This window comes from Solea senegalensis, linkage group LG4, assembly GCF_019176455.1.
Source record: "Solea senegalensis isolate Sse05_10M linkage group LG4, IFAPA_SoseM_1, whole genome shotgun sequence".
NCBI classification, from domain to species: domain Eukaryota; kingdom Metazoa; phylum Chordata; class Actinopteri; order Pleuronectiformes; family Soleidae; genus Solea; species Solea senegalensis.
The window spans coordinates 25373462-25517640 of record NC_058024.1 but is presented as its reverse complement, the minus strand read 5'-3'; the positions used below and the strand labels follow the sequence as shown (position 1 = coordinate 25517640).

The following is a 144179-nucleotide window of genomic DNA, read 5'->3' as shown; positions in this document are numbered from 1 at the left end:
GCTGAGCTTATGCAGGTGCCTGCCATCATGTGGCGAAGGAAGGTACTGCATGAAAATGAACGAACGAACCACTCGGTTGAGTGAATCCTGAACTAATCATTTCTATTTCCTGTCCTGCTGAGCTTATGCAGCTGCCTGCCATCATGTGGCGAAGGAAGGTACTGCATGAAAATGAACGAATCACTCACTGAGATGACTCATTACTCCCGAGTCATCTAAAAGATTAGTTCATTTTGAACGAATCGTTCATTTTGAACGAATCGTTCATTTTGAACGAATCGTTCACGAACGATACATCACTATAATGCAGAGCTTGACGTTAGGACTGAACGGTTTTATATAAATATCTATGTGCTAAATATTCTGACTGAAACTGTGATATGATTCATAATATAAGAGTAACATATTTAAAATGATAACTGAGTGATATTTGTGCAGATCTTCAGATGTTTTCTTCAGTCTGTAGAATATGACGCATATAGGGACAACATTTCATCTAAAATGGCCATTTGACACCAAAACCTGAGACTCATCGCTCACATTTTCATTTGTTGACACTCCCTACTTTTGTACACGCAGAGATTCCCTTCACTATAATCACGTTTATAATGTAAAGTGTGACCTCGGCATTAGAGTAAAACAGATACACTGCAGAAACCCTAACCCTGTACAAAACAATGCTTACGTTAGTTTTTACTTGTAAATGTGTAGATATGGGCACTTGTGTGTCTGTATAGGCTAAATAACCCCCTTGTCAAGCGCTTGACTGGTTCAACGATTTCAATCAAATCTGTAATAGCCTTCGCTGAAGACAATGGAAAAACAACATACACTGAGGCAGGCAGTGGCAAGTGACCGAAACCTCCATACCTGGAAAGGACCACAGAACGAGACTGTGCAACCTTTTTGAATTTAAACCATTATTAAAATGAGTTCACACGTGAAACGTCTGTTATTAGGTGACTGAAAATGACTGAAAATCCCCTGCAACACTGGTGGATACACAGCAACGCTCCCTCAGTCAAGTCTGATAGTATTGCTTGATATAATCCCATTTCTGATGAAGGAGCTGCAGAATTTAAATAATTAGGGCTCAAACACAAGTGTGAGGAACTAGTCTGGTCATGGCCACACAAAAGTTGTGGAATCGGTACAAAATTTGTCGGGCTTACTTCAAAGTTTCTTGAGGATTTTTTCGGGGATATTTTTGACACAAGAAAATGGTCAAAATTTTGTTAAATGCAAAATTTTTGATTTTTCATTAAATGCAAAAAAATTTCAGTCTCACATAGGTGTTCTGATTTTAACCAAACTTGATTCATGATTCCAAACAAATTTCTAATGTACTTTTATTAGGTCCGACCACCCAGAAGTCGGCCATTTTGGAAAAACAAAAATGGCTAGTCTACGCATTTGAACAAACTTGTCCTAGCCCGTTTGAGCTAGCCGCGCCAAACTCAGTCCATATGTTCTAGAGAAGTTAATGGTTAAAAGTTATTAAAAAGAAATCTCTACATCAAAAGGCGTGGCCTCAGCGCTCCGACAAATTGACTAGTTGCGCCCTATCATGACTGCGTGCAGTCCTACTGTTACATTGTTTCTGTTCATGAAGACCAAACACAGGCAGATTAATAGCAATACAAACAATAACAGTTACATACTGCAGCTTTAAGAATGACCTCTTTCAGTGATAGAAACCCACACATGCATTTGAAGGGGAAATCTGATTGAATCCGTCTTACCAGGAAGTGTGAGGAAACTAACAGAGAGTGTGTTAAACAGCCTCTGATTGGACTCTGGACGGAGAGATGCTGTGTACGTGGTATCAGGCTGGAGGTTAATCAGCTCCACCGAGCTGGAGTCACCAGAGAGGGTGCGTCTGCTCTCAGGGTCTGTTGTTGACATGGAGTTGTACTGGAGCTCATAATAACCGCTATCTGTTCTCAGAATAGGGCGCCACTGCAGCACAGCACTGTGGGAAGTCAAGTGGACCACATCCAGTCGCTCTGCACGAATAATCTCTACAGATAAGACGAGATGAGAGGACACAGGATACAGCGGTAAGAGGAGATGAAATATAGACGTTGAAGCAAATAAATCTGCAGTAATTCACATTTTCTGTCTAAAAATAATGTTCCTGACATCTGCCACTGAGCTCTTGTGTTGCTAAGCACTGACTCCTCCGGTTTCCATGACTTCACAGGACATTACACTGACTTACTCTGACTGTAGGAGCCATGTCTCATTTTTATTTGTGAGTTTTCTCCCCCAACCACTAGGGGGTTGTATTTCACTTCTTAATACAGGTCAGGCTGACACCGGCCCTGGGTCAGGCTGGTTAATTCAGGCCCCTGTCACTTTACTCAGTGTCAATGACTGAGAGGCAAACAGTTTTCTACTGTGCTCCGGTTTAAGGTTTGTTTTTGATTTGTTTATTGGAAATATTAGAAAGATGCACGATTAACGGATGTAAATTAAAAACAATTCCTGTGAGAATTGTGTGTATGGGCCTGTGAATTTAGCTTGAAACGGCGAGACTACAAGCGGCATAAGCGCTAAAACTTGGTCACCAGGACTAAACTGACGGCTCTCCGACCTGCGGTCATACAGTTTTTTCATATTAGCCTGTGTTCCCCCCAAGTTTTTCCGTGCCATTTCCACCGCCGTGAACAGTCGATGTCGAAAACCATTTACATAGTCCACCAGATTCTTGGGCGGTTCTCTGTCAGTCAAGTCATCTTGGAGGATAGCTAAAGGACCACGCACCATATGTCCAAAAACTAAGTCGTTTGGGCTAAACCCTGTGCTTTCCTGCACCACTTCCCTTGCAGATAACATAAGCCAGGGTAGTCCCTCCTCCCAGTCTCTCCCCATCTCCATACAATAAGAACGCAACATTGATTTTAATGTCTGATGGAATCGTTCAAGTGCCCCCTGGCTCTGCGCATGATACGCCGAAGCCCGGTTATGCTTCACACGCAACTGCTTCAGGATTTCCTTGAACAAATGTGATGTGAAATTAGAACCTTGATCACTTTGAATGACTCGTGGAATGCCAAAAACTGAAATGAACTGGGTCAAAACCTTGACAACGGATTTAACGGAGATAGAACGCAGAGGATATGCAGCGGGATATCTCGTCGTTTGGCACATAACTGTCAACAAATATACACAGCCAGATTTGGATGGGGGTAAGGGCCCCACACAGTCTATTATCAAATGTTCAAATGGCTGACAAACAACTGGGATCGGAGAAAGAGGAGCAGGCCTAATCACCTGACTAGGCTTCCCAGTGAGCTGACATGTATGGCACGTCTTAACATATTTAGAGACGTCACGCTTCAATCGAGGCCAAAAGAAATAGCGTAGGACACGGTCATAAGTTTTTCGTACACCTAAGTGTCCACAACCATCATGTGCTGTTTCCAACACCACCTCGCGTAAATTGCTTGGCACAACAACTTGGTAAATCGCTTCACCAACAAACTCTCCATCACAAGGCACCCACTTTCTCACCAGCAAGTTTTCCTTAAGGAAGTAACCATGAGCAACGTCTCTTACTTTTCCCATTGACAAGACCTCATTCCACAAAGAAGACAAGGAAGAATCAGCCCTTTGGCTTCTAACCCATTCATCCCTTGAAACCGAAGGAAGAACAGGCAAAGAGACTACAGGCTCTGCAGGACACATACCGTCAGAACACCCTGAAACAGTCGGGTCTAACACTTTAACTTTGCTTTTCTGGGCACGTGTCACGGCACAGACTGGAAAAACCTCTGGATCACTCCCACCATTATCTTGTTTCTTAGCCACAATTGGCTTAGAAATAACCACTGGAGGCGGCGGCACGTCAGCCCACACCGTGCTACCAGCCAAGTCGTTACCCAAAATCATAACAACCTCATCTATTGGCAATGCAGGGCGCACCCCGACTGGCACAACGCCCTTTACCAGGTCACACTCCAACACCATATTATGGCGTGGCACGGGAATCAAGCCTAACTCCATACCATGCATTAGAACAAAATCCCCCGTTTCAGTGACCGGTGAAAAGGGTAGTGCAGATTCAACAATAAATGAGTGTTTAGCACCTGTGTCACGCAACACTTTAATGGGCACACGCTCTTCACCACCCACCAAGGACACACGCGCATCGATAATAAATGGCTCAAAACCAGAACCACTGGAGCTGCTTGACCCTACACTTACAGGCCTCTGGTCTGAAATAGTAGAGCACAACATAGTTGGAGCATGCAAGGAGGAGTGCTGTTCAAAGTAACCCCGCGACTTCAACAACGGACACTGTCCTTTCCAATGACCCACACCCTGGCAGTAATTACAAACCCTGGCATCATCAGTTCCTGTATAGGAGGACGTACCAGTACGTGATGGACCAGATTTCGGAAACTTGTTACCAGCGCGAGAATTACCACCGTTATCTCCACTTTTCCATTCAACTCCAGAGCGCGCATAACTACCTTTATGTGTCAACACAAAATCGTCAGCCAACTCAGCCGCTTTAAGCGCAGTGGTGGGCTTCTGCTCATTAATATATGTTGCAACACGTTGAGGGATTGCATTTTTAAATTGTTCCAAGACAACCAACTCACAAAGCCTGTCAAACGAATCCACTCCTGCAGAAGAACACCACCGGTTAAAATGAGACAGCAAATCACGGACAAACTCTACATTTGTTTGCGTATCCCCCTTGACCCAACTACGAAACTTTTGGCGATATGCCTCGGGAACCAACTCATACGCTTTTAAGACAGCCGATTTTACCATAGCATAGTCCAAATTGTCAGAATCACATAACGCCGAATATGCATCTTGAGCCCTTCCTGTAAGAACACACTGCAGCATCAGTACCCTATCTGAATCTGGCCATTCTTTAGCATCTGCTACCCGTTCAAATAAAATGAAGTATCGGGGTTACGCTCATTAAACTTCGGTAACAACCGCAAATTAGCCCCAATATCAATACCACAAGATGAAGTGGTGGAAAACTGGTCCCCCATACCCGACTCAGCTAGGGAAATCTTTCCATCCCTGATCATCGTTAATTTAGAGTGTTCTAGTTCCAGTTTCAATCTCTCAGTGTGTTGCCGAATTTTCTCCAACTCAAGTTGCTTCTCCATGTCTGCTTGTAACCGTATCTTCAACAACTCTTTCTGCTGCTCGAATGTCAACCCAGTCGCAGATATACCAATTGGCCCCAGTGCTGATCCTACAAAGTCTAGGCCCAACTCTCCTTTAACCAAAACCCCTTCTTCATACAATGAAGACAACACCGCAGCTAAAATCTCCCCCTTTTTTTTTTTACTATCAATACTAAACCCATAGTGGTCAGCGATCTGAATTAACTGCTCCTTCTTACAGCTTTTCACAAACTCCTCCGTAGGTGCCTTCACAAACTCTTCAACTGAAGCCATAGCGGTTTACAGGTACTCAACAGAATGCAACGTGTTAACCAATTAAATAAGTGTGAGGTAAAAGTTACCCATGAAGTATTTCCCCCTAACTGCCTAACCCAAGCTTGCTAAACTCAACCCTAGTCTTCATGTGGGGACCGCGGCGGGTACTTATGACACTGAATACCTTAGCGCGGATAAGGCTGCCCGTAATAGGCAACCTCTCCGGGACCAAAGCTGTGCTCCCGAGACAACTGCTCTCAACCCCGTTTGCCCACAACACTACAGAAAAAAAACAAAAAACTGACGAGTCCCAAAGGGGAAACGCCATACAGCCTAACGGGGAAAACTCACACACCAAATCCAGTCAGTAACACGTACCTTCTGTTCAGCACCCTGAAGTCTGACCTTAAGCCAAAAACACTTCCACAATAACTACTAAAACACAAGGTGTATCTCCCAAAAATAAACTAGAACAGCTTGTAAACTAAACACCAAATCAGCAACCTGAATGAGGTTTAACCAAACAAACTAATGGACGAGCCCCCAATTTGTCACGCTCCGACTCTTGAGACCTGACAAATATGAGAAATACACCCCTTGAAGGAATAACAAAGAGTAATTTATTGAACAGAAATCAAATTATGTAAAGGCCAATGAAATACTAATAATATAGAGTATGAATATCAGTATAATCAGTAGTGTAAGGTGTGCATGAGGGGAAAGGTGTGTGTATGTTGTAAAGTGTACAAAACAATATACATAAGGCCATGCTGCTGATCTCGTCACACTGGCAGCGTGCCTGCAAAGGAAAAAACAACAAATTAAACCAAACCCAACAACTCAGGACAACTCAAACCATACCAACCAGAAGCAGCAGAGGGAAGGGCCGAATGGGCCACAGGGCCTTGATTATATAGGCCTGGGAGCACCGACCCAGGTGTTCCCAGTTGACACCAATGAAACCCCAGGCACAAAACAAACACCAGACACTTGGTGACACCAGGGGTCGCCACACCTTGTCCTTTTAGACGACAAAAAAAGAACCCTAACCTCATTAAAAAAGTAACTTTTGAGAACATTTTAAACTTTACTTTAACTTGAGTACATTTATAGACCAGTGCTTTTACTTACTAAATACATAGAACCTATCAAAAATAGTCTTTCTATCTCTGCCTAACCCTTACCTTATCCCCAATCTTTTCTAATTCTAATTCTAACACAACTACCTGCTAAAATGTCCTCACATTTAAATCAAAATGTGTCCTCATGGCCTAATATTGACACACACACACACACACACACACACACACACACACACATACTGATGATGGCATTCCTCAGATCTTCTGTGATGATGTCAACGTCATCAATGTCCACGGCGTAGAGGTGGGACTCCAGAGGAGGAGTCACTGCGCGCTGTAACACCTGGTAGTTGCCATGAACCGTGGACACGATTAGCACAGACACTCCCCGTGCCTTCAGCTCCTTTATGGGCCCGTCCACGTCTCCAGGCTGCACGCCATCCGTCAGCCACAACAACACCTTCGGCACGTCCTCCTCTGCCTCTGTCAGGAGCTGCCGAGCCACCCTGAGCGCCGCCACAGTGTTGGTATCTCCCTGCAGGTGTTGGACGCGCCGCACGGCTTTCTGCAGACTTTCCTGATCATTGTGGACGTTCAGGCCAAACTCCAGTTTGGGGCTGGTGCCCACCTGCAGCAGTGAGACTCTCACATGACCACGGCCGAGAGAGAAGGGGCGGAGCAGCTCGGCCGTGAAACGCAGCAGGCGCGAGAACTCGTAGTTTGCTAAACTTCCTGAAGAGTCCAGCAGGAGGACGATGTCTCCTTCACAGCACGTCAACACTGTGGACAGAAGGAAAAACAGGACATTTTAACACACTCGTTATTTACACGTTTATTAACCATTAGTTCTCACGCGGCACGGATCTGTGCCACAGATGGACTCATGGTAAATGACTGTGGGAATAATACTCCTTATATGGACATATATATATATATGTTATATATCCTGGGTGTGTGCGTTTATAGGTCACATATTCAGGCTTTGAATTTGTATCCTGATGTGTTGAGTCAAAATTATGATTCATTTTTAGTACTTTATTCTCATATTAAGACTTTATTCTTCCAATATTACGACTTTATTCTCATAATATTATGACTTTATTCTCATTATGTCTTCATTCTCATAATATTGCGACTTTATTCTCATAATACGACTTTATTCTCGTAATATTTCGACTTTATTCTCATATTACGTCTTCATTCTAAGTAATATTGCGACTATTCTCATATTCGTCTTTATTCGTAATATTTCGACTTTATTCTCATGTCGTCTTCATTCTAAGTAATATTTCGGCTATTCTCTCATGTCACGTCTTCATTCTCATAATATTGCGACTTTATTCTCATAATACGACTTTATTCTTGCAATATTGTCACTTTATTCTCATATTACGTCTTCATTCTCGTAATATTTCGACTTTATTCTCATATTACGTCTTTATTCTCGTAATATTTCGACTTTATTCTCATATTACGTCTTCATTCTCGTAATATTGCGACTTTATTCTCATAATACGACTTTATTCTCGTAATATTTCGACTTTATTCTCATATTACGTCTTTATTGTCGTAATATTTCGACTTTATTCTCATATTACGTCTTTATTCTTGCAATATTGTCACTCTTCATTCTCGTAATATTGCGACTTTATTCTCATAATACGACTTTATTCTTGCAATATTGTCACTTTATTCTCATAATATTATGACATTATTCTCATATTATGTCTTTATTCTCATATTACGTCTTTATTCTCGTAATATTTCGACTTTATTCTCATATTACGTCTTTATTCTCGTAATATTCCGACTTTATTTTTTGAAAGATTAAATATTTTTTACAGTAACAGGAAAACCACATCAATAAGAGAGAAAGCGATTCTTTTCTGGTAACTCTGTCATTTGATCTGACACGCTGAGAAGCAAGTTTTTAAAAACCAGTTTAACCATGGTGACTTATTAGGTGAACTATGTACTGTAGGCATGACTACACTGGGTCATATCTCAGTCATATATTAAGAAAAGATCACTCATTTGAGGGAATGAAAGACAGGACTGATGTCATGAACGTCACAGATGCAGTTATCGCCCCTCGATTTATAACCGGTATATGATGTATCATAAATACGACTGAAGCCACGGTGTGTATGCATATGCAAATGCATAACAAAATATGCTGCATTCGTGAGAATTCATGGAGCTACGGCAGATGATTAATGACGGCGAAGAACCAAATGGTCTCAGGAGTCGATTTATCACACGAAGGCAGAGTGAGATTTAGACCGTAGATTATGAAATGGCACATAAAAAAGAGGACAAAGCAAGAGAGAGAGAGAACAAGCAAGGAGCTCGACACTTGAATCAACACACACTGGTTTCTCCATCTCACCCATCATCTTTCCTCAGAGTCAATTTTGAAGTGAAAAAGTCGTCTTATACTGGAATGGAACGCTTGTTGGCATATCTGAAACCATAATATATTATAATTCACTCACACGGTGACATTCATTCTTAGAATTACAGTAGGACCAGATTAAACACGACGAGGGAGTCAGTAATTCTCTGTTCGTCTTTTCCTCTTGCAGTTCCTCTGCATATTTAATCGCAGCCAAATAGACCATAATCATTAAAAATTCATACGGAGGCGAAAAATTAAGTGTAGCAGGAAAATAAACAGGCAGCTACTACCTTCATGAAACATCTTAGTGGAGAAATACAGTGTAAATAAATACATACTGTACTACATGAAGTATATATATATATATATATATTTTGTAGAACTGCGTCTGGTTCATTTGCATAAAACAGACACTGAATAAACAAAGTTGAAGAATTATTTGATTTAAATTAAATTCAAATAATATAGACAAGATAATGATGTAGATCATGCAATCTTTTGGCCCCGTTAATCTTGTCGTGAAAACCTAATGGAGGCTCTGATAAATGAAGAGGAAGAAAGAGCGATGCATTCTTCAAGATTTTGACTTTGTTTTATCGTAAAGTTGTTACTTTAACCCATGTTTTATGTCTTTTAATTTACTTTTATTTGTTCTGGCTTTCGCCTCCTGTGAGCTTTTATTCATTCTGTCTTTTATTTATTCTTCTGTACAGCACTTTGGTCCACTGTGGCTGTTTTAAACAAAGCTGGATTGGACAGGATGACGATGTGTATGTGTACGTGTATGAGAGAGAAGGAAGAAGAAGAAGAAGGTTTGAGCACATCATCATGAAGGCTCAACATCAGACAGACAGATAGTAAACTATAGACTCTCTGTCCACAGGCTACTTGGAAATGGTTTCAGATTTCTATCTGAAAAATGAAACTGCAAATTAATTAAAAAAGAAATTCCATGCATTCCAGTTCTGTTTTTTTTTTTTGAGGGATCACTTTCTTAGCGAAAGTCTAAATATTTTCTTTTAATTTGCCCGGTGCCACTTCTTCTAGGTCAAAGCCTGCATTTAGTGCCTCTTGACCCCCTAAAACACAGTAATTAATCTGCTCCTGGAAGAAGAATTAAACACTTGTTGTTGAATTCCTCCTCCAACAGTCCAGGAAGTGCTGCAGATGTTTTACAGACAAATTCATTTAGTGATGGTTAAATCAGGACGTGGTGAGATGAGGTTAAAAAGTGTTTTAGAATCAAATTATGGATAATTGCACATGAAGTGCACATAAAATGCATTTGAATTTTCAGCAAAACATCATTTCATAAAGAGAGAAATGCCCTCACTGATGTGTTTCATCAATGAAAATCATGAGTAATGTGCTCATGTGTAAACAGCACGGAGCAAATATTTAATATTTAACAGTAATATTAATCTAAGTGTGTGTTTTGTGTGTAAAATTATAATCTGCAATGCAATAAAGAAGATTTATTCAGAAATGCAAGTACTTCAAACACTGTAAGGATAATACTTGAATACATTTGGCCCAGGACAAACCATGATTATGATGCAGTGAAAAGATAAAAGATATAAACATTTTTTTATTGTGGTTGTTATTACAGATCTTTATATTGATTAGCTCGTAAATATGACAAATCTTTTATGCTCTGAATTAAACATAACCAATTGTCTGTTATAACTGCATCTCCAATCATTAACTCCACTGTGTGACAACTTGTTCAAACCAGACGGAGGAATCAGTCGCAACCTGTGGTTTCTTATTAAACATCAGGGACGAGGATTTCACGTCTCACTGTTGTGGGATCTGACTCCACTGAGGAATTACTGTTAACTGGGAGGAACATAAACATTAGGTTGATCATGAAGAATTTCCACTGTCTGTACAATTGTTAAGTGGGAAAATCGTTGTTGTATCATGATATCACTGTGTTTTACAGGCACTTTACTACCCTCTCAAGTCCTTAGAGGACAAATATGTCCACTTCCAAAAACAATAATAAAAACATTCAAGATTTTTTTTTCTGCGTAACTCCAGAAAAAAAACAACTTGTTTTCCATATAACAAATTGTGTGTCATATCATCAGGTAGTCTGATGGTAATGGTATATAAAGGGTTAGAATCCTGATAAGTATTCAGTATTTAATGGTTTTGATCAGGACTGAAGTTGATCAAAATATTTAAAAAAAAATAGCAGAAAACAATATTAATCTGTATTACTTTTTATTTTGTTGAACTTTTTGGAAGTGTACACTTTTGTCCTTAATGACTTAAGAGGGCAGTACATTTTACATTTGATGCTACACAAAAACTAATCAAAGTCAATATTTTTGGCTAATCTTTGACATATTCAAGACTGATTTAAAATAAATCCTCCAGCCCCCCGATAATTGTTATACAGAAAATAACATATTTTTATATATATATATATGTGTGTGTGTATATATGTATATATATATATACTTACATACACATATATATGCATACATACTCATATATATACATCTATATATATTTCCATGTATACATATATAAGTATTCTATTGATCTATTAGAAAAAAAGTCATGTTTGATTATTTTGAAATCCAAAATCTGTCAAGTGAGAGACTTTCTTACAACAACAAAACGATGACCAGATGAAGAAGGAACATTTGCCCAAAAATGTCCATAGTGACACCTCAGGGTTAAATTAGATTTTTACATTTATCACAATGATATGTATGTGCGTACATACATACTTACATATACGTATGTTTAAACTAATTTAAGGCATATTTATACAGTTATTGCACAAGATGATAAGAATCAGGTTCCTTCATGTCAAAGGGAAATTTACAGATGGTCCCTTAAAGAAGGAAATTTATCGACGATCCCTAAATGAAAGCCCTGTAATCAGGTGTTCGCACGTCTGACCAACCTAAAACTAACTTCACTGCAGTCAGATGCCGTGGATGATCAATCAAATAATCTTCTTTTCCTGAGGGATTAAGTCGAGATTGTTTTTATTCAAATGTATAAATGTTCCACAGTCACGACAGTGTGTGTGACGTAAACTCACCTGTGGCAGCAGCAGGTACAGAAACCTGCGCGCTGCTGCTGCTGCTGCTGCTGCGCCTCGACGTCGCCCACAAAAACACGCAGTGAAGTAAAAAAGTCCGCATCCTTTGAGGCAACTTCAAAAACCGCGAGTGTTGTTAAAAACCGACACCGAGTCCATGACGCTGATCACAGAGAATCCGTCACTGTGTCCTCTCTTCTGTCCTCTGTCTTCTCTTCTCTTCTCTTCTCTTCTCTTCTCCTCATCAAATCTCAGTTCCTTCCTTTAATGTAAAATGAACTTTACAACTGCTCCTCCTTCTCCTCCTTCTTTTCCTGCTGCTGCTGGAACCTGGAAATAAAATCAGTGACCAGGGACAGTGTCACTGTTGTTTTATGTCACATTAAAAAAGTCCTAATATTATGAGAATAAAGTCCTAATATTATGAGAATAAATTCATAACATTATGAGAATAAAGTCCCAATATTTTGAGAATAAAGTCATAATATCATGAGAATTAAGTCATAATATTATGAGAATAAAGTCATAATATTATGAGAATAAAGTCATAATATTATGAGAATAAAGTCATATTATGAGAATAAAATCCCAATATTATGAGAATAAAGTCATATAATATTATGAGAATAAAGTCATAATTTACGAGAATAAAGTAGTAATTTTACAATAATAAAGTTGTAATATTATTTTTATTGTGCTTATCAGTTTAAGTGGCTTCACCGTGGCAACACAGCATTTGTTTACGTTCACCTCCGACACATCCCACAATGCAACATTTTTGCGCGTACTTTATTCTGACATTTAACTGATTCATTGAGAAAATACACATCAGCTTAATCGATGATATAAAAATGACGGTGAGTTGAACGAATGAATTGATTGAAAATGCACTGCCTTCAAATTTGCCAAATTTGAATGAAAAAAAAAGGCTCTAAAAATGAGGTTAGAAATCGTAATTATCATGAAATATGGGCCTATATTTTTCACCCTTTTATCTGAAACATTACTCAAGTCCTGATCAGAGTTATTCCAAGGGTACAGAGCCATGGAAGAGGTAAAAACCCTGTGAAGGTTTGAAGAAAAAAGAGAAATGTACTTTTATTGGCTCCCACAAAAAGACCCGTGTGAATAAGAAGTCGTCAGGGTCATCAGGTTGTTAGAACAGGAGTTTCTTTTCCTTTCTAACCCACGTGTACATGCAGGGCCCCTGTGGTATTATTTATCTTGTAGACGCCGTTAGTGGAGAAGAAAGTGATTAGAATGGATTGTCTCTGAGCAGAGACATGGTCCTCAACCCAACAGATGCTGAATGAATAATATAATGCATGTGTGTGTAGTCATTTTGCAGCTTTATGTGGACGTTCTGTTGGTGTTTTATATCTTTTAGTTGGCGTTTAATGTCACTTTCTGGCCTTTTTGTGTCTCCCTCTGGTCTTGTTGCAGCTGTTCTGCATCTGTCTGTGCTCATGTCGTTTCATCATGTGGTCATTTTTATGTTTTGTCACTGGAGGTTTCACATCCTTTTGTGGTCACTTTGTGCTTCTTTGTGGTTGGTTTTTTTTTTGTGTGTCAATTTTTCTCACTTGCGATAAATACTCATGGCTCATCAGGGACCTGAACTCTCTGTGCTGCGCTTGTTTAATAATCAGCTTTTCTTTGTGTTGTCTACCTTAATGACCCTCAAGCTGGCCACAAACTCATTTTTGGGAAACTGCAACAAAGCAAGACATTCATCTGGATTTCAACTTCAACCAGTCCATTAGTCAGGATTACAGTAACTACCACTTATCGGAACGATAACTTAGATCAAGTGCAGGTTATTTACACACATGTTTTACAGTTAGATACAATACACCTGTGTGTGTGTGTGTGTGTATGAAGATAAAAATAAATAATAATAATAAACGGAGGCCACTGAGTGAGTGTGCCCTCGTGGGATGAGAGGACGCAAGACAAATCTACAAAACTACAGTTACTTCAGTGGAAATAATGTGTCTTTATTTTATAGACGTGCAAAGACGGAGAGGTTTGGGTGTCATAGGTGAACTGGAGCAGGGAGACAGGATATTAGAAAGCTAACGTTTCAAAGAAGACGTCTTTATTCTGACTTAATCAACGTTTATTTAGTTTTCATGTCATGTTACAGTAATGCATCCACCCAACACATGAGGACAGGTGAGTGAATGAGGATGAGGACAGGTGAATGAATGATGATGACAGGTGAATGATGAGGATAGGTGAACTGGAGCAGGGAGACAGGATATTAGAAAGTTAATGTTTCAAAGAAGACGTCTTTATTCTGACTTAATCAACGTTTATTTAGTTTTCATGTCATATTACAGTAATGCATCCACCCAACACATGAGGACAGGTGAGTGAATGAGGATGAGGACAGGTGAATGAATGATGATGACAGGTGAATTGGCATTAATTAAGGTCCCTAAGTGAGTGAGAAAATTAAAGCATTTGTGACCTTTGACCCATTTTGACTGATACATTATGTGTAATTAAATACAATTCATGAGAGATTTGTGTTCCCTTGTCCTTTTTGCACAACACAAGAAAGAACCCCAACCTTGTTAAAAAAGTTAATAAGCAACTTTTACTGTTTTGTACATTTTAAACAAGATACTTTTTTCTTTAATTTGAGCACATTTTTAGACCAGTACTTTTACTTGTACTTAAGTAAAATACTTGAGTAGAATATTTCAGTTCTCTTTCCACCTCTGGTTATTGGCCAGAATGCCCATCCTATGGAATGTAGATGGTGTCAAATAAAATCTATATATTAAGGTTTCATTATGATTTTTAATAAAAGATCCAAGTGGTTCATTATCTGATTCAACAATGTATGAATAATAAATCTAAACTTATCTCCCCACTCTTATCCTCAGCAGACACTAACTAATTAAATTGAAGTATTACACACTTGGGGTCACAGAAGTACATAATAGCTTTAATTAACAATAGAATGAATGTGTCATTGGGAAGGGACGTGACATCCAGGAATCCTTGAGAAATTCATTCAATGAAATAACTTCTCAGTGGTTTGTAGTTTATAAAATATATTCAATAAAGGTTTTTATTAAAAAGCCCTTTTTCACCACGCCAGTGACGTCACAGTCTGTTAATCTGCCACTTAAATCCAGAATATAACCTCAACAGTGGTCAGGTATGTGGCGGATTTTCATGAACATGAATTCATGATCGCAAGATGATGAATACTACATTTTTATTTCCCATGGATGTTCGGCTCAAAGTGAAATATCTCAAATATTGTCATGACCTTCAGACGCTCGGGACGAAAACCAACAGAAAGTCAACAGAATTTTTAATGTGTCCTGATCATGCATAGTAAACACACTCCTGTATGCTGTTCTCCCACAGTGCAATGCAGCACACAGAGGAGATGAATGAACAGCTGCTGGAAATCCTAATATTAAAGGTTCAGTGTGTAACGTTCAGGGGTTTTTTCTGGCAGAAATGGGATGAACTACTATATTATAACGTGTATAATCGCTCCACTATGTAAATCATGGATTAGGTATACTTGGTATACTTCCCTGTCGGGGTCCTGTAGTATTCCACTTCACCATCGGGTGGCGGTACAAGTCTGGACGCGGAGCATAGGATGCATTCTTACCAAAGAAGAAGAGAACAATGCTACAGTTCCCTCGGACACGTCTGCTTCGAGCAGCTCATACTTTTAATCTTAAAACCCATTTTTACTCTTTGGCTTTCAACTTAGTAGAGACATTGTTTTTTTTTAACTATTTATACTTTTATTGTATGAGTTTTTCAGTTTTTATTAATACTTTCTACAGTATTGTATTGTTTTATTGTTTGCTGTCTAGGCCTATGATGTAATTTCTTGTATTTTACTTATCTTGTTTTATTTATCTTTGTTGTACAGCACTTTGTTTCAGCTGTTGTTGTTTTTTTTAAAGTGCTTCATAAATAAAGTGGATTGGATCGGATAGCTGAAAGGCCCGTCGTGTGTTGGACGGTTCGTGGGTCGCCAGGTCGAGGCTCGGATGACTATCCTTGGGCACTACTTCTTCTTTTGTTGTCGAAATGTTTTTTCTGTGTGGTGATACTGTTTGGTAATACTCCACCTACCGGTGGGGCGGAGCTTCAATTTGTGCGCAGTTCCAAAATTTGGGCTGGACCCAACGCGGTGTGTTATAACAGGGCCTTAAGGCATTGCTTTACAGACCCAGCAACCCAAACCAAATGGACAAACCAGTGTGTGTTTCACAGCATAAGCTAGATTCAATTAAACCCAACGTTATATCGTTGTTATGCACCATGCGTAATATTAAGCTGTATTGGATGTGTCTTGTAATCCATGTGGACTGTGGTGCATGACACTTAAATACATAAATGACACATAAATATTTAATCAAATTCAGTGTTTTGATAGCGTAATAGTGGTGGACCAGTTTATGATCATGTACAAGACACTGCAGACATGTTTCGCTGTTGCGAGCATGGCTAACCAATGCTACATGCTAACTAATTCGCCTGTAACGATATGCATATTGAAATCGAAAACCCACAAACCTGTGTCGCGGTTTGAAAAGACGTACGCCTCTTCCAACTCCCAGAGTTTGTGCTTAAAAAAACCTAACCTGAACTTATAAGTTATAAGTTAGTTCAACAACGCGAGGAGCGGAGGAAACACGGCTAATAGCACTGACATTACTGACCCTCCTAAGTCAGTAGTATGGGAACACTTCGGCTTCCCGGTAGAAAATAAAGATGGTAATCTCATGGTAATCTCACAATGCTGAGTGACTTCCACGAACGTCAGGAAACACACCTCTAGCCGCAGTCTACTCTGCTAAATGTGTTACCCGCTAATTCATATGGGGCAGACGCTATAGTCAGACAGACATCGTGATGCATCGCTATGTGATTGACCTGCAATATGTTGATTATCACAGAATCGTTGTATCGTGATATTATTGGTATCGTAGATATCAGCGGTGTTAGCGTTCAGTTCGTTTTCAGGCTCTAGAGCTGATGCTCCTGCTCAGAATGAATATCTATGACGTTAGAAACGGCGCGTAATTGTCGACTCCTGCATCACAAGCGCTACAGTCGTACACTGAAAGCACACAGAGCCCCGAGCTTACAGTATATACGCGTGTGTCCGTGTGTCCGCGCAGCAAACTCAATTAATCTGTAGAACCCAATTCTTTCTGTGCATGCAGCGTGACAACATACTCTAAACGAAGCCACACACGAAGCACATCACTCTTCAAAGAGTACAGAGATCACAGCCTGATTGTGCATCAAGAGTGAGGATGAGCTATTAAAAAGCCATTTTATTAACATCGTGTTGATAAGTGCTGCCTCTGCCGAGGAGCCGTGCCGATTAGCTACCAGATGAATGTGCTGTCAACTCTCTGCCACTGCGGCGCACACACATTACCACAACCACACAGTAATACAACAATATTAACCACGCAGGAAAGGAATTAAGAGGTTCCCTTTTTATTTTTTTGCACTAACCCTGGATGTATTCATCATAGCAGGCTTTCTGAAAGTAAGCGGAGAAAACATTTGAGCTACGTCGGCGGTTTTTATGCTGAACACTGGCGGCAGTAAAACGGCTCTGAACCAAACACGTCCTGTTTGTGAACGCAGCGATGAGGCCAAACACACAGAGCACTTAGGCTGCTATTGATTAGAAGGCACCAACTTTCAAGGGCTGATTAATAATAAAGGAACCTTCCAGTCATTATGTTTCTCCACTGTCAGGCGCATGTTTGGGCTCGTAGACCCACAGGCTCTCCGTGGCAGACGGAGATAGAGAGCTGGAATTTCCTGAGAAGAATTAGGAAACTGTCTCTTCATGTTTGCATGGACACGGAGCGCTGAAGTAGAAACATGGGCTTTGCCATCAAAACAAAGCCTTGCTGTTATGTTGTGTTGGCATACATTAAAGCAGGTTGAGCTCTTTTGTTTTGACGCTAACACCATCTTGTTTCAAAAATCATATTTGGACGAGAGGGCGGAGCTAATTGTTAACATAAAACCCTGTGAGGTGCCAATCTGTCCCAGTTTTAAGACGGACCTTGGGAATCTCCACTCGTAAAGACACGTAACTTATGGTGACGTTATTGTCTCGTCCCCAATATAATCTGCTATTGTCCTGGATGGTTCTTGGTCAGATATGTCTGTCTGTCAGCTGTACAAGGAGGAGCCTTCTTTCTTCATATACCATCGTGTCTATTTTACATAAAAGGACTTTGTGCCAAGGCAATGTTTAGTTTATTAAAGGTATCTGTATGAGGGACAGTGTAGAAAAATGCATTGATTTATTAAGTCTCAGTAAGAGGAAGGATGTGTTTAATTAGCACATTATCAAGCGCCGATGTCAATCGATGTGCTTCACAGACGTGCGTCGAAAAAATGTGTTTAATGAGACCTGAAAGTGGCGATGGAGAACAAATCATCTTCACTAAAAACATGTTCTTTTGTCACGGAATTGATCCCATTTTTTTATTGATTAAAACACCTAACTAATAGCTGCTAACATCAAACTTGAGATCAAAATGGTATTTACTGAAATTACAGACACCGAGACTGTACATACAGAATGGACAATGTCTTTTGGGTTTTGAACATGTGTTGAATAGCCACCAGGGGGCAGTGACTCTGATTGCAAACAGAATTTAAATGGAAGTTGACTTCTCCTTTGATTTAAGACATCAGATGAAATCTTGTTGAGTTGACTCAGTTCTGGGTCGTCCTCTACAGAACATTAAATAGATGGTAAAATACACGTCTGTGTATGTTACCTGAATGTTACCTGAATGTGTAACATTCCACAATGCTTGATCATTTCCATGCCTCATCACTAACTCTCTCTCACCACAGCCCACAGTGTACTCACCTGCAGCTCATGAGTTCCCCTGTATATAAACCAGCTCACTATCAGCTTACCTCTGCCAGGTTGTCTTGTGTTGTTGCCAAGCGCTCCTGCATTCCTAGCTTTTGTAGCGTGCCTGATCTGACCTGTTTCATGTTCTGACCTCTGGATTCTTGCCTGCCCTTTATTGAATTTGTTTGCCGAGGTGCAAACTGACTCCCTGGTATTCTACAAGTGAACTGAACACTCCTTTGAACTGACTTCTGTCGTTGTCATGCCTGTGGGTTCTTCTCTGTTCAGTACACCTCACAGAACGGGTCCATTTGTACATACAATCCATGCAGTAAACTAAAAGTACAACTGAGGTTATGAAACCAAACCTAAATGAAAGGGTCGTCCAAAGGAGGAACATGAATTACTAACAAGTTTCATAATAAACATCAAACACATGTTGACGTTGGAGACAATGTCAGGTGATTGACAGAATCATCAGGATTCGTCCTCTGGATAAAACAAAATGTTTGATAAGACCTTCATGATATCCATCAGAATGTTTCAGTCCAAACACCATCCATCCATCTTCTACCACTTTATCCTCCACATGAGGGTTAATCCCAGCTGACATAGGGTGAAAGGTGGGGTCAGTATTGACCCTGGACAGGTCACCAGTTCATCACAGAGCCACATAGAGAGTCAAACAACCATACACTCTCACACCTACGGTCAATTCAGTTCGTCCAGTTTGCCTAATCCCCAAATCTGCATGTTTTTGGACTGTGGGAGGAAACCAGAGAACCTGGAGAACCCCACACACACACACACACACAGGGAGAACATGCAAACTCCACACAGAAAGACTCTTGTCTTGAACCACTAGATCAAAACCAAATGTGTTTGGTTGAAACATCTCAGACCGACCACCTGACTTCATGCTGTTTACCTGACTTAATAAAGTGATGATGTAATGATGTGGGAACAGAAACAATACAAATGGGAGAAGGTAAGAACGAAGATGATGATGATGATTTCATAGCTCTTGCGTGTGAGCAGAGACAAAGCTCCACAGCTCTTACCCACAGTGAGAGCAGACTGTGTGTCTTGTGTGTGAGAGCGTGTCAGAAAGTTGGCATGGAATAAAATCGAAGCATTAGCTTCCAGAGCTCTGTCTGAAGATGAGACCGCTGGAATAAATACAACTCAAAAACACAACCGTCGTCGGCCTCATAAAACACAGACTTCACAAATGCTCTTCTGGCTTCACGAGAAAGCTGCCGGCATCTCGCCAACGAGTTACTCTGAGGGCGCTCTCTGAAAGCATACTCCGATCCCATTCATCCGTTCATCTGGAGGCTGATGTGGCTGACTGGGGTGAAATGATGGCAGGTTTCTGATTCTAACACCATTTGGCTGATAGAGCAGCCGACGTCTTGTAATGGACTCTAATGTCTACCAGTCACGTTGACGATCAGATAAAAGTATCACAACAATCATGATGAAGAAAAATGCGGGCGCTTTGGCAAAAGGACGCAGGGAAAATAAACTTCCACTAACGGAGACAAGAGTGAGAGAAAGCAGAGGTGAAAAGTGAAGCACGGCCAACGCTAATGACCTCTCCACTGATGCAAGACCCCGGGCGTGAATGAGTTTGGAGAAAACAAACAGAGTGGAGAGGAAACGCGCTTTACATCACTGCTAAAAGATAAAAGACACAGCAACAATAACATGGTGGTGGGATAATGCCACAACAATATCTATCATTCTAAAAATAAATGAGAATTTAATCTCCAAACTAAGCTGGGTTATTACTCATTATTGGTTGCACTAGACAATAATATGTATATCTGGATATATTATTTAAAAAATAAAAAGTAAGGTAAGTTGGTGGCGTTTGCTTCAATGGATGAAAGGTCTTAATCTTTTAGTGGAAAAATGTAATCATTTATCCCTTTTGCCATAATCTTCATCCCAGAATACTGAATAAAAATAGTTGTTTTTAATAATTTGCTAACTGAAGACAGTGTTGTCTGAATGATTTACGAACCTGGGTGTAAAGTGATTTCTTTAAAAAAAAACAAAAAAAACATCAAAACTCTGGCAGAATGACCAACATCACTGACATTTCTACAGGATTCAAAATGAGAGACAAACATTCAGCACATTTCCTCATCGATTTGGTGCTGATGCAACCGCACACACAGCAGTGAGGTCAATATTATGGTCACGCTCTGTAATACCACCTGCACATGTAAACACACACACACACACACTGATTTTCTCTTTCTGAAACAAATACGACCTCGAGGACGTCAATCAGCTGTCATCACATTATTCCGTTTTTTCATGTCCGTGTTAGACAGAATATCTCAAACCACTTATTCACAGCCTGTGACATTTGCTGCAATTAAATGTGCAAGTGATTATCTAGAAACATTTAACAGCAGCTCCTTTAAAAGCAGGAGGCGGAACCGCTGACAGATTTCACCAGGAGATCACATGGCAGCGACACAAAAACAGCTGTGTTGATTTCATTTAAGGGAAAAGGACAGAGATACTGTAGTTTGGACCAATTTATTCATTTTCCCCACTTTCTCAATAATGCCCCATGAATAATTGCCCTAGAGCACAACTATGTATGTATTTAACGCCTTCAGATGTATATCAATGTTTTCAGTCATTTTTAATCACCTTTGCTCAAATGTAAAGCGTCAACAGCCATGAAATGGGGGGGGGGCCTAAAAGGTCCACTGGTGGAATGACCTACCGTGCGCTACCAGAACGGGGGACGTCCGCGTCTGTCTTCTGTCCTAGCACTTACCTTACACTCACCTCCTCCACTTCACTTGGATCCACTTCTGCACTCTCACCCTCTATCAGTCCACTGTTCCTGTCGAGTGGATTTCTTTCCAAGACTTCTTCTTCTTCTTCTTCTTCTGTAGCTTATTCCTCTTTTGCAAGTCGCTTTTAGATGAAAGCGTCTAAATGTAAATGTCAGCTGACGCCCTGAACGAGTCTCTGGGCTCAACGAGTGCTCCTTGACATTTTGTCCGACACATGATATTCTTCTAAGAGTCTTTTGATGAACTTATAAAAATCCTCACCCTGTATTCACCCACCGAGATGCAGATTTAGAATTCGTGTCATCACTTTGTCTTTTCACCTCTCTGAAAGTCTTTTTTGAAGGTTTTCAGTCCTTCAGTCACAAAGAGTCGCTGATAGACGTAATCATCCTTGCGTGAAATCAGCCGTTTGAACAGATTCATATTTGTCTACGTTCACATCTTCATTACAACACTGATAACATTGTTTTGTCCTCATATACTGGTGGCAACACAGAGGGTGACAGACAGGTGACTGTCCAGACAAGAATAACTTCCAATGTCAGGAGGTTTGATCAAACATCTGTGTCATCAAAATGTAATTATGACAGAAATAAATGAGACATTTAAAGTCAGGAAAAAATACTAGACAGAGATTCAGCCGCAGATTGACTGTGAACGTCTGGGTATTTAAATCTGTGCCGCTTATTCACACCATGAGAGTCACATGTGAGTAGAAGATGTCACATCTTCAGAGGTTCACACCAATCGAGGTGTGAATTGGTGTGACCGCACCTGGAAAGTTTGTGAGCGAGGAAGCTGTTATTATTGGAAAGATGTTTCCTTGTTGCTCCCGCACACTTCATCTGTCGCTTTTAAATCAAACGTGGGAGACCACAGCTCGACGATCCAGACGCAGGCGCAGGGCCGCACACATGACGATTTAGGATCTCACAGAAACTCATGTGATTTAACGTGACTTCAGAATATAAACAGACATGAAGGCGGACTGTCGGCGTCTTCAGTTAATAGCTGCTGGTGCGACGGAATCAACTTACAAGTTACAGCTCAAACATAAGTATGCAACATCCGTTTCCCGGGTCAACTCGCTCTCATTGGTTATTGCGGGGTTCTGCACACGCCCCCAATTACGATTTGAAGTCAGGAGGAATCTGACGCGTCCAGTGATCCCTCACGTGTCCAGCGATTGTTGGAAGGGCTTAAATCCTCAGGCTTTAATGAATATCTCACGAGCATCCTCCTGAATATGACATATTCTTTTTGTATTGTCTCTCTAAATTGAACCTTCACATAATGTTTTATTTTGACAGAACATAAACTGTCAAAGCCTGAGCAGGTCTGCACCGCCTGCATTAGAACTATGGACCGTCTGGTTCCGTGTCCATGCCACAAACCAACTGTTGTGTTGTGACTTGTGAACGAGTGCACGTTACCGCGACACTTCAATGATACCGTGAGACCAAATCCTCCTTTGTGTTATAAGCTGACATTTCCCCACGGTTCCGTTCAGACTCTACATCACAGTCGCGTGCTGCACACACACACACACACACACACACTCACATTGCTTGTACATCATCGTATTCTTTGAGTAATGGGTCGCACATGTGTGTGTGCACCAGAAAGACATTTTCAAGCAAGTTTCCATGGTAACTCTTTTTGTCGCCTATTTCTTATGAACACAACATTTCAGAAATCCATGCTGAAGTTTGTGAAACTGCAGAGGAGAGAATCGGCTTCCCTGCTGCAGCTCATGAGTCAGGTTCTTAGTGGTGCTTAGTGATTTTCCAGGTGTCATTTTGTCTCCTTTGTGGACCAGATGAAGCCAGATAATGTCCTGGAGCCTCGTGTCACTCATGTGTATTCTGTTCTCTGTCTTTGTCCTGCAGCAACACCTCATTTAACCCTTGGTAAAATAATAGGCAACTCCTTATATGGACATCCTGGTGGTGTCTGTTTGTAGGTCTTCGGACTTCACTCACACGTTCATCTTCTTATGTGTTGTTGTGTCAAAGTTTCATTTTATAACAGCAATAATTGTGCAGAAGCCACAAAATAGGCGTTTTTCTTTTCTTTTTGTTCATAAAAACTCCATATATCCAAATTTCACAAATTCACAATTTCTATTTACAAAACATTTAGTACTTTATGCTTATGTGTGTTTGTATTGTTGGTGAAAAAGACAAAAATAATGCTCTGTGTTCTATGGGTTGAACACACACACACACACACACACACACAGAAAGAAGCCACCGACACTGAATCAATACAGAGACCGGTCGACGGCTGAGTGAGGGTGAAAGGTGCTCAGTAGTACTTCAGTCTTCTACAGGTTCTGGTTTAGAGGGATCACAGATCTCTGCCTCCAGCACCAAATCTATTACCTGTCAAAAGTCTAGTGTGTGTGTGTGTGTGTGTGTGAGAGACACATGTAAATGTAAATGAAGTCCATCAGGTTCAAACCACTGTCACATGATGTGAATGTCGATATCAGCTGCACACACCTGTGTCTGCAGTTCTCAGTACAGTGAGTGACTTTCTGCATCTGTGTGTCTCTGTTATGTATATTTTTTTTATATTGTAATATTGTAATGTTTCATTGATTCTGTTCAGAAAGACCAAACAGAGGTGGGAAAATCACATTTTTACTGATAAAAACTCTCCTTCTTGTCCAAGTTTAACATAAAGTCATGTTTAGTGTTTCTTACTTAGGTGAGGCTGTTTTCCGTCTAATGTCTGAGACTGTGAAAGAGAAGCAGCAGTGAGGCAACAGTGTTCTCAGTGCTGTCTGATCTCCCCTGCAGATCATGCGGCTCCTGTGTTAATGGTGTGTGGCAGCGGTGTTAATGAGCCTCTGAAGGAGCTAAATAAGTAAGACAAAGCATGAACAATTCCTTCAGTCAGTGAAGATCACGCGATAGGGTTGAAGGCGTGTAATCACGTACGTATGAAGCGTGTGCTCTGGTCAAATATAAATGAGCTGCTGCAGCATCAACAGTGTCACAGACACATTTAGAGACGCTTTTGTTGAGCCTCAAAGTGCAAAAAAAAAGAAAAGAAAAAAAGAAATTTAAAAAGATGAGTGTCTATTCTGGTCCAGAGGGGGCGATGGAGAAAAAAAAGAACTGTTCATAACACACTGGATCTTCATCATGATAGTTCACCTCTTCAGATGACCTTTTCAGGACCAGTAGTCCTCATGGAGACCAAAACCCGCCCCTTATAAGGCAGAACCTCATATCTGAGGAAGTTTAGGGCTAAGATTTGAATTGTGGGTGTGGTTAAGGTGACGGATAACACGTTGTTTAGTGTTTAGTAACTTCAAATAATAACACAACAGATATTCATCGTGATATTTTACAGAGTTTCAAAGTAAAAGTGTTTGTTTTGACACGGAATGGCACGTTTTAAACATTTATGAAGCAAAGAAATCTTAATCATTAAACAAATCTAAAATGAAGGCAATGATAACGTTGACGACTGTAATTAAAACATCAAACAAGCGTATATACATATATATGTCATTTAAGGTTAAAAATATAAAGATAATGCTATAATTACAAACTTATTGTTACTGTTTTAAATTAAATATATATACTGTGATATTCTGTCATTATTCTGTGTGATATTAAGTGGCATGTGTTAGACTTTGTTGTTGTTGAGGTGACATGTGGCTGCGTGTCTGATGTGTGTGTTGATATTTCCAGTGGAACCTCCTGCTGTGTTTACTTAATATCACAAGTCTTAATTATCTCCCTCTCATGTGACCTTTCCTTTCACTCCTCCTCTTACTCCACGCCCAAGTTTCCCCTCCTCCTCACGTCCTGTGGCATCTCATCGGCCGCTTCCTCTTCATCAGTCTTCCTCGTTCATCGGCCCCTGAGGGCAAATGGAGACGGACTCAGAGTCAGACTCCGACATGGCAGCACTTGATTTGTGGTGGCTCTCTCTCTCTCTCTCTCTCTCTGTCTCCCTCTGTCTCCCTCTCTGTCTCCCTCTCTGTCTCTCTCTCTGTCTCTCTCTGTCTCCCTCTCTGTCTCCCTCTCTGTCTCCCTCTCTGTCTCTCTCTCTGTCTCTGTGTTTCAGAGGGATATTTCTCTGAGGCGAGTAATGCATCAGCGTGTGGTGAGGGTGGCAGCTATGCCATTAATATGAAAATGAGTCATTGATATGTCGTCACTGCTGAGAACGCACAGTGGAAACATCCTCCACACACACTTGAGACTTCCAACAATAGATGTGTGTGCCACATGTGTTTGTGTTTAATTCCCTTCTTAATGTTGGTGTTTGATGGACGCGACGACACTGAGGAGAAAACACCCGCGAGTGGATTCTATCGGATTGCATTATAATCCATAAATGTTGACTATTTTTAATTAAAATTATCAAAGTTTCATCAGATTAGTAACTTGTGAAGAGCTTTGTCAGAGGTGGCAAACTGGCGGCTCGTGGACCACATGCGGGAACTAAAAAAAACGAGCCAAGTGAATTTCACCAATTCAATACGTTTTTAAACATTTTGAGTAGTTTTTGCTCAGGTGTGTTTGTATAGTTGGAGAAAATGAATTTTTTTTTCATCAGATTGAAAAAAAGGACACAAGACACTCTATATTGCACATTCTTATATACTCTGTATGTAAATGCTCTGTGTTCTAAGGGTTAAATGACATATATAAGCTTGTTTGATGTTTTGAATGCAGTTGTCAATGTTATTATTGACTTAATGTTAGATTTATTTCATCATTTTGTGCCATAAATGTGCTTTTATTGTGAAGAACACGCCATTTCGTATCAAAACAAACACATTTACTTTGAAATTCTGTGAAATATCATGATGAAAATCTATTGTGTTGTGATTTTGAAGATACTGAACAGTTGTTTTTTTCCCACTCTGGACCAGACTAGACACTCATTGGCGCCCAGATGATTTGAGTGTGACATCCCTGGTCTAAACAGCACAACACAATTCAAACCGTAGCCCTAAACTTCCTCAGATGTGAGGTTCTGCCTTATAAGGAGCAGGTTCTAGTCTCCACGAGGACTTCTGGTTCTGTCAAGGTCATTGTTCATGCTAGGAAAGATTCTAAAGAGGCAACAAATACACACACTGACACTGACAGATGCACTGCAGAAGTCCTGATGACGACCATAACAATGTGTAAACACACCGGGGAGGGTTGTGAGTTGTTGTTGTTGTTGTTTTTGGTGGTGTTGGTGCATGTCGATGAGAGTTATGATCAAACATGACTGTGGTTCAGAGCTTGTTCCTGCACGTTAATGAGTCACCGGGTTTACGGTGAATTGGCTGCACGGACCAGTTCATGAAATAACGTCTGTTTCTGAGCAATGTTCGTGACAGTGCTGCCGCCTGTCTGTCTGTACGGCCAACGTTTCTGCTTAAACTCAGATTACCAGGTTAAACTGAGTCAAATCTGAAGATTTTCAGTATTATGGTCCTAAATCCTCATGTGTGGACGTGAGACACGAATAAGAGTGAAATCATATCAGAGTCCATGCAGCTTTTTCCCCGTACGCATGTGCTGAGCGGTGACATATTAATCCATTTGCACCACGGAAGTGCGGGAAAAATTCAACAACAATGGATTAGAGTGACATCTTCGAGAGCTTAATCTCACCCACATTTTTCTGCAATAGCTTCCATTTCATCACTAAAGCTACATCTTGCTAAGTGGCCTCAAAAATCCGAGGCTTTCTGTGGATGAGTCGCGCATACTACAGTATGTGCTCTCAGTTAACACTGATCGACACAGTTACCTCCAGTGTTTGTGCTGAAACCACATCAAAGTCTAATTAAATCCCTAAAACTTAAATTGCATATGGAAATCTGAATCCTCATTAACGATGACTTTGACCTGCATTGTAACACATCCTCTTCCATTAGTCTTCCTTTGTTCTGATTTCAGAGGCTCAGACGGGGGAAAAATGAAAGGATCTCATGAGGGAGCTAATCTAACAGCCGCAGGAATGTATCAGTGTGACGCTGAACACCTCCGGATTATCATCTCTGCATGTCAATCATGAGGACATGTCCGGAACAAGACACGAGACGCTGTTTCAAGGAGGAGTGCGTCCCTTATTATTTCAGATAAAATTGAAATAGATTTCAATAATTCAATAATAAACTGTCGTGAAATAACAGTTATTTACCATATTTTTTAATCTCGTTTGGAGGCTGCAGGTCTCTCAATTGTGTTAATATTTAACCAGTAAATGAAATAACTGCATCTATTTCTACACAATGTTCTCATTCCTGCTGTTGTCACATGGATGAGAGACGAGCTGAGTCATCATGTGTTCATTTGAAATGAAATAGTGTCTTAATCTGTGAGTCTCTGCTGCCAATGACCTGATCTGATCAGATTTGTGTCACTTCAGCATAAATATGCTCCTAAATATGATATTTTAGCTAATATGCGGCCGTCTTTTTCTTTCTCGAACCAGCGAGTGCATCCCTTGTTTTATTCAGATAAAAATTCAAATAGATTTAAATAAATCTGGCTCATAAAATAGAATCAGTCAGAATATTAAAATAAAGTCGTGAATAACAACATTTTCCTCCATTTCAAGGTTAACTCTTAGTGCTTACAGGTACAATACACAACTCCTTATATGGACATCCTGTGTTGCTGAGTCAAAGTTATGATTGATAGTTATGATGACATAACGTGATGTATTTCCAAATTTCACAAATTCAATCTGATGTTAAACATTTTGAGTACTTTTTGCTCAGGTGTGTTTATATAGTTGGTGAAAATGAGACATTTTTCATCAGATTGCCTATAGGTTTGTGCTAAAAAGAGGATATATGTGTAAACAGTAATGGAGAAAAAGTGTTCTAATGGTAAAATACTGCAGGTCAGTAACACACCCACTGGTTCCCCTTGAAACAGCGTCTCATGGTTATTCAGGGACCTTCTGACATTCAGTATTCAAGAATTCTTTGTCATCATTATGTGTCTATAACAGACACCAAACCTTCAAAAACAAAGTAAAATAACATTAAATAAGATGGAATATGACTTCAGTGACGTGTTATAGCAGCAGATGTTGTTGTTGTTGCTAAGTGCAGCGGTGCACGGCCTTGTCTTTCTTTAGGAGTGTGTGTGCGTGAGTGTGTGTGTGTGTCTACAATGTAGTGTATTTTGAGGAAAATATCCAGTGTTGATTAAGGCTTAATTGTTAATTTCACCTTAATCATATGTTTGTGTGTGCTGATTGTTGGGAACAACAATAATAATAATAATAATAATTATTGTTATTATTATTAGGTCTAATTGGATGAACACACGCTCAGGAAACACTATAAAAACAGGACTTTCATTCGTCATCTCTTCCTGTACAAGAACACATGCAACGTTCAGACCGAAATGATGAATGTAATAAATAGAGACACAAAAAGCACCGTAAGCTTCTTCTTACTGACCTTTGTCACAAACGAAATGACATCACGTTACAGTTCTGCACGTTGTTACTGATTAGAATCTAATCCCCATGAATGATTGCTTGATTGTGTCACCGGAGCCGAAACATCCATCTCTGTGATATCTGTTTAATGGCCCTGACCCTGTGACGCTGCACTGAAGCCTCATCCCGACAGTGACAGAGACATGAGTGTCCCCGCTGATTTTCTCTTTCATCCTGCAGCCACAGGAGACGAGGACAAGGGCCAGGAGATAAGGAATGGATTTTAATTTTCTGAGGTGAGCAGAGTGAGGATGTCAGGATTCTTTAAAGACTACAAAAAAACACTAAAGTAGTATAATCCATGAAATGAAAGTGTGAGTGTAATGAAAGAAACGCTGCGACAGATAATGTGAAACAGTGGGAGTCATATCTTTTTCTCCCAGGTGACGCAGAGATTACAGTGTTTACAGGTTAATTTGGAAAAATCTGATGACAGAACATACAACTACTCCTGGTCTCGCTCTTCTGGCTCTACCTCACCTCTGTCCCCCATTTTTCCTTTCCCCCCAACCTGTCTAGGCAGATGGCCGCACATCTTTGAGTCTTTCTTCCTGTTAAAAGGGAGGTTTTCTTTCCATCCACTGTTGCCTCTAGTGTTTGCTCATTGTGTGAACTGTTGGGTTTCTCTGCTCTCCATGATGTTGTCTATGTACAGTGAGATAATATATGTGGTGATTCACCGGCGCTATACAAATAAAATAAAATTGGATTGAATGGAGCATACGTTTTCAAAAGGCAAAAAAATAAAATAAAATAACTGCACAAATAAAATCAACTACGAGGATAAAAAGAAAAAAAAATGAAATTGTAAAATAAAATAAGATTTTCCAAGTATCTGTTGTCAGGGTTCACTTGAAAAGAAAAAGTTCCGACAGCGTGGCATCAACAGCGCTGCTTATATCTGATGATAATTCCCAAAAAGACCTGTAGACACATGCTGGAGGACTTAAGACCATACCAGACTTATTAGAGCAGAGGAGTCAAACTGGCGACATACACTATATAAGCTTGTTTAGGGTTTTAATTACAGTTGCCCACGTTATTATTTACTTAATTTAGTTATTGGTGTATTTCTCTGTTTGTGATATTACTTGATTTATTTTGTGTCATTAATATGTTTTATTAATTTATTGTGAGGTTAACATCATTACACATTAAAACACATTAAAACACATTAAAACAAGCACTTTTGCTTTGAAATTCTGTGAGATATCATCGTGAATACCTTAACTGAGATATCACGATGGAATATTATGTTGTAATTTTAAGCTCCAGTTGTTTTTTTCACCACTAGACTAGACGCTCACTGGCGCCCAGGTCATTTGAGTTTGACACTCCTGTATTAGACAGTTCACTAGAGAGATAGTGGGGATGCACCCACCGACTATCTCTCCACAGAGGTTCACTGTAGGGGTTCAAAATAGTTTCAAGTATTTACATCACATACACATAGATCTGTTGGGCCAGAGGAAACACGTGCGTGTTCAGGGAAACACTAGAGGGAAAAACAGAAGAGGAGCTACGTGGCAGACACTGAGGTGCAGAGAGAGAGAGATTAAATGGTAAAATCGTAAATGGGATGGAAGAGGAACAGTAATTTGGAGGAACGTGTGCTTGCAACAATGGGCTGAGCAAGTGTGTGTGTGTGTGTGTGTGTGTGAGAGAGAGAGAGAAGCAGGGAGAGGATGGGAAAGAGAACAAGAGTGGAAAATGAACTGTGAGTGGAGTGCCTGATGTAAATGGCTCAGAGGACGAAAGAGAGGGAGACAAAGAGGGGGAGAAGAGGGGGATGCTTTACCACATGTGATCATGCTATTCTTTGATGCTGCCATAAAACATTAAATCATCATATTTAAACAAAAAAAACAACACAAAACAACAACAACAACAACACACAATTATGTTTCCTGCAGCCGCTGTCTGAGGTTCACATATCAGACTCCAGACAGGAAGACCAGGTATTAGACCAGCGGGCGCTGCGATCATGATTGCCTTTGATTGTGAGTGTAATTTGTGATGCAGAACACAGCGACTCTTAGCACTGAACATGATTGGCCATGATTAGAGACGATACGCTGCTTTCATTATCACCAGCAGGACGAGAACGGCTAAATACGGGTTCCGTGTCACACAGAGAGAGAGGAGATCTACAGATGATAACATGACCATGATGTACGTATAAGGTTCATGTGTATTTGTTCATATTATGTTGTTTAAACGATGACGATGGTTGTTTTTCTTTTTATTTATGTAAGAAGAAATCAAAACTAGACTTTATGATTAGGAAGTGTTTCAGCTGTAGAGAAGAACTTCATTATGATGCTTTTCCATTAGCGACGGTACCTGATACCTGCTCAGCCGAGGATCCAAGCGAGCTGAGCCGATACTGTGCGTGACGTGGTCACACTGTCGTCACAGGAGGTGTGTCCAGGGAAGACAAAAGACACATAACACTGAGCCGTCTTCCATAAAGGACAAACAGTCACACACTGTGTCTCCCAGGTGATCCTAACGACCCTCTTCCACTCCTGAAGAGGACGATGATCTGGACGAATGAGAACCTTCACAGACCGGTTTTCCATGTCACTGAAAGAGCTGGCGGCAGAAACAGGAGGGAGAGAAGCTACCTCGTGTTTATTTCACCTCTGTCCTTCGTTTGATGGAATAAGTGCTTTACAGCGACTGGTTAGCAGAAGGGTTGTGCGGTGCTAATGACGCCAATTCCTCAGGGCAGTGACAGAATCTTTAATGACGACACGACTCGACGCCAAGACGAATGTTTTGTCCTTCTTTTATTGTCTGTTTTTCTGTGCTTTTAACTTAAAACAAGAACAAAGTGAACACAGAGCACTTTCACTGCTCTTTTTCACATCACTGTTTAAACGTACAGTATATACCAGGGGCCACATACAGTGTGCCAGACCAGTAAAATAATAGCATAATAACCTATGAACAACAACTCCTTTGTTTCTTCTCCTTCTGTTTTACATTTAATGAAGAATATTTTTACAAAACATGACACTTCATGAGAAATATAAGTGCAATTTCAACAATATCACGCCTGAATTTGCCATTTACACGTCACTATAAAGGATCTATAAAGGCAAACATTTAGTCACGGGTATCTGGACATGAATAATATTGTATTTGACATTAAGTTTACATTGTGATTGTAATGTGAAATTTTCACAAATTCATCCTGTGGGCCGCATTGCACCCTCTGGGGGGCCGGGCTGTATGTTTGACACCCTCGGTACATACAGAGGTTATAAGAATGTGCAATATACAGTGTCTTATATCCTTTTTTTGAGCACAACCTAAGATTATGTTATTATTATTATTATTATTATTTATTAACTATATAAACACACCTGAGCAAAAAGTACTCAAAATTTTTAAAATGTGCAAACACGTCACAGTTAGTAGGTTCACTTGGCTCGTTTTTAATGAACAAAACGAAAAGAAAAACAGTCGATTTTGTGACTTCTGCACAATTATTGCTACTTTATACCAAAAATGTGATATTAAATGAATCATAACTTTGACTAATAACACATAAGAAAACGAAAAAAAACACACATGTAAAGCCTGAATATGTGACCTGTAAACACACACACACACAGGAAGTCCATATAAGGAGTTTCTGTTGTGTTCATGTGTTGTTGTTAGCAGCTCGTTACTTCAGCTCGTGATATCGCCTACATTCATACCCCGGAGGATTTCCATCACTCCTACCTTTTGGCAGCAGCTAATTGGATGAGTTCATGTGTTGTTGTTAGCAGCTCGTTACTTCAGCTCATGATATCGCCTACATTCATACCCCGGAGGATTTCCATCACTCCTACCTTTTGGCAGCAGCTAATTGGATGAGTGTGTATAATCCAACCCGATGTGACACGAGGTTCATTAAGCCAATTTAAGTCTTCCTGTCGCCACACCTCCAGTCCATCCTGGAAACGTTGTCTCCCCTCACAGTCTGCTGCACGTTGGTAATTATCCACCTGTATTCCTGTGCTGCATCAGCAGCCATTGGCCACAACAGCATTCACGGAGAAAGGAGTGAGGAATGTGAAATTTGCTCGCTCACTCGTGCCGTGGAACATCTGCGCGCTAACGCGGTGGTTATTCTCTTGGCAAGCACAAAAACAAACATGTTCTATGAGCTACGGCGGAATCACACACAAAATCCACATAATAGCATGAAAAGCTGCTGCCATGGAGGCAGATTAAATGAATAAAAATGTGCTGTCTTCCTTTAATAGAGGTGAGAAGAGAAACTACAGGACCTTAGGATACAGAGAAGCAGGATATCTACTAATATCCGCTACTGCAGCAGCTCACACCATCATCATCATCATCATCAGTGAGTCCTGCTTCACGTTGTTGCAGAAGGTCGTTTTTAGTGTTGGTGTTGGGAAAGATCAAACGCCTTTGGTTGTTGTAATCCTGCAGATTAATCTGCTGGTTGTGTGTCGACTTCAGAAATGTTCAAATGTTTCAGAATGCTTTTAAAATAAGGTGATTGTGACTCTAGCTTTCATTGAGCAGCTCGGTCCCTGTGGAAATACAGCATTCACACTGCAGAAGTGAAATAACTGTCTTATCTGTGCTTTGATATCTCATATTTTAAGATTGTATAAATGCATGTAAGGAAAGGTACAGTAGCTATGTTTGTTTATGTTGTCAATTTTATCGTATAGATGCTTCTTATCATTTACATCGTGGTCATTTCAAATATTACAGCTGATAGATAATGATCATTGTGAGGCTGAACACTAAAAAGAGGAACTGACTGATTTTTAAGGCCATCATTTGTCGGGTTTTATCTGAAAACTGATTGCACAAGATAATGGCAATAGAAAAACACAACAACACCATGCATGGACACTTTCATTGGTGCCATGTAAGTAATTCTGTTAGATCCTGAGGTGTTTTTTAAGAGAAATGCGACGTCTCAAATTAAGACACAAAGGAACCGTGTCTGAGCTAAAAGCCAATACAGTGAAGAACACAGCTCTGCATGTACTGTACTGTGATTTTCATGACTTAGACACAGGCTCTGAGGAAAAGTACTTTCCAGTTTTGATGCCGCTGCATCCTGAATACATCTGAAAGGGACACGATGTTGTCTTTTACCTTTGAATAAATTATAACCAAGTCTGTCGTGATTCATTATTACAGTCCAGACATGATGTACTGTTTTATATAATATATGATAGTGTGTATATACACTGCCTTGTCAAATGTTTTCGCTTTACTGGTCCGGCCCACGTGAGTTCAAATTGTGCTCTGTGTGGTCCCCGACCCAGAATGAGTTTGACATCCCTGCTCTAAATTGACCATAGGTGAGAGTGGATGGTTGTTTGTCTCCATGTGTCCCTGTGATGGACTGGCGATCTGTCCGTGGTGTGAGCCCCGCCTTTCGCCCGATGTCAGCTGACACAGCCCTGTGACCCTCACGTGGAGGATACAGCGGTAGAAAATGGATGGACAAGATCCTGGTGTAAAAATATGTAATTGAATACCAAGCTACCTACATCCATTGACTACTTGGGATTATTCTCTAAGTGATTATTTTTAAGTGGTACTCGGGCACATAGAAGCAGCCACTGTTCTATGTGCAGAGAAAACCTGTATTTTCATTGGCCTGATGGAAATTGTTTGGAACATGAGAGAGCAGCTGGAAGGACCCTCAACCCGCTGAACACCAACACGTCAGTTTGCAAGCTCGTTGACATTTGTCTGGCGGTTTCTGACCAGACAATTGTCAGCTGTTGTTTATTTGTACCCCTTTGTCCTGTGGCTAAATTATGAAGCACGCGTCGTTCTGTTCAAACGCCTAATCTTTTGTTTTTGCTTGCTTTTGTGAGGCAGATGTTTTTGAAGAGCCTGGTAAACAGAACAATGCAGCGGGGCTGGTGCTGTGAGCAGACACCTCAACACTGCGGGCTCTCTGCTCCCGTATCTGTCAATATAAACAACGTCGAGAAGGTTTAATGGACTGCATAAATCAGCGGGACACACGGACTGGATAACCAACATAGTCATGAGCAAGAATTTCCTTTGATTTCGCTTATTGCACTGCATCCATGTGACCAAAGGTAAACTGAGGCTGAAGAGGATCAGAGCCGGGCTGAGTGTGTTCTCATATAGTGTTTGCTTTTATAATGGAGGTCATTATGTTTGTTATGTGTGTCTGCCGTTGGAGGCAGAGCCAATAATGATTACCTTTTAAACCTTCATTAACACATCACAACACCAACGAGAAACTGAGGAGGAAAAAAATCCTCTTTTTATTGATGGATGGTCTGAACATGGCAATGTGTTTCATTTCAACACTGAAATAAAGAAAAACAACTAAACCTGAACTAGCCACTAAATACATGGTTTACTCACATATAAACCTTCAAAAAATAAGTTAAAAACATATATATATATCCACTCCACTCTGTCCAGTCTAGTGCACAAATACTGGGACCGGGACACGGACAGCTAAAAAGACGAATAAATAAAATAAACAATGGCACGGGAACATTTAATGACTACTTCTGCTGAAATATTCGAGGCTTTCTATCGAGAGCTGAAACCTCAAGATGTGAGCACTAATTACAGAGTGGGGGGGGACAGTGATAAAGTATGTGTGCGTGTTGCGTGTGGACGACGGATTTAAACGGCAAAGACGCAGCTGAATAAGTTCCAGGTGTGAGGATTCAAACACCTGGCTCCGACTAAACAATCATTACTCTGTCATACTGCCAATGTCTGCTGTTGTTTTCTCACACACCACAATGCCCGCTTTGATGCTACATCGGATCGATTTGTTCGAGTTCAAGCATTGTTTACCTCACAGACAATATCAAAGTCCTTGAATGCAACATTGTACATTATTCACATGTTTCGGCTCACGGGGAAAAGCCACCAAACAGGATACATTTTGTACTCTTTGTCCGACCAACTACAAACAAACTTCACAGCGCCACGTTAGAGTGAATATTCCACATGGAACCGCTAACACGGTTAGCAACCAAGCGATACAAAACCACACAATAGAATTGAATTGCCCAGGTGTTCTCACATTTAATCTGGGTCATTTTTGTGAGAATGTCGACATCACTATTATATTAATAATCACAGAAGATTCCAATTCAAAGCTGAAAAAACATAGAGGTGGAAACTGCTACAATAAACTTCATCTACAATCGTAGTATTATTTTTAATTTTAATTTTCTAAATTAATCTGACTGCTGCTTAGTATTCCTGAAAGGGACAGTTAAGTTTTATGGTACTGAAACATTATCTCCACTTGCTTAAGTCTATGATGGTCTGGAGAATCTCCTGTCCCCCATTTTTCCTTTCACCCCAACCTGTCTAGACAGATGGCCGCACATCTTTGAGTCTGTTTGTGTCAGAGATTCTGTCAGGAGTGTTTTTCTCTTCACTGTTGCCTCTAGTGTTTGCTCACTGTGTGAACTGTTGGCTTTCTCTGCTCTCGATGATGTTGTCTATGTACAGAGACTTGAATTGAATTGAATTTTATCTTCCCATTACTCAGTCTTTTCCAGCTGGAAGCTGAAGTTTGTAAACTGCTCACACTCCAAAATCCCTAGAGAAAATCGAATCTTTTTAAGCTCACGAGGACACAGGAGCTGCTGGTCGACGACTGCTGCCTCATTCGTTAAGTTTGTGTCACATAGATAATTCCAAATGAAGGATTTCAAACACAGAAGTGACAAAAGGCAGCAGTGGATCAACAACTCCTGTGTCTTGATGTCAAACTTAGAAATGTTCTCTGTGGACTTTGGTACAGTACGACAAACACACCTTTGTTTCCAGCTGGAAAAGAGTGTCAATATCTCATATAAACAGACTTAAGAATAGCTGAACTTTACAATCTCTACAATCTACCAAATGATTCATGAAAGGATTTTGTATTAAACAGTGTATTTCAAGATTTTCCTAACAATTTCTGTAACTGCGGTTCTTTCTTGTTGACATTGCAGTGATCTAGCTTCTCTGATCTGTTCTGACCACTGCTCCACCTCACACCCAGGCGTGGATGCTGCCCACCCACTCCAGGAGCCGACCCCGGTACCAGGCTCGTGTGAGCGGCTGAACGAGAAGCAGGAGTCGAAACCTGCGGAGGAGCCCGCAGAAGATCGCGGCCGCCACGACCACAAGCGGAGACATCATCACAAAGCCCAGGATGATGAGGGCGGAGCAGCTGTTGTCGTCAAGGTAATGGCAAATGGGGGAGGGGGAGTCGAGTACCTGTAAGAAGCAAACAGAGGGGCTCACATAATGTTTTTGCTTTTTGGATTAGACTTGAGTAAAATGGTCTCGATTTATAGGAATATTTACATTTTCTCAAATATTGAGGGGTAAACGTTACTATTTGTTTTTGAAATATGGAAAACATTGGGTGTCTGGAAGATACCTCACATTTTAGGCTCTGTGTCACTTTATGAAGAATTCAGTTGTATGGGACCATGAAGCAGTCCTCACATTGTAATATGTATGAGTGTTTCCGTTACTGATAACAGTTCAAAATGACTCTCTCTGACTTGCTTGATTTAAAGCAGGGACTCAACTTGACTTGCTTGATTCTTGCAAGAATGACTTCGGACTTGCTTGTGACTTGAAGGTTAAGACTCGAGACCTGTTTGTGACTTGAAGGTTAAGACTCGAGACCTGTTTGTGACTTGAAGGTTAAGACTCGAGACCTGTTTGTGACTTGACTTTGTGACTTGAAGGTTAAGACTCAAGACCTGCTTGTGACTTGAAGGTTAAAATTCAAGACCTGCTTGTGACTTGAAGGTTAAGACTCAAGACCTGTTTGTGACTTGAAGGTTACTTGAACTCAAGACCTGCTTGTGACTTGAAGGTTAAAATTCAAGGCCTGCTTGTGACTTAAGTTTGTGACTTGAAGGTTAAGACTCGACCTGCTTGTGACTTGAAGGTTAAATCTTGAGACCTGCTTGTGACTTGAAGGTTAAGCCTTGAGACCTGCTTGTGACTTGAAGGTTAAGATTTTAGACCTGCTTGTAACTTGAAGGTTAAGATTCGAGACCTGTAAGAAGGTTAGGATTGAGACCTGATTGTGACTTGAAGGTTAAGTCTTAAGACCTGCTTGTGACTTGAAGGTTAAGACTTGAGGATTGCTTGTCACTTGAAGGTTAAGATTGGAGACCTGCTTGTGACTTGAAGGTTAAGATTCTTGAGACCTGCTTGTGACTTGAAGGTTAAGACTTGAGACTTGAGACCTGCTTGTGACTTGAAGGTTAAGACTTGAGACTTGCTTGTCACTTGAAGGTTAAGATTGGAGACCTGCTTGTGACTTGTTAAGAACAGTGATGTGTACAGCCACAGGCAGTAATGTATCCCATTTACCAAGATGGTGGCAACTTTGTTTCAGAACCAGAATTATTAAGAGTATAGTTTACTTTTTTTTGTTTTAGCTCAATTTGTTCGTCAAACTAGTCAAACTAAATTTAATAGCTGGTATCCAAAGTGTGGATTATATAATATCGTCACAGTTGTCCGAGATGGTCATCACTGCTAGTACATTGGGTACGAGGGCTTCAAAAGTCTCCCATCTCTGATAATTGTAACTGCATGCTGCTCGACGACTCTGAAGGAAGAGCAGCACAGAGATGATGAACAAATGGTTCTGGAGTATTTACAAAAAGCAAAAAGGAAGATTAGGTTACATGTAAGCTGTATCAAACACTCAAAGTGATTAAATCCGAGCATCAGGCTTAAATAGAGCCATTGTGTAATTGTGTGCTTTATTATCCAATTACTCTAATAATAATTTCACTAATCACAGATCATTTAACTATGAAACTAGTGGTTAGCTGCAGTACAAGTCCAAAAAAGCAAATATGATTTGTCACTGGCTACAGTACATGGAACTCACGTGTCCCTGTGTGTGTGTGTGTGTGTGTGTGTGTGTGTGTGAGAGAGTGCATATGTTTAATGACGATAAAGCAGTGGGGTTGTGTGAAGTGGGGTGGAGTTCCTCCCTGTTTCCAACCACAGCTGTCAATCACCAGCAGGGGTAGGAGGGAGAAACACACAGAGAGAGAGAGAGAGAGAGAGAGATGGGGACAGAAGAAACAACAATAAAGGGATAATGTGGGAACATGAGGGATGAGAGACCATATGAGGGTAACAGCTGCAGAAGTGCACACTAACATCGATGAGAGAGCATACAACACACACACACATACAGTCAAACTCACAAACACACTCTGACATAAATGATGTGGTTGCATTTGAAGCCCTCGTGCTTGACAAATGTGAGCTTTTTGAAAGGATTTTAACCTCCTACTAATGTCCCCTAGCAACACACACACACACACACACACACACACATGCACACCTGTGAAGTGCACACTGTGCTTTCACTGAGTACTTTCCCTCCTGGTCGTGCTGCCAGTGAGTTAGTGCACAGCTGATGCAGGCAACAAATCACAGAGTCTTGTCTTCTCGGTGGCTCCGTCGCTCTCACAGCGCTCTCTCTCTCTGTCTCTCTCTCTGTCTCTCTCTCTGTCTCTCTCTCTGTCTCTCTCTCTCTGTCTGTCTCTCTCGCAGCGACGACAGGAAGAACGCTCTGACTGACACAGTCTGATCTGAGCTGACATTTGCTCTGCTCTAATTATCACGATTAGAGTCGTGCTGCACCCACTCACTTTACACGTTCACTAATTTGTTTTAATTGTCCTAATGATAATGATCTCGTGTTAATAAATGGAGCATCACCTCGTCACGGGGAACACGACAAGACTTAAAGCTGCAGTGTGTAACTTTTTGTTGTTGTTGATGTTTTTATTCTGCCTCTGTTGAGTTTTCATGAGCAGAAACAACAAACATTTGTTGTGTGCTTTTACCTATTTGCTGCCATCTTGCTTCACTAGTACATTGTTGCCTCCATCTGTCTTGACTTAAAAGGAATCACTTCCTGTGTGCAGCACTGGAATGACACATGATCTAAACAACACTATAGTGAGAAACACAGAGTGTTTTGTGTGGAGCAGCATTGTGTGAATCTAACAGACACTCGCTCGTATATCAAAAGGTATGCACTCCATTCTTAAGCTTTAAGCTTATGCTAAGCCAGAACTTATGCTAACTTGCTAAATCCAACGAGACAGTTGCAGAAACGTTATGGCAGAAAACTAACAAAGACCTGCTGGCTCTGGTTCTACTTTATGTCTCTGTGAACTTAGTTGTATTTGTTGTCTTTCCAAAAAAGTTAGCATCAATGAAAAGTACCAGCACAGTTCGCTGCACGTTCCTGTGCTCTGGAGGCGTGTCTTCGGAGGAATCTTTAATTTTTGAATTAAAAATGCCTGCTCGAAACATTTTTTCTAGGATCTCGATCTTTAATTCTGACTTTTAATGATGGAGCAGGAAGGACTAAGGATGTGGGGGATCAAGCTGTGGGGAACACTGTCTCCTAAAGGCTATGGTGACTGAGTGACACTGTAAGAGCCTTGATGAGAGATAATCCTCTCCACAAATTACATGGGCTTACTTACTTGCGTAAACGCACGGTAAAGTTAAAAAGTACGGGGAGTACTGCAGAATCCTCCCTGTAAATAATTTCTTCTCATACAAGTCGTGTTGAGGCAGAGCACCGTCCTCCATAATCCTGCACTGAATGCTTTTGTGAGGACACTGAAATACGCCATAAACACCGTCTTAGAAAACAGCAAACACATTTCACCTTTAACTCTGAAGAAAGATTAAAAAAGCAGTATTAAGTTGGTGTCATGGCCAAATATTTAACTCTTCAGAATAATTGATGGTTGTCTGTGGGTTCATCAGTACAGGTTATTATTAATAAATATGGATTATAATAGCTTTAATGGATTGTGGCTTGCTGTGTACAAAGGTTATTCACATTTAATGCCATATTTTGAGCTCTGTGTACAAACCTGTGGCTTTCTGGTAGGATTTTACTTTTTAAATGTGTTTATATGAAATATTGATACACTGTCAGCAACAACTTTGCAAAGCAAAGAAACAGCCTGGAACAAAGACGTTCACTCACGCTGAAAAACATTATTGTAGATTATTAAGAAGAGGTTTGCTGCTGTCTGTTAAAGCGAAAAAGAGCTCACTCTGCAGCACCAAAGCCCATAGAGAAAATAGGACACAAGAGTTACTGATCATGTTGGTGAATCTGAACAAAGGATTTCAAACACCAAAGGCACAAAATAACACATCTGAACGCAGTGACGTGAAATCATGTATTTTCTCTATGGGCTTTGGAGTGAAACTTGGTTTCCAGATGGAAAATGGTGTAAAATAGCAATATAAAGCAGATTTGTCATATTATATTATGTTATATTATATTATATCATATCATATCATATCATATCATATCATATTATATTATATTATAAAGCACATTCAACTGTGCACTCAGTGAAGTGCATGCAAGTGTCCATTGTATTTTCAATAAAAATAATAAAAATAACAATCCATGCTGGTTAAAATGCAATAAGATATGAATGGAAGCTGTTAGTTTACAAAGAGATAAAGAGATAAATGCTGGGATCACATGTAAGTCCAGCACAGTAATGGGTTGTTAATATTAAAGTATAAAGTGTCAGTCTATTACGAGAGTTGGTGTTGTACAGTTCACAGTAAGTGTGAGTATTTTTGAACAAAATGCTTTTTTATGCCACTGAATGAATCACATCTGCAAACTAAATAGGGGGAAACTATCTCATGTGATAAAGTGGACTAACAGAATTTGGGCTTGTTATGAAGCCAGGGTCGTGTTTGAATGACAGTGTCTGATTGGTCCTGCACAGGAGGTTCCAGTATAAGACGCCTGATCATGCCAGCTGCAGTGCTCACAGCCAGCTGACATTCTGGGCTTGTTTTTAATAAACCTTTTAAAACGGTTCGTTTTATGTGTTGCTGGTGGTTTCTTGGAGTCTGGGAAGAGGGAGTCTCCTCATTCTTGTTGAAGGTTCAGGTTTTTCCCTACGCCTGGTCGTAACAATACTGAATAAGCGTGTTTCTATCTCTAATTTCTATCCTAGAATGAAAACACTGCACTCTGGAACTCACCGTGAACGGTCTGCACTAGTTCATAGTATCTTGAGTTTTGACTCGACACGTTATTTTGCTTAAGGCAATACTATGTGTGACATCACAGGAAGAGGCACAAGAATCAAAGTGAACAATGCTGGACTGTAGCTCAATTAAAAAGACTTAACAATCATGACCTTAAGCCAAGGAAATGTCTAAAGTCTCATCATTTAACAGAGGAGTCTGGTGTGTTCAGCGACAGCACTGCTGAAAGCCGACGAGCCCTGCTGCTGTATTCCAGTTCAGTGTCAGACTATTGTGATAGCGTTGTGTTCCGCTGACTTATCCAGAGGAGGAATTCAAATCCCATGAGTGGATGAGGTGTCAGTTGTTTCAAACAGTAAAAACACACAGTGGGGAAATATCGGTCAAGTTAAGCTCACGTCCTGCAGAGAACTCACCCTCGAGTGGCACAGGAAGCCGACGTAAAGCAGCAGCACGGCGGGCAGCAGCACGACAGAGAAGACCACAGCGAGGAGCAGAACACACGCCAAGACCACACACAGGTTCCAGAGGATGAGACCCGCCCCGCAGGTTAGGCAGCCGCACCGGCCCCTGCGGCTGCCCCAGGCACTGCCCCCGCTGTGGGCCACCGGAGGGGGCAGCATCTTCACCCCCTCGCCGATCCAGAACTCCTCCTCTTTCTCCCCCTCGCCTGAACCTCCGTCTTCCAGGTCGACGTCCATACCACACATCCTGAGAATGGAAAGATGTTTGGTTTCGTTTAAATCGGGGAAACTCCGGGTGAATTCAAACATGGTTACACACTGTGTTCATTTAATGATGCTAAAGCTGTATTTATATGGGAGCCAAGAGATGTTAAATAAATGAATTACAACAGTCTATGCATGTTAATTAAAACATGAACATACATCTTAAAGCTTAAATGACATAAATGAACAATAGTTGGTCATTAGTTCATATACGAGATGGGAACTTTCAAAAATCAGACATAAATGTCAAAGACTTTAATGTTGTTGTGACCACAGACTCATTTTAATTCACTTGATTAATTAACTAAAGATTAATGAGTTATAAATATTTTTATATATATTTGAATGACATAGCTTGTATTTTCTAGAGCATGTTATTTTATGACATTGAGAAGATTAAGACCAACATCCTTTTCATTTATAAAGGAAACGGTCGCTATATGATATAAACCAAAAAGATTAGTTATACCATAAGAGCCTTATCAGTATTCAGGAACTTTATCATTAGCATTGGTGAGCGACAGGTTTTACGATTTACAATGACATCAATCATTTTTATTTTTGCTAAAATGTTCTTTGTGTGCGTTAATTTCCTTTTATTGGATGATCATACACATTTTGAGTTGTGTTTCAGGAAGTGAACCTTTGACTTAGCAGATTTTTTATTTAGTTTTTTATTGTGCGATGATGAAATATTTAATGATCCACTGCAACTGTATTTTTTGGTGTCTTATAAACACACTCAGTCAGTAATAACCAGAGTGAAGTGTATAATGATGCTGTGCTGCTAAGAACAACACTGTCAGTCAGTCAGTCACATATACATACATGTATACATACATACATGTATGTATACATGTATGTATACATGTATACATATATATACATACATACATATGTATATACATGTATACATGTATATATGTATATACATATGTATGTATGTATATATGTACATATATATGTATATAACATACATACATGTATACATATATACATACATACATATGTATATACATATATGTATATATGTACATATATACATATATATGTATAACCAGACTGTTTCACTCACCGATTCCTCTGCAAACATCTCATTTTCTTAAAGAACAGGTTGAGGCGTGACACTCACTGTCCCCTGTGTCTTTGCATGTATGCAGACACACACACACACACACACACACACACTGTAGCTGTTTCCCCATCAGTCCTCCAATCAATGTCATCGATCAGGGTTGTGTCACTAAAGCCCACCACAGGCTTGTTGTCTGTCAATACGTGTCATGTTAAAGTGAATCTGTCAAAAACCTTTTAACCTGCTGCTGAGCTGCAGACACATGACCTCAACTGTTCAGCGTCAGCATCAGCATCAGCACCACGACTGCACGGTCTGGACTCTCACTCTCACTCTCTGTCTCTCTCTCTGTCTCTCTCTCTCTATGTCTCTCTCTCTGTCTCTCTATGTCTCTCTCTCTGTCTCTCTCTTCTCCAAACACAGCACTTGAAATGATGAAGTCCTTGCTCTTAGTTATAAAATTGTGTTTAATCATCACAGACTTGTGTAAATATGTTTTTTTTCTGTCTTGAAACTCAGAAACAGCTGAGTTGCTGTCGAGTCCAGTGAATTTCAAGCAGTAATTATGTGTCACGCGTAATAAAATGTTGTTGCTTACCTCCAGGTACAAATCCTGTTAATCCCTTGGGCGCGTAAAACTCCCGTGATGCCAGTTGTTCCACAGCAGAGGAGAAAAACGCACCTGTGAGTTGAACCTTGAACCGCTGGACTGATGCTGATGCTGATGATGATGATGCTGCTGCTGATGCTGCTGCTGCTGCTCTGGAGCTTCTTCTCCTGTGCGTCTCTGGCAGCCACCGACTGCGCGCAATTCCATTAAGTGCGCGCTCCCGCGGCCGCACAACAGTTCATAGAAAGCAGTGTTTTACTAAAATGTTTTGAGACGCACGGGAACATTCACGTGTTTGGTGATGATTTCTTTTTTTAAGCCTCTGTTGAATCATCATGAACAGAAATGATTAAACTTTATTTGTATGTTGTGTCCATTTGAAAACAGGCTCTGTCAAGCAATACTATGGACTGAGGGAGCGTTTGTGTGCATACAGCAGCAGTGCCCAGGCGGGCGGGAACAAGAGGATATTTATCCTGTCAATCTGCTCAAAGACTGCAGTAGAAATCCCTTCATTTAGTACTCTTGCCTTTTCAGCACGAATATACGGAAGCTGACGGGGGACAAACGCTGTGCAACGACCCAAAACACACACAGAAGGAGAAACGAGCTACATCATTCACAAACAATGCAGATTCAAAAAACACAAACAACAACAAAAACAAATGTAATGTGAGAAACGTGCTACAAAGAAAAATGCTGAAAACACATGCATCGACAGAAACACGCCGCAAAAACAACTTCATTCTTACTTTATGCAGCTGCTTTGTGCATATTTAAGTGTGTTTTCGCTCGTTGCAGTTCCTCATGTGATGGATGAAGTGGTAGAAGATGAGTGAATGAGTGAGGAATCAAACTTTTTCCGGTCACTTCTTACTCCTTCATACTCCTTCAACCTGTTTGCAGCCGTCTTGCTTTACTAGCGCAGTCGTACTGGTCGTACTGTACGTGCAGCACAGCGATGTCACCGGGTGACACGAGATTGAAATACAGCTGTAGTGAGAAACACAGAGAGTCGCATGGAGCGCTGTGAGAAGTAATGTGTTTACATTTAAAAGTCACACACTACAGCGTTAATGTGTGACACTTTGTGTCATAAAACATCACATGACATATCATCAGTCCACCATATGACACACAAGTCACCATTTTTAGTGAGTATTCAGCATCTGTTAAACGTTTTAAACAATTAATAGTCCAACAAAGAAATGTCGTGAGTCAGATGTAGATCAGCCATTTGTAAGTCTGATGGATGGTGGCACAAAGTTTGGATTTCTTAAGTCCTGAAAGAGAGCGATCTGTATCTCCTGCAGCCTGAGGTTAAATAAGTGGATTGGCTGTGTAGCGAGAAACTGTCTGGATTCCTTTAGCTGTGGCTCTGCTGTTGTAAATATTGATTAACAGCTCCTGCTTCTGTCCAATAACTGCAATAATTCCTGCACAGATATTGTTTGTTTGGTCAAAGTGATGTGACTGACGCAACCAAACTAAACCTCTTTAAAAATAAATGCCAACGCATCTTAAACTAATTGGTGCACTTGAATTTTGAATTTGTCAGTGATATCAATGCTAGAGTAACTGAAATGATAAATAATGCTGAAAAATGACAGGTCAGTAGATATGAGTGTATATTAGGACCTTCTGAGTAAGATGTTTGAGAAAATGATGACACGTGGAATCACACTCTCCGTAACTGATGGTAAAGAGCATGAAACCTATGTGTCTCATGTAAAAAGACACAACGGTGACTTCTTTTACTCTTGGAGTTGTTGTAAGTTTGTGTTTGTGCACAGTACATGTCACTTTAATCAGATTATCCAACAGTCTCCCGGAAAAACAGGATTATTATGCACTTGAATTCATAGACTTCCTGCACACTGAAGAAAAAAGGTGAGGAAGCTGCTTATTGTAAGGAAATAAATGATCATTTTGTATCAGGTGGAAGATGATGCACTTGAGAACAGACGTATAAACGTGTTATACATAAATAATAAAGTGAGCTCAGAAATGTATTTCCTCCTCTCACTCACTCACTCACTCACTCACTCAGAGAATTGTCAACTGTATGGCGCCTGAGATAAGCTTGCGATCAATTTGTTTTGCAGCGCAGACTGACAGGTAACCTTTGATCGGCTCAAACTTAATTATATGGAGCAAGATGGGAGGACAGTGATTACGAGACATGGACAAGAAAACAAGAGAAAGTGACGAGGGGGACGTGAGACAGAGGACAAGAGATGGACAAGGTGAAACTGAGAAGATGTAGATTCTGCAACATCTGCTGACATCTGCTGGACTGTCTGTGAACTTTGAACCATCCATCTATCTATCTATCTATCTATCTATCTATCTATCTATCTATCTATCTATCTATCTATCTATCCATCCATCTATCTATCTATCTATCTCCAACAAGCAATAAGCAAAATAATGTAGTCATAAACAGAATTGAGGAATATCGTTCTCTTATTAGAAAAGTCTGATTTATTTATTTTTGTGTATTCAAACCTTCATCTGTGAGGACATGTGAGCACAGCAGGCGGGAGTTTCAGTCCAGTCGTTTATCCGAGGCAGTAATTGCATGTGCACCCACTGAAAACTGTCCACACTAAAGACTCTTTAGAAGTTAGCGGCATATAAATAGGAAAGTGGAGACCATTAAAAATAGTGTTAACAAGATTTGCATGTGAGCGTCTTGTTGTTATTTTTCCACTTCTAATTACATGTGAGCCACATTATTCTCTTCATGTATTCTACTAACAAACTTTATCTTTGAAATACAGCGACGTGCACTGAAGGCTCTCGGTTTCTTACCTTCCTCACATGACAGCAGCAAAACTCCTGTGGCTGTCGTCCAGGTTTCCCTTTACAACGTGTTTTCTGTTACTGTCACTGGGAGTAAAGCGTAATCTTATAAAATACAAAGAGAATGCAGAGCTAAAACAGACTTTGTAGATACCACTGGATGTTGCAATGAAATTGGAAACACTGACCATCTCCTCTGCCAGCGCTGGCCGCGAGCCAGTGATTATTTTAACGTACACATGGAATGATACGTATGTATTGTTTCAATAAAGACTTCAAAAAACCATGTTAACTTTAAAGTAACCAAATCATGAACCAAATAAATAAACCAGTAAAAGCATCTGGATGAAACTTTCTCTGGCGTCTCATTAAACTCTGGCACAGTGAGATCACATCCAGGCCAAAGAAACGGAGCAGTGAATGCAAGTTTCCCTTCCCATCGTGCAGTTATTCTGCGCTCCATATTATGGCACCGACATCTATAAAAGCTTTGCCCGTGACTGAGAGTTTGTTGATTGAAGAAAACAAGACCATGTGTCACTGTCCAACTCACACAGCAGGCGCTCAATCACACAGACGCAGCTCCGTTCCTGGAAAATGGTGAAAGGAAGCTGTGGGTTCAGTCGTTTGCTTCCACACAAGAAAAACACTCCAAATGCATTTTCTTGTAACATTCCACTGTGACAGGAAGAAGAAATAAACACACACACACACACACACACACACACACAGAGGTTCTTATCACAACAACACTGATTTATTGCATTCAAAGCAGATAAATGAGACTAAAAGTGATTAACAGAACAGAGTCGTGAGAGTCTTCACGCACATAATGTGCTCGCGTTAAATCAACTGTAAACTGCTGCGTGTTCTTGTTGCGAGTTTTTATACAATAGAGTTTAATCTGATTAAAGTGTGTAAAACGTACAGCTGCACGTTTATGAACGGATCAAACACAAAAATCAACCAAACAAATTCCAAATAAAATATTCAAAAATATAATGTTTTATCTGTTTGAAAATACACTTTTTGTTTGCAATGATTGAAATTTAGTTTGTTCTTTTGCGTTTGCGTTCCCTCACTTGTTCTTTTTTTGATTCTGACCATGGGCGGGGCCTTAGGAAGCTGCCTGCTGATTGGTTACTAGGTTTTGGAGGACCAGAAGTCACGGGATTAGAGTCGCTGTCTGTCTGGAAGTATCTAACATTTGTCAGATTATAAACGTTAGATATGTAGCCAATCAGCAGGCAGCTTTTAAGCCCCGCCCATGGTCAGAATCGCAAAGAAAAAACCACGAGGGAGCGCAAACGCAAAAAAAAAAGAGTTGAAGCAAACAAAATTGTGATAATTTTCAAACAAAGTGTTTTTTCAAGCAAATAAAATACAATATTTTTAAATGATTAAATTGATATTTTATTTGCAATTTGTGTATTTTGATTGTGTGGTTCATTTTTGTTTTATTCAAAACATATTGATACAAATCTGATTCCATACGTCTGTAGCCTTCACTTAACGTCAAGAAACTTAAATGATGTTTAGTTTGTCCACTGTGGGCTACTGTAAAAACATGCTGGTCCAAAATGGCGGCCTCTGCAAACATGACGCAGCTCTTTCTGGGGTCATGAAAAACAAGCAGACCACGATACACAAAGTCTTGTCATCATCATCATCATCATCATTATTATTAATATTTTTATTACTACAGACGATGCAGTGTGGAGGAGAGTGACAGACAGACAGACAGACGGACAGACAGGCCTACTCTGATGTGTGTGGCAGTGTGTGATGGTCTGTGTGTGCGTGAGCGTGCTTGTTGTTGGAGTGTGTGTCTGAGTGGGGCAGAGGGTGAGACTGAGCGCCGGCGAGGGCGTCGGGCAAAGACGGGGCGGCGTCCAGGCCGTTGTCTGTCGGATACAGCTGCATCACCGCCCCCTCCTGGGCGCCTTCCTTACTGCAGGACTGACAGCTGCAGTGGAAGATCCTCTCCACCAGCTTGTCCACGTGAGGAGCGTCTTCACTGCCGGGACACTCCAGAGTCACCTGCACAGTGCACACAATGTTGATGAGTATTTATCACAGCATTAGTTTGTGAGTTTCATTCCTGTCTGAAAAATGTGAAAACACAAAATAAAACAAGCTGAAGTTAGTGTTTACCTATTTGTGCTGCGCTAAAAAACAATCAAAAACACAAAAGGATCTGTGCCGCAGGTGCAGCCATGTTTATAATGTATGGACATCCTGGGGGGCGGTGTTTATAGGTCACATATTCAGGCTTTAAAAAGAAAATGTGTGTGTGTCTTCTTATGTGTTGTTGAGTCAAAGTTATGATGCATTTTATATGGCATTTTTAGTCGTGATATAAAGTCGCAATAATTGTGCAGAAGTCACAAAATAGACCGTTTTTATTTTCATTTTTGTTCGTAAAAACAAATATTAATTTCCAAATTTCAAAACTTCCATCCAATTTTAAACATTTTGAGTATTTTTGCTCTTGGTGAAAATGAAAGAAAACGTTATTATATAACGATATTATATCTATATTGCACATTCTTATAACCTCTGTGTATACTGTGTGTTTAAACATAGTAATGTTCTAGGGGTTAAACTTTATTTAAACAGCTTTTCTCACTGAAAATACAGCAATTAGTTACAAACAGACAGTCCCAATATTCAACTAAAGCTTCCAAGTGGTAGCAAATGAAACGACTCAAAACAGGAGCGAGTCTCCAAAGAAACTTCATCGAGTTAAAAACCCGAACTGGGATCAATTTGTAAGTAACATTGTTTTTGCAAAGTCTGCTTGTGTTGATAACACGACGCGGAAATAAAGAAACGAGGAAACGCACAAAGCATCAAATAAACACAACAATTTACAACCTCAGCGTTGCACAAGCTCCCCGTGACCCGACACAGCTTCACTCCACTGTTTCCATTAAACATGATCATTCAGCAGTTTTATCAAGATCGCCCGCGGACGCCAAAGCAGCGTGGAACAGTGTCCCGTTTCATGAGAGCCCATTTTTTGTTTTGTTTCAAACTCAGTGTTGTTTAAAGTCCTGCAACAACAAAGCATAACCGGGGACGTAAACATCCATTTTCCAACAAGTTGGACAGTAAGCCGAGACTATTACACTGCACTTCCTCTGGGCATTAATCCGCTAACAGCTTCACGCTCCAAGAGACACAACGTTTTCCCTGTGAAACACGAGGTGGCCTCACCTGTGGTCCCGTCCCAGCCCGAGTCTACCTGGCAGCTCTCCAAAATACATACACCTCACCACTAAGCCTTTGTTATCACAAGGCTGGAATCCCTCCGGCTAAAACGGGGACAATGCACTTATATAACGTGGGTCTGAACTGATGGGAGAACCACAAAAAAACAAAAAATCCTCCATTTAAGCCTTTTTCCCCCTCTGCCGTTCTTTCTTTTTTCTTTTCCTTTTTTGAACAGCACATGCTTGCCATCTTTCATGCTGGAAACTTGCGGTTTATGTGTGAGTTTGACAAGTCAGTGTTGGTGTGTGTGCTTGCCACATGAGCTAATGTGCAATAACTCTCACCACTTCCCACTGCGTCTGGGCCGGCATGCAGGAGTCACAGTGCACCAGGGATTCTGTGGACTGTGGGAACGTGTTGGGGACACTGTAACTGAAACACTGGCCCAGGCAAGCTCTGAAACAAAGACGAGAGGGTGCGTGAGGTTGCCATTGTCGTGCCTGCGTGTGAAATCTGAACGGACAAATCCCAATCCCAATCCCAATCCCAGAGACGTAACTGTAGCGCGCGGACGCTGTGCTCAGATAGACACGGCATGCTTCCCTTTTATAAACATTTACATCTCGGGCAGAATCACACGACGGCTCGAGGGCTGACAGACAAGAGTAAAGAAGTCACTGAGCTTTAAGAGACACAAGAACACATTGTTAGGTTTTTTTTTTTCGTGGGATTTGTTGACAATAAAAATAAATATTAATACGTTCACTGATATCAGTGCCTGCAGAGTTCCCATCCATGTTTGGATTTCTTTTCTCCCTCCCGCACAGGCAACCACTGACTGTAGTAATGTGTTATGAACACATTAAATCAGCCGTCTCAACAAAGACATTTAAAATGCAGCTAATTCAAATACATATTTACCTCCATGAGGTAAAATGAGAGCATTGTATCGATGACAGTTATCAGATTTGGAGCAGTTAAAAGCAGATTTAAGAGCTGAGTTCAAATGGGAACAAAGGCTTCGTGAAAGATAAGAGAATACCACAACATAAGACGCTGTTGCACTTTTAAAATTGCAACGATTGCTTTTTCTGCGTGCAGGTCCCTACGCTGCAAAGAAACCTACAAAAAAAAAACAAAGGACAGGAAAGAGGACACAGAGACGCGACGAAACACACGTCAATATCAGCAGAGGCTGCAGAGATCGAGTCATCTGCTGCGTATGAAGCGAGCGCGTCTGTCTATTCTCATCTGTCGAGGGGAAACGTGAGTATGTTAATAACCTGCAGATGAAACTCTCCACAATCTATTTCTAAATAAAACACATGTTTGTGATGAATCCACGAGAACGTGCCAGGTCGCTATCGTTTAAGTCCAGAACGCAAACGTATTGGCGTTATTCAGCTTCAGCGAGAGGTTGTCAGACAGACGGGGGGGCGAGAGCGAGGGACAGACGGGGCCTTCATTTCGCCCTGACCTGTTTTGAATAGAGCGAGGCTGACATCCTGTGTGCCCGACTATCTGCGTGATGTTCTTGGCCTCGCACCAGGCGCTCTTGTCAGGGAACAGCGCCAGGCGGTTGATGTGAGCAGGCGGTGCCGCTGAACACAGCGCAAACAGTGCGCAGCAAATCTGGATCCTCTGCCACATGACTGCACCTAGAGAGGGGCAGAGGGGACACAATGAAAAAAGAAAACACCTTCTCCTCTATTTTGACATGTGAAATATGAACTCTGCATATCCCTGTCCCCATACATCAGCATCGTGAAACCCCCAAAAGATCAAAGACACGCAGGTTTGGACAGATTCAGCTGAATCATCTGAATAACCCAGAATAAGAAAACCTTCTCTTCCGTACACCTGAACGTCTTCCATGTGCGCTCTTCTTCAGACATGCCTCACCCGCTCACGTCATTTACAACCTACAAAATTGTTTTCTCCTGCCGCTAATAAAAAAGGCAGTGAACGGTCACCCAGGTCGATTTCTTTACAGACTTTTCAGCACTTCCACATGCCTCTGACACAAGTAACCTGACCTTGAGCGTCAGAGGCATCGGGAACTGGTGATTTTAAAATACACAGAGGCGCTGCTGGGTGCACCGCTGTGCTGTGTGTGTGTGTGTGTGTGTGTGTGGGGCATGTTTTAATAAATATATATCTGATTCTTTCTCTTTTCTCTTTTTGGACAGACTTCAAGAGTTCAAGCTTACATTTTGTTCACAGTGGTGAAAATTGTTTTAAGAAAGCCTTGGTTTTTAAATGCAGAACAGATTTGAATGACCTGGGGACAGTAAAAGCAGTAACACACTACAGGAATTATTAAATATAATACCCTATAAGTTAGGTGGTCCTTTACGTAAATGTACATTTTAATTTATCTGAGAACATCTTTTTCATATACTGTATATACATATATATGTGTGTGTGTGTGTGTGTGTGTGTGTACATATATATATATAATTGAGCCAATGTAATTTTAATGTTATGTAGGAGACGTGAATGGATACACAATACACAAATGAATTTGATGCACTTTAAATCAGGGGTGTCAAACGTACGGCCCGCGGGCCAGAACCGGCCCACCGGTGGGCCCAATCCGGCCCCCGGGATGGATTTGTGAAAATGAAATATTATATTTTTCTGTCCCAGATACCTGTGGCTAAATGTTTTGTGTCTTTTTTTAAATGGTGAACTTAATAACGGCATAATATTGTTGAAATCGCACGTGTTTTTCCCAAAGAAATGTCAGGTTGTTTTGTAAAAAATAATTCAATACTTCATTTAATGTAAAAGAAAGGGGAAATATTTGCAGAGCTTGTTGTTCATAGTTGTTATTATGCTATTTTTAACTGAAATCTTCGGTCCTCTCCGTGTAAACGCGTTCCTCCGGGCGGCTCTTTCTGTTGCCAGGTGTCATTAAATCATCCTGATCTGCACTGTCAGCTTGTTCGTTTGTATCAATATATATCTGTGTCACTTTTTGCTGATGATATAATTGAAGAGGACAGAGATTTTCAATTCACTTTTACTGAGAGGAGCAAGGAACGGAGTTGGTCTGAACCAGTGAAGAGTGAAAAAAAAAAGGAGAATAAGTTTTCTTTGAGACAGCGGACGATGAAACGCGTGACTATACTGAGAATGGTGTGAATGTGGCACAAGCGGTTAATGTTGAGCGATACTTTTCTATCCTCTTCTATAAATCATGCTCTGTGTAAATAAAGTGTAACTCATGTTTAGATTCCACCGCCACCCGCTACAAACCAGCCGATTCGACAAGTATGGAAAAATCCCTGAACTATCAATAAATGTATTCGCTGAAGGAAAATGTGATTTCAAAGATGAAAACTTTTAACAAGTGTGACATGAAATGGTTAGTGACAGAAGGAAAGTGTGGCGAAAGCACCAGATGCTGTTGGGAGGAGGTGATTATCACGGCCACTCTTTGAAGGCCTCTGACACATCTTTTTTACTCCGTCTTGTCTTGGTCATAAAAGGACTCAGGGTTTTGAAAAGAAAAAGAAAAACTTGTGATGGATGACTTGCAATTCTTTAATTCTTCAAAAAAAAGGAAGTTTGATATTTACACACACACACACTGCTGATATTTCAGTAAATAAAAGCGGACGTGTAAAATAGAGTCGACCAATATGATGCCCAGTTTGGTCATAAGGAGCAAAAGAAACTCTAAATACACAAATTATAGAGTGCACTTGTCTTACATTGCATTATATACATTTAGTCATTTGACCTACATCAGTGTCAGTCCCAAACAGTCTTGGTCTTGACTTGGTCTTAGTCTTACCTTGGTCCCTAAAAGTCTAAAAGTCTCCTCTCAGTCTCTGTACACTCTGTTTTTGGTCTCAGTTTCAAACAGACTTGATTCTGTCTTCTTCTCTGGCCCTTAAGAGTCTTGGTCTTTGTCTCTGTGCACTGGTGGTCTCATAGTCTTGACCTTCCAGTCCCTATTATAGTCCCTGTATAATCTGGTCATGTCAGAAAAAAGATCTTAGTCCTGTCTCGGTTGCGTACTGTCTAGGTCTTGGTCCGTAAACATTTAAGTCCTGCTTGGTCTCAGTCTGTAAAAATCTCAGTCCTGTCTTTGTCTCGGTCCGTAAAAAATCTTAGTCCTGTCTTGGTCTCGGTCAGTAAAGATCTCAGTCCTGTCTTTGTCTCGGTCAGTAAAAATCTCAGTCCTGTCTTGGTCTCGGTCCGTAAAAATCTCAGTCCTGTCTTTGTCTCGGTCAGTAAAAATCTCAGTCCTGTCTTGGTCTCGGTCTCTCAGTCCTGTCTTTGTCTCGGTCAGTAAAATCTCAGTCCTGTCTTGGTCTCAAAGATCTCAGTCCTGTCTTTGTCTCGGTAAAGATCTCAGTCCTGTCTTTGTCTCGGTCAGTAAAAATCTTAGTCCTGTCTTGGTCTCGGTCCTTAAAGATCTCAGTCCTGTCTTGGTCTCGGTCCGAAGATCTCAGTCCTGTCTTTGTCTCGGTCAGTAAAAATCTCAGTCCTGTCTTGGTCTCAAAGATCTCAGTCCTGTCAAAGATCTCAGTCCTGTCTTGGTCTCGGTCAGTGAAAATCTCAGTCCTGTCTTGGTCTCGGTCCATAAAAATCTTGGTCCTTTGGTCTGAAAGGTTTTGGTTGTGTCTTGGTCATAAGTGGTCTTGCTCATGACTTGGTCTCCGTCCCTCAAAGTCTTGGTCAAGGTCCACTCTGGTCTTGAACCCCACTACAGTCCCCGGCAGTGATCGCAGAGTCGGGACACTCACCACCTCTCACAGACCCCCAGGGAACAACCAGTGGAGAAGTGCGCAACGTCCCGCGGAGCTGATCGTGGACGTGGGCTCCTGAGCGCAGAAGATGTGAGTGGACTCGGTCTTCTTGTCACAAAAACACTTACATCATCAGAAAAGGAAGGGAAAAAAATGAAAAGAAGAAGCGTGCGTGTGTCCGTCAGACCACAGGGGGAAGGATGGAGAGATGGACTCGGTAATGAGCGCTATCTCACCCCCGGGTCCATCAGCAGCGCACACCGTCCCTCGCGTTTGTCCTCGTGCAGTCCAGACCGGTGTTAGTCCCGTGTAAAGTGAGGCGCAGCTGAGCTCAGACAGAAATCCTGCTGTGCCGTTTCTAGACGAAAGAAAACGGGGAAAGGGAGGGAGGGAGAGGAGGGGAGGAGGGAGGGAGGGACAGGAGGGGAGGAAAAAAGTGTTGGGTCGGTTTCAAAAGTTTCCCTAAGTAGGAGCGAGGCGAGAACGCACATCTGATTTACTGGACAAATATGCAAATATAACAAGATGAGACTGTCGGGGGCTTATTTACAGCCACGTGTTGCTTTTTGCGCGCACATCTGGTTCAGCTTTTGCAATCACATGCTTTTACATTTTAAAAAATGAAACATTAATAAAGCAGCGTAATTATTGTGGCACGACTGGGAAACAGATGTGATTCAGTGCCCGGATCCACACTCTTCTCTCACACACACACACACACACACACACACACTCACATTAAAGGCACCTTTGGTAAGTTCAGTATGAATAGCAGGTCACTGCACCACTTAATCTAATTAAGGCCTCACAGTATGTTTGGAGAGAATTCACTGACAGCATGAGCTGCTCAAAGGCAACATGGTCCCGGGTTCTGCCTGACCCGAGAGCTGGCTCTGTTTAAATGTTATTTAAACAGGATTGTAAAGGGAATGCATTTCCTGGGCTTTGGAATATGATGCAAAAGCTCAGATAAACTCATTCATATCTCTCATTGGACCTTAAAGGGCTACTTCACCCAATAATAATATAATCATTTCCAGAGATAAATCATCAGATACGTGGATCTGAGGTGCATGTCTTATTCTGACAACAACAGAGGAAGTTGGGATTGACAAAAATAAATTAAATTGGCAAAAAAAAAAGTCGACGTCAAAGTCACTTTCTTCAAATAAAATAAAAGCCCTGCAGTGCTCTTTACTGTGTTTGACCATTTGACCAAGTGAGGGGGGAAAATGGGTGAAACCGCCCTTTAAAAGTGCTGTACAGAGATTTCAATAAAAAAACAACACAGAGAAATAGATTTTAAGAAATTGATATCAAAAGAGTAAAAGGATGTTAAAAAACAACCAAAAAATCAAATGAAAGTTCAAAGACGTAAAATAAATAAATGAATGTAATAAAACTGTAAGATCAAGTAAAAAAAAAGTTAAACACTGAAAAAAAGTCGATTTATAAATAATAAATCTACTTATAATAGTCATAATAAAGATTTATCTCAATAATAAAAGAAATAACTAAGATACTGATGGCCTCAGATTCTTAGATAAAAGCATTTTGAGCATAAAGTTTTTGGTCTAGATTTAAAAAAACAAAAAACTGCGATGGCGTTTTTTTTAAAGACCATCTGGCAGCTGCTTCCAGGAAAATACACACGTTTAATGGGAAAGTGGATCAGATCAAAATGTACAACATTACAACAGCTGCTTATTAAATCACCACTTATTTGAGAACCAATTCATTAGACTGTTGTTTAAATTTATTACATATTTTATTTTATTTCATTTGTAATTTCACCTTCTTATCAACTCCAGAAAATAACCAACATATTAAGCAGCATCTTACTGTAAATGAGTCACTGTGTTTTGTATTAACGACGGCTCCAAATGTGCGGCAGTGGATCAATGAGTATAATATATTAAAAATAAAAAAACTAATTACATAGTTAGGGGAAATTAAATGTTAAGTGCTGGTGATTAAAAAGTGATCATCATATGAAGTAGTTCACTAAATTTACAGCCAGCAAAGGGCTGTTTTATCTTTTTATGGTAAATCAATGGCAGCAGCAGCAGCAGCAGCAGCAGCAGCAGCAGCAGCAGCAGCAGCAGCAGCAGCAGCAGCAGCAGCAGCAGCAGCAGCAGCAGCAGCAGCAGCAGCAGCAGCAGCAGCAGCACACATGACATCTTCTCCTCTTACATCTAATCACAGACACTCATCAGTACCCATCCACCCGTATATAACATGAACAGGTATGACTCCAACTTTCCAGCTGTATCATCATGGAGAATGTCTGTACACAGGCACAGACAGGTTAGAGACGACGGGGTTGGCCGTCCTGTTACACCTCAGCTGTGTGACCGGACCCCCTCACCCTCACCCCCACCCCTCACCCTCCCACATACACACACAGATCATCCCCATTCCTGCACTTCATCCCATCACTGCACACCACAGGTGTTCAGCCTGGCTCGAGTTCATAAGCCCCATCTGTTTCACGCTTCGCTTACAAACAAATATTTTAATGGACAGCGGATGAGTGACATGCCTTAATTCCTGACAGGGTTTCCTCTGTGTCTAATGTGTTGCAGTCGAAGAAACAGGCCTTTGCACACAGGAACGACTCAAATGCTGTTGTGCACAGGAATGTGCTGCATGTGCACTCACTGCTGTGTGTGTGTGTGTGTGTGTGTGTGTGTGTGATAGAGTGGGCATGTAGCTGTGTTTTCTTTGATGTGTGTGTGTATGTCCTATGCAGACGTGCAAAGTGCAGAACTCACCTGTTAGCAATAACACCGAGCTCTTGTCCAGAAATGGCATTCCTCTGCATTCCACGGATCGTGCTTCACCAGGGGGCTGGATCAACGTGTGTGCGTGCGCGCACACACACACACACACGGGCCCTTTTCTCCTCGAGCAGACCCGTGAAAACACACATAAGTCATCAATCACACTCAAAATCACACAGCCGGTGAATTTCACGGGACATGAGATCCCTTCTGATATGAAGGCGCTCTTTTGAAACTCAACAGTGATGAAACCAGTGGTGATCACATGATTTCAACGAGAAACAAAACATCAAATACTGTTCAAACATGAGACTTTAAGTCATCCATATTTACTGAAATCAGTGTCACACAGATGTGTTTTTGTCGTCTGTATAGTGAAGGAGAGAAAGCACTCCTTACATGCACATTTGTCGTGAACAATTATCCCTCCGTCGTCTGCGTTTGCTTTATTATTCCATCACACTGTGCAACTTATTCGTCCTCCCACTCTCTGACGGGGCTGCAGATGCCGAACCTGGCCCTCATTCCAAAACAGCAGGAGTTCAAGTCTCCCAGCTCATTAACACACAAAATTACCTCCCACCCCCTGAACCACATTTCTTTCTTCTTAAACACGCACATAGAAAAAAACAGAGAGAGGGAAAGAGTTTGGGGTGTTTTTTTTATTCACATAATGACTTTATTAAACATATACCGACTTCCATTTTGATAAAAACACGTGGATTAGTGGACGATAAGTCCAAAACAGATGAGCAGCTCTTCCGTCATCTTCATTACTGGTCCTGGAGATAAACGCCAAGAAACGGTGTCACCATGTGTCATGAACCTTTAACAAACAACTCATCTCGCCCTCTGTGCTCACCTTAACCACGCGCCCATGAATCAGATACGGTGACTTGAAGTCACGCTGGCAGTTGCTGTATCCCATTCCCAACCCCAAACCTGAGCCCATGGAAACAGGCCACGTGCGACCTAGAGGAGGGGGAGAAAAAAACAAACCCTATCTTTAAGTTTTAAATTAAAACACATCTTTGCTTCACTACTTCAACTGAACACTGAGCACTTACGCTTAAAGAAAAGGATGGAGAGCACAACGCCCACACCTAAGCCAGTGACTGCAACGAGAAAGAGGGGGAAAAAGTATGAGGAGCTGGATCAAAGTTCAGTGCTAATGATTTGACTGTAGAACTGAGGTAATGGGATGAAAACTGGCCCACATATAGATGTAAATCTGAGCTAATGAGGTCGGTGGCGGGGGAGCTATCACATCGGATGTGGGAGTTGGTAAATAGTTAGCAAGACATTGCTCATTAGAAAAAGAGAGGCAGAGAAAAGGCAGCGAGAGCTCAAATGTCCAAGAAAGAAAAGAAAGGGAAAAAAAAAAACAGTAAAAGGGGTGCAAGTAAGGGGGGAAGCGAGTTAAAAGGAGTCAGGTCAGTATTCACGAGGCAGAGGGCAGGAGAGGTAGCAGGTTAAAGAGTGCACACATGTAAGTTAAGTGATGTCTTGACACTGTGGCCAAGAAAAAAAACCCCTGCGGTACTGCAACGTCAGTGTCGCAGACGCTTGTTAAGACAGACCTCAGACCAGAGCGGGATGTTGAGGTGGAATGTGTTTGTGTGCTTAACTTCACCTCGCTGCAGGCCACACCACACCCAACAGCACACCAGCCAGCATAGAAAACACATAAAAACAACTATTTGGGCCCCTCCGAGTCTTAATTGGATTCAGAGAGCTATGCAGCATGACCTCTGTGCCTGAACCAGAACCTCCGGACCGCTCCCTGTTCGGGAAAACTCCGCGTGTCAGACGCGGCCACAGAGGCTCCGGCACATCCTCATTATCAGCGCCGCAGATCAACAAACTCGCTGTCCTCTGCGTCCTCATCCAGAAACGATTTCGTCATAGTCGAGATTGCGCGCCCTGCACCTCCTGGCCTTTCTCTCCTCCTCGGCCAGAGCAGTTTTGAAACCTCTGATTTTTCCACTGACAGAAATACAGTCAAAGACCTGGCAAAACGTGAGGGTAGATCAACATCTCATTCTGGCTTCGTTTCTCTTTGTCTGGACATCTCCAAGGGGGATGGATTATAACAAAAACATTTGTGCTGGAGTCGAGTGAACTGTAAAAGTCCCAGGCCTGAGAATACCCAATCGGTTTTGTCTGCATGTCCAGAGCTGGTTAATCGTGTTGTTATTTACTTTGTCATTACGTCCAGTTATTTTCTACAACTGGCTTCGATGAGGCGTTCACTTTCCAGTATCATGATTAAGTGAATTATATGACTGGAAAGTGTTTTTCTTCAACACTGCAACGTTTAAAATGATTGCGACAGCACATTACTTCATAGAACGTTGGGTTCTTTAGTGTTTGTGGAGCCAGTTGTTTGGGTTTAGTTCAGAAAACGGAATCATTGCAGTTTACATGGATTCAGACATTGCTGTAAAATAAATGTGCAGGTTTTAATTGAGCCGCAACCTTGGACCTCTTGGCGTGGAAGAATCCTAGTGACTTGGTTATGAAGTTTTGATGATCTCCACTTCTCATTCAGTGACAATACTTTGGGAGTAGAACCACATACTGTACTTGACCTGAGCAGAACTTTGGAACATCTTTATATAGCATTGTGAATGGGGGAGGATTGCGTTTTAAGGTTGATATTCACATTAAAATGTCATTTCTGACCATTGTATTTAGTGTAACACACAGGCCTGTATAGCATCAGTACTTATCATCTTTTGAATTCTTTGTCAGGTCAATATAATTATCACAATGACATCATGTATCATCTGAAACAAATGAGACTCACGGAATGGACTTCAAATACTAGTGACCTTTCTAGCTCCTGCACTGTTTACTAGCTCCTCAAATAAATACAGTGTTTCCAATAAACACTGGGGTTTTTTCCCCTGTTCAGATGAGGATGGAGTTAATGGTCTCCCTCTGTAGCATCGGTGTCCACATGCAGCTGTTTTCTTGTTTCCTTTAAAGTAAAGTAAGTAAGGATTTGACATGGTTTCTATACTTTTATCATAGGCCAGTTGGCTACTGTGTGGAATCCCAGGCCTCCTTTTTTAAGTGCAGTGCATATTTCTTTGTAGGAAAGCCAACGGTTTTACCGCAAAATCTGTGGCACTAAATATACATGTATAAGTAGGCCAGATGATGCATTAACACAGTCACACAAAGCTTAAAAAGGCCAAGGGTTGTATTAGCGAATAATCATTTTGAATAGCAACATAGAGCTTCTTCATTCTAACGTAGAACACGGTCCACATTCTACATATCTCCTCTTTACCGAGGACACTATGGCACAGTTGGTCATTTGCCTCTCTGAGCTCAAAGAATACAGATGTTTTTCCTTCCAGCAAGACACATTTTTACAGAGCCAGAGCTGACATCAGTGTCTTTTACAGACTCTTTGCCAGTCTAAGCATTTGCTGCAAATATAATAACCGAACCTGATCCGAAACAGCATCCCGCTGAAAGACCCCGTGGTGATGTGCAGTTCTGCACCGAGCAAGTAAGAGTTGTAATAAAAAAAGGCTGAGCAAAGGCTGGAGCTCGTTAGCTAAAAACCAAACATCTATTATTTCTGCTATTATTGAGTAAATACAAGAATCTTTTTATGGCACGGTGTCGTGATTCAACACAGTGACTAACCCGGTCTGATGGGAACAGTTTGCCACTGTGCACTTTTCCATTTGCTATGAAGTGTTTGATATTATATGTCAAATTTTAATTTGTGCAATTTGTTGCCATCTCCAGAGGAAGTTGACCACTTCTAATATCTAGTGTAATCTCTTGTTTTCTCCACATCACTGATGATAATGGGCCAAATACAGAAAAATATGTACAATTGTACATATATTATAGACTATTTGTTGTGTGTGTGTGTGTGTGTGTTTCCTTATAAATCTGCTTTTTAATGGCAGAGAGGTCAAGTTAAGCAGGTATGCGTCACCACCATGGAGGTAAATTACAATATGCTGTAAACAACACATTTTGGCCATTGTGTTACCCGTTAACTGTAAAATATTGTCGTAAGTGATGGAGAGAAGAGGGAAATAAAAACCTAGGAAAACACACTTCCACACACACACACTTCTATATATACAGCGTTTCCCCCACTGCTACGTACGTGCTCTTTTTAAAATACGACGTGTTTCCAAAATAAACAAAAAAACGCGTAGTTCATTCATTCATTCATTCAGAGGACAAGTTCACGGTTTGAACCTAGAGAACTGTCCAGACAACGATGTCTCTCCCGCAGTTTATTCACCAACAAACGTTGAGTTGATGCGGAATAACCACGGACAGTGACGACATTACGAGGGTGAAAAAACAAACAAACAAACAAACAAACAAACAAACAAACAACCTGTTTTCACCGCTGTGTCGGCAAAGCAGCGGTCCCACTTCCTTCCGTGTCCTTCTGCCATCTTTGCTGTCGTCGAAATCTCGCGAGAGGAAAATATACTCACACACACTACTATAACATGTTCCGTCAAGATACAGTAGTTAGTGCAGCAACAAGAATAGAATAGAATAGAATAGAATAGAATGGAACAGAGGGATATATTATCATATTGTCATAGAACGAGATACTGTGGTGCATCTTTATTCAATGAAAATATTCATGCTTTTCTCTAAATTGATGTGGAATATTGCTTTGAAGTTTTGAGATCAAGCTTTATTTGATACAGAAAATGGATGCTATACTTATTTAAAGAATAAATCTGCTTCTTTTACATTCACTACATATTAATACATGTATTAATACAAATACTTGGACTATGAATGTTTATAAATCCTTACATGCCTCTTTTTTAACTTATTTTAAATCTTCATACACCTGTTTTTTTAATGTGTTTTTGTTTGTTTACCCAGATTTTTATCTTTACTTAACCTTTATTTATTTAACCAGGTAAAGTCCCACTGAGATCGAGAACTCTCTTACAAGGGCGACCTTGGCCAAGAGGTCAGCAACACATGTCATAATAAATAGAAGTTCCAAAGACAGATTACAAACAATAAGATGACCTGCTGAAGTTCAAACCGAACATCACAGTGGGAAAGGAAGGTGTTTTTGGTGACTTTAAATGTGGCATGGTTTAAATAGTGACAGTTTTTCAGAAACTGTTGACGTGGCGCTGTTGGTCGAGGTGTCCGCGTCATCCATTTTCCTCATATAAGCACAAGAAATTAGACTCACAAGCATGTACTTTATACTTCATAATATTCCACAGACAGTAGGAATATCATCTGTTGACAATATCAGAATTTCATTTGGCTTTTTCTCTAATAATAAGTTTCACCTGGATGATCATGTGGCAAGAAAGAAATTGAGCTACACCATACGCTAATCAAAAATGTGTGTCGTTAAAAAAAAAACACTTCACGCATTCCTAATCCCACTGATTGTTTTCAGGATGGTATCTGGATTTCCCTCTTATGATTTCCAGAAGATGATGGAATTCAAAGTTCTGCTGCCCACACACAGTCAATAATATGCAGATGTTTTTGTTTTTTTTTTTAATAGGCATAATCCCATTTACAAACAATCCAGGATGCACAAAAGCACATTTATACAATGCCATGATAGCTTTGATATGCAAATTATTGGGAGAACAACTGCAGTAAATGTCTAAATGGGTCACTTTCTCATGATTTTTTTTTCTAGCCAGTGTAAAAAAACAAAACACAGGAAGTGCTTTTCCCTGAAGGTTATGGGAAAGGCTTTACCCTGATGTAGTTTGAACTGTGACAGTGGCCTGTCCACACTAAATCCTTACGAGAAGCATTGTGTTTCCTGGAAATTAGCTGGAACAATCTACACCTATATTCATAATTTTTTTTTATTTTAAAATATGACCGTTGTTGTCTACATAAGCCATTTTTGGCCTCTCTTCTTCCCTGCAGATTTTGTTGAATTTTTATATTGCTTTTTAAATTACTTTAAAATAATTAAACAAATTTACAAATTAATAAATAGCATAACAATAATATTTAGAATATTTACTATTTAAGATCCAGTGTGTATCATTTTTGTTGTGTTTTTTTTTTTTTTGGCAGAATTTAATATATTGCCAAATTGTTTGTTTTTGTAGAATTAGAGCGTTTTAGTTACAAGCTTCAGTGTAATTCTTACACACTGGACTTTTTCATTAAATTATGATACAACATGTATCAATGAATGAATTTAAAAGCACAGTGGGGTGGGGGAAAAAAGAAGAACTTTAAAGAACTTTTAAGAAACCAAGTTATAAATCATTAGGTCATCGTTAACTAACAACAAGTATTTTATTGTTTTGTGTTACCATTATAAATGTGATAATTAAATGCCTGAGATGAATGGAAGTCTAAATGAGAGCAGTACAAAGCACTTTGCTTCTGTTCCACTATTATATCAGTTTGAACGAGTACATCTCACATTTCTTCTCTGTGTAGTTACCGCCCTCCCTCCCTCTCTCTCTCTCTCCCTCTCTCTCTCTCTCTCTGGCTGCACAGTCACTGTAACACTCCTCCCTTTCCATACTTGGCAATGCATTTCTCGCTCCTTCGCCATTGGCTGCAGCTGAGAAAGCCCAGAGTGACCCGGACGTGCAACCGAGGCCCGTTTTTCTGCCTGCAGCCTCCTTCCTGTAGCCCGGTTGAGGAAGTGAATTTCGCTGACAGGGCTGGGTTCAGTGAGGGTGAGGCGAAAAACATCTTCCGCGGGGGGGTTAAAAAAAAAGCGGACAAGAAACGGCAAAACAACAAGAGGAGCGAGGAGCGACTGGAGGAATCACAGTGAAGCTACGGTGTACGGCCATCAGTGAAATCGTTCTCCCCTTGCCCCGCTGAGACCGCCGCAGACATGGTAAGGGCCGCGGCAGAGCTGCTGGGAGAGACGGAGCTGGGGTAGAAGGGCTGTGGTGCTGCCGCTGCTGGCTGCTGCTAACTGAGCGGTGACGGCTAGCCGTGCTAAAAGCTAAGCTAGGCTAGGCTGACGCTAACAGGAGGTGTTGGTGGGTAACATGAGAGGGGCAGCAGCAGCGGAGTTGCCAAGTTTATAAATCACCGGAGCACATTCAACTCGCTCCATTTGGGAAACTTCTGTGTAGCGGATGTCAGTGAATTAGCTCCACGGCTAGGCTTATCAACAATGTCTTTTAGCTGTTTGTTAGCGGATAGCTAGTTAGCTGCTAGCCAAGCGAGATGTTCTCGGTGGGCAAATAAAGTTAGCACAGGATGTTTTGGATTTGACACACGTTTGTGATCGAGATTAGAGAGGAGACCCAATATAACACACACACACACAATCCTCCAGTCGTGCACACACTCACGCACGCTCAAGTTAAAATAGTCAAGCGCCGGGTAGCCTGTAGCTAAATTAAGACTGCTTGCTCCTCCTATTCCTCTCCATGTCAAGCTGTCAGCCTGTGCTGCCCACTTTTTACTGCCCTGACAGGTTAATCGCGACTTTCAGTTGGAAGTGTTTTTACTCCCATAATGTATTCAAATCACACCTAACAATATTTAATTTATGGTTTGTTTATGAACACGTTCCCCTCAATTAAGCTTATGTAGCAGTGGCACCTCTATAGATAGATTGATAGATAACTTAACTATTTATCCCTGAGGGGAGATTGGGTAAATTGGGTAACTGCTCTTGTATTTATTATTGACCAAAACCTGACCTATAATTTGAAGTATTAAAGCATCATCTTGTGCTTTCACACTTACTCACGTATACTCTGAACTTCCTCATAGTACAACTAGGTAGTTGGAGAGCTAACCTTCCCTAAGGCCACTCACTTTTCCACAGTGTCAATGATACACTCTCCTATCACATAATATTAACAATGATTTAAAATGAAATAAACATTGAATCGGGTTGTGTGTCTAACTCCCCTCGAAAAATCGAATCACTTCTTCCTGGGACTATATCCCACACTCCCTGAATTTTATTTTTAGTAAGATCTCTCCTTTACTTTTTCAGTTATGTTTTCCAAAGGCACAAATGTAGTCAAAAATCTAACCTCCTTGGCAGAGCAAACTATGTTGTGCCAGAGTTGGAAAATACATATGGTTTCTCTCCATAATCTCCCCCTCCGCCTCACCTCATCCATCCTGTTGCCTAATCCTCCACCCTGAACCCCGGGGTTGTAGGTTCGAGCCAGTGTTTACATAAAGACAGGAGCACTGGTAAACAGGATCGAGGTGTCTGATGGAGCAGACTGATTCATCAGGTGTGAGTGACTGTAAGACAGGGAAAAAGCATCTCGGATGAGGGGAAAGGAGACAGGAGACTCTGAGTGGGAACTGCTGTTGCTGAATGTTTATGAAAGGAGGTTTCTCTCCATTAGTATGTCATTGTCTGATCAGCTAGCAGCTCCATATGTACACATTGTTAGGGGTTTACACTAAATAGAAGTCACTTTATAGGTAAGCCAACATGTGGAGTTGTGTAGATTTGTATTCTATATTTATATAGCGTTAGGTTTATATGGAGAATGAAATGATGTAAAAATGCAGAAAACCTTTTTTTTATTTCAGAAAGCTTTTAAATACAAGTGTATCTCTGCTTTTTGTATTTGGATGGACTGGAAAAAAAAACTTGTGAAGTTCTGCTTGTCTGGCTTAAGTCCTTTATGAGCTTATTTGTTTCCTAGTATTTATATAAATACTTGACCTGATCTTCAGATTTGGTCAGTGCTGAAGACATTTATTTCAGCAGTGATATCTCTGACATTGACATAAATTCAAATACATATAAGTAACATTTAATAACAACTAGGTTCATGATGTTTTTCCTTCAATCGACTGGTGTCACAGTAAGGATTAGGACTAAGTTTTTTTTCATGGCATAGCCAGAGAATGCCCACATGAAGATGATTGTAGCATAATCCGTAACATGACCAGTTAGCTGAAATGTGTTTTGTCCATCTACTGTTACACACCTACCTACATCTTCCTACACATTCCTCAGAGTTTCATGTTGTGGCTAGTCTGTCCTCCCATTCTTGCTAATATCCTGCTGTTTACTACATATTTAAGGAATGGAAACCCCTGGGGGAAGGCTGTGCTATGCAGCCAATGAAGTGTAAGCAAGCCAAACTACTCTTACCTTAAGAAAAGACAAATATTTTACCAGAATTGTTTACACAACAAAGAGACGAAGACTTTGTTGTAAAGCAACGTTGCGTAAAGGACACATCATTCTGGAATGTTGACCAACAAGTTAAAGGATTGAGTCTCCACAAACTGTAGGTTATTGGAAACTTTGACCACATTATCAGACGTGTTGAGTGACTGCGTCAAACAGTGAGTGAGTAAACAACAAAACAAGCCCTATTTAACAGTCCAAAGATGTAATCATAGAAAGCCTGGACCTCAGTTGTTGTTATGCTAAAGGCTATAGAATGTGTCGCAAGACTATAAAAAAATGTTTTGCACCTGCCTAACCCAGAAAACAGAAGTTTCTTTTAACCGCCATCTATTTTCTGCGTCACAGTTCTATGAGATGCATTAGAATCTGTTGTTCAGTGATTAATTAATAACAACGTTGTCCTTCAGAAATTAGATCAATGGCCCAGTAAGGCACAACCAGGTGCTGATATGAGTAAACAAAGAACTATCATTTATAACAGTTTCCTATATCAGTTACTTTATTATTAAAAGTTATTTTCCCAAGATTTGAATGGAAATATGATTGTTTTGTTTTTTTTTTGTTTGTAGCTCAAGTCAGTGTAACTGAACTAAACACCTACTCAGAACCTCAGAACACCAAAGAAGGGAACTCTGGTTTTGCCCAGAAACACAGGTCTCGCGTCACTTCAAGTGAACCAAATGCAGGAAACGGACTACAACGCAGGGCATTGTGGGGGCAACACAATTGAAACATGCGCACGTAGAACGAATGACAGCCATCGTATGTGTCTTATGTTCACAAAAAAAATAGATGGGTTAGGGTTAGATGAGAATTTTCTTGTTCGTTGTTTGTCTTCTCCTTCGGTTCGGTTCGTTTCACTAAAGTGCAGCGTGAAAACAAACTCGGACCGACTGAATGTTGCAATCACCAATTGAACTGAGTCTGGCTGAATATTTGGTGTAAAAACAGCCATAGTGTCATGAATCTGCTGTTTAATGGACTCCTGTGCCTCATTTAAGCCTTTACTTGTCCACATGCCACTTAGCCATGTTATAATGAAGAACATCCTCTGAAAGCAGATGGAACATATCTGTTTGTTTAAGGTCAGGTGTGCCGTGCCACATGCTTTCTAGTTTTACACACAAAATAGTTGACTGCACTTTGTGAGTCAATTTGATCTTTATTTTGTCTATTCTCTAAATACTCACGTGACGCGTCACAAGTGCTGTTCGGTCTGCTGAGCTTATGTTTGTTGTCTCTGTAATTTCGCAGTGCAAGTGCAGTTTGCCTGCAAGGGCGATTGTGAATACTTCCTGCACAGCAGCCCTCATCATACCAACACACAGAATGTAGCACGCCTGTATCATTGTGCTCTTTTGGTGAAGGAAGTAGTGCAGCCGAGTCCACTCTTGTAATACAATCTTACATTATACAGGTGCAGGGTGCACGATAAAGGTGAGCTTCACTTAAAACTAGCAGAACCAGTCGGGTTTTGAAAGTTTGAATGCCGCCTATGTAATTTATGCAACTTCCTATGTGAGTCAATTTGCATAGCAGGGCTCTTTGAAGGAAGCGCTTTACATCTCTCTGCTCAGTAACAGTGAGACCCTGTATCAGACTCAACTGTTTTAACAACGTCATTTTTTTACCATGTGTAAAACACAGCCTAGGATTGGAGATTGATTAGGCTTAAAATACCAATACACTAGTGTCTCTGGAAGTTGTTTCTGAAACAGTTTTTGTCTCATTTTGTTAAAGTTGGAACTGCAAATATTTTAATCATGTATGAACAGTTTTTTTTTTTTGAATATATCACTGACATACTTGGTTGTAAAAAAGAAAGAAAGAAAAATACAATCGGGAGATTGGTGTCACTCACTTGTAGCTGGAAAGACATCAACATGCAAAATGTCTCAGAGACAATTTGCTGTTGAAGACTGAAAGACGACTAACTTGTTTAAACACCTGCAAACTAAGCAAACATATGAAAAGCTTCCGGGGCTCAGCTCTCTACAGCAAACCTAAACTAAGCCCAGATACAAACACAGAGCAAATGGCAGACTTTATTTAAACAAAAAAAGCCAGTGTCTGCAATATGGAAATAAAACAGTGCATGAATGATTGGCTGGTGTATTTGTCACTAACCAATCTGTTTACCAGCGTGCGCTGTGCTGGTGCCCTCACATCCTGTCATGGTGTACACAGCTGAAACAGATGATGTCCAGAAGTGAGTGCAGCCGACATCTCCAGTACAGCTGCAGACAACTTTGACAACTTCTAGTGTTTGAAGGGAATAGCATCAACGTATCTTGCCATTGTGCGTTATGCACTTATTGACCCGAGCTTTGTAATGCTCTCCTTTTTGGTTAATAAATGACATGGTTTAACCAATGAGTGGTTAAAATCAAACACAATGTGTTCAACTTTTATCAGACAGTTGGAATCCATACAAATAACTTCTTTTTCCACATACTCTATGATACTATGACCACTTTCCTTTCAGATTTTCATTTTTATACCAGCACAAGTACAGATTAATCAATAACAGTCCTATAAGTTTAATTTGCTCAACCCTCTGTAACGTTGTTTGGACGTTATTTTTAAATCAAAATGGCATTTTGAAACATTTTTTAAAAAGTCTCCTCCTTAAATTAGACTAGGGTTCCTAAACTCACGGCCCGAGGTCCACATTCGGCCTCCCTGTCGATGTCCTGCAGGCCTACACTTATTTTAAAATTATAATGAAAATGAAGAACAATATTTTTATTATAATAAAACGTTGGGTTGTGTTCATCACATTAAATTCTACTTTTAATTGTTAGATATTAGCTTGTGTCGTGTTTTAATTACAATTGTCTACATATGACTTTGATTTTAATATTTTGATTCCATTGTGTGTCTGTTTTTGTTATTAACAGATTCATTTAGCATCATAAATATCTTTTTTGTTGGGAACTATGTATCAGAACAAACACTTTTACTTTGAACTGGTGCCTGCGTTAGAGTGAGAAATATTTTTATGGCATCGTGTGATAAATGTGTCATCACTTTTTGAATATATTTCCTCAGTGGATGTTGTAATGAAGCGTGACATGGAAAAAAAAATTGCAAATCACTTTTCAGTTGCAATATCTGTCAAGTGAAATATTGCCATCAGATATTCATTCAGCCCTCTGTGATCTATAAACCCTTTTTAATCATGCCATCAAAGTTGTCATGATTGTTTTCTTAAATGCAGATCTTCTTTCAGTTATTGTTGTGCACACATTGGTAAACGTCTGACAGTATCCAGCGAGTATTGTGGTATAGTTGTATAAAAGATTGTCACACTGTCATTGTCTTTAGACTATTCATTTATTTATCTTTTGTTTTTTTCGTAACCAGCAAATATATCGGGCTGTGTTGTTAAGCTTTGTCCCGCAGTGTAATAAGTCTTGTATGATTTGTTTGTTTTCAGAGTGACCAGCAGCTGGACTGTGCTCTGGACCTGATGAGGCGTCTACCGCCTCAGCAGATCGAGAAGAACCTCAGTGACCTCATTGACCTGGTGAGCCTTTTTTTTCTTTACAATGTAAACACGCAGCCGTGTCACAGTATGTGAATAAAAGCTGTTTAAGTTTGACTAACTTAAACAGACCCTCAGTCATGAGGATTATTTCACCTATAGTTAAAGTCAGTGTTTTCAATAACTCAGCATGTCCATAGCAACTTTGAATGTGGATGAATGTGTTAAAATTCATCCATGAATGCCAGAAAAGTTCACTGACGAAGGCTGTAAACGGTATATAAGACGAATACAAACGAGTGTATTATATCATAAGGAAAAGTAGACCTCCAAAAAAATATGATGGTATATAAAAATGGGCAGAAAAACAGAAAATGAATCAGCTGTCCATCATTAAAATTTTGAGCAAAACTCATAAATACTTTCTGGTTTCCGCTTCTCTAATGTCTCCAATATGAGATATTTAACTATGTCATTTTGGAGAATTGGTTTGGACTTTGTTTTTAGTTTTTCTTTGTTGACATAATTATTTGACAAAGTAATTGGCAGGTTAATCAGAGAACAATCCTCAGTTGCACCCCTAAACAATGTGGCTACAATTCAGATGTGTTTGATGGCGTGTTTTTGAAATTTATGAAAACTAACAAAAACTACACTTTTTTTTTCTCCCAACCATATGGTAATTTCATAAATTATCATATGGTTGGTAAATTTCCATTTCATAAATGCTTTCCTTTTGTATTAAAGCACTCAGTTGGGCCTTTTGTTGTTTTTGTCACATTTAAATCTAAGTTTGTCTGTGTAACTGAAGGTGAAGGACTCTCTTATAAAAAATATTACCTTTAAAATGAATCATTTAATTCCTTCCCATAATTATCTGTGGATTATAACACAGCAGTGCCACCCGAGTTGGACAAAACCGGACACAAATCAGATCACACTTTCACCGTGTGTGGAAACATTTGTGGTCCTATCAAAAGGCAGGGACCCCCACCTGTTCACCTTCATCTTCCCACACCTCTTAACCTCGGCCCTCTCTCCCTGTTCATTTCACCGTGTCTGGTTGTTAGTGATTATTATCGCTGCTGTCAATCATCCGCACCACCAGCCAGTTATTTGGCTCCGCCATCTCTCCTCAATCTTTTCCTGGCAATTAAGAATCACCTAAAATCACCTCTTTCTTTCCTGTTTGTCCCCTGGATTTCCTCACCCCCTCCCACCCTCTCTTCCCTTGTCGAACCCAGCCTCAGCTGCCAGTTTTTTTTTGTGTGTGTGTGTATGAATGTGTTGGGAGTGTGTGGCCTTATTTGGGATAACAAGGCCTCCTTTGTGTCTATTTTGTGATGCAGAAGGATATGGGGGTGGTGGTGGTGGGCGACATCCATATCAGTCGCTGAGAAGTAATTTGTACCTCCTTATCCTGTAGATATTGTGTTTCCCATTGATATTTTATTCCTGCTTCACTCGGTGACCTCTTCTGATCCGTTAAAGGTGGAATGTGGACTTAAATCTTTCTCTTTTTTTTTTAAACTTAAAGGAGAACATCAGATGCCAAGATGTTTTGCTTCTTTTTTTTTCCTGTCTTGTCTGTTTATTCCAAGTCTTGGGAGGTTGTTCTGTGAACTTGTATTTGTTACAGGAAGTCTCAATTGACAAAAACATCTTGTAATCATGTGGCAGAGAAGTCCAGATGTGCAGCAGCAGCTGTATTTGTGCATCATCGGATGTTAAACTTCTTCTCTCCGCGTGTCTGTGTCCAGGTGCCCAGTCTGTGTGAGGACCTCCTGTCCTCTGTGGACCAGCCTCTGAAGATTGCCCGGGACAAAGTGGTGGGAAAAGACTACCTGCTTTGTGATTACAACAGAGACGGCGACTCCTACAGGTCAAGTTTCTTACTACATTTTTTAGTCAGACATTATGACCATATATTATGTCTTCTGATTGAACTTAGTTTTTTGGTTCAGTTTTTCTTTACCTTGTTAACAAGTTTTGGCGTGCATCTTCCGCCTACCTCAGAACTGTCAACTCAAATGTCATTCTCAGAGACTGGATAGCAGGATGCTCCTTTTTTTTGCCTTTTACTTATGATATGTGTATATTTATTTTAAATAACATGCATTAAATGAACCACAACACTTGTCTCGTTGACATTATGGCAGTAAAAATAGCTTTAAATGTTATATTATGCCCAAATTTGCTCTTATGATTTATATTGTGAATTGTGTCGTGATAGGTTGTCATATTTAAAGAGTGGGTTCACATGTAAAAGGTTTGGGGAAACACTGGTCATTTTTATTGAAATGTAAATCACCCGTTTCAAAAATTATTCACTTTAATAAGCATCATGTTTCAAGCTCAGTAAATCGCAAGGGTTATTAATTGCACCGGAGTACGAGGAATTTGAATTTTTGAAGCATACTGACACACTTCAATTAAAATCCTAAGAGGTAACTTTAACTATTAAGCCACTGTTAAGACGTTTAATGGATCCTTGTTTAGTCAGATACACATTAACTAAATTCTGTTGCACTATTTCTCACATCAGATCCCCGTGGAGTAATAAGTACGACCCTCCCATCGAAGATGGTGCAATGCCTTCAAGTCGCCTGAGGAAACTTGAGGTTGAAGCCAACAATGCCTTTGACCAATACAGAGAACTGTGAGTAGCAGTGAAGCAGGCCCCTCCCCCATACAGAGTGTTTTTTGAATAAGCAGTCACTGTGACGCTCTTGTGACCTCTGACCTGTATCTCCTTTTTTTCAGGTACTTTGAGGGTGGCGTTTCCTCTGTGTACCTCTGGGACTTGGATCACGGTTTCGCTGGAGTTATTCTTATCAAGAAGGCGGGCGATGGATCGAAGAAAATCAAAGGGTGCTGGGACTCCATCCATGTGGTGGAGGTGCAGGTGAGAATCTGCAGATGAGGGAAAAGTTGTTAGGTTGACATTTGAACTTGTGTCGGCCTTTTTTTTCCGTCATTCAGTTAAAAACGTGTTATATATTTTTAAACATGAAATTGTAAGCTGTATGGATAATGATTTCTGTGCTGCGTTCAGGTGCAGACTAACTGTTATTTCTGTGCTGCATTCAGGTGCAGACTAACTGTTATTTCTGTGCTGCGTTCAGGTGCAGACTAACTTTTATTTCTGTGCTGTGTTCAGGGCCAGACTGGCTGTTATTTCTGTGCTGCGCAAGTGCAGGCTGTTATTTCTGTGCAGCGTTCAGGGCCAGACTAATTGTTATTTCTGTGGTGCGTTCAGGTGCAGACTAACTTTTGGTTGTGCTGCGTTCAGGTGCAGACTAACTTTTATTTCTGTGGTGCATTCAGGGCCAGACTAATTGTTATTTCTGTGGTGCATTCAGGTGCAGACTAACTGTTATTTCTGTGGTGCAGACAACGGTTATTTCTGTGGTGCATTGAGGTGCAGACTAACTGTTATTTCTGTGCTGCTTCAGGTGCAGACTAACTGTTATTTCTGTGCTGCGTTCAGGTGCAGACTAACTTTTATTTATGTGGTGCATTCATGGCCAGAGTAATTGTTATTTCTGTGGTGCATTCAGGTGCAGACTCACGGTTATTTCTGTGGTGCATTCAGGTGCAGACTCACGGTTATTTCTGTGGTGCATTCAGGTGCAGACTAACTGTTATTTCTGTGCTGCGTTCAGCTGCAGACTAACTTTTATTTATGTGGTGCATTCAGGGCCAGACTGGCTGTTATTTCTGTGCTGCGTTCAGGTGTTCAACTGTTATCCTTTAATCATTAAAACAAGCTCTCTGACTTTTGTTTCAGCTTCTTAAATGTGAATATTTTCTGGTTTCTTTGCTCCATATAACAAAAATCATTGTAACTGATTATATTTTGGTTTGTGAACAAAACAAGACATTTGAGAACATCATCACATCAAGATTTACAAACAACTAATCAATTAATTGAGGAAAATGATCAACAGATGAATTGATTATAGTAACAATAATAATAATAATAATTACTTGCAGCAGTAAATATGGTATTAGTATTTCTTCTATAAACAAAAATGATGAATTTCTTAAACAGCTAAATCTAATATTTTTGTTCTGTAAACTGAGAAGGGATTTCTTTGAGACCCGTTGTTTGGCGTATTCTCTGATTTTTCTCGTGTGTTTGTGCAAACAGGAGAAGTCCAGTGGTCGCAGCGCTCACTACAAACTAACCTCCACCGTCATGCTGTGGCTCCAGACAACCAAGACTGGCTCTGGCACCATGAACCTGGGCGGCAGCCTCACAAGACAAGTACGACCAAAAAACCACTGCTAACGCTTCCGAGTGTGCGCGTCACCGTCGTTCCAGTAAATTCAATGTGTTTTGTTTGGTTTCGCAGATGGAAAAAGACGAAACAGTTGGAGAATCCTCACCTCACATCGCCAACATTGGCCGCCTTGTCGAAGTCAGTATAACCGTGTCCGACATGAAGCAGTGATTGTTTTTACATCTGCAGTAAAATCAAAGCGGCTGTCAGTCAAATACTACATTTCCGATTATTATTATTATTATTATTATTACCGAGATTATTTTCTGGACAGGTCTGTAAAAACACGGTCCCATCATATTAAACGGTCCGAAGAAATGAATTGCATCACGACGCATCGATCAAACTGCAGACGTCGTGCTGAGCTAAGGATGTTTCCTCTCTCGTTGCAGGACATGGAGAACAAGATTCGCTCCACACTGAATGAAATCTACTTTGGGAAGACCAAGGACATCGTCAACGGCCTAAGGTAAATGCTTTGTTGTCTGAAATACTCTATTGATTTGTTCTTTTACAGCTCCTCCAGTCTGCGGCCGCTGCAGAGTCGGTTTACCTCTGCACCTCCATCTCTTAGTCCTGTCATTTCTTTTCTGTTTTGATTTACATTTTATTCATTTTCCAGCTCCTCATTCCAGCTGCATTTGCTTCTGTATTTTCTTCACCTCCTTCTCCTTCCCAAACCCTGCTCCTCATCCTTTTCTTTTCCTTTTTTATTGCCTTTCACTGTGCATTTCTGCTGCCGTTCCTTATCATTGTCTGTCCCCCCCTCTTGTCAATCCCTCCGTCTGCCTCTCCCCTCTGCGCTCCAGATCTATTGAGTCTTTGCCCGATAACCAAAAGTACCGGCAGCTCCAGAAGGAGCTGTCGCAAGTCCTCACCCAGCGTCAGATCTTCATTGACTAAGGCCAGAGGTATAACCTGGCATGTAGACGTGTGTGTGTGTCTGTTTGAGCATCTTAATGCAGGTTTAATCTAACACATAATCTGTGTGAAGAAGAGACGAAACTAATCAACTGTCGCCTTGTTTTTTTGCTTGATGTTTGTTGTCTGATGCAGGTTTTTTTTACTCTTTCTTTTTGTGCATCTACTAAAACTTAAAACGTACATAAAAACGAGGCGTTCTGGTGTAACTTATATTTTCATGTTTTTGGTGATTGGAGTTTGTATTTGTACGTACACAGTTATAGAAATTCACTCCCAGACTATTGTGAATTACTGCATGATTACAAATGACTCGCATGTTTGCTGTGTGTGTGTGTTCCACAGAAGCAGAGTCCGACTGCACTTGTCTGTGTAACGACGTGTTTTCAAAGTCGAGTTTTATTCCTTTAGGTTAAATGATGGTTAAAAACAACAGGATTGAAACCAAAGCGCTTCACAAAGTCAAAGGTTTCGATACGTTACACAAAAGACGAGGCAAATAGCGCTGAATATGTATTAAAACAAGCTTTTTCTTCTGGATGTTAACTGTCTCGGTGGTGAGAGAAGACCGGTGTAATGTGAGAGGAGAGAATATTCCAGAGCTTAGGGACGACGACAACAACAGAGAGAGCTCTGTTGTGAAATGAGAGGAAACGAGCGGACTGAAGGGAGCTGTTGTGAAGACGACCTCAAGTGACCTAGGAGCAGAGAGTGGGGTTAGGAGGAGCTCCGAGATCTGAATTGTGTATTTAATGTATAACCAGTGCAGCTGTTTCAGAACAGGAACGGTGTGATGTCTTTGTTCTGCTCTGGAAAGATTACAGAATATTAATATTAGGATTTTAAGCTGGTTTGAGCAGATTATATGGCTAAATTATCCTGTAACGTGAAGGGTTAACGTCATCAGAGTCTATTTACGACTGAACAGATATAAAATAACCAATGAGAGCGATTTGACCTGGAAACAGATGTAGTGTACTTTTGTTTAGAGCCATAACTTGTGTGTGTGTGTGTGTGTGTGTGTCGTCCTGCGTCTTGACGACGTCATCGTCTCGTCTTTCTCAGGTTTTAAAAGTTGAAGAACAGTTACAGGGTCCGTTGTGTCTGTGGTCGCTCACCATTTGAAAGTCTTCTCTTGTGGGCGTCGGCTTTAGGGGAATCTGCCTCCGGTTCTTTCATTCGAAGTTTGAAAGCATTTAAGTGAGATTAACTCATGGTTTCAAGTCCTTGTGCAGTTCATTCTATGTCGCTGGTGCAGAAAATGATTGTTGCCCTTCACAATAGCACAAACCTGTTTGTCAGGAGTGCGTCCTCAGTGTTTCTCCAGATCACAGGTTACTGTGTCCATCTCTGCCATGTTGATATTCAGTGACCGTCTCCCCTTCTTTTGTCTTTCTCTTCAAACAGGAGTGTTCAGACTCTGGCTGACAAGTCAAAGCAGGAGGCTCTGAAGGTCGACCTGCTGGAGGCACTCAAACGCAAATACAACTAGAGATGCTACTGTTAATGTTTCTTTTGTTTTTTTCCTCCTCATCTCTCTCTCTCTTTCCGCCTCATGCCATGGTTTCTGTTTCTTTGTCCTTTCCCTCCATGCCTGTTTACGTTGCTGCACTCTTGTTTATTTGTGGAAAATACAAAAAGGAGAAACTGCTTAGCTTTTCATGTTTTGTTTTCAATGCGTCTCATCTGCCATGAAGCCATTCACTCCCTCTGTCTCTCGCCACCCCATCCCCCACCCTCCCCGTTTTCTTTTTTTTGTCTCTTCTCTCCCACGTTATAAATGTAATGATAGTATTACCACGGTTAATGATAATCTTACAGCGTGAAGGTCATTGTATCATAATCCCTGACGTTGTCGCAGCCGGCGTGTCCCTCGGACACGAGCTGTGCTATAGGTGGCGTAGACGATGTACATCAAATTTTATTTCTTGCACCTATTTTTGTCGACGACACCCTTCATATATTTGTATAAAAATTATAACTACGTCCACGTCCGACTGTCATTCTTCTTTGTTTTTTGGCCGTTGTAAACGGTGCCAACAGGAGGGGGCGACCTTCGGTGTTTGTTAGGTTTGTTTTCCACTCTGTCTGCATGCGTGTGAATCTGTGTGGGAGTGAAAATGTGGACTTATCAAACGTGAGAATAGACTGTTCTAATGGACAAGTTACACCCTTATCACCCTCATCATCATCCTCCTCATCATCCTCAGCCCTGCACTGTAAAACATGATCGTTCGCCCTCTCCTCTGTTTCGGCGTCTTCAACTCTTCTCTCTCCTCACCTACTATGTCTTTGTTGGGGGTCACAGTTTTTGTCTTTTGTCTCGGTGGAAACATTTCACTGTTTCCATTTTGGAGGGGAATCTTTTATTGTATTTTTTTTGTTTTGTTTTGTTTTTATTTTGTAAAGCTTATGATTCATATTGTATTAGAGCCTCCAGCAACAATAAAAATGGTGAAAAATCTCATCTTCTCTTCGTTTTCTTTTTTTTAAATTGAAGAGCCACTCTAGGAAGTAGCGGGAAGTTGCTTATTTTAACCATTAAAGGACCAGAAAATGTCCTGTGAGTAAGTGACTTTTGCCCATTTTTTCAGAATAACATTCAATATCTGGCAGTTATTTGCAATTTACTGCATGTTAAAACAATGTTTTAATAATTGAAACCAGTTTGTGTGTATGAAACACATCAAAAAGAACATTTGTTTGAGTTTTTGTCTCAATGTCCAAAAACAGGCAAAAAGAATGGACACAATGTACAGGTGTTTTTTTTCCAGCTCTGGTGACAAAGACTCGACTCGTCAGCTTCCTGAAACAGCGTGAGTGTAATCACCGTGACAACCTTTGGAATTTTAGCACAAACAGTCGTGTAATTACGACACCAAACATGTGTTAAATGGTTACGATGGTGCGAGTGATAAGGTGACTTTAAATATTGTATTTGTTTTATTTTAAATACACTGTTAATACATTTTCCTCCAGGTACCAACAGAGGAAATTTGCGTACCACACTTTGAGAACCATGGCTCTAAACAGCACATTTCACATTTACGATCACAAGCAGATTCAACTGTTGTAATTGTTGTGTCGGATGTTTATCTACAGTTCATTAAAATGTACCTTTCAGTGTAAGATGACCAGTTAAGATTTGCACAGACGGATAAAACAAACTTGAGTTTGTGTGAAACTTCACCAAAATTAATTCTGACAGCTGAAAACAAAGACGGTACAATAATAATAATAATAATAATAATGATGTGATAAATTCATAACTTGTGAAAAAAAAAACAATCCTTTGAACTCACAGCATTCAGTCTGCTTTTTCTATTAATATATTAAAATATATATACAGAGGCTTAAGAATTCTTTTTTTCAGCACAAGTTTTACCAACTATATAAACACCTGAGCTGTCACAGACACAAAAAAAGACATCGAGCCGTTTTCAAAGCTTGACGTTGTAAAAACAACAAAGATTCTAAAACTATGAACTTGAACAAATAAACAAATAACAGAACAAACAAACCATAAAAAGCATAAATAACAACTTAAATTTCCAGGTGGGTTTTTCATGTCTAGGCATGCAATTCCACAAACAGTCCATACATGTCTCTAAAGCAACAAAATAAATAGGAACATAAGATATATATAATATATGTATAATAATCCATCAATAATCATAATAGAAAAAGGAAGGTGACACATTCAACTGGAAAAGGAAAATGTTGTCATCTCTCGCCACCTCGTGGATGAAGGTTGTAAGTTGTTTTGTTGCCTCTGAAACATGAACTCTGCTATTAAAGATGACACTGATGTGATCACAAATAAAAAAACTAGTTTTATTGTAATGTTTTTGTTTTTTTAAGAAGATCATATTTCACTTGTGCAACACAATATTATTACAATCAAAGACATCATGAATCACATGATGTCACGCTCTCTCATTTCTGTGTGGCTGCCTTTTGACCACTAGGTGTCACTGACACTCAGCAAATCAACTGAGTCTGTTTTATTATCTGAATGTTCTCTCTCTCTCTCTGTCCTTCCTTTTTTTTAAATTCTATTTTGTATTTTTATTTGAATTGTTCACCTCCTTCTCGCCTTCACCAGGTTTACACAACACTGTAATCTCAGAGTGTCTGTGATGAACTAAAAGTAAAGCGATAAACCACCACAACACCAACGATGTCATCTGAAAAACAACCACTGAACTGAAATGAACTTTTCAAATGAAGTTAGACAAAATAGGTTTCGACAGGTTGTTGAACAATGATTCTCCTCAAACTGCATCTTGTGGAATGTTTGCTAGTTAATGAGTAAACCTTTTCTCTTTTGTGAGCGAACAGGGCTGAAGTTTCAGGTGGTTTTGTATATATACATATATATATATATATATATATATATATATATATATATATATATATATATATATATATATATATATATATATAATTATACCTTTTATAACTATAAAGATTACTGGTGGTTGTACAGTGGCATCCACACAAAGTGTGTTGCCTAGTTTTCTGCTAGAAACTGAAACTTTTAGGAAGTGTTTGTCTCTGTGTGTCTGTGTTTGTCTGTGTGTGTGTGTCTGTGTTTGTCTGTGTGTGTCTGTGTTAGTCTGTGTTAGTCTGTGTGTGTCTGTGTTTGTCTGTGTGTGTCTGTGTTTGTCTGTGTGTCTGTGTTAGTCTGTGTGTGTCTGTGTTAGTCTGTGTGTCTGTGTTTGTCTGTGTGTGTCTGTGTTAGTCTGTGTGTGTCTGTGTTAGTCTGTGTGTGTCTGTGTTTGTCTGTGTGTGTCTGTGTGTGTGTGTGTGTGTCTGTGTCTGTGTGTCTGTGTGTCTGTGTGTGTGTCTGTGTGTGTCTGTGTGTCTGTGTGTGTGTGTGTCTGTGTCTGTGTGTGTGTGTGTCTGTGTGTGTGTCTGTGTCTGTCTGTGTGTGTCTGTGTTGTGTGTCTGTGTGTGTCTGTGTGTGTCTGTCCTGTGTGTCTGTGTGTGTCTGTGTTTGTCTGTCTGTGTAGTCTGTGTCTGTGTGTAGTCTGTGTGTGTCTGTGTTGTCTGTGTTTGTCTGTGTGTGTCTGTGTTTGTCTGTGTGTGTCTGTGTTTGTCTGTGTGTGTCTGTGTGTGTCTGTGTTTGTCTGTGTGTGTCTGTGTGTGTCTGTGTTTGTCTGTGTGTGTCTGTGTTTGTCTTTGAGCAACAGAACTCAGTATGTGAGTGAATCTAATTAAACGTCAGAGAGAAATAATTCGATTTTGGTGCTAAACCCAGTGGCCTCTACTGTTGAGCTCTTCCTCTGGTTTATTATCATCTATTTATTTGTATTTAGATCTCATATCCCCAACAGCAGTGGTTCTCAGATGGGCCGCACGTGAAAAGTTACCAAAAATGATCACAATATCTTTATTTATTCTTATTTTACATAATGCTTCAGAGTCTAAAAAGAGTGTAAGTTCATTTATTGTCATTATTTATTAACTCTTTCCTCTCTGTTTCCATTTGTTTGTACAGATCAACCAAAGTATGCAGTCAGTATTGCTAACCTAATAACCTTCACCTAACCACATCACTTTGACTTTGAAACAATTCCTGTGAGATTTGTGTCCCCTTGTCATTTTTGCACGACAGAAGAAAGAACCACAACCTTGTTAAAAAAGTAACTAAGCAACTTTTAAAAAAGCTACTTTTTACTTTTTTAACTTGAGTATATTTTACTTAAGTGGAATATTATCAAAACAGTGGTACTTTTACTTAAGTAGAATATTTCAGCAATCTTTCCACCTCTGGTTACTACTGACCTAATCCTAATCCTAACCTCAGCCTAACTTTAAAACATGTCTAGTCATTTAGGAATTTAGGTCCCCACAACATAGGAACATCAGGTACACGCACACACACACACACACACACACACATTATGATAATGAAGAGCCTGCTGGAGGCGCAGTGGGAGCAGGAGCCATTTTCACCATCCATTCACGCGGAGTTGCGCGGACGGAGCGGATGTGCTGCTGCTGCTGCTGCTGAAGGAGTTGTTGCCATCTGCGCGTGTGTGTGTCTGTGTGTGTGTGAGTGTGTGAGTGAGCTCCGGCCAAGGTTAATGCCGGTTCCATGAGAGAATCAGCCGGAGAGGAGTGCGCCCGCTGAGAGCATGGCTTCTCTGCAACAAAGGGAAACTCACAGGCGGAAAGTTTGAAGTCGGAAGGATCTGGAGGAGAAATCCCGCACGGAGACGCAGCGGATCTCACACACTGAGGAGAGATGCACTTCATTCAAAGGGATTTGTTTTTTATTCTCTGCTGTTGGAAAGTGGTTTGGCTGGCGCGCTGTTACAACGTTCACATCGGTGAGGATGCGGCTCCGGGGACAGTGCTGGCCGGCGTGGAGCAGGGCGCGCGGTGCGCTCTGGATCAGGTCCTGGCTCCAAAATTTTCCCAGCGATTCCTGGAGACGGACGCGGCGGCGGGCATTGTGTTCCTTTCAGACTGGATAAAGTGCGCGTCGCTGCGCTCCAACCCCTTCACCGTGTACACGGTGGTGGACTGCACGGGGTCCGGCTACAGGCACCTCATCACCAGCCAGTACGAGGTGCACGTCCACGGTAGGAACTGTTTACACGCGCGTAAAAGGAAACCTCAGTGGGACATGGACGTCCTCAGTCTGTTCAGCGGCCACAGTCACCGCCGCACAGAGTGCCACCAGGCTGGCTCCGCTCTGCTCCCCGTGGCAGCTCTGATACCCGGCTCTCCGGTGCGCTGCAGAGTCGCTCACAGCCAGGACTTTTACTTCTCTGAGGGAAACTTGTGTTTGTCTGAGACTCTGTGCTGGAAGCAGGACACGCTCGTGGAGTTAGACCTCGTCTGTGACACAAACACTGGGAATGCGTTGAATACTAAAGTCGTCACCGTCCACTGGCGTGTGGGGCAGGGGCCCTTCCAGCAGGCCCACTTAGAAAAGCTGTTAGAAAAGGCAGCCGAGTCTGATTCAGGGATTGTGAGCAGGAGGAGGAGGAGAAGCATCAACAGCAGCCCCCAGTTCCAGCCTCCAATGTACCAAGTGTCTGTGGCAGAGAACCAACCTGCTGGGACTCCTGTGGTTGTTTTGAAAGCAGTGGATGTGGACGAGGGAGAGGCGGGCAGGCTGGAGTATTTCATCGAGGCTCTCTTTGACAGCCGCTCCAACAACCTCTTTGCTGTGGACCCAGCGAGCGGTGCCGTGTCCACAGTGGAGGTGCTGGACAGGGAGACAAAAGACACCCATGTGTTCCGCGTGACTGCGGTCGACCACGGCACACCTCGGCGCTCCGCCATGGCCACACTCACTGTCACAGTCAGGGACTCGAATGACCACGACCCCGTGTTTGAGCAGCAGGACTATAAGGAGAATATCAGAGAGAATTTAGAAATCGGTTATGAGGTGTTAACCGTGAGGGCCACTGACGGGGACGCACCTGTTAATGGGAACATCCTTTACCACATCCTCAACAACAACGGGTCCAACGACGTCTTTGAGATCGACTCGAGGTCTGGCGTGATCCGCACCAAAGGCCTGGTAGACCGAGAAGAGGTAGAGGATTACATGCTGTTAGTCGAAGCTAATGACCAAGGCCGCGACCCCGGTCCACGCAGCGCTACGGCTACTGTTCACATAGTGGTAGAGGACGACAATGATAACGCTCCTCAGTTCAGTGAGAAACGTTACGTGGTCCAGGTTCCAGAGGACATGACTCCAAACACAGAGATCCTGCAGGTCACTGCCACAGACGAGGACAGAGACAGCAACGCCGTGGTCCACTTTAGCATCATGAGTGGAAACACCCGGGGACAGTTTTACATCGACGCGCAGACGGGCAAGATGGACCTGGTGAGTCAACTGGATTATGAGGCGAACAAAGAATACACCCTGAGGATCAGAGCTCACGACGGAGGACGTCCTCCTCTGTCCAACATCAGCGGCTTAGTGACCGTGCAGGTGTTGGACGTCAACGACAATGCCCCCATTTTCGTCAGCACCCCGTTCCAGGCCACCGTGCTGGAGAACGTGCCGCTCGGCTACTCCATCATCCACATCCAGGCAGTGGACGCAGACTCTGGGGACAACTCCAGGCTGGAATATCGCCTCACAGAAACCACGCCACACTTCCCCTTCACAATCAACAACAGCACGGGCTGGATCGTAGTGGCGGCCGAGCTGGACAGGGAGAGTGTCGATTTCTACAACTTTGGCGTGGAGGCCCGCGATCATGGCTACCCTGCCATGTCCTCCTCAGCCAGCATTAGCATGACCATCCTGGATGTCAACGACAACAACCCGGAGTTCACCCAGAAGGCGTATTACATGCGACTCAACGAGGACGCAGTGGTGGGGACCAGTGTGGTGACCGTGTCCGCCGTGGACCAGGACATCAACAGTGTGGTGACCTATCAGATATCCAGCGGGAACACTCGTAACAGGTTCTCCATCACGAGTCAGAGTGGAGGGGGCCTCATCACGCTGGCGCTGCCTCTAGACTACAAACTGGAACGGCAGTATGTCCTCACCGTCACTGCGAGCGACGGCACTCTCTTTGACACGGCTAAAGTGTTCGTCAACGTCACGGACGCCAACACACACCGGCCCGTGTTCCAGAGCTCGCACTACACCGTCAACATCAACGAGGACAGGCCCGTGGGCACTACTGTTGTCGTTATCAGCGCCACGGACGAAGACACGGGGGAGAACGCGCGCATCACGTACTTCATGGACGACAGCATCCCTCAGTTCAACATCGACCAGGACACGGGAGCGGTCACCACGCAGATGGAGCTGGACTACGAAGACCACGTCTCCTATACGCTCGCCATCACTGCTCGGGACAACGGCATCCCTCAGAAGTCGGACACCACGTACCTGGAGATACTGGTGAATGACGTCAACGACAACTCCCCCCGCTTCCTCCGAGACAACTACGTGGGGTCAGTGATGGAGGACGTGCCGGTGTTCACCAGTGTGGTTCAGGTGTCCGCCATTGACCGAGACTCTGGGCTCAACGGCCGCGTCTTCTACACCTTCCAGGGAGGCGAGGACGGAGACGGAGACTTCATAATCGAGTCGACGTCCGGCATTGTTCGCACACTGCGCAGGTTAGACAGAGAAAACGTGCCTCTCTACAGCCTCCAGGCCTTTGCTGTGGACAAAGGTGTCCCTGCTCTCAAAACACCCGTAAACATTCAAGTAACGATCCTGGATGTGAACGACAACCCCCCTGTGTTTGAAAAGGACGAGTTTGACATCATGGTGGAAGAAAACAGCCCCATAGGAGTCGTGGTTGCACACATATCAGCCACAGATCCAGATGAAGGCAGTAACGCGCAGATTATGTATCAGATCGTGGAGGGAAACATCCCCGAGGCGTTCCAGCTGGACATCTTCTCCGGAGAACTGACCGCATTAATAGACCTGGACTACGAGACGAGGTCCGAGTACGTTATCGTGGTCCAGGCGACCTCCGCCCCTCTGGTGAGCCGCGCCACCGTCCACGTCAAACTCGTGGACAAGAACGACAACGTGCCCGTGCTCAAGAACTTCAAGATCATTTTCAACAACTACGTCACGGACAAATCCAGCAGCTTCCCCACCGGAGTCATCGGCCGCATCCCCGCGCACGACCCGGACGTCTCGGACCTGCTGCACTACAGCTTCCAGGTGGGAAACGAGTTGAACCTTGTCCTCCTGAACCAAAGCACGGGGGAGATCCAGCTGAGCCAGGCCCTGGATAACAACCGGCCCCTGGAGGCCTCCATGAGGATCTCAGTGTCAGGTGAGACTGTGAGATAACTCTTTGTAATTGCAGACTCCACCCAGCTTTTGAAAAATAGCACAGTGGAAGGGGAAGACCAGCTCCACAGAGGTGTAATCCTAGTCTTTCTCCACCAACACATCCTGTCTCTTCATGTCCAGTTGATTGATGACGAGCGTGTGTCACCCTTGACTCCCAATATCTCACTGTTATTTTTCAGGCATTTAAAAACAAAGGTGTATTTAAACAGTTGAATTTAGTGAGATGAATGGTTTCATTATATTTTCACTACAGCTCTGTCTCGTGTGGAGATTTAAATAGCTGTTTGTCTGAGCATGTCTGCACATCCTGTGGGATCCACACTCCACTGAGCACACTGATCATGCCCCACTAATATCCATCAGACCCCCACCAATGCCGTTCCTGAAAGAGCTTATTCAATTATGGTCTGTTTCTATAGCTCATTTAGTGTCAAGATTAAGAGCTGATGTTCGTTATGCCTTGTTTATTTGATGGGCCGACGTTAAATAGCTGTCAGTGTTCCAGCACCAGAGGCTTGTTTGGGTGTTTTTTGTTGTTTTTTAAAAAACAACAGACAATAAGAGATGGCTTTGGTGTAAATTACTTTTTGTTCCACTCACAATATGTGATAAAAGGGGTCATGTGTGGGGTTAGGCTTTTCATGCTCGTCTTAAACCACCCTGAACCTTTAATCTTACCTGTCAGTGCTGCAAATTACAGAGTTTTATTTGCTCCAAATATGTGACTGAACTTGAATTGCACTCACAGTGTGTGTGTGTGTGTGTGTGTGTGTGTGGTTGTAAGCCTTGGTTTGAGCTCATTTGCCGCACTGTGATTCGCTGTAAATCTGCCTTTTCCTTGATCTTGGCTAAACCTACCAGAAAAGCGTTATCATTAAGATGTTCGGACGTCAAGGTTAAAGATGGAATCAGACATTTGACAGAAACAGGAGCCTCGGGATTTCTTTTATTTGAATGAATGAATGGATGAAAGAATGAATGAGACAGTGGAGATGAAGTGGTTTCCTATTTGTTGATGAGCTGACACTGAAGCACAGATAGTGTATAGTTAGCGTGGATTGGAGCCGCGCTCTGCCTCTCTCTCTCTGGAGAACAATAGTGAGCTGTCTATTCAGCGGCAGGCGTTAAAACTCATACCAGGCTGTGGTTGAGGGCAACAGCTGTGACTCCACTGAGGACCAATTAGAGGCTGTGTCTCCCCAGCACGTCCCACACCTGCTGGGGTTTATGTGTCAGTACCCCTGCAGGAGTTAGGAGGAGATGGGGGGAGGCAGGAGGATGGGGGGGGGTGGAGGTTGTGTAAACATGAGATATGTGGAAAATACAGTCGTACTATAATATGAGAGAGTGTTGGGAGGAGGAGTTGGAGCCACTGACCCCAATTTTCAAAGGCTTGGTCCTCGCGGGACCTCCCACGTCCTCCCATTATCTTTGTCTTTCTGCTGCCATTGAAGAGGCTCCTCATGATGGTCGAGTTCTGATGGGCTCTTTTGTGCGTTTGTTGGACTGTGATTAACGTCGTTTCTGAGCGTCAGGCGTCGCTCGGCCCGTTAGCTTTGAGTCGAACTTGTTTTCTGTTCGGTCGTCTCATTTCTCACTCATTTACTGGATTAACCTTGTAGGTGGAGTCGGCTTTGGCTTGACATGTATAGAAATAAGATGGGATTGAATGAACTGCAATCACACCAAGAGTTTTCATCCCATAATAATCTCACTAAACTGAGTAACAATGCACTTGTTAATAATGTCTAATTACTTCACATATATGCCTTTATAGGGTTATATATAAGGTTATATAAATACAGAAACAGCTTTTTAGTGCAAATTATATTTAACGTAACACATCAGTTAAGATTGTTGTTTTCTTCATGTACCATAATATGCAAATCTCTGAGGGAGTTGACAAAAATCTATTTTCCCATTTTTATTCCAACACTCCAACACAATTTGATATTTGGACAATTGTTCTAGTGTAGAACTTTTACCGATTAAATGAAATTGATGGCCCATATTTAATGCAGCGGCAATCAAATGTATTATATTATTATAAAGTTTAAAGCCTAGTGAAGAGAGACACTTAAAAAGAGAAGAAAATACATGAATCATATTCATAGAACTCACAGAAACGTGATTTTTTTTTATTTGTTGGATTAAGAGAGTGTGGAATGGTTACCTGGATTAAAGTTCCTGTAAACAAGGAATATTGCACATTGGCATTCATGTTCTGTATTGCTTGTGTGTGCACTGGCTGAAAATTAGAGATTAAATCAATGTAATCATGTTCAGGAGATTTGCAGTGTATTAAAAGGCCTGAACTCTTACTGACTGAGGGAGAGAGAGATTCATGGAGTCATATCAGGATTATCTCCGAACGAATCATTGTTGGAGGGAAAAAAAAGTCGCACATTTCCTTTGTGACATTCCGTATTCCATCGTTACACCGTATCATGAAGAGAACTGTGGTCACACTGCAGCGAGAGGGCGAGAGGAAGGTTGTCGCCGTGTGGGATTAGATTTGCTGCGTCTGTATCCTGCGATGTGTCAGATCAGTGTTGACACACTCAGGCGCTGATCCAGTGTTCCCAGGCAAGCGTGAGCCTGCATAAGTAGGAGTTTGCGTTCGATGTCGAAGATTTCTTCTTTTTTCTTCTCACGCTTCGTAGTCGTCCTCTCGTTCATTTGCTCATACAGACTCCAGCTAATCCCTCATTATCCATTCATCCGTGTCTTTCTTGCAGCGTAAAGTGACACAGTTATTACTACCACAGTCCAAACTAATATCATGTGCCTGTGTGCTGCAGAGGCGACTAATGACGGTAGTTTGATTCCGCTCACATCACACTGCAGGCTGCACACACGCTGAAGTTACACGGTGGACATCAGACGTCTTCTGTGTTTGGACAGAGAACCTGAGTGTGAGCGTGAAGAGGCTGCGGACGCTCCAAGGTCAAACCACTTCTGCTGCTCAAGTCGTCTCAGACACATGTTCTGGCATTCGGCCCGAAAAACAAGAGCAGACCACGATGGTTCTGCTTATTTTACATGCAGTTCTGTGTTTTCTTCCTCAGTGACTGTGTTCTATGTAAATGTATGGAGAGAGACAGACAGACAGACAGACAGACAGAGAGAGAGAGAGACAGAGAGATATCTGATCCTTGGATAAGATAAAGCTGAAAGACTGGAATTTTAATGTCTGTGTTACATCGTGTTCAAGTCATTCACAGCCAGTGTAACTTCATAATAATCTTTTTAGTTAATCTGTGGTGACCACGGGACTGCACACGTGTGTGTGTGTGTGTGTGTGTGTTTAGCTTCACAAACACAGACCTTGTCTGGACCAGTACTCCTCACAGAGACCAAAACCTGTTCCCAATGAGGCCAGAACCTAATGGTGTTTTTCCATTACACAGTACCGCTTCGCCTCGCCTCGGCTCGACACAGTTTGGTTGTGTTTCCATTACAATATAGTACCTCCTCAACGTGGGCGGAGTCATCACAGCACAGCGGCATGAAACTGCCGTGACTTCACACACACACACACACAAACTAGTGACTTGTAAACGTACTGAATCATTAGAATCACTGGACTGAAATACAGCGGCAGGTTTCTCTGTGAAATGATGAATGTTTCAGGATTGTTAAGACTTTCTAACTGAACTACAGTCCGACATTGTTCGCTTTCATTCCTGTGACGACACTCTTTGACCAATCAGTGCACGGCAGTCTGACCACGTCACACACAGTGTCCTCGACAGAGCAGATGCCAAAGAAAAGTACCAGGTACTAGTGGAAAAGCATAATAACTGTGCCGAGGCGAGTCTAGAGGAAACGGGGCAATATTTTTATAATTGTGGTTAGGTTATGGTTAAGGTTAGTTATTAGCTGGTGATGGGTAGGGACAGAGATAACACTTTCAGGCTGTTCAAATGAATGGAAGTCTTCTCCGTGTGTGTGTGTGTGTGGTGATTATTATCCACTTCACTCCGCTGTCGTATGATTTTTATATTCTGAGTTCTTTTATGGCCGATGAATTTCAGTTTGCCTCGCGCTCGTGTCGTCCAGGCGTGCAAATGCTCGTCCGTGTTTCGTACAACAAGTCATCCCCTAATACTCTGCCCTCCATGTATGGAGTTAGTCACGCTCGGAATGTTGGTAGCACAGTTTCTCTTCTTCTTTTTGTGTCGTTTCACTATCACCTATCACCTTGATCCTGTTTCTCTTCTCCCCTCTTTTTGTTTGCCTGTCAACGTTCCCCCATTTTTCTCCTATCTGCCCGACTCTACGGCTCTCACCCCTGCAACCTCCACCACTCCCTCCCATCATTTCAGGCTCCTCCACCCTCCCTCTTTATCCTCATCATCCACCACTTGCTCTCGGTCCGTCTTACCCTCCTTTGACTGTTGCCCCTCCCCCCACCACTCCCCTGTGAAAGGGAGAATGCCTAAGAGAAATACTTTGTTAAACACGCGTGTCATGGTGAAGCCAGCAATGCCTGAGAAATTCCTTGTGGGTGGGGACGAGGGGTAAGGTCCCTTTGTGGAGCAAGTTAGTGGTGGGGGGGGAGGGTTTAGGGAAGGAGGGGTGGCATAAAGTTCTAAAGAGCAACTATCCCCCTCTCTCTCCTTCTCTCCCTCCACTGAAGAATGTAAGGTTTTCTTCGTCGCTGACCTGTCCTGTAAATATTTCACCTGACGTCGTAGTGTTTCCATGTGTTTTGGAGACGGACTTCAGAGGAGGCCCCGTGTTCTCAGAGCTTTAAAGCTCACGCTGATGTGACTTTGATTTGTGACACACACGGACACTCAGAGAGTATCCGGTTCCACACAGCACAGGAACATCCTCCTGTGGGCCTCACTGCTCTGCTGCTCCACGCTTGGTTGCGTCGGAGGTCCAGCGAAGATGTGTGTGTGTGTGTGTGTGTGTGTGTGTGTGTGTGTGTGTGGGGGGGGCTGAAATGACATCATCTACGTGTTTAGGATTAGGGCTGGTTCATCGCTGGGGTGAGTCCTGGTGGTGCTTGCATCGATTGCATTGTCCTCACTCTTGCAGCAGACAATGGCAGCAGGCTCTGTCTGGAGCGACGTCCCCGCCCCTGTCCCCGCCCCCAGCCCCGTCCCCTCTGTCTTTGTGTCCACTTGTTTGCACCAGTGCTGCTGTCCTCAGGAGAGTCTCACCGGGCCTGATGTTCATCCATAAGTCACATTTATCACATTTACAAACATTACATACTTTTGAATTATTTCAACATCAGTGTTACAAACGTAGATATATAACAATATAGACTTGCTGTGAGTGTTTCTTGGTTTCACGCCGGATAAATTACTGTTATTAATAAAAGCCACAAACAAAAGAAGAAATAGATAAAAGGGTCTAAATTATTAGGTAAAAGGACAAACAGTAATAGTTCAAAAGGTCATGGATAAGTAGAATAGTGAGCTGAATGAAGTGGTTTTGACTAATGTGATCGTCTTTAACTCGTTAACACATAAATCGGAATGTTTAGACTTATTTTAACCATAAAAGGGCCTGTAACTAAGTGCTATTTGTAGTGTAATGTTTTTCCTGTGCATTAATCTCAGTCTAGATCTTCAGTGTCGACATCATCACAGCGCGAGAACAAGCTTTTCACTGTGACAGATTGTGTTTATTTAGCAGGCGGTTACCTTTACGCTACATGCCGCTCATTCAGTATTACATCCAATTGAGCTTTCACGGTGACCTGGTTTCATATGATTTAACTCTGTGAAGTGTGTGTGTGTGTGTGTGTGTGTTAAGAGGTGTTGAACCTCAGTGTGCAGGAGTGTTTTCATCACTGTCTAATTTATTGATATCAGCAGTGACAGGAGGGCGTCAGGCTAACTAAACACATGGTTTCCTCAGAGTTGAATGAATGAATGAATGAATGAATGAGACTCTTTATACTGCGACGGCCGTGGTTTCTGATTGTAGACTGACTCACTGTATGTGGCACTTTTCCACTTTTCTTTCCACAAATAATTTCAAACCATTAAGTGTCAAAATAATTGAAGGTTTTTTTGAGCTGGCATCAAACCTGGATTATGAATAATATCCAGTGGTTACAATGACTGACAAATGATCTTGAATTTGATATTTTCCAACGCCTTAAAATCATTCTCTCACTCACAGTGCGTTTACATCCACGTTCAAAATCCAGTTTTAGTCGCCTAAAGTCGAGCTAGTCTTAGTCTGACTAAAATACCTGGATCATGTGATTCATAGTCTGATTACTCTGGGATTGCACCAAAAGTCTTCCCTTGGTCTTTGACCCGGAAGTAGAAGGAGGCGACGTATAAACTGCAGTAGAACAAACAACACGATGGCGTCGGTGTGAGCGAAAGCTATGGAGAAGATCCACCTTTGGACTGACGAACAGACGAGATTTACGCTTCAGCACCACAGCCACGATCCATCTGACTGTTCCTGTGACGTAAAGGTCAACAGGAAACACACAAGCTTATAGAGAGATAAATGGAGGCGGAGTCAGACGTACACGGCCAATGAATCAGTTTTTCCTCTGCATGTATACTCGGACTAGGCAAGTTGACTGTGGTCTTAGTCAGACTACGGTCTTAGTCAGACTACGGTCTTCGCTTGATTGCACTGTGCATGTAAATGAACTTATGCAGCAGTCCACTGTTACATAATGAGATTTTAGACATTTCCGTGCTAATTGTTGGAAATTAACGCACATTTTCAGGATTTTTAAGTCTTTTTTAACTGATCTACAGTTCAGCATTGTTCAGTTTGATTCTTGGACTTTTGCTCATGCAAAATAACTCTTGATACATTTGAGTTTGGGCTCACGCTCGGTCACATCTCTGTATGCTAATGTCTCTTTACTATTACGCTGACGGCGGCGTTCCTTTGATATGCAAATGATCCGATTGTAAGAGTTCAGATCCTCTTTTTTTTGCTGTGACTCTCAAAAGCTGCTTTTGCTGTGGAGGGAGAATGTGTGGAATGTCCCGGTCTTCAGATGCAACAGAAACGTGTCAGGAGTGGATGCTGTTGTGCTGTAGCACGGTCTGAAAATAAGTACGAATGGCCTCCCTCTCTCCCTCTCTCTCTCTCTCTCTCCCTCTCCCTCCCTCCCTCCAGCACAGTCGGCTTATCTCCTCTTGAATGGAGGAACCAGGGGGTGAGGAGAGGAGGAGGAGGGGGTGGGAAGGGTGGAGCTGTGTTGCTGTGACTCCTCTGGACTGAAATCCTTGGGTTGACATTGAGCTATTTCCATTATTGACACACGGGGAGTGTTGAGACGAGGTGTTGTTGTTGTTGTGTTTGTGGTTTATTTCCGAGCGCTTAATTGTTCTGCAGAAGGTAAAACAGTCAGTTAAAGCAAAGCAAACAAGGTCAGAGAAATAGGAATATTTAACGAACCTGCACGTTGTTCTGTTTTTAAACACACACACACACATGAAGAGCTGATAATTGGACATCATGATGTTGAGAGTGTTATTTGTGTTGCTTGATATAATTGGCTTTAACACTGTTCTGCAGAAAAGAGAAAATCTGCTGCGTAGGAGTTTGGGCATGCTGTCCGCTCGCTCCTCTGAGGGTGACATTTGCATGTGGGATTTTTTTTTTTACAGGAACTCTTGGTGTTAATTCTGTTTGTTGCTCGTCTATTCATCAAAGACACAACCGACGTTGTTATTAACCTGTAGAGACGAGGAGTCTGCCGACACAGACGGCCAAGCCGGAGAATGTCCTCGTGTTTTTTACACGGATAAATGCATGTCAGTGAGGATGCCTTTCAAAATAAAAGGACACCTGATTGTAGTTTGTAGGCAGAGTAAAAGCATAGTGTGCTTTAGTGCTGTGGCAATGAATCAAACATGAATCTATGAGCTTGTTTAGTTCTGTTATTGTAGTTTCTTAAATGTAGTTGAATATGTGCTGGTTTGTTGAAATTAAACTGAATATCTTTGACTTGTGAACCAAGAGGGTATCAACATTTTTGACGTTAGCCCGACACCAATCGATATTTTTACTCTATTCTCTGCATTATATGGATGAAATAACTAGGAAATAATCAATAGATTCATTCAAAATGAAAATAATTGTTGGTTGCAGGTCTTTCTGGATGGATTTCAGTTGGTAAATACTTCGTTTTTGAGGGGTTTGTGTTTTAGAAAATCCTCTCACAGTTAAATAAGAAGCTACACACACAGGAGACCGTGGATGTATTTCACTTTTCAGCAGCTGCAGACGCAATCTGTTTCACTGCAGCTTTCAAAGTCAAAGGGCACCAGGGTTTCCATTTCACACACCGAGCTGCACTCAGTAATTCTTTAATGACGTTAAGTAAAGAGGGGTTTTAAAATCACAAATGACACATTTCTGGTGGTTTGAAGTCAGATCTTTGTTTTAAAAAAGAGGATTTGAATGAGAAACGTAAGCACGGTGCTGCAGGTCGTCTTGATTTCTCATGGACAGATGGTGACGTGAGCCGCTGGCAGGAGTCGTTACTGTATTTTATGCGTGGAAGGCGGTGGTGGTGGAGGAGGTGGAGGTGGGGGGCCGTTGCTTGTCTAGTGGGGGGTCAGGAAGAGGGAGAATGGGTAATATAGGGGGTAATGGATTGAAAAACCTGCCCTTCCCTTTGAATGCATCGCCCCCACCCCCACCCCACCATCAGGCCCCATTCAAGCAGCAGTTGAGTGTGTTTCACCTTTTCAGCCCTGTTTAATTCAAGTAGACCGATTTTACTGTGTCCTTTGATGGGGGGCGGGGCTTATGATTCCAGCTTTTAAATTAAATCGATACCAAACAGATCACACTTAATTTTAGTTTTAATGAAGGAGACATCTGATAAGCTTGATCTAACCACACGAGGCACCAGAGGCACAGAGCTCGAGTTCTGCTGCTCCGGTCTTTAACCCACGTCAGCCGTCAAAGTGATTTTTCTGTCTGTTCTTCTGTACCGAGGCGTTGATTGAACATTAACTCGCTGATAGTGAAGCCATGATTACACCTCGCAGGGTTTCTGCTCACGCAGAGCGCTTCCCCATTCATTTGTCCGACTATTATACATCTGTTTAATGACCTCTCAAAGTAACAAAGGCTGAAATGAATAATGACTTTCATTTGTAATCGTTTTTCTCAAACCGTGGAAAACTGCACAGCTCCTCCCTCTTTTTTGTTGTTCAAGCTTCATGTATGTGTGTGTTGGTACCTGAGACTGTTTTTAAAAGTGATGTCTAAGAAGTAGGAGAGAGGTAATAGTTACCCACCAGGGGGCGGTGAAATAATTCATGTTGAATGGAAATCCATAAGAATATGGCCCGGGTCATACTTCGCACATGTGTGTACATACTTAACCAGGGTGCATGTTCACATACGTGTACTCAGTGTCACGTTACTTTTTTGTTTAGCGATCATTTGTCACCAGTGTGACGCCTCATTTAACCACAACATCTTCTTTCATTGTTTCTATTGACATTAAAAACAGAACACGCTGTCAGCGGCCATTACTTCTTTATTGCACCGTTTCCACTTTTTTTGTCTTTTTAAAAAGTGACTAGCGACTTCTGTCATAAACCTAAATACTACGAGAAGGAAAAGCACAATTTTGCCGCACGCGTGAGATCCATCTAACACACTTCGTTCTTGTCTGTCTTATCTCTAAAGACAGGACAGTTCTAGTCTTTTCAGACTGACTTTAGTTACTTTTCAGTGACGCTAGTTGTTAACTGTCAAACAATCTCCAAACACAAGATAATGAATGACAGAACTGGGATTGTGACGTCATCGTTTTCCTAAAGTAGCGTATTCTGTCTACGCAGAAACGTGAGGCTCGTTTCCGTGTGGACGGCCCCCTTAAGCTCTAGGTTGGTTGAGTTCTTCTTCAGTGTCAGTTTTGTAAACGACGTACTCAGCTGGAGGAAAAGACAATTAAGCGTGACACATTGTGATTGACAGCTAGCGTCGTCCGGTTGCCCATGACGTCCGTGAAATTCCACAACAGGAGTTTGTTCCGCTGCCGGGAAAAGACGACATCCGCGCACGTGTGACTCCAGTTGTCGTCTGGTTTCCATCAGATTGTTTTACTCTGTGAACCAGATTTATTGTTCACATGTGAACCAGTTAAGTTTAATGTCAAACTGGCCGTAAACATGGCAAGGTGACGACAGGACGAGTGAAATGTAATACATTAGTCACACACACACACACACACACATGCTGCTTCAAGGGCAAAGTGTTTAAATGTAATTTGATGAAATAATTTCATGTTTCATGGCTGCAGTCCTGTATGTGTGTGACCTCGTGTGCACTCGCCAGTGTGGAGTTTGTCAGCCGTATGCAAACATGACACTTGTGACAGTATTTTCACACAGTCGTAGCTCATTAAAATTGTTTTTTTTTTTGTTCGCTGGTCGCACTGGCTGCACACGGCCTGACAGAGACTCTGCAGCTGAGCCTGTTTCCACAGCCTGAGTCCTTATTCATCACACTGTCAGAAAAAGTCAAACTTCAGGTAAAAGTTAAAAATAAAATCTCACTTTTTCAGTCCTGCTCAAACTCTTATTAATGCCAGCTCGTTGCCACTGTGTAAGGGAATAAAATATCAGTTTTGAATATCATGATGGTACGTTGGAAACATTATACTTCATTTTCAGTCACATATCCATATTTTTATATATATTATATATAAATTCACTATCAGTGCACAATTTCTTGTGTCCATTTCCATGTAATATCACTTCTGCTTGTATTAACTCGAGGAAAGTAACACAAAAAACAATGAACATTAAAGAAAAAAGGAAAAATCTGGCTAATGTTTAATTACAATAAGACAGCCGTGCATTACGTTTAAATATAAATAGATGTCTATGACATTTAAATCACTGTCAAATAGGGTTGGACGTATGTTTCCATCACGTTTCAGAAGAGAATTGTTCACGATGTTACATCGTTTCTGTTCACCATGAACAAACAGAGGCAGGATAATAACATCGGCAGTAGCAACGAGAGTCACCACAGGTCACAAACCACAGCTTTAAATTCTTATCTGTGACTTTATCTGTTTTTGAGCACAATGATCTCAGACCTGCTTCGAAAGTCTGTGTTTTACCACTTGGCTGCGAGTAGCTTCATGCTAAACACGCTGAGGAGAACGTTTGACTCCGCCTCCTTAGGTGGCGCTGTATCTCTACAAACTAGTGCATCAGTTTCCTGTTGAATGTCGATGGACGGTTGAGCGTCAGTACAAAAGTGGGTCCGCTCTCGCCGAGGTTGTCGTGCTGTTTGTTATTTTCCAGGAAAGTTTGGTGCATGTGCACGGCGTATACATTCAAGAGTAATCAGACTATGCATTATCCAGTTCTGTTAGTCTGACTAAGACTAGCTCGAAAAGTGAATCAACAGTGTCTCGCTTGCTTCCAAGCTGTTGCATTTGTAAACATAATTATAAAAAAGGATTTTAAAACAAACAGCCAAGCAGGAAGTACATTTCCGAGAGTCTCGTTCTTAAATCAGAAATTCATGCAAATCATGCTGGTTGGAGCTGGAACAGGCTCTGAAGTGTAAAGGCATGTGCACGGTCTTATTCCTCCAAAGTGATTTTTAATTTATGATTCCCTATTGATCTTAGGAACGGGACTCGACTCTGTGCTCTTTGATGTAGTGAGTACTCGGAGCGCGCTGCACTGCATACTCTGTGCTGATGCTGAACTACTAACAGCAGGCTCTGCTCAACCTCGTTACCTCCTCACCCGGAGGCCCGGCATGACACACTTCTGCAGGGAGACACAGGGAGCGCCGGCCTCTTCGCCTCACAGAGTCATTGTGGTTAAGTTTGAGTGCGGCATCTTAACTGAGACTGACGGTGAACAACTGCTCGACATCAGTTGTGATGATGTTTTACTGCTACACTGCTGTGGCTCTAATGTTTCCCCTCCACACGACAACAAGAAGGTGCTTCCATTGGCTCAGTGTTTAACTTAAGTAATCCCTTTGTGTGTGAGCTGATGAAACTGGTGCCGTCACAGGAAGAAGCACAAGAATCAAACTGTAGATCAGTTAGAAAGTCTTAACAATCCTGAAAACGTGCGTTAATCTCCAACATTTAACAAAGAAATGTCTCAAATCTGGTGTATTTAGCGACAGCACTGCTGAAAGCCTGTGATCGCGAGCGGCGAGACACATCACAAACCCTGCCGCTGTATTGAGTCTGTGCTCCGGTCATGCAGGAAGTACTGAACAAATCTTTTTAATGAACTGATTCTAATGATTCACTCACTCAAGCCACTCGTTTGTGTGTGTGTGTTTGTAGACTTTGCTTGATTTTGTTTATTTGTATCAATTTAGAGACAAAAAGAGACCAAAGTAAAAGATGCAAAATAGATGTTGTTTTTCATTTCTTTGAGTCATTTTTTCCGCATCTGTGACATCGCAATTCATAATTCCTATTGCCAGGTTTTACATTTATTTTTTTATTTTTTTATTTTTTTATTTATTTATTCATTTAGATTTATTGTTCACCTGTTACCCAGTAAAACGAAGCCTCAAACTGGCCGTAAACATGGCAAGGTGATGTCAGAACGAGTGAAATGTAATCCATTAGTCGGGGTCCCTAACACACACACATGCAGCCCCAGTGGTGTGAGTGATTTGAGGCTGCTGACAGAACTGAAACACATGTCCACTCATAGAGTTTCTGTCTGGAAACACAGTAGTGCAGATGCTGCGTGATCTGAACGTGTTGTCTGTATTTGAACGTTTGAAAAAAGAGCTGCTTTTCACTGTTGAAAGGTTACAATCAGCAGTTTTAATAACGTCTATGTCCACTTTAAATACACATATATATATACATAAATATACATAAAAACACACGTGGTTTCATGAGCCTGCTTAACCCTCTGGTGCCCACAGTTAAGTCGTTTAGTTGAAGACGGAGTCACAACTACCGGGACCTGTTGACTCTGTTGTGTCTTTCTCATGTTCTTTTCACACCCCCTCCTCCTTTCTGACTTTGTAAATAGGCAAAGTCACAAAAATCACAAATGCATAATATAAAGATGGAGGGAAATAACGCTAAAGTGTCATTTCAGCAGCAGCAGCAGCAGCAGCAGTGTGAGAGTGTTACTGGGGTTACTGTTGTGCTGCTGTGGGTGATGTCTCTGTCCCCACTAATTTGGTCACAGTCTTACTTGATCTCTATCCACCGTGACTTTGTTGACATTTTCTGGGATTCAAACGGGGGGACTGGATGGAAACTGTGGTCTAATTAGGCCAGTCTCACCGATGTGTGTCGCTCACTGATCCTTAATAGTTCAAATCTTTACATCTCTGTTGTGATACTTGTGATAGCTGAGCCGACCGTGTGCGATGCTAAAGGCTGTGTCAGTGGAATACGTGTCATTCACAGCTCTCCTGACATTATAAATCATTTAAAGGTAGAAACCAGTACGGCTCCTGTCCACAGGCTAATCATTTATGCTCTGTGCTGGTGACTGGAGGCTTTAACCTTCAGTGAAACATGACCTTTGTGCTTCTTTGATGGACTTTTTCTGTAAATAACAATGATCCAGCTGGTTAGCATCAGTATATCAGAGTCATCTGGGTCTTAGCTCTGTTGTCCTGCCTGGTTTTATAGACACTGTATGCAGTAATAGATTAATGATTGTCTTTAACATGCTGAAAGATTTGACTCCAAAATCATTTCAGGCAAAGTCTGTTTTGTTTGATGTATGTGGTGGTGCACCTTTAGTTTGTCACCTGAATCATTGAGATGTGACGATTTTAAATGATATGAGATGTTCATTTACTGGGAATAATACACAACTCCTTATATGGACATCCTGGGTGTGTGTTTTTTGTCTTCTCCTGTGTTGCTGAGTCAAAGTTATGAGTCATTTTATATCGCATTTTTAGTTGTGATAGAAAGTAGCAATAATTGTGCAGAAGTCACAAAATTAGACCTTTTTGTTCATAAAAACGAGCCAAGTGAACTTTGAATGTGATAAAATTTCTCATTTTAAATCATCAGATTGCTTAAGTTGTGCTGGATATAAAGGATATAAGACACTCTACACTGCACATTCTTCTAACCTCTGTATGTTTAAACATAGTGATGGGAAAAAGCAGCCGAATGCTCTGTGTTCTATAATGTCATGAAGTTGGGTTGTTTTCCTCAGTTTCTGTGACTCTGTGGTGACTTCGCTTCCTCTCCGTCAGTGCACACTCTCTGCTCTGCTTGCACTGATGTATGGATCACCACAACCACACACACATACATACAGTATACACAAACATATAAAGTATACATATACATACCAACACACACAATGCTGTACACTGTCTTGGCAGTCCTGTGTTTAATCTTTTCCCTGGCGCCACTTCCTCGCTGAAAGCATTCCTGGCACCCAGAAGCCCAGAGGGGGTCGGGCTCTGGGGTTGAAAGCAGCATCACACTTCAGAGCTGGCACCTTGTCTTCTTTACCAACTAAGCATCCCTCTTTATCTTCTTTTTGGCCCAAAGTGCTCCACTTCTCCGCCGCTCCTGAGCGGAGTATCGCTCCACGGAGAATGACCTCTTTGAAGGATGGTCTGGTCCCTTTCAGGAGAGATTCTCCTCGCGCTCACTTTCCCAGGGCTGCGTCCACGTACCGGGGCTCTGCCCAAACTGAGCTCCCAAGCAACAGTGACAATCGGTGGAAGATGTTATTAAAGCAGAGTCTGTCTTGATACGTGGCCTCAGTGTTCAGCAAGCAGAGTCTGTTCTCTGGTCACTGTTCACTGTTTCTGGCTCTGAGAACAAGTACATGGTCCGTGCACTTCCAGTCCAAATAATCCAACTGCTGTACATAGAGTTTATAGTTATTGCTAATTTATATAACTCTTGTCCCTAGTTGTGCTTTTACATGAACAGTATAATAACACACACATGATCAAACACTTAAAAACTACACTACAACACAGAACCTGCTAAAATCAAATCAAAATAAACCTGATATAAGTCAAATAAACCTGATATACATAAAACTATTAATGGGTACAGCTCACAGACTCATTTAAAGTGGAAGAACAGTTTTTTGGGAAGGTGACATTTTTTGCCACTAGGGACTAATTAGTGAGCTTTTGAAAGGAACTCTTCAGGTTAAAATCACACATAGAGTTTAGCTCTTATTCTGTAATAATATATGCATTAGCTTGTAAGCCCAGAAGGTGTTGTTTTTTTCTATTAAATATTATGAATTCATTCATTTATAACATGATGAAGAGTTGTATCTGTTGTCGTCTGACGGAGAAGATGGTTTGTGTTCTCCTGTTCATACATGGGTGCTTTCCTTGTGTACACAGGTGTGTGTGTGTGTGTGTGTGTTTACAGTAAAGTGTGAATTAGAGGAGCGACCCCGCTTGTGTCTCTCCTTTGATTTCTTTCCCCCCCACTTCCTCCACTAAGGCCACATTATTACTGTGCTGGAAACACTTGACTGAAAGCAGAGGGATTAAAGCCGTGTCAAACATGCTTCTCTGTCTCACTTCCTCTATGACCCCCCCCGCTCTCCTGTCCTACCCCTTTTCCTCCCCCCCTTTTCTCTTTGGCACTCTGTGTTTAAACTCAGTGCTTGCCAAACAAGGATCTGGTAACTTTGCTGCTGTTTGTTTGTGTGGGTTCCTGCACACAGGTTCTGCTCTCTGGCCGGCGTCCAAACGCCGCGGCACAAAGCAGCCCATTGATTACACTTGAGGGAGAAAGTGAGACTTGTTTTCATCACATATTTGAGTTGATTAAGCTTGTTTTTCAGAAACCTGCAAGCCGGCAGTGACATGTAGTAAATAATAGTGTTTTCTCTCTGTGATGGCGGTGAGATGATACAACGCAACAACGCGGCAACTTTAAGATAAAATGATATGAATTCAGTGAATTTAAAGGTTTAGAACACTGCTTTTTTCCATTACTATGTTTCAACATACAGTATATACAGAGGGTACAAGAATGTGCAATATAGAGTGTCACAACCTAGACAATCTGATGAAAATTTTTTTTACTTTCACCAACTACATAAACACACCTGAGCAAAAACTACTCAAAATGTTTTAAAATCGGACTGAATTTGTGAAATTTGAAAATACATCACAGTTCAAAGTTCACTTGGCTCGTTTTTGTGCACAAATTGTAAAGAAAAAACGTCTATTTTGTGACTTCTGCACAATTTTCTTTTTGTTCTTTGTGATCTGTTGTTGTTGTTTTTTTTATTTAAGTCCATCTATACATCTTCTACCACTTTATCCTTCACATGAGGGTCTCACGGGGGAGCTGTGCCAATCCTAGCCGACATAGGGCCATAGACGGGTTCACACCCTGGACAGATCGCCAGTCCACTATTCCTTCCTCCTGCTTGCATCCCTGTCAGAATGTGTCCCTCACATAAGAACACAGCCGTCATCACTCACTGTTTTCCTTCTGCTCTCTTCTTCCAGACGGTGTCCACTCTGTTTCGGCCCAGTGTCTTCTCCAAGTCACCATCATCACAGACGAAATGTTGTCCAACAGTATCACGCTGAGGTTGGCCAACACCTCGCAGGAGCACTTCCTCTCCCTGCTGCTGTCGCAGTTCCTGGACGGCGTGGCCCGCGTCCTGTCCGCGGCCCCCGAAGACGTCGTCATCTTCAACATCCAGGACGACACGGACGTCAGCGCTCGCATCCTCAACGTCAGCCTGTCCGTGGCCGTGCCGCTGTTTGTGGAGGGACACCAGCGACCCGGAGGCCGCAGCCACGGAGGCGACAGGCCCGGTAGAGGGGCTGAAAGCGGAGGCGGCGGTGAGTTCTTTGGCTCGGAGGAGCTCCAGGAGAGGTTGTATCTGAACCGCAGCCTCCTCGCACAGATCTCCTCGCAGGAGGTGCTCCCCTTCGATGACAACATCTGCCTCCGCGAGCCGTGTGAGAACTACATGAAGTGCGTGTCCGTGCTGAAGTTTGACAGCCTGGCGCCGTTTGTCGCGTCCGACACCATCCTGTTCAGACCCATCCACCCCATCGCCGGGCTCCGCTGCCGCTGCCCCACCGGCTTCACGGGAGACTACTGTGAGACGGAGATCGACCTCTGCTACTCCAAACCCTGCGGAGCGCACGGAGTGTGTCGAAGCAGAGAGGGCGGCTACACCTGCGAGTGCTTTGAGGACTACACAGGTGAGAAACTGCACTTTACTCATGTATTAACAGAGCAGTGCCACAGGTGCATCCTGGGTAAATTGCAGCGGGAATAATACACAACTCCTTATATGGACATCCTGTGGGTGTGTGTTTATAGGTCACATATTCAGGCTTTAAAAATTATTATTTTATTTTTATTCTATTTTTTTAGTCAAAATTATGACTCATTTTATATCGCATACATTTTATTTAAAAAAGGGAGTTGCGATACAGAAGTCACAAAATAGACTGTTTTATTTTTATTTTTGTTAAAAATATAAATAAAATAAAATAAAATAAATAAAAATGAGCCAAGCAAACGTTGAAATGTGACGTGTTTCACAAATTCAAGTTTTAATATAGTCATGAAAAAAACAACCTAAATGCTCTGTGTTGTAAAGGTTAGTTACTCGTGACACACTGTTGTATTTTTATGGTCTCACTTAATTACTTAAAAAAAAAAAATCAATTGCCTTAGTTACTGTTGCTATGCACTTCAAAGATGGAGTTTACAGTCAGTACGTTTACATGCACAGTTCATTGGACGACTGCACTTGTAGAGAATCAATTTATTGACTTAAATGTACCCACCTCTGCTACGACAGGTGGTGGTATGTCCCCATTTTAACATGTTAGTATAAAGTTTAATGGTGAATAAATTTTATTTATTCACCATTAAGACTATACTGCAATTTTCAAATTGCACGAGGTGCAATATTTGTCAAAATATCATTTTAGGTTCATTATTACGTATGCTCATCTTATTCTACAGAAGTTTTTTGAATGAAAATGAGAATAAAAAATGTAAAAATTCCCTCAGTCACAACTCTTGTCTAAATAATCAGATATTAGATATTAATTCAAAATCGTTCAGCTCTTGTATTAAGTGTTTTCCGACCAACCAAAACTTTAACTGGTGACTAGTTATTAGCATGTCGGGCACCATTCCAACTCTTTTTTGCTGCTGTGTTCTTCTTCTTCTTCTGTTCTTCTCTTTCTTTTTAATTTGCCTCTCAGAGTTTGTTGTCATTTTGGCGCTAAATACCACACGTTGTGTATCTTCATTTTTTACATGGATAACCAGTGCACGCTGTTGTCCTGTCATCGCAGTTCGAGGTGGGTGTGGTCACACTCGAGAGTGTAGATTCCCCTCCTGAGCCTGTAGGGACCTGACACATGAGTTTGTCAGGTTCAGTCACACGGGCCGTGGCCACCCTGAGTACATGTATAGCACTATATGTAGCAACAGCACGAGCGGTAACCGTGGTAACATGCTGCTTGTCAGGGCCAGGGTAACACAAAATCAGCTAACTGCAGAGAACATGTGACCTGAGCAGAGTGGATCTGGAGCGTTCACACTCTGGAAAAAGAAATCTGAAATGATTGAGTGATGAGGAAAACCTTGTGTGTCTCTCTCCGTCTTTATAGTCAATCAGAAATCTGGATTAAACTGCCTTTTAGGAGAATTTCCACAGTAAAACACAAGTTCAAAGCTTTCATACATACAACAGAATACTCAGTCATTCTCTTACACATCGTCCTCCCATGAATGCACATGTTAGAGAAGCCACGGCCTGTGGTTTGAACCATGTGCGGTCCTTATGTACACAATACGCCGTGTTGTCAGGCAAATATTGTGACAGATTAAGGTTTGAAATGAGCGCAAACATGTCGGTACATCTGCCTCGGCTGTAATTAACACTGATTACTAGTTACAGTTTCTAAGACATGACTGCAGGGAGTTCGAGTTCCACAGTCCACACGTTTTCCCTCTGCCTGCACATATGTGTGACGACACCAGCAGAAGGTGAAAGGTCACGTGCCGAGCTGTCCACATGTCACTGTCACTCCTCATGTTAATTTCCTCTTGTGCTTCTCAAAGATCCCGGGGGAGCTTTAATGTCTACATCTGTCACAGTCACCGGCCTCTTTGTAGATGCACAGTGTCCTGTACGCAGCTCAGAGTGACCACTTATTGATCGCTTGATTATTGCTTTTGCAGTGAACACAAGTTCTGCCTTTATTTATTTCTCTGCATTTTTGGTCAGAATCTCCACCTACACTCACAGTCTCATCCCAGGCTCTCATCAAAGACATGATGATATGACGTACTGTGTTTCCTCACTAGAGCTTATTTTAGAGGCTCAGGGATTCAGCGTGAGCTTTACACGGCGCAGAAAACAAGAAACATCCGTTTTCAGTAGTAGTTGTGTTGCTGAGCAGAGCAGAGGAAGGAAATCATTAATTATAGATGACTACAACACATGATAGAAGGTGACTCCTGGCTGTAAAATGTCCCTGTGGTACAAACACCTAAGATAAATAAAAAAGAGACATAGATAGATAGATGTGTTTTTTGTGTGTTTATTATTATTTATATGTACATATATCAAACTGCACACACGATGTTGAGATAAAGAGGACAGAAACGTCTGTTTTTAGAGATAATGTAGAGTGAATGTATCACAGTTGGCAGCAGAATTGCTAATGGGTTGCAGGAATTCTTCAGTCTCTGATCTAAAAAGTTATTCATGTCCTCAAAGGGTTAAAGATTTTTTCATGGTTTAGGGAAAAGAGATGAGTAGAAAGAGAGTTTAAAGAGGAACATGAATAAAATTCTAATTTGTGCCGTATGAATATTAAGTCACTTACCCCCGTCTTGTAGTGGAGAGGTTAAGTGGGTCAAATCATTCTGTGATTGACAGTTTCACTTAGTCTTTGAAGCACCACTGGATGGTTCGTGGTGTGTGATTATAATGTAACACACTATACTCTGTATTACACACATTATATTTATCATTTATGACCAACTCAATCTGTGCATTTACAAATATCTCGCTTTGCAAAAAGGTTTTGTTTTTTGGAGAGATAATAAATAATGATACAAATAACACACACTTCTTAATTCCTAATACAACTTGACAGTGTGTGTTTGTTCACACCAGCATCGACGCTGATAAGAGGTCAAATAACAGAAACACCTCTTTAAATAACGGCACCAGTATTTCCTGGTTTACTGACTTGGAGTGTGCAGTTTACTGAGGGTGAGCATTTATAATATAATGCGATAATGTAATAAATGAATGCAACTAGAAACACACACCGAACCAGAACTCTCAAGTCTCACAGATTTCAATGAGTTCACACGCTCACAAGTTGGTAATCGATAAATCGATGATGCGGAGGCAGATTGCTCTTTGTAGTTCATTCATACAGCTGTCTTGAATTAGCAACCTATTAGCCAATCAGAAAATAGTATTTCCTGTTGCGGGGTAAATACGCTGGCAAACAGGAACATTTGCACTTTATTAGATATTTACATATTTACATATTATCTCCCCCCACCCCTCCACGCTAATTTCCAAACGAGTTTGGCCGATCACTTTCATGTCATGATTAACTTAACTTAAGTCAGTCAAATAAAGGTTTCCCTCTTTAAAGCTGAGCTTCAGAATGTTCACATGGTTGTGATGTGATGTCCGTGATGACATCGCTTCCATTATTCCTTTAACCTGGTTTTTTTTTCCTGCACATATTTGTGGAGCTGTTTAGAAAGCCTGATACAGTATGTGTGTGTGTGTGTGTGTGTGTGTGTGTGTGTGTGTGTGTGTGTGTGTGTGTGTGTGTGGGCTCTATCCCTCAGAGTCCAGGTTGAGTGGCACTCACATATTCTTACACACAGCTGTGGGTGTTGATGCTGAAACTGTAGGTGCTTTTAACAGGAGAGCGAGGGGGAGAGCAAACATGTGTGAGTGGGTAAAGTGGGTGTACGTTGGGAGCAGCATCGACCACAGTTAGCTACTCAAAAACCCTCACACAACAAAGTGACATGAGAGTGAAGCTGGATCTGAAAGTGATCATTTCAGATGTTTCAGTCACAAACAGTTTGATGCACAGTATTTGATTCTGTGATCCCACTTCTCTGCGTTAATGAGTCAAATGTGGGGTCAAATCTAAGGGACCAAAAACATGTAAACCACGGGTGTCAAACTCATTTTAGTTCAGGGTTCACAAACACAATATGATCTCAAGTATCAGATTGACTAGTGATCTGGCCGTACCAGTAAAATAATAGCATAATAACCTATAAACAACAAGATCTCCAAATGTCTCTCTTTGTTTTACATTTACTGAAGTTTTATCTTCATTAAACCTGACATTTCTTGAGGAAAATAAGTGCAATGTCAACAATGTTATGCAAAAGTTTGTGCATAACAACATACAGATCAGAGTGCATGTACAAGAGGCACACAACGTTTAGCCACAGGTGTCTGACAAACTGACAAACATAGTCATATAATCATCATTTATTAACAAATTCGTCGTGCGGGCCAGATTCGACCCTCAGGTGGGCCCGTTCTAGCCCGTGGGCTGTATGTTTGACACCCCTGCTCTATTCCATCACTTTGCACAGTGGTGGGCGGGTCACATGTAATGAATTGGAGGGCCACATGGGGCCCCCGGGCCACCAGTTTGACACATGTGGGCTAGGGAATGCGTTATGTATACGAGGGTCCTCACTATGAATGAAGTGCAAACATGTGTGTGTGTGTGTGTGTATACCTTTTCTGCCATAAACACTGACCATGTCAGGACCAGTAGTCCTCATTGAACCCAACACCTGGTCCTAGTGAAGAAGAGAACTTTATTTCTGACAAACTGATTGTCGGGTTAGTGCTTGGTTTAGTCTGTCCAACTGGATGATGGAAGTTAATGAGAGTTCTTAAGAGGATAGCTGGGCAAACCTGTGTGTGTGTGTGTGTGTGTGTGTGTGTGTGTGTGTGTGTGTGGTGGGCAACTGTTGGACCGTAGGCGTCGCCAGATGGTATCAGGAAATAAAGATACAGTCATCGAGTGAAGGCTTTGCATCCTGTTGATGCTGAACGACAAGATGTTTTCCTCCACCAAGTTTCACACGTTCATCCTGAAACCCAGCATGAGAATGACATGATGAAACAAAGAGACTCATTGTGACATGTTTGTCTTCCCTGTGATGTGGAGACTTTAAAAATGCATGTGTTTGTTTCCGTGTTTATGTGCAAAGACAGAAACTAGTGAGCGCTGAAAGCCTGAGAGATGAATGAACCCTGAGAACACTGAGCATTTTGCTGCTTTTTTCCATTACTATGTTTAAACATACAGAGATCATAAGAATGTGCAACATAGAGTGTCTTATATCCTTTTATTTCATATTTCATATATATTTCACCAACTATGTAAACACACCTGAGCAAAAACTACTCAAAATGTTGAAAATCGGATTGAATTTGTGAAATTTGTGAAATATGTCACAGTTTAAACAAAAAGAAATGAAAAATGCTCTATTTCTGCACAATTATTGCTACTTTATACCACGACTAAAAATGTGATATCAAATGAATCATAACTTTGACTCAACAACACACAAAACAGGATGTCTATATAAGGAGTTGTGTATTATTCCCACTAGGTAATAATTATTACCAGGGTTGATAAATAAATAAATCAACTAGAAACACTTTCTTGACATTTTGAATGTTGTGTCCAGGCTCCTCTGTATTTTTTAGTGAAAACTGCTTGTTCATCCAGAGCGTTCCACCTGCCATGTTTCACTCAGGAGAGCGAATGCTCCTGTTTCCTAGCAGCTCAGACACACCTGTTCAGGTCCACAGTCCCTGAGGAAAACCTGTCTGTGTGCAGCAGGGACAGTTTGTTCACAGTTACATGACAAAATCATTCTTATGTCAGATTAACAAACACTGAGACGCAGAGTGGTGGAGTTTTCTTCCTGGTCTTATCGGTCAGACTTTAGTTCATTTGTAGTCCCATGTTATTGTTGTCATGTCATTATTTTGCGGTCAACACAGTTATTTTAAATTTGAATATAAAGAATACTTCAAGTTAATATTCTTTACATCTGTTACGGAGGTTCTTGACCATCAGGTCGTTGACGACCCATGATGGAACCTCTGGAGTCATAAGGTTATCAGAATATGTGAGTAATTAAACTTTAAAGTTGCCTGAAGATTAGACGAAGCTTATACAGATGAAATAAACATAATAAGCACAGACCAATAATAGAGAGCAGTAAAAATAAACACGGGTTTTGTGAGGTGTCTGTGCAATTTGCTGCCATTAAAGATTCATGCTGCCAGCAAACAGAGTGTGGGCACTGACATGGACGTATGGAGGGATGTAAACAGAGAAAGGTGACATGTTTGAATTATTGATCAGGTTATCAGAGAGCCTTTCTCCAGCGCGCTGTGCCGCTCACCTGGTATCAGCTGAACATATCTATATTTTTAAGTGAAATTAGACTGATCTTGATGACATCTCAGACTTAAATCACACGCTGTGTTTGACCACAGCGACAGCCTGAGAACAAACCAGGAGTTTCTTGCCTCCGGCGCGTCGCTGAATTAATAACGAGGCCGACAGCACTGTAACGGAAAAGGCTTTTATTCTCCAGCCGACCGGACGGTGTCAGGAGGAACATGACAGACTGACAGCTGTTACGCTCTTATGAGTGTGTGACACTTCCTTTTACAGCTGTATACATGTCAGAACAAGAGTACTCGTCAAGTTTTCACTAGAGGTTTCAAAGATGTAGTTGAGACGTTCATGTTATGTTAACTTCATCTTCTGTTAAACTGTTTTGGGGTATCTGTCAAATCTTCCACACCAATTTGGGAAAATCAGTGTTTTCAGCTCACTGCTGATCTCCTGACACCAAAATCTAAATGAAGGATTTCAAATAGTGACGTCACAGTGAGTGTACTGATGGAATCAGCAGTGGATCAACAGTTCCTGTCTTCTGGAAGCATGTATATTAATAAGTGAGCCTTTTGTTTCAGTGTGTTAATACCTCACACAACCTGAACTATCCCTTCAATCTAAATGAGCTGTAGATTTTATGTGATAAAAAAATGACTTATATACTTATTACTATGTGCTCGCTGCTTCTTATCTTACATTTATGTCATTATCCACTAAAAGGAAAAGGATTTTGGTCTGAACGCATTTCAACCATTCGCACTGAAAATGAATGTCATGTTCCCAGAAGGAAGGAGGAGAGAAAGATTCAAACACAGTCAATAAAAAAAACATCGTCCATAACTGAAAATCAAATGTCACATTTGATTTTCCATGCACTCACGTGTGTTTGTGACAGTGCAGCTGCAGATTAGAGATGAGATGGATAATAATGTACAGTCTATAATAGAAGATATTGGGCAGCTGCAAAGATGGAACTAAAGAATGAGGCAACATGGCGTCCGTATCGCTGCTTGTCACAGACCATAATAATAATCCTCATTTCCCTCCTTTCTCCATCCATCTCCTCCCGTGTCCAGGGGAACACTGCGAGCTGTCGTCGCGCTCCGGCCGCTGCGCCGCGGGAGTCTGCAGGAACGGCGGCACCTGCGTCAACCTGCTGGTCGGCGGGTTCAAGTGCGAGTGTCCGCCGGGCGGCTACGAGACGCCGTACTGTGAGATGACCACGCGCAACTTCCCCCCGCACTCCTTCCTGACCTTCAAGGGCCTCCGCCAACGCTTTCACTTCACCCTGTCGCTCACGTAAGCATCCGCAGCGCGCTGCAGCTCACCTGCACCGCTCCCACACAGTCTACACACACACACACACACTGAAATGTTCTCCCACCTCACATTTATGTAACCATAATGGCGTCTAATAGCAGTAATGGGATCTACCATCTGTGTAGAGGCTCTTTGGTATCATATCGCTGCATATGTGCCAAAAATAGTGAAGCACCCTTTAAATATAATGAGTGTTAGTGACGTGTGTGTGTGTGTGTGTGTGTGTGTGTGTGTGTGTGCTGTAGTGAAGGTTTGACAGCGAGCTGAAGCAGCAGCAGTGTTTCAGAGACTCTTACGTAACACGAGCGTCTTAAGCCTTCAGATCTAATTACAGTTAGTGTCACTGGTCGTTTCCCGCAGTCAGTCAGTGCTTGGCCTGTTGCCCCTGAGGGTCTCTTTAATGTCAACAACAATATGCAAATGAAGTATTACATGTACATATGCAGGAGCACACGGTTGGTGCAGTGGTTAGCACTCTTGCCTCTGCAGCAGGAAGACTTAGGTCCGAGACCGGGTCAGAAAAAAGGCCTTTCTGCATGTTCTACTGTGTGTGTGTGTGGGTTTTTCTCCGGTTTTCCTCTCAAAACATGCAATATGAGGATTAAATTGACTGTAGGTGTGAGTGTGAGAGCAGGTGGTTGTTTTTCTCCCCCCGCGACACTCATGTGGACGATAAAGTGGTAGACAATGATTGGATGGATGTAAATATGTCAGAGAAAGGCTCTGTCTCAGGTGTATAAACAAAAGGTAAGAAAAAACAGAAATATACAAACATAACGATAAAATATGTGATGGAGCGCGGCAGACCAGGAAGTTGGGTCCATAAATTTCAAGTTGCTTGAGGGACCAAAATGTAACGTGACCTTTCCTAAAGTACTCATTGTATTATTGCAATTTTAACCCTTTAACACCTAAGCCTCAAATATCCATGTGGACGTTTTTTGTTTGTTTTTTTGCTTATTTTAAACATAAAAGGACCAGAAAATGTCCTGTGAGTAAATGCTTTTGCACATTTTTCAATTTTAAATGAAGAATTTAGAAGAAAAACACTGTACACAAACACCAGATTTGCATGTTAAAACAGAAATTTGAACAGTGTAAAAACACATTAGAAATAACATTTGTTTGAGTTTTTGTCTCAGTGCTAACTCTTTCCTCTCTGGTGACAAAGACTCTGATTCGCCGGCAACAACATGAGTGAAATTACTGTAATAGCCACACGTTGGCTTTGACGTGTAAGTTGTGTTCTGAGCACAAACCGTCGCCTAATTACAGTAATGCAAAGTGCACTTGTGTAAACGCGTTGTCTGTGTATTAAAGGAATACGTCACCGATTTACATTTAGCTTTGTTTTTACTAGAATAACGGTAGAATAACTAGTATTTTTGAAAAATTGTGCTTCCTGACCTCAGTTTCCTCTGAGTTGAGAAATATCTTCATTCTTTTCTTTGTTACGTGCCCATCAGTGACACCTGGTCCTGTTAGCGTAACTGTTAGCAAAGATGGCGGACAATGTTTACATTGTGGGAATGAGGTCCCGTCTAAAAAGTGCGTAATTAGCGTTGCAGTTTCAAAAAGAATGAAGACATGTCTCGACTCAAAAATACTACCTCTATTCTATTAATACAAAGCTAAATGTAAGACTTCGATCTTCACAAAATCATGTGTGGGATGAAATCTGGTCCCTGATAAAAGCCGTCTGCTCTGTTTGATATGTGTCACAACAAGTGACAACAAGTATCATCTCTCAAACAGCATCACAGAGAATGTGTTCTGCCATTTTTGCTTTGGCGATTGTAGTTTGTGTCACCTTAGACGTGCTCGGCAGGGCTGACGCTCACAATGGCTGCCAGTGGAAATAAGATCCCCTTTGTGGACGTCTCTTAAAGCGAGGTTCGGATGACGGCCCTTTTTTCTTTTCCTTTTTTTGATGGAGAACCGCTCAAACCAGTTTATAACACAGGCAGGTCAGAAAAGCTGTGAAGTAGCTGTGTGTGATACTGAGAGCTCCAGGCAGGTGAGGTCAACATGTGGCTCTGTTACCCGAGTCTGCACCGATCGGGTTTCTCCCAGAAAGAGCTTCTGTTGTGAAGAACGGCTCAGTTCTGTGCGTCTTGTTCTCTCAGAGTGACGTCTAATTTTAGGTTCTCTTCACTGTCACAACGGGTTCCAATCAAAGCTGATTATGTTTTTGTTTGTCTCTTTTACACGTCTAATACTGAGATGGGACTTTCCAGCTCATTTCTAGCTGTGTCCTGGTGATAAAACTACATTTTAAATCAGGAGTATTAAACTCCTTTTAAATGCAATTTCATCCCAAGTGGGCGGGACCAGTCAAATAATAGCATTACAACCTGTAAACAACAACAAAGATTTTCCCTTTGTTTTACATTTAAGGAAGTATCTTTGATGAACAACCTGAAATTTATTTAGACTGTAATCATCCTGTGGGCCGGATCAGACCCTCGGGTGGGCCGGTTCTGGCCCGCGGGCCGTATGTTTGACACCCCTGTTTTAAATCGTAGTGCGAAACTTTAAAATCGGCGTCAAACGAGTTCGGACAAAGGCTGATTGAGATTATCGGCCACTGGCTTTTGTGTTATTCTGTATTGGCGTGTTTAAATCTCGTATCCCTGGCAACAAATCACTTCCTGTGCTGCACACAGGAAGTGATTTGTTGCATGTCAGCAGAGTATGCAGTGTAAATATCTGCAGAAGTGAGTTTTAGCTGCACAAAACTCAATTTTAAATGCTTCTTGTCCCTGAACGCTCCTATAAAAGTTTTTGTTTTTATTTCATTTTGACTTTTTGTTTTTAAAAGGAATTAGTTTTAATTGGTTTTTATTTTATTTTTATTTTTTTGTAATATGGAGTATTTATTTGCCAGGTGCAAGATTCAAAAAAGGTGATAATTATAAATATTTTGTCTCAAATACCATCTTTCAAAATTGCAGGCAGAGTAAAAATAATCATACTTCATATGAACCCAGAATGATTATGTATGAATATACAAATTTACGTTTTCTCTTTAGCACGAGTTAGTTTTGTTAGTTTTCGTTAACTATAATAACAACAACAAAAATAAAAATCACCAATAGTTACACACAGCGACTTTAAATAAAAGAACCACCGACGCTGATGCAGTTCAGTGTGTGACATATGATTGTTGACACATTTCCGTCTAGACCACAGGAGCTAACAATATTTCTTTCCATTTTTAAATAACGCTATCACAAGTTTAATTTCCCATTTCTCACAGGTTGTAAAAATGTCCCTCCCCCGTCTGCTGCTGTCTTATGGAGCGCGGCATGTTAGCACAGAGTGACATACTTCCATTCATAACGGAAGACTGGTTGTTATTTTTACTGATGGCTGCCTGCAGTGACATGCAGTGATGCCAGCTGAATCACTGTTTAGTTCTGGCTGATTACTCTCAGAGCTCCGAGAGCTGAGCTGCCCTTTAAATCACTCAAGTCAAAAGACTACGAGAGGAGACTGTGGATCGTGATTCCAGCTGATGTTGTGTTATTTTTTTCCACCACAGGAAGCGTAGAGTGTCCGTCTCTGCACTGACTACAGTATTATCAGCTGCTGCATCGGCATCCTCTTCTCTCTGAGGTCGTGATTATCTCACGGTTTTTCCCTCAGTGAGCAGGTCAGCAGTGTCGTGCCCTCCGGCTCCTCTCCTGCTCAAAAACGACTGCACAAACATCACTGTAGAGAATACACACAGTGTGTATACATATATATATATATATATATATACACACTGTGTGTATATATCCTTGTGATTGACCTTTTTTGAAACAGAGGGGGAAAATGAAGCTGGAGTAAATGAGCAGTAGAGCACAGATGGTGTGAAGGCTCCACAGGAGGATCACTGTGGGATGGCTAATGGAGACTGTTGTTAGGGCTGGATTTTATTCTTTTCTTTTTTTTCTTGTCCTTATAACACACTTTCACATGTACCAGTGACCCATTTCCACGCCATCAGATTTACCACAGCTGACAGGTAAAACGGGATATTTTTAAATCCCCACCACCACCACCACAGACTTTGATCCCATTTAGAACGTGAGTTTCTGAAAGCAGGACAGTGGAGGGGGGAGGATGCGGGTTTAAAAACTCATTTATCCCCCAGAATTATGATATTTCTACTCGTGTGATGAACAGAAACCTCAAAAAAGGATCTGTTTATTTGTGTTATTTGGCAATCGGTGCAAGCCGTGTCCTATTTTAGAAGCTCTATTCATTTTTATTTCATTTTAACACTTTCTTTTCTACTTGGCCTTCTTTTCTTATTTATTTATTCATTCATTCATTTATTTATTCATTTATTTTATTATTAGAAATAGATGTTTGTGACTGACTGACAGCATTTAATTTTGGTGCAAGGGGGGAAAAGATAATTGAATTGCTCTCATCTTAAAAATCAAGTCACGATACAAAGAACCAGAACTTCACCACAAATCAAACTGATACCCAAGAATCCCGTTACCCCTTATAAGGAGTTTAATGTATACACATTTATGAAAATGTGCATCAATATCTTAAGGTCATGCAACACAATGACGTTTATATCTCTCTCAGTTTGAGGCTGTGTGTTCTCCATCATTAAAAAGTACATATTTTAACTTCATCTTTTCCTCCGAAGCTTCTTCCTTCATGCAATAATGTGACCCCCACACACACACACACACACACACACACACACACACACACACCCTGCCCATTTAACATTGCCCTACTTTCCCCCGTCTCTGTGTTGTAGCGTGATTTCTATTCGCGGCACGTAGATTGTGGAATCCTCGTCTGTGTCTGTGCTGCAAATATCTTCTTTTTCTTTTCATACGTGTATATATATATATATATATATATATATATATATATATATATGGAACTTGGCCTCGTGCTTATGATTAACCTTCAGTTATCTTTGCAAGATTAAGTCGACTTTGATGAATTCCGGATTCTCATTTTCATCCTCGTGACTCAAACATCGCTCCATACGTTATTGTGTGAGAGGAGCGTCTCACTGTGAGAAGAGAAATATTAGACCAAACCTTCTTTCTCATCCATCTTTTTCTCGGTTACTATGGAGAACACGTATCACTGACAGTATATGTGCTTACAGTACACGTGTAACATATAGATATTGAGTGATTATTGATTATTTTGCAGGTTCAGACTCACATAACCTCATTATAAAGAAACACAGCAGTGCGGCCCTTTGATGTTGGAAATAAAAATTGCATTTTTATTTTTATTCCCCTCTCAGATTTGCCACCAAAGAGCCCAACGGTTTGTTGCTGTACAACGGTCGCTTCAACGAGAAACACGACTTCATCGCCATGGAAATCATCAACGAGCAGATTCAGCTCACCTTCTCTGCAGGTGCATAGAAACGATCGGCTTCTCAGTGATTTATAATTGTGATTGAATGAATTGGTGTTTTTCGGTGTCACACAGTTAACCGACATCCTTATTGTTCGTTTTCCAGGCGAGACCAAGACGGCAGTTTCTCCGTACATCCTCGGAGGCGTCAGTGACGGCCTGTGGCACGAGGTGGAAATTTATTACTACAACAAGGTACGAACCAAAGAGTTTTCACTTGGTCGAAAGGATTCGGAACTTTTTTGCTGAATGATGAATACATGTAGAAGGAAGTAAGGACTCTAAAAGGATATAGGTTGTAATGTTTGGAATTTGATTTTCTTACTTTAACCCTTAGTGCTCACGCAGCACGGATCTGTGCCACAGGTGCACCCATGTGAATAATACACAACTCCTTATATGGACATCCTGGGGGGGAGGTCTTTAGAGGTCAATATTTTTTGCCTTCTTATTTGTTTTTGAATCAAAGTTATGATTTAAGTTGTGATATAAAGTAGCAATAATTGTGCAGAAGTCACAAATTAGACCTTTTTTCTTTCCTTTTTGGTCATAAAAACGAGTCAAGTGAAATTTGAACTGTGACATATTTCACAAATGTCACAAATTCAATGTGATATTAAACATTTTGAGTACTTTTTGCTCAGGTGTGTTTATAGAGTTGGTGAAAATGATTGTCTCGGTTGTGCTGAATATAAAAGGATATAAGACACTCTTAATAACACATTCTTATAGCCTCTGTAGATGCTGTGTATTTAGACATAGTGATGGACAAAAGCAGGTGAAATGCTCTGTGTTCTAAGGGTTCATCTGCAATAACACTCAGTTATAATAACTATTATCAGTTATAATGGGATAGTTAGTGTCAGCATATTATTTAGCATAAGAGAGAGGTGTCAATCTTATCATCTAACTCTATGGGAAAAAAAAGAAACAAAGCTTAGCATTATGAGCCCTCGCCATATCAGGATTAGGTTTTGATTTCAGTTCATTCCCTTTCTTTAATGATGATCCGAGCACTAATCTCCCTTTGGTTTAAACGTCTGCTGCCGCTCTCAGGTGTCGTCGCTCGCTGCCACACAATCAACAAAACATTCAGAGTGAAACCAGGTCACCGCTGTGTTCACGCGTCGACGTCTGCAGCGATGACAGACAGCTGAGTTGTTTTTCCCGAGCTCCGTCGACGAGCCGCTGCAGCGAGTGTGAACTGGGGGGAACAGACAGACAGTGGGAACTTGTTTTTGTGTTCTCAGACACAGACGGGGTGTTGGCAGACAGGCAGACAGACACGCTCAGATTGGACTAAATATGCTCTGGCTTTTTTTTACATGACATTATTAGAGTGTCACGACAACCGCACGAGTGGAGGAATGTATGGCGCTGTTTGCTCTTCCCTCTCAATACTTTCCCAAACTCAGGACCAATGCACAGCATGTGACATTTCAATCCATTGAGGAAGTCACTTTGCATCATAAAGATGTTGCCAGGCAACACCCCCACTGCACAGATTGTCTCCGCTGGGTGTGTGATAGCGTGGTCATGTTAGATTTGAGCTGGCAGAAGTTTTGGATTTAAAACTGGTTTGCTCTCGGCCAACAGCAACAACACGCTCGATAATTAATTCCAGATTAAACCGCGCAGTTTAGTGACGCTGAAGTAGAACTTTCTGACTCTTGGAAAAGTCTGATTTCTGTCGCATGTACAGTAGAGGACGATCAAACTGTCATCACACATGATGCTCAGCTCGGGTTCATCACATGATCCTGATAAAAGGCAGAAAATGATTGACATTTGTGGTCAAATAAAATCAATTTATCATAGAATTATTAGTTTGATACGACAGCTCGTGTTGTTCTGGGCGTCAGACCAGATTTGTAATGAGTGGCCAGTAATTCCTCCAAATACTCTGTTGTCGACCACAGAATAAAACATCTTACTTTTTACTCGTTCTTGTTCCGTGTGACACTGGGGTGTGTTTCTTTTTCACACCTGGTGGCCAATTTTAATTTGAATGTTATTTAAAGTCAGGTGCAGACAAACCTCCCTCCCAAAAACTCTGAAACATTAAAGTATCTGCAGTTAAATTCTTGGTTGCTGGCCATAGATTCACAGATTTTGGATCATCGATAGAAAGAAAGAACGTAGCCTTCCAAGAATATTTTGTTCTTTAATGACAGTCATTTTCCAAGATGCCCACGCGTGTGTTTAGTACTTTCAGCTCAACTTAACTTCGACTGTTCAGATCTTATGGGAATATGCAGCTCGAGCTGAACTTTAATACTCAGAACCAGATTTAGAACACATTTCTAATGCGGCTTTTCCACGAGCGTGACTCGACTCAACTCGCCTCGGCACGGCTGTTTTGCTTTTCCATTAGTGATAGTACCTGGTTACTTTTTTTAGTACCCGCTCAGACCAGGTTCAAAGTGAGCTAAGATGATACTACTGTATGTGTGGTGTCGTCAGACCGCTGCCGGCCACTGATTGGTCAGAGCGTCGTCACAGGAAGTCAAGAAGAATCAAAGCAAACAAGTTAAAAAGACTAAAAAATCCTGAAAACGTGCTCTTGAACATAATCTCCAACATTTAGCAAAGGAAATGTCTAAAATCTTAATATTTAACAGCAGAGTATTGAGTGACAGCTCTGCTGAAAGCCGCCTCACGAACCCCTGCTGCTGTATTTCAGTTCATGGAGGAAGTTATGAGCGCATCTTTTTAATGAACTGATTCTAATGATTCAGTTACACTGAAAACGACTGCTGTACAGGTCACTCGTCACTCGATTGTGTGTGTGTGTGTGTGTGTGTGCGCATGTGAATGAAGTCACGGCAGTTTCATGCAGCCGTGCAGTGATGACTCCGCCCACGTTGAGGAGGTGCTAATGGAAAAGCAAACATGTGAAAAACGGCATTAGAAAGAGAGGTGAACTGTGTTGATGTGCCACAGACGCTGTTCTTCATTTGCCCTTGAGTTGAATGTAAACTGCAATAACTGGTCTGTGTCTTTGACCCGGTCAACTCCTGAATGAAAACATTTCCAGCTGCTCATCTGCTCATTGTGGCTGACTGAGGCGGGTTTATAGGTTTCTAAGTTCAGCCGCTCACTGTGGTGACAGGAGAGCGAAGTTACAGGTCAGAGAATCTCAACAATCAGCTGAAACTCGCTCTTAAGCTTCTTTCACATCCTCACGTTGTTATTCTTCACATTTATATGAGATAAATCAGTGTATTTACTACAGTATGTATACACTCAAGTGGATTCTTTAAGGTCCAGGTCCAGCTGCAGACCCACTGCTCAGCCTGAACTAATCCCCTCGTGTTGCACATCCTGCGAGTCACTGAGGTAGAAACATGGAGGTATCCCACGGTGGCCCACTCTGACCCGTCACTGTCCGCAGGGGGTGGGGCTGGATGAGGCAGGGGGGGGTCATTTCTAGTTTGAAATGTGGCTTTCAAGATGGTGGGGGACTGTGGAGAATGGCAATGACCGCTGCCTTTGTGTTTGCCTGTGCTTCCTTTGGGACCACGGGCAGTGAATGATGCGGCCCCGGGGAAAGTGCCCCTCTCCTTGTGTTCTCCAGTGACGACAGAGCAGTGGAGCGGTGGAGGGGCAAAACGAGGGTAAAGAAATGCCCGGAGAAGTGTTGACTCGGGCTTTGTGCGGGGATGCCGCGCTTCGAGGCCGACCCCTCGTGTTGCCATGGTTTTTCCAGTCAATCTTAAGACACCATATTTGTGTCGCTCTCTGCCCCGAGCTCATCCCGCACGACCCCCGTCACCTTCCGTGGCAGGGAACTCTTATTCCCATAATCCCCCTGTCGTGGCGGAGCGAGAGCACTGTTTAATGTGGTGCCGAGCAAATATGTGCGTTCCAATCAGCGTGACAGGGTTTGTGGGGTTTGTTTTGTTGCAGCAGAGAGAGACGTCCTGACAGACAGTCATTATTGGAGAGTCAACAGCCGTGACTGATGACAGCAGAGGTCAGTGAATCTGGAGCGCTGCCTGTTTCTGTGCTTTCACAGCAGAGGGGAGAGACCGTGGAACTGAGTCCACCTTTTTGGCGATTCACAACGGCGTGTTTGCTCGTTTCGTCGTCGACAAATTTGTAACAAATTGGGCGGCAAAGAGCGTCAGCGGGGGAAATAAAAGCTCGGTTTCCATAGACTTAACAATTCAGTGCTGGACAGGGAGCGGTGTCACGGTCCAGAGTGAGCGGTGTGACTTCCTGTGGGAACAGTCAGAGAGAGAGAGCGTGTTGAGATGGTCGAACATTTCTGCGTTCTCTGAACATACTAACCATATGATGAGGAAGCGTGATGGTGTTTTAACTTTATGGTTTGAGGACGAGTCGACTCACAGCTGATCACACCGATGAAACTATGAGTGTGCAAATGTAAATCAATCAAAAACTAAAGAGTTCTCTGCTCCAACTGTTTTATTGACACTTTTCATCCAAAGTGACTCAAAAAAGAGGAATAAACTACACAGAAGAAGTCATGGAAAGAAAGCCACTCGACAGGAACAGAGGACTGACAGAGGGTGAGAGTGGTACAGAAGGAGATCGGGGGGGGGACACAGAAGAGGCTCTTGGAAGAGCTGGGTCTTCAAGACAGGGATGCACGCCCCTGTTCTGCGTTGGCACCACCAGCTGACAAACCTTTGATGAACGGAGTAGTCGAGGGAGAGCATTTAAGTAGCTGGGAGAAGACCATTAACTTGACTTTACCACAAATCACAATTGGTAGATTTGACATTTTAATGGTTTATTGATGTTTTGTTGAAGTATTTTATTTGTGGCTCAGACTCTACAACACTGGAATATCTGCTAAAGTATATCACAGGTTGCTATTTAACCACGTTTGACGTTCATATTTGCTCTGTTACCGACAGATGACTCCATTATTCTGTGTGTAAGCACAGTTACTGTGTACAGAGTTTGAAAGGAAGCTGATAATAAATACAACTGATACAGCGAGAGGTCACAGGTGAGGTGAGACAGCGGATCGTTCCGCCTGATGATGACACGTGAATATTGTTCCCGTCACGCAGAGCACCGCGATCACAGCGTGTGAGCGACAGATGTAGGGATTTGGAACGAGGTTATATTTGTCGTTCATGTGTGGATTCGACTCAAAGACGTCTAGACCATCACTGTGGTTATGTGTCTTGTCTGGTGATTTAAAGGATCAGACGGCACAACTTTTACTCTGAGTGTATTTTAAACAAGATGCTTTATTTTTAGTACTTTCACTTGAGTGGAATATTTCAGTCCTCTTTCCACCTCTGCTTAAACCTCATTCAGCCAAAAACAGAACGCTTCGGTGTGTTTTACGACTCATCCACACGAAGCCACTTCTTAATATCATCTCTGTGCATGAGCACAAGCTCAGTCCTGACCAGCTGACGGCTCACCAGCCCGTCGTGCTCGCCTGCAGGAGGCAAAGAGGCTCATGGGTAAGTGAGGGCGGTCACTGGTCACTGCTTTTGGTCTCAGCTTCGCGACATCAGCTTGAACCTACACTCGGGGTTAATATGAGCCCCCGCGTGACCTCAGACAGAACTGGCCAGGTTGAAAAGAGGGTTGTGACCTTTTATTGACAGGACCATCATTCTCTCCCCCGCTGACCCCTCCCCCTTTTGTTGTCCCCCCCCCTATTGATTTCTCACACAATGAAGACGATCCTTTGTCGTCAGGGACGGTGTCCTGCAGAGAGCGAGGCCTTCTCCTGTGTGTGTGTGTGTGTGTGTGTGTGTGTGTGTGTGTGTGCGTGTGTGTGCGTGGGTGGTGTGTGTGTGGGTGTGTGTGTGTGTGTGTGTGTGTGTGTGTGCAGCTCGCCTGCTGCTGCCTTAAGCTGTTATGATGTGAATTATTAAAATGTGCAACAATGAGCTGGAGCAGAACCACAAATTGCAAATAATAACAACACACTTGTTGTTGTTGTTGTTGTTGTTGTTGTTGTTGTTGTTGTTTAATCTGGCACATTACTGTCAGGGGTGTCAGCAAATATTGATAATACACTTAAATATTGCAATATTTCCGTCTTTGAAATGATTTACCAACACGTGTACTGTATGTTGGAAACATCCTTGTGTTATATTTAAGCCTCTCTCTCTTCCTCCTTTCACTTCTCTCACTAGACAAAGAACGTTTTCAACATTCAATTCAATAAAACTTTATTTGTCCCTGAGGAGCGCTTTAAAAGGCAGTGTGAAGCAGACACACACATACAGTTATGTCAGTTGACACAATCCACACACAATGAGAGAAAAACCTCTTTTAAAACACAGAACTGCATATTTTTTTTTACTTTGAAACCTCTTGTAATGACTTTTATTTGTCAAACAAATGGCAGAATATCACATCATCACCCCTGATGGTGCCAGATTCTTGTTAATCCACAGGCTTACTCGACATGTAGATGAACAGTGTCTCACAGTCCCAGAGCTTTCTGTACTTTTAAGTGCTTTAGTAAAATGAAACAGAATAATGAGCTGGTTCAAAACAGCAGAGGGCTATTAATAATAAATACAGAGCGACCAAAAATACTTACGCTGTTTTAAAAATAGACGCCGTTTCTGATCTTCAGCTAAACTTGTGCTGTCAGGCTTTTATGTTTCCAGCCACTGTTTAATGTCACTGCTGAGCTGAAGCCGTGAAAAAACTCAAAAACCAAGGAATTATGTTTTTTTAATGCTTTGTTCACAGAAATATTGGCTCCAGAATTTATCTTGATATTCATGAGTTTGTGTCTCTCTCTCTGTCCACAGCCCGTCCTAAACCAGGCGGGCCTGCCGCAGGGCCCCTCCGACCAGAAGGTCGTCATAGTGACCGTGGACAAATGTGACACCTCTGTGGCCCTGAGGTTCGGTCACATGATCGGAAACTACACCTGCTCCGCCCAGGGCAGCCAATCGGGATCCAAGAAGTGAGTAAACCGGCAGAGCGATGAGGTCTTTCACGGAGACGTGGATGTGATGGCTTTGCCTCAGGAATTCCGCTGTAGATTACCTCATTCCTTTTGAGGGATTATTTTCCCTCGCAGTCCAAAGAGTAAATGTGTTTCATAGCTCTTTCTTTCCCCTTATGTTTATATGTGTATATTTCTCTCAGTTTTCCATCCCTGGGGAGAAAAATAACACAACATGAACTGTGTTTGTGATGAATTTTTCATGCTGTTTTTATCCCCGCATTAGTGTTGTTGATGTACTTCAGTTTAAATGTTCACGCGCTCTCTGTGTCGTCAGGTCTCTGGACTTGACTGGCCCCCTGCTTCTCGGCGGCGTCCCTAAACTTCCCGAGGATTTTCCGGTCCGCAACCGGCAGTTTGTGGGCTGCATGAGGAACCTGCGAGTGGACGACCAACACGTGGACATGGCCAGCTTCATCGCCAACAACGGCACCCTGTCTGGTATGCTCTGCCGCTTCAAGGCTTCGCTTTTAAACGTCGTTCAGAAAAGGTTGAATAACACGGAGTAGAATGAGCACAGCAGGGGGGCGGAGAGTCGGTGGGCAAACCATCATTGTGCCCACTATGAATATTTTATTACCCACTGACTCTTTGCCGCTGTGATGAAATAATGAGGTTGGGAGAGATCAAACGCAGAGATCAGTGTCTTGTTATTTTCCCGTCCTCTCCAGGATGCTCGGCCAAGAGACATTTCTGCAACAACAGCCCGTGTCTGAACGGAGGCACCTGCGTGAACCTGTGGGGATCCTTCAGCTGCGACTGCCCGCTTGGTTTTGGAGGACGAAACTGTGACAGAGGTGAGTAAGTTAGTGCGCGATGATGAGATCAGTTTTTACCAGAGACTTTAGCCACTTTCACACTAAAATGAATAAAATGTGATAAATATGAATAAATATAATAATAAATGAATATGTGTGTTTTTAACCTGAGATAAGCCACTTAAAAAAAAAGGTGATTACACTATTCCTGTTGCCAGTGGTTGGCAGTTGTTGGTCTGTCTTGTTTTTTTATCACTCCTGCGTCTCCATCCATCCATCTTTGACCGCTTTATCCTCCACATGAGGGTCGCGATAGCCGAGGGACACCCTGGACAGTCCATCGCAGGGCCACACAGAGACAAACATCCATCCACTCTCACACCTACGGTCAATTTAGAGTGTCCAGTTGACCTAGTCCCCATATAGAGTCCCCTGTGTCTCCTGTGCTTAATCATGATGTCACAGGCGTGCCAAAAACAATACAAATCAGAGAAAGAAGAAAACAACAACATTATTTTGTACCTTTTGTGCCAAAGCTGAGAATTCCAATTAAACACATTCCCACTGAAGAAAAACCTGGGATTAAATGTGTTTTTGACCAGTGTGAACGGGATATTTGTGACCTGGGAGTTACTTCATGTGAGACTTGATCTGCGATACGTACAATGTTCTCTGTGTCGTGAACCAGGTTTCGGACTAACCGCTCTCTGACTCTTGTGAGACGTATAGAGTGTAGGTCGTGTTTCCGCCTCCGTGCTCTCCAGTGTCTTGTTTTTGTTGCACCTGATCCACCGCAGCTGTTTTCTCTGCTGATTTATGGTTTACAGCAATCTGAGAAGAGACAAGAGGAACGGAAACGGAGCCATTTAAACAACTGTGGCACCAAAGAATAACAAATAAAACACCCTTGTCTTAGTTTGAAGTAAAGTAAAGTAAAAAAAAAAAAAAAGATTTATTGAAGTGAGTTGGTTTTTTTCATGCAGATCAAGTATAACAGGGAGGATTAGACGTTGTGGGGATGGATATTTAAATCAGGTGCGTTTCATTGAGTTGTGTAGAAGTCGGAGCACATTACGGTGATTTAATGAGCTTTTTTAATTTATTACTATAAATAGTCTTGGGTAATTAACTTCACCATAAGAGGAGCTGATGAGTTCAGGCAAGAACGAGTAGTTTTACCAAAAAGAATAAAAAACACACATTTGAGAAAGTAAAATCATTTGATTAGCAGCAAATATTTCAGTACCTCATAGGTCAGGATATTATTTTTCTCAATATAACAAAGGTTCTATATGTATTGATATTGAACATATTGGTAAAATGTTAAAACCACAATTGAGTTGTTCCTTAACTTTCACTGCTTTCGTGATACAATACGTATTTATGTACATAATTTATGTACAATACGTAAAAATATGAAGCTCAGCAGTGGATTAAAAGCACAAGTTTACCGTATTTCAACACAACATTTTGACTAAAATCCCTCCTCTCTCGCTCGGACACGGTGCGTGAGCTTCATTTGTCTTTGAGAGTGATTCAGGTGGTGTTTTGTACAGAGACAGTTTAATGTGAGGAAAAGCTGCTGCGCGTCAGGCAGACTGACCCTCGCGTGAAAGAGCCTGAGAGAGTCTCGTAAAACCAGAGCGTGGGTCCACGAGGGCGCAGCAAACACAGCGTGACCCTCCTGCTCATTCTTCAACTTTACAAGTAAAACAGACATAAAGAGGTTTAGGGGTTGTCACTGTGTTTATTTGAAACCAGTGTGGTTAAGTCTTCTTCTTTTCAATTATTGAAACCACTTTCTTCTTCTCACTTTCTCTCTCTTCATTGTTTTTTCAGTTTTAAATGTTAAGCCTTTAGATTTAGACGATGACTCGTTCTTGCCTGAAAAGTCCACTCTTTTCAACGCCTACACATACACGACTGCTGTAACACCAATACTCAAGAAACCTGGTTCAGACCCCGGTGACTTGAATAACCTTTCGTCCGATCTCCAACCGACCATTTCTCTCCAAGACTCTAGGAAAAGCAGCTCATCTCCATAGCAATAACCTTTACGAACAGTTCCAGTCTGTTCGTCACAGCGCAGAAACAGCACCAACGACCTCCTGATGGTAGCTGAATCCGGACTATTATCCATCCTCATGCTGCTCGACCTGAGTGCGACCTTTGACGCCATCGCCCACACCGTCCTCCTTGACAGATTAGCATCTATTGGTGTCTCCGACGCACCCCTGCACTCGCTTAAATCTTATCTCTCTCTCTCGCCGCATTCTGGTGTTCCCCAAGGCTCCGTACTCGGCCCCATCCCGTTTGAAGATTGAATTGTTTGTGTAAGGTGACCTTGCGTGTCATGAGCGGAGCTCTAAATAAAATGTGTTGTTGTTATTATTATGTCATGCGCTCACGTCTCCGGTCAGATGAAAGGAGATAAAAGTGAAAACAACCTTTTAGTGTCAAACTCTGCACGGACATCATTCCGCTCGGCGAAGCTCGAACATCACAGTGAGTGAACACAAAGGAAAGCGTGTTTTTGTCAGGAGGAAAGCGGAATTCTATGTCCGTCGACTACTATTACACCAGACCTGTTCAGCGTGTGCTCAGAGTTTGAAAAGCAAAGGAGAAAAACACACGTTGACAGTAATGATTCATTATTTCATGTCACCTGCTGTGATGCCCTCTCTTCTCATTTCTCATTTACATCTCGTTTTCCTGTTTTCGTACCTTACTTTACCACCTCTTAACATTTTAATCTGCTTCTTTATCATGTGCTTTGCTGTAGTCATGGCCAGCCCGCAGCGTTTCCTGGGTAACAGCCTGTTGCAGTGGAACAACCTGGCGGCGGCGGCGGCCTCTGTCCCCTGGCATGTGGAGCTCATGTTCCGCACACGTCAGGCCAGCGCCACACTACTACACATCTCATCGAGCATGCAACACAACCTCACACTGCAGGTGAGAGCACTCTGTCACCCACGTGGTGAAGGAGACATGCTGAAGTTCAAATCGAGCGATAGAGCGAGAGCGAAAGTGACAGAAACAGATTTTCACGCTCAACCATCTCGAGGATTTACAGAGAATGTTCCAGAAAAGAGAAAATGTCCAGTGAGCGGCAGAGAAGAGGTGGCCAGAGTGGTGCGTAACGATAGAAACGGAAAACACCTCAAAGCTAAAGCAGAAGATTCTTTTATCAGGTGTCCTGTGTACCTAATAAAGTGGCATGTGTGTCTATAGTTACACACACACAGTTAATAAACAAACTCCGATCACCTGCTGTTGAAGCCAAGTTGCATCATATTTTTCACTCTGTGGCCAATTGTGTTGCAACTCACAGCAAGGTTTATTTATTTACCCTCAAGAAAATACTTTATGAACATTTTTACCATTCAGACCGTCGATGTAACATGTTTTTTCTTTCTTTTATCGCCGTGTTAAGATCTTAATTCTGTAAAAACCGAAAACAACATTATTTTCATCCTCAGTTTAAAGATCCAGTGAAATCATGACTTCACCTGGTCAGGAAAAAGACAGGGAACATCCTGTGAATAGAGCTCCACCTGCTGGTCCCCTGATGTTCTGCATGTCACTGTCAGTCTTACGTCCCTGTGTCTCGGTGTCCTCTCTGTGTCTCTGTAGCTGCGTGGTGGGAGTGTGATGATGGGGCTGCACAGAGGCGAAGACTCGACTCTCTCCCGCCTGGAGGAGGTGCTGGTGAATGACGGAGACTGGCATCATCTGCAGCTGGACATCAGCAGCTTTGGAGGAGCGACGAGTCACCACAAAGCCGTGCTGTCTCTAGACCACGGACTCTACCGGGTGAGTTGTGAGTGACATCTTACCGAGACTAGAATCCTCTCCATTTTCAGTCTGACGTGTGTCATATGTGTCGTGTAGGCAAGTATGGAGGTGGACGGGAAGCTGCGCGACTCCAAGCTGAAGACCGTGAGCATCGGTGGTTTGGCAAAGCCTGATGGGAAGATTCAGCACGGCTTCCGTGGCTGTTTGCAGGTTTGTCCCCTTTGTTGACCCCGTTCTGTTCAATTCCACGTCTATGATCATGTTTAAATGTTTAAATGTTTTAAAGTGAGCAGACACTGATGTTTTTGTTGCATAACAATATGGTGAATTATGGAATTCTTTTTAAGAAGCAAATAACTCTAAAACAAAAATGAACCCCACAATCAAAATGCACACATTTCAAATACAATATCGATTTAATCATTCAAAAATATTGGATTTTATTTGTTTTTTGATGCTATTCTGACCATGGGCGGGGCCTTAGGAAGCTACCTGCTGATTGGCTACTGAGTTTTGGAGCGACAGCTCAAAGGAAAGTAGACACAGGCTTGAAGTCGCTGTCCGTCTAGAACTCATCCAACAAAATAATTCTAAGTATGTCACGTTTATAATCTGACAAATGTTAAATACTTCAAATTAAAACAGTGCTCCGGACGGACAGCGACTCCAAGCACATGACTACGTCCAGTAGCTTCCTAAGGCCCCGCCCACGGTTAGAATCGCAAACAAAAAACCACGACGGAAAGAAAAGTGAGGGAGCGCAAACACAAAGTACTGACACAAATCTAATTCTATAGTATCAAGGTAAACCAACTCTATCATGGCAGTTGTAGCTAAGCAGAAAGGTTGGAGGTTTGATTCTTAAAGGTCCAGTATGTAAGAATGAGTCACATCTAACCAGAGGAATCCTCTGCTCACCTCTCCTTTCCCCACAAGTGTATCAGGGAACTACAGTTTCCTTCACAGAAACGACATCAACACTCGCTGCTATTTCTTCTTCTACTTTTCCGGTTAATGTGTCAGGTTTTTGTGGGCGGATCCCGCTTTCTTCTTCATTTGTAGAAACACTGTGTGCAAAATGTTGCAGCCTACGTACAGACCCTCGCCTAGAGTCAGAGTTTTCATTTCAAATCGATTATACACAAATACAAACATGCTTATGGGAAGCATAATAACAGTATGAGTACAGTATGAGTACAGTATGAGAACAGTATGAGTACAGTATGAGTACAGTATGAGAACAGTATGAGTGCAGTATGAGTACAGCAGTATGAGTACAGTATGAGTACAGTATATGAGAGATACAGTATGAGAATATATGAGTACAGTATGAGTACAGTATGAGAACAGTATGAGTGCAGTAGTACAGTATGAGAACAGTATGAGTGCAGTATGAGTACAGTATGAGTACAGTATGAGTACAGTATGAGTGCAGTATGAGTACAGTATGAGTGGGTAAATGGCAAAACAATAGTTTCTTTTAACATGTCAGTGATGAAATGCTCTCACACAGGAACATGCTGCACATGTTGTGTCTTTGCTCGTTTCCCTGCAGGGTCTGCGTGTCGGCGGCGCTCTGAGTCTGTCTCACGCCAGGAAGGTGAACGTGGAGTCTGGCTGCAGCGTGCCCGACCCCTGCAGCTCCAGCCCGTGTCCCGTCAACAGCTACTGCAGCGACGACTGGGACAGCTACTCCTGCGCCTGCCTCAGCGGTCAGTCTGCTCACTGTTATCGTCCGAGGTTACCGGAGCTTAGCTTATGTGTCTTATACAACCAAGACATTCTGATTCTCATTCTCCTTTGCTGTTTATTTTCTCTGGCAGGTTACTATGGCACCAACTGCACCGACGTGTGTTCCTTAAACCCGTGTGAACACGAGTCGACGTGCTCCAGGAAGCTCAGCTCCTCTCGTGGTTACACCTGTGACTGTCCCAGCAATTACTTTGGCCACTACTGCGAGAAAAAGTACAGTTTTCCACACTGATGTCGTGTCACGTGTGTTGTTGTAGTTTCTTTTTCTAAAATGTGAATCCCCACAGGACTGACTTACCCTGTCCCAGAGGTTGGTGGGGTCACAAGACCTGTGGTCCCTGTAACTGTCAGACAGACCGAGGCTTTGACTCTGATTGTAACAAGACCAGCGGAGAGTGTCGCTGTAAGGTGGGTTTGCTGCGACTCTGTAACATTAGTGAGGAAACCAGATGTTGTCAAACCAGATGCTGCAGCTTCTCTAGTAGTGTCAGTGTTTCCCGAGAGCATTTCTGTAACATCTAAAATTATTATTATATGTTTCCAAGAGATCTCTATTTGATGAATAAATCCTCAGAACCTCAGAAACAAGTACTCCGCAGACAAGTCAATCACAAACGTCCGACACTTTAAATAGAACGTGAACTTGAGGCAACACATTTCAATTATAGCTCAGCAAAAAGATGTCAAATAAATGATATTCTTCAGCCGCACAGAGTGTTTTCACATGGATGCACTTGAATCGGAAATAAGTGTTGAATGCAACTGTTTTCTTCTGATACCAGATGTTACTTATATTCACTGTAAATAAAATAAATGAATGATAAATAAAACGACAGCAAACCTCATGTTACAGATGTTATTTAATACATCTTAAAAGGCTGGGAACTCACTTCTCTATGTGAAGATGTGTGATGTAGAACATCATTAATCGTGACTTTGTGTCCCGTCCCGTCGCGTTTCCAGGACAACCACTACCGTCCCGATGGCAGCGACGCCTGCCTGCTGTGTGACTGCTACCCGGTGGGCTCTTTCTCCAGAGCGTGTGATCGAGTGAGCGGCCAGTGTCAGTGTAAACCCGGCGTAATTGGACGCCAGTGTGATCGCTGTGACAACCCCTTCGCTGAGGTTTCTCCAAACGGCTGTGAAGGTCAGACTCCACCCGATTACAGTCAAGTTTTCTAGCGCGCTTCATTCACAGCATCTCTTTTATTATATAGCAACCAAACAAGTTTCCATTTTTATCCCGTATTTCTCCTTCCTGCTCCTCTTTTAGTTATCTATGACAGCTGCCCTCAGGCCATTGAGGCTGGGATCTGGTGGCCCAGGACCAAGTTTGGTCTTCCTGCAGCAGTTCCTTGTCCCAAGGGAACGCTCGGTATGATGGATTTTTCAGCAGCTCATCAAATTACCATATAATAATGGCAATATTTGACACTTGCCTAAAGCCCTCACTCAATGGCAGTGGATCGCTCATGTGTGGTATAATAACTCTGTCTCCTGCTCTCCAGGTACGGCGGTGCGACACTGTGACGAGCACAAGGGCTGGCTGCCTGCCAATCTCTTCAACTGCACCTCGGTTACCTTCAGCAAATTAAAAGACCTGGTGTGTAGCGCCCCCTCTCTGTCAGTTTTAAGTCTAACCTCAAAATTTTGATGCTGCCGATTTGGGTGGATTGAACCTTTAAAAGTTTTTGGACAAAGTAGTATTTTTGTGGAATTAACCTTTAGAGAGAGAGACTCACTCTTGCAGTTTTTTTTCACAAGCCCCTCCCCCTCCCTGCTTCCCCCGCCCGCTTCCAAACACCTGTTTGTAACTGTTGAAAACTGGTGAAAAACAGAGAAATCAACATGTTTTTAAGTTGTCGTATTTTAAGAACGGTTGATGATACAGATTCAATTTTTGGTTTGTGAGCGTCAGGAGGCTTTCAGGAGCTCCCACATTTACATTTATGAAAAACTTGTTTGAATTGACAGAGAAATAACAGTTTTAAAATCACCCTCGTCTTCATTTTTTAAAAATTCCAAAAGCTGAGTTTTAACATGGGAGTCAATGGGAGGTTTGACCAGAACTCTCTGTGCTTTTAGGTGATTTTAAGAAAAACTGCAAGTTTTATGAGAATGAAAACAACACACGGGGTTAGACAACAACCACATAAACGTTTTTATGTAAAAATTGTCTGCGTAGGTTGGAAATTGTGGGCAGGAGACGAGTTTGTGTAGACATTTCTACGATCATTTTCATGGACCTCAGCTCAGTGTGCCACTCTAGCCACGCAATACACACTCATTATAAAATCTGAAAACTCTGAAAATCTGAAAACTTAAACTGTTATTGTTTAAAAACCTTAATAGGTGTCGACATTTGAATTTAGGTGAAAAATGTCGCAAGTCTTGTGACCCGTTTAAAGTTTGAACCACGTCTCTACGTTAAAGTACGACGACACTGTGAGGCTCCAAAGTGGGCTGAGCTGGGTTGAGTTTTCCATTCATGCGTGTGTGGTGCGATTTGAATCACCATGGTTACAAAAGTCATAGCACACGCAGGAACTGCTCGAAACACACAAGTAAAGCAGAGAGTGATGGGAATATCACTAGTGTTGCAGATATTAGATTATGAACCAAAATATTATGGTCTGGACTGACCCACAGTCGTTACTATCCTTGGAGCAGTGTTGCCATGACTACACTCATGTTTTCTACCCATACAGTTAACTGGATGGTGTTGTTTTCCCTGTCTCCCTGCAGTCAGAGAAGTTTTCCCGTAACGCTTCGCTCCTGGACTCTGGACAGGTTCAGCAGACGGCGGCCATGTTGGCCAACGCCACCGTGCACACGGTGAAATACTACGGCAGCGACGTCAAAGTGGCGTACCGGCTCACGCAGAGTCTGCTGCGGCACGAGAGCAGCCAGCAGGGCTTCAACCTCACAGCCACACAGGACGTCCACTTCACTGAGGTGAGCGACCCACGGACGCGTCTCCGTTCAAACGTCAAGTAAAACCACGACAGTGGATTTGCTGCATGTTTGATGCACAAGAAACAGATGGTCGGTGTTTCCCGGTGGGACATCACAGCCTTTCTGCAGGAGACACATCACACTTCATCACACTCTCCACTGTCACATCCTGACACGCTGACACGCTCGCCGTTTCCTCACAGAATCTGGTCCGTGTGGGCAGCGCCATCCTGTCTCCAGACACGCGGCCGCACTGGGAGCTGATCCAGCACTCGGAGGGCGGCACGGCGGCGCTGCTGCGCCACTACGAGGAGTACGCAAACACGCTGGCACAGAACATGAGGAAGACCTACCTCACCCCCTTCACCATCGTCACGCCACACATCGGTGAGGAACACAATGTGACGTGCTGACAACCTCTAACGATTATATATATATATATATATATATATGTGTATATATATATATGTATATATATATATATATATATTATATGATAATAATACAGCAAGACTGTCTTTTATAGATGACTTTTATTCCTATTCTATTTATATCGAGATTTATTCTTTTTATAACAAGATTTATGTCTAATAATATCTCATTTCACTGCATGTTTTACTCTAAAAGCTTATTTTTGTCCACATATACTGCAAACCCATTTTAAACCATGCAAATCCATACGACAGGTGGAGTCCTAGATAAAATAATTATCACTTTTCATGTGTACAATCCAAGATTATTATAGTTAACGAAAAACTAACGGAACAAGGAAAACTTAAATTGAAAAAACATTTTCGTTAACTGTTTTTAAAAAAAAAGAGGATAACTAACTTATAAAACTAACTAAACAAGACAATTTCAGGTAAAAAACTCACAACAGAATATGAAAGTTAAAGGTTATTTAAAGAAAGAAAAAAGAGAGAGATATTAAAGTAAACAGGCCATACCTACAAGATCCTTAACCATCTTCAATCCTGGTCGCTTCCATGCACTCTTTTCTGAAACATGAGGTTAAAAAGAGCATTGTTAAAGAAAAAGAAGGGTCCCTTCTATACAGTGAGTCATCACATTCAAACGTTTGTACAGGAAATTTTCACCAAAAAGTTTTGATTTTCATGACAATAAAACAATGTGCTCATCTCTAAATTGTTGCTGTTGACCATTAAAAGCAGTGAATTGAGTTATGAACCTGTTTCTGTTGCTAACCCTTAGAACACAGAGCATTTAGGCTGCTTTTCCCATTACTATATTAAAATGTAAAGTATATACAGAGGTTATAAGAATGTGTAATATACTGTAGCACAGACAACTGATTCAGATTGAATTTATGAAATTGGAAAATACGTCACAGTTCAAAGTTCACTTGGGTCGTTTTTAAGAACAAAAAGAAAAGAAAAACACGTCTATTTTGTGACTTCTGCACAATTGTTGCTACTTTATATCACGACTAAAAATGCGATATAAAATCAATCATAACTTTGACTCTACAACACATAAGAGGACGGACAAATAAAAAACATTTTTAAAGCCAGAATATGTGACCTATAAACACACACCCCCAGAACGTCCATATAAGGAGTTGTGTATTATTCTCACAGCAAATTGTCTAAAGGTTAAAGTAAAATGATTCCTCTCAAATAAAAGAGCTACAGCGTCATAGAAGAGGCTGCTTGGCATGATGTTTTCTTTCCTCTGCTTCTCACGCTGCCCTCTCTGCTCCTCAGTCATCTCCGTGGACCGTCTGAAGAAGATGAATTTCGCCGGAGCCAAACTCCCGCGGTACCAGTCCATGCGGGGCCCTCGCCCCGCAGACCTGGAGACAGCTGTCACGCTACCCGATTCCGTCTTCCAACCGCCAGTGGACACCAAGGGCCACAGGCACCTGGACGTCTTTCCAGAGTCGGCGCTGAGGAACCGCTCAGCCACCTCCGCCGCCACCAGGAAACGGCGGCACCCAGACGACAGCCAGCAGGACGCCATCGCCAGCGTCATCATCTTCCACAGTCTGGCCTCGCTGTTACCAGAGAGCTACGATCCCGACAAGAGAAGCCTGCGGTGAGACACGAGACAGGGAAACTGCCGAGGAGTTGAAGACATTTTCACGACTGAAAACCCTTTAAAAATGCTGCTGAGTCACTTTATAATGAAATGTTTCACATGTGTCTCAGTGTTCCAAAGCGCCCTGTCATCAACACGCCGGTGGTGAGTATCACGGTGCACGACAATGATGAGCTGCTGCAGCACACGCTGGACAAACCCATCACCGTGCAGTTCCGCCTGGTCACCACTGAGGAGCGCTCTAAACCCATCTGTGTCTTCTGGAACCACAGCATACTGTGAGCACACACACACACACACACACACACACCATTTCGTAAATGCTTAGTTTTTGTTAGTTGTAGTTTTATGTTTTTTTGTAATATGGGAGTAGATGTCTTTTTAAAAATGATGAACAACCATCTCTGAATAAATATTACCGTCTACAAGCACTGTGTGCGTCATAGTGTTGAGTTTGGATGCAGTTAGTGTGTCAGTATTGGGGGTCGGTCTCTTGTGTCACGTATGGAGTTTCGAGGCAATCGCTCAATGTATGGCGAAGTTATAGGGAACTTCCTGTTTTGTGGCGAATGGTCGAAATTTGCCAAATTTCCAAAGGTTGCCGTGGCCACGCCCATTTGAATCTGCAAAACCTTTTCGATTGCTTTTGGATGCCAAATTCAAGATGGCCGACTTACTGTTGCATTGAGACAATGGTCCTAATGTACTTTTTTGTTCGTCTTGGGCTTTTACATGTTCCCACCAAGTTTCGTGCAATTTGGTGCAACTTAATTTTGGCTTGCGCCATCCATGTTTCGCCTTAGGGGTGCTGTCGAGCCCTCGTGCAACACACGTGTCCAGGCACTATGCCAATATCACATTTTTTCCTCACATGTTCTTCCTGTGTCCATCAGTGCTGGTAACGGCGGCTGGTCAGCCAAAGGCTGCGAGGTAGTTTTCAGAAACAACACCCACATCAGTTGTCAGTGCTATCACATGACCAGCTTCGCTGTGCTCATGGACGTCTCCAGGAGAGAAGTGAGTGACAGCTGCAGGATTCACAGAGTTTCCGCCACTGTCACCTTTTTTTTTTTTTACGTTCTTCTTAATGTTGCGTTTGTGTCAGAACGGAGAGATCCTTCCAATCAAAATCCTGACGTGGAGCACGGTGGGCGTGACACTGGGATTCCTCTTCCTCACGACGATCTTCCTCCTCTGCTTGAGAGCCATGCAGAGCAACAAGACGAGCATCATCAACAATGGAACCGCCGCACTTTTCCTCTCTGAGCTCATCTTCATCCTGGGCATCAACCAGGCCGACAACCTGGTAACCACTTCATCTCTGCGTCTGCTTTCCTTCACACAATTGAAGTATTTGATCTTGTTATTTCCAGCTCAGACAAACAAGTGTTACGCTACGATGGAGTACAAGGGCCAAACTGAAAAAAAAATTTAATCTTCCTAGAATAAACTTGTAATATTGGGAGAATAAAGTTGGAATATTGCAAGAATAAAGTCGTAATATTGGCAGAATAAAGTCGTAATATTACGAGAATAAAGTCGGAATATTGCGAGAATAAAGTCGTGTTATTACAAGAGTAAAGTCGGAATATTGCGAGAATAAAGTCGTAATATTGGGAGAAAAAAGTCGGAATGTTACGAGAATAAAGTCGGAATATTGCAAGAATAAAGTTGTAATATTACGAGAATTAAGTCGGAATATTGCGAGAATTAAGTCGGAATATTGCGAGAATAAAGTTGTGATACTACGAGAATAAAGTTGGAATATTGCGAGAATAAAGTCGGAATCTTTCAAGAATAAAGTCATAATATTGTGAGAAAAAGTCGGAATCTTTCAAGAATAAAGTCGGAATATTGCGAGAATAGTCATAATTTTTGGAGAATAAAGTGGTAATATTGTGAGAATAAAGTCGTAATCTTTGGAGAATGAAGTCGTAATATTGTGAGAATAAAGTCGAATAGAATAAAGTCGTAATTGTGAGAATAAAGTCAATCTTTGGAGAATAAGAGAATAAAGTCGTAGAATAAAGTCGGCGAAGAAAGTCGTAATCTTTGGAGAATAAAGTCGTAATCTTTGGAGAATAAAGTCGTAATATTGCAAGAATAAAGTCGTAACTTTTGGAGAATAAAGTCGTAATATTGCGAGAATAAAGTCGTAGTCTTTCAAGAATAAAGTCGTAATATTGCAAGAATAAAGCCATAATCTTTGGAGAATAAAGTCGTAATATTGCGAGAAATAAGTTGCAATCTTTGGAGAATAAAGTCGTAATATTGTGAGAATAAAGTCATAATCTTTGGAGAATAAAGTCGTAACTTTTAAAAAAAGTTTTAAAAAGCATATATTGTGTGACTCATATTTCAGCTTGACTGACAGTCCAGCCACATTAATGTCCTCGTGTCTCCCTGCAGTTCTTATGCACAGTCATGGCCATCCTGCTGCACTTCTTCTACCTCTGCACGTTCTCCTGGCTCTTCCTGGAGGGGCTGCACGTCTACCGCATGATCAGCGAAGTGCGAGACATCAACTACGGACCCATGAGATTCTACTACCTGATTGGCTGGGGAGTGCCCGCCTTCATCACAGGTCAGCTCATGTCACATGTGTCCTGACCCAAAAAAAATATTTTTGCAATTTTGTTTTACTTTAAAATGAACTCATGTTACCTCACATGTTTGGAAACAAGTATCTCTTTTGTATATATTTCATTAATTATACTGTATGTCGTTGAAAAATTAGAAAACGAGAATAGAAAACAGGATTTTTTTTTAATCACGAGGCACAAGATTTACTATATCGTGGAAATTCACCTTAATCAACTTACTGTGAGTGCTTTTTATCTTGATATTCTTCCATTCCTACCGACAGTTCTGCCACAAAACACTGTCACATCAATATGTTGTAAAAAATGATTTTATTTACATATTCTGAGGCCAGTTTTACATTCATACATACTAATGAAACTGCTTTAGGTCAAATTGTGTGACGTCTATAACGTTAGATTTTGGTTGCTGCTGACACAGAAGCATTAATTCGAGCAAAAATAATAAAGTGGTCACTAAGTGCACAAAGCAAACACGGCAGTTTTTAAAAAGGCAGACAAAGACAAAAAACATCATATGCATCAATAAAGAGGAAGCAGTCTGTGACGAGCTGATGAATGAAGAATGTGTTGTTATACTCTGTGTGTGTCTGTGTGTCTAGGTTTGGCAGTGGGTCTGGATCCTGAAGGTTATGGAAACCCAGACTTCTGTTGGCTGTCGATGTACGACACTCTGATCTGGAGCTTTGCCGGACCCATCGCCATGGTGGTGTCGGTGAGTCCCTGTGCATCCGGAGACAGTCGACCCGCGTCCACAGTTGTGTCTTTATTTACACGGCAAGACTCTTCTCGGATTGGTTAATTTTCCATTACGTCATAGTACCTCCTATGTGGGCGGAGACAACATAGCACGGCTGCATGAAACTGCAGTGACTTTGTTTTATACACGACACACACACTAGTGTCTTGTAAAGCAGTTGTTTTCAGTCTGACTGAATCATTAGAATCAGTTTCTGAAGCAAAAGCAAAAGAACGTGCCAGAGTTGAGCCGTGCCGGGACTGTGTAGTGGAAAAGTGCCATAGATGCACGGTTTCTATCTGTAGTTAAGACATCATTTGAGGAGGTACTAATGGAAAACCAACCAAACTGTGTAGAGTAGAGGTGAGGTGAGGTGAGGTGAGGTGAGGCGAGGCGAGGCGAGGCGAGGTGAGGTGAGGCGGTACTAGTAGAAAAATGGCAAATGTGTTCAGTCAAGTCTATAGTAAATTATTGCTGCAATAATAGATGAAAATAAATGAAGATGGAATGAATGAATCACTGTCCAGTCTAACTCACCTGAGAAGAATAACCATGACTGCTGCTGTGTTGTTGTTGTTGTTGTTGTGGTTGTGACACAGCTTGATCTTTTCCTCCACACAGATGAACATCTTCCTGTCCATCCTGTCATCCAGAGCCTCCTGCTCCATGAGACACCACAGCATCGAGAAGAAGGAGCCTCGTGTGTGAGTGTCCCAACAATTGAAATGATAAACGATACAGAACATATGTTAGCAACACAGATCGCTTCAAAAACACTTTATCCTTGAGTGTCGCTGGTGCCTGTAAGGCGGGGTACACCCTGGACAGGTCGCCAAGCCCATCACAGCGCCAACTACTGGGCATTAAGTTAATTTATGTCCAGTGTTCTCTCGTCCTCAACATCAACACATATTATAGTCCCACTGGTGCCCCTGGTGGTCGTCAGTTGATCGTGCACTGTCAGAGTAAACCAACGAGTGATCATGACAGGTGATGTCAGTAATCTTACCCAATGAAAACAGACATGTAAGATAAGATTCTGTCCATAACAGCTCAATTGCACACCCTAATTTTTCTTCTTCTCTGGTTGAGATGTTTTTGAAAGGTGTGCTGAGGCTTTTTCAGGTTCAGTATCGTTCAGTATTTTGTGAATAAACTGGCAGTGAAGTCAGTCTTTCAGTTTCACCTGTTTCCTTAACCCTCATATGAGCATCATGAGAATCAGGAGTGCCTGCATGTATTTTGATTTTATGGCTCTAGAATTGTCAAAAAATGTTCAATGAGCGAGTGCTTCTGCTTCCTTTTTCCAAGATAAGGCTTTGTTCTTTCATCACTTCTGTCTTGGTGTCTCCTCCTGGGACAAACACTGTGCTTCTGTGCGTCTCAGTCTAATTTGACTGGACCTTGGTTTCAGTGCTGTCTGCACTGTCTTCCGATCAATGAATCCACAGAAATAGTTTGGACGTCTCCTCGCTAACCTTCTTTCATGTGACTCATGTTCCACAGCTCGGGCCTGAAGACTGCAGGTGGCGTCCTCCTCTTTGTTTCAGTCACGTGTTTTCTGGCGCTCTTGTCCGTCAACAGCGACATGATCATCTTCCACTACCTCTTTGCTGGATTCAACTGTGTGCAGGTGAGCCCTTCACTTTGACTTTACTCTCGAAAGATTGCAACTTTTTCCTCTGAAGATTATGACTTTTTTCCTCATAATATTACAACTTTTATTCTCGAAAGATTACGACTTTGCTGCAACAGCTTAAAATGTTTTTTGAATGTCTTTTGTCCTCACTGACGTCTCCTCCTTTGCTGTCCAACACCAGGGTCCATTTGTCTTCTTCTTCCGCATTGTCTTCAACAAGGAGGCGAGGAATGCCATGAAGTACTGCTGCAGCCGCAAGCGTCCGGACCACATGATGAAATCTAAGGCCTCTGTGAGTTCTTCACTGTGAAATGACTGGAGTTCAGACTGACACAGAGCGTCAGGAGACGACGACCAACTGTCGTGACTCAAGAGCAAATCTGTCACACACTTGATGTTCTTTTGAACTGGTCAATTAGACATTTCCAAGAGATTTGTTTGAGTACATGAATCACATGTTTATTGTATGCACGTTATTTCAAACACAAGTTCTGCAATCCCAGTCCATCACAGGGACACATAGAGACAGACAACCATCCACTCAATGGGACACTCAATTTTGAGTGTCCAATTTACCCAGTCCCCAAATCTGCATGTTTTTGGGCTGTGGGAGGAAACCTGAGAACCCAGAGAGAACCCACGCACACACGGGGAGAACATGCAAACTCCATGCAGAAAGACCCTCGTTCCGACTGGGTCTCAACCCCGGGTTTTCTTGGGGGCCTGAGCACAACTGGCAGGGGCCGAAACGGCTCCTTGCACAAATGTGTGCGAGGAACCTATTGTTTTCCTTCAGATTATGATAATATTCGTGTCTTTACAGTCATATTTGGGCGGGTTAATGTGCATAAAACTCTTGAAACTTTGCACGGAGGCCAGGTATGGCCAAAATGCAATATTGGCATAGTGGACCAGGGCACTAAAGCGCCCCCTGAGGCACCAAATTTCACGAAACTTGGTGGAGACTTGTAATAACCCAAGACGAACAAAAAAGTAAATTGGGACCATGGCCTCAACCCAACAGGAAGTTGGCCATTTTGAATTTGGCGTCCATCTTTTCAGATTTGCACTCTAGTGATTTTTTATTATTTTATTATAAACAGTTATAACAGTTCCATCGTTGTGTTTTTCAGGGCTACAAATGCAACACAAACTACATGGATGGGAGACTGTACCACCTCCCGTTCGGAGACTCCAGTGTGTCTCTGAACGGCACCATGCAGAGCAACAAGAGTCAGCAGAGCTACGTGCCTTTTGTGCTCCGGTGAGAAAAGAAAATGATTAAATATGCTGTGTCGAGCGCCGCAGGGAGAAGACGCAGCAGCTGTGAACTGATGTCATGTGTTTTTTCCAGGGACGATGGACTGAGTAACAGTCAGGCGCACATCGCACTCAACGACCACGGGTCACTGCTCCATGACACTAAAGAGCACATGGATGGTACTTTTCCCCGTTATTATTGTCATCATCTCTGATTCATTTCACACACATTAAACACGGTGTCACTGAACTGCTTTACGCTCTCTCTGTAGATCACGACAGCGACTCAGACAGTGACATGTCTCTGGAGGACGATCAGAGTGGATCCTACGCCTCAACGCACTCTTCTGACAGCGAGGATGACGAGGGTCCTCTCCGTCCTGAGGAATGCTGGGAAAATCTGGCGTCCAATGTGGCCAAGAAACCTCAGCCACATGGTACAGAAAGTCACCCCAGTTTGTCTGCAGTAGAAAAAAAATCAACCTTTAACATCTCCTGTATATCTGTAATATTACGACTTTATTCTCGTAAAATTGCAACTTTATTCTTGTTATGTTATACACTTATACATGTTTGTGATCCTTGAATTATTAACCTGCTGCATCTCCTCATATAAGTACAGGCGCATTAACCTGAGTTACACATTGACAGACTTCACTCATCCTTTCATGCGTTTGTTTTCCAGACAAGAGTAAGATGTACTGGCCTGGTGATTATGCAGCAGTGAGTGAGAACGAGCTCACAGGTGCCGACAGACTGACAGGAGAACCTCTGGACAGGCGTGAGCCGTCATCAGAAGAGCGGACGCAGGAGAACATGATGATGCTTCTGCCGAACCTCAACGCACACCCTCACAAAGGTGAAGTGTTCTTTCGTCACACGTTACAGTACAGACGTCCGAGTGAAAGTAATGAAGAGGAGCAGCTAACAAGATGCATTCAAGGAATGTCGAAATTTTTTATCACTACTCAACACATAAATTGGGTAGTTTTTGGAGGAGAAAGATCTCCTTTTTAATCTTTTGGTAAAACTTTTAAAACCTGTTTGTGTCAGTGCTCTTCGAGCTGTTTTAAAGAATCTTGTTTTTAATTCTGGTTCTGTCCAATATCCAATTCAGTATTGTTCATTTTAATAAATAAGATATTAGATAGTGTATATATTTATATACCTTTATAAACACTGTGTTATTATGGATTTCTTTGTGCTTTTGGAATCCTTTCGATATTGGGATGTATTGTTTTCTTGAGTCTTTGAGTCCATAATAAAGACTCAATAAAATTCTAGGGAATTCTACTTGAGGCTTGACGTGCAGTGTTTTTATGGTGTTTTAACAGCTCCTTTAGAGCCTTTATTGTGCTATGATTGTTATTATTATTGCTTTTATTGTATTTTATTGTATTATGAGGGCGTTCATATGCACAGCATGACACATTTATGGGACAATAAAGTTTATACCGATTGGTATTAACATAATACGACTTCCCTTCTACCAAATCCTTAACATACTGTCTAATTCCAACACAGGGATCCTGAAGAAGAAGCAGCTTTCTCCCATTGTAGAGAGGAACAGTGTCAGTTACATACACAACGAACTGTGCGGAAATGGTGCGGGGAGAACGTCGCCGCAGGAATCCACCTCCAGTGACGGTCGAGGCTGTGTCTCTAAACCAGGCCCACCCGAGCAGCTGAACGGCGTCGCCATGAGCATCAAGGCGGGGACTGTGGATGGAGACTCGTCAGGATCAGAGTGAGTATGAATGAAAGACAACAAAGGCATATTTTTGTGTGGTGTTAGGTTAAAAAATAACCACATATTTTAGTGACTCTTAGTCAGCTTTTGTAGAACTGTTTGTTGCAGAAATCATTCAGTGTTTCATTCAACTGTCTGCGTCCAAACTACGACCTGTGCTGATTGTTGTTTCCATTGCTTGTAGTTGAACCCATTAAATGTCAACGTTGAGCCAAATGAGACAGAAGCCAAAATGAAAGCCCTGGAAAGATCCTGATCAAATGTTCTGAGTAAAAAAAATAATAATAATTTTAACCCTTTAACACCTAAGCCTAAAAAATGTGGCTTAATTTAACCAGAAAATGGCCAGAAAATGTCCTGTTAGTACAGGTCTTTTGCCCATTTTTCCAGAATAAATACTATACATACTATACTATGACTTTTTTGTCAGATTTTGGACCACATGCTATACTATGACTTTTTTGTCTAACTCCTGGTTACATGGTTGGTGTAGTGGTTAAGACTCTTGCCTTTGAAACAGGAGTTTGGAATAAGACCAAGGTTCAAGCCCCGCGCTGAACAAGTAAGTTTCTGCATGGAGTTTGCATACTAAAGTATGACCTTTTGGACCACATACTAAAGTATGACTTTTTTGTCAAAATTTGGACCACATACTATACTATGACTTTTTGTCAAAATTTGACCACATACTATACTATGACTTTTTTGTCAAAATTTGGACCACATACTATACTATGACTTTTTTGTCAAAATTTGGACGACATACTATACTATGACATTTTTTGTGACATTTTGGAAAACATACTAAACTATGACATTTTTTTCAAAATTAGGACTACATACAATACTATGACTTTTTTGTCAAAATTTGGATGACTTACTAAACTATGACATTTTTGTCAAAATTTGGATGACATACTATACTATGACATTTTTTTCAAAATTTGGACGACATACTATACTATGACTTTTTTGTCAAAATTTGGATGACTTACTATACTATGACTTTTTTTGTCAAATTTTGGGATCTATTATACTTTACTATGACTTTTGTCAAATTCTTTGGACAACATACTATACTATGACTTTTTGGTCAAATTTTGGACCACATACTATATAATTATGACTTTTGGTCAAATCTTGACATTTATATGACTTTAATACTTAACTATAATATACTAGATTTTTTTAATAAAATTTGGACCACATACTATACTATGCTTTTGTCAAATTTGACTTAATATTACCTTTTACTATGACTTTTTTTGTCAAAATTTGGACTAATATACTATATTATGACTTTTGTCAAATTTGGACCACATACTAACCTATGACTTTTTTTGTCAAATTTTGGATGACACACTTTACTATGACTTTTTTGTCAAATTTTGGACCACATACTTTACTATGACTTTTTTGTCAAATTTTGGACCACATACTATACTATGACTTTTTTGTCAAATTTTGGACCACATATTAAAGTATGACTTTTTTTGTCAAATTTTGAACAACTTACCAACCTGTGACTTTTTTTTGTCAAATATCGGACATCACTCTGTCTTGGTTACATGGTTGGTGTAGTGGTTAAGACTCTTGCCTTTGAAACAAGAGTTTGGAATAAGACCTAGGTTCAAGCCCCGCGTTGAACAAGTACGTTTCTGCATGGAGTTTGCGTACTAAGGTATGGCATTTTGGACCACATACTAACCTATGACTTTTTTTGTCAAATTTTGGACCACATACTATACTATGACTTTGATTGTCAAATTTTGGACCACATACTAAAGTATGACTTTTTTGTCAAAATTTGGATGACTTACTATACTATGACTTTTTAGTCAAATTTTGGACGACATACTAACCTATGACTGTTTTGGTCAAAA

General features: G+C 41.7%; 6 protein-coding genes and 1 long non-coding RNA gene across 10 annotated transcripts in view; 3 read left to right on the top strand and 4 right to left on the bottom strand.

Annotated features, from left to right (window-relative positions):
* Positions 1-12195, bottom strand: part of LOC122768798 (von Willebrand factor A domain-containing protein 1-like) — a 15867-nt gene extending 3672 nt beyond the window's left edge. For both annotated transcript variants that reach the window (XM_044025033.1, XM_044025032.1), the window contains exons 1-3: positions 11959-12195; positions 6737-7276; positions 1743-2021 (exon numbers count right to left, since the gene is read on the bottom strand). In XM_044025033.1, coding sequence (XP_043880968.1) covers positions 1743-2021; positions 6737-7276; positions 11959-12061 — 922 coding nt within the window. In that variant the 5' untranslated portion in view covers positions 12062-12195. The remainder of the gene's footprint in view (positions 1-1742; positions 2022-6736; positions 7277-11958) is intronic.
* Positions 12196-34692: 22497 nt separating this feature from the next.
* LOC122767720 lies at positions 34693-44716 on the top strand. 2 transcript variants are annotated; one of them, XR_006360236.1, is made up of 4 exons: positions 34693-34874; positions 35035-35261; positions 37161-37395; positions 44660-44716. It is a non-coding gene; the product is annotated as an uncharacterized LOC122767720 (long non-coding RNA). The 2 variants fall into 2 exon arrangements; XR_006360237.1 differs by lacking the exon at positions 44660-44716 and adding an exon at positions 42219-42364.
* LOC122767719 (transmembrane protein 88) lies at positions 37153-44711 on the bottom strand. The gene is made up of 3 exons (XM_044023174.1): positions 44654-44711; positions 42669-42963; positions 37153-37428 (listed from the first exon to the last, which is right to left on the bottom strand). Exons 2-3 carry the CDS (start codon positions 42960-42962, stop codon positions 37201-37203), a joined length of 522 nt encoding a protein of 173 aa, XP_043879109.1. The 5' UTR covers position 42963; positions 44654-44711; the 3' UTR covers positions 37153-37200.
* Positions 44717-49148: 4432 nt separating the features above from the next.
* nbl1 (NBL1, DAN family BMP antagonist) lies at positions 49149-55819 on the bottom strand. Its single transcript, XM_044023073.1, has 4 exons — positions 55447-55819; positions 52164-52344; positions 51031-51142; positions 49149-49510 (listed from the first exon to the last, which is right to left on the bottom strand). Exons 2-4 carry the CDS (start codon positions 52334-52336, stop codon positions 49229-49231), a joined length of 567 nt encoding a protein of 188 aa, XP_043879008.1. The 5' UTR covers positions 52337-52344; positions 55447-55819; the 3' UTR covers positions 49149-49228.
* Positions 55820-58876: 3057 nt separating this feature from the next.
* On the bottom strand, positions 58877-62703 carry LOC122767737 (MICOS complex subunit Mic10-like). The gene is made up of 4 exons (XM_044023195.1): positions 62614-62703; positions 59300-59347; positions 59095-59204; positions 58877-59014 (listed from the first exon to the last, which is right to left on the bottom strand). The coding sequence occupies exons 1-4, from the start codon at positions 62672-62674 to the stop codon at positions 59006-59008; spliced, it is 228 nt and encodes a 75-aa protein (XP_043879130.1). The 5' UTR covers positions 62675-62703; the 3' UTR covers positions 58877-59005.
* A 2119-nt stretch (positions 62704-64822) lies between these two features.
* On the top strand, positions 64823-78547 carry capzb (capping actin protein of muscle Z-line subunit beta). Of its 2 annotated transcripts, XM_044023371.1 has the most exons (10): positions 64823-65094; positions 70826-70915; positions 72634-72755; positions 73419-73532; positions 73637-73778; positions 75027-75143; positions 75232-75297; positions 75552-75628; positions 75969-76070; positions 77488-78547. In XM_044023371.1, exons 1-9 carry the CDS (start codon positions 65092-65094, stop codon positions 76060-76062), a joined length of 825 nt encoding a protein of 274 aa, XP_043879306.1. In that variant the 5' UTR covers positions 64823-65091; the 3' UTR covers positions 76063-76070; positions 77488-78547. The 2 variants fall into 2 exon arrangements, with proteins under 2 accessions (XP_043879306.1, XP_043879307.1); XM_044023372.1 differs by lacking the exon at positions 75969-76070 and having other exon boundaries at positions 64829-65094.
* Positions 78548-81967: 3420 nt separating this feature from the next.
* celsr2 (cadherin, EGF LAG seven-pass G-type receptor 2) lies at positions 81968-142674 on the top strand. The gene is made up of 33 exons (XM_044023370.1): positions 81968-85871; positions 102344-103054; positions 110389-110611; positions 115911-116026; positions 116133-116221; positions 122791-122948; positions 123268-123431; positions 123662-123787; positions 126531-126700; positions 127382-127561; positions 127640-127753; positions 129099-129255; positions 129367-129508; positions 129583-129703; positions 130259-130442; positions 130569-130670; positions 130804-130898; positions 132041-132250; positions 132454-132637; positions 133975-134305; positions 134419-134586; positions 135202-135325; positions 135414-135614; positions 136718-136892; positions 137511-137623; positions 138269-138351; positions 139154-139280; positions 139468-139578; positions 140420-140550; positions 140641-140726; positions 140819-140983; positions 141232-141405; positions 142071-142674. The coding sequence occupies exons 1-33, from the start codon at positions 82334-82336 to the stop codon at positions 142295-142297; spliced, it is 9000 nt and encodes a 2999-aa protein (XP_043879305.1). The 5' UTR covers positions 81968-82333; the 3' UTR covers positions 142298-142674.
* Positions 142675-144179: the final 1505 nt, after the last annotated feature.

Bases quoted from the DNA above. Each gene is read 5' to 3' on its own strand.
- LOC122767719 (XM_044023174.1), bottom strand. From the start codon at position 42,962: ATGTGTGGTATGGACGTCGACCTGGAAGACGGAGGTTCAGGCGAGGGG. The intron at 37,429-42,668 runs GTGAGTTCTCTG...TGCTTCTTACAG, and splicing joins GCTTCCTGTGCCACTCGAGG to GTACTCGACTCCCCCTCCCC.
- nbl1 (XM_044023073.1), bottom strand. From the start codon at position 52,336: ATGTGGCAGAGGATCCAGATTTGCTGCGCACTGTTTGCGCTGTGTTCA. The intron at 51,143-52,163 runs GTCAGGGCGAAA...TCTTTGTTTCAG, and splicing joins CCTCGCTCTATTCAAAACAG to AGCTTGCCTGGGCCAGTGTT. The intron at 49,511-51,030 runs GTGAGAGTTATT...TGCACTGTGCAG, and splicing joins CCCAGACGCAGTGGGAAGTG to GTGACTCTGGAGTGTCCCGG.
- LOC122767737 (XM_044023195.1), bottom strand. From the start codon at position 62,674: ATGGCAGAAGGACACGGAAGGAAGTGGGACCGCTGCTTTGCCGACACA. The intron at 59,348-62,613 runs GTTGTTTGTTTG...TTCTCGTTGCAG, and splicing joins CGACACAGCGGTGAAAACAG to TCACTGGCTTAGGTGTGGGC. The intron at 59,205-59,299 runs GTAAGTGCTCAG...CCCCTCCTCTAG, and splicing joins CTCCATCCTTTTCTTTAAGC to GTCGCACGTGGCCTGTTTCC.
- capzb (XM_044023371.1), top strand. The intron at 75,144-75,231 runs GTACGACCAAAA...TTGGTTTCGCAG, and splicing joins GCGGCAGCCTCACAAGACAA to ATGGAAAAAGACGAAACAGT. The intron at 75,629-75,968 runs GTAAATGCTTTG...TCTGCGCTCCAG, and splicing joins GACATCGTCAACGGCCTAAG to ATCTATTGAGTCTTTGCCCG.
- celsr2 (XM_044023370.1), top strand. From the start codon at position 82,334: ATGCACTTCATTCAAAGGGATTTGTTTTTTATTCTCTGCTGTTGGAAA. The intron at 116,222-122,790 runs GTACGAACCAAA...CTCTGTCCACAG, and splicing joins AAATTTATTACTACAACAAG to CCCGTCCTAAACCAGGCGGG. The intron at 137,624-138,268 runs GTGAGTCCCTGT...TCCTCCACACAG, and splicing joins CCATCGCCATGGTGGTGTCG to ATGAACATCTTCCTGTCCAT.